The sequence below is a fragment of the Chlorocebus sabaeus genome, chromosome 6 (genome assembly GCF_047675955.1).
Source record: "Chlorocebus sabaeus isolate Y175 chromosome 6, mChlSab1.0.hap1, whole genome shotgun sequence".
In the NCBI taxonomy this organism is placed as follows: domain Eukaryota; kingdom Metazoa; phylum Chordata; class Mammalia; order Primates; family Cercopithecidae; genus Chlorocebus; species Chlorocebus sabaeus.
In genome coordinates, this window is record NC_132909.1 from 4,906,459 (window position 1) to 5,028,354 (window position 121,896).

The 121,896-nt window shown below is 45.4% G+C and overlaps 6 protein-coding genes across 11 annotated transcripts in view; all 6 read right to left on the bottom strand.

The window, feature by feature from the left end:
• Window positions 1-15,533, bottom strand: part of LOC103235557 (uncharacterized) — a 20,218-nt gene extending 4,685 nt beyond the window's left edge. The window contains exons 1-3 of the mRNA XM_073016000.1: window positions 15,461-15,533; window positions 8,250-8,337; window positions 3,454-3,580 (exon numbers count right to left, since the gene is read on the bottom strand). Of these exons, the coding sequence (XP_072872101.1) occupies window positions 3,454-3,580; window positions 8,250-8,264 (142 nt within the window). The 5' untranslated portion in view covers window positions 8,265-8,337; window positions 15,461-15,533. The remainder of the gene's footprint in view (window positions 1-3,453; window positions 3,581-8,249; window positions 8,338-15,460) is intronic.
• A 15,044-nt stretch (window positions 15,534-30,577) lies between these two features.
• On the bottom strand, window positions 30,578-55,111 carry LOC103235224 (uncharacterized). Of its 3 annotated transcripts, none has more exons than XM_007997951.3 (4): window positions 54,907-55,111; window positions 43,168-43,255; window positions 38,737-38,863; window positions 30,578-32,912 (listed from the first exon to the last, which is right to left on the bottom strand). In XM_007997951.3, the coding sequence occupies exons 2-4, from the start codon at window positions 43,180-43,182 to the stop codon at window positions 30,679-30,681; spliced, it is 2,376 nt and encodes a 791-aa protein (XP_007996142.3). In that variant the 5' UTR covers window positions 43,183-43,255; window positions 54,907-55,111; the 3' UTR covers window positions 30,578-30,678. The 3 variants fall into 3 exon arrangements, with proteins under 3 accessions (XP_007996142.3, XP_072872108.1, XP_072872109.1); XM_073016007.1 differs by having other exon boundaries at window positions 55,042-55,099; XM_073016008.1 differs by lacking the exons at window positions 43,168-43,255; window positions 54,907-55,111 and having other exon boundaries at window positions 30,578-38,165; window positions 38,737-38,813.
• On the bottom strand, window positions 44,871-47,503 carry LOC140711810 (tropomyosin-like). Its single transcript, XM_073016009.1, is given in 2 exon segments — window positions 44,871-46,995; window positions 46,997-47,503. Coding segments are annotated over 2 exon segments (747 nt in total). The 3' UTR covers window positions 44,871-46,755.
• A 4,830-nt stretch (window positions 55,112-59,941) lies between the features above and the next one.
• LOC103235213 (uncharacterized) lies at window positions 59,942-84,489 on the bottom strand. 2 transcript variants are annotated; one of them, XM_073016011.1, is made up of 5 exons: window positions 77,274-77,303; window positions 73,002-73,128; window positions 64,340-67,153; window positions 64,132-64,168; window positions 59,942-63,902 (listed from the first exon to the last, which is right to left on the bottom strand). In XM_073016011.1, the coding sequence occupies exons 1-5, from the start codon at window positions 77,286-77,288 to the stop codon at window positions 63,686-63,688; spliced, it is 3,210 nt and encodes a 1,069-aa protein (XP_072872112.1). In that variant the 5' UTR covers window positions 77,289-77,303; the 3' UTR covers window positions 59,942-63,685. The 2 variants fall into 2 exon arrangements, with proteins under 2 accessions (XP_072872112.1, XP_072872111.1); XM_073016010.1 differs by lacking the exon at window positions 59,942-63,902 and adding an exon at window positions 84,415-84,489 and having other exon boundaries at window positions 63,914-67,153; window positions 77,274-77,361.
• A 2,824-nt stretch (window positions 84,490-87,313) lies between these two features.
• On the bottom strand, window positions 87,314-105,013 carry LOC103235214 (uncharacterized). Of its 3 annotated transcripts, none has more exons than XM_073016016.1 (5): window positions 99,433-100,568; window positions 98,893-98,970; window positions 95,358-95,484; window positions 91,941-94,190; window positions 87,314-90,703 (listed from the first exon to the last, which is right to left on the bottom strand). In XM_073016016.1, the coding sequence occupies exons 1-5, from the start codon at window positions 99,508-99,510 to the stop codon at window positions 90,606-90,608; spliced, it is 2,631 nt and encodes an 876-aa protein (XP_072872117.1). In that variant the 5' UTR covers window positions 99,511-100,568; the 3' UTR covers window positions 87,314-90,605. The 3 variants fall into 3 exon arrangements, with proteins under 3 accessions (XP_072872117.1, XP_072872115.1, XP_072872116.1); XM_073016014.1 differs by lacking the exon at window positions 87,314-90,703 and adding an exon at window positions 104,886-105,013 and having other exon boundaries at window positions 90,767-94,190; window positions 99,433-99,523; XM_073016015.1 differs by lacking the exon at window positions 87,314-90,703 and having other exon boundaries at window positions 90,767-94,190; window positions 99,059-99,508.
• Window positions 105,014-108,229: 3,216 nt separating this feature from the next.
• LOC103235211 (protein FAM90A27P-like) lies at window positions 108,230-111,606 on the bottom strand. The gene is made up of 4 exons (XM_007997939.3): window positions 111,487-111,606; window positions 110,843-111,042; window positions 110,254-110,362; window positions 108,230-109,177 (listed from the first exon to the last, which is right to left on the bottom strand). Exons 1-4 carry the CDS (start codon window positions 111,604-111,606, stop codon window positions 108,230-108,232), a joined length of 1,377 nt encoding a protein of 458 aa, XP_007996130.3.
• Between the last annotated feature and the right edge of the window lie 10,290 nt (window positions 111,607-121,896).

Below are 121,896 nucleotides of genomic sequence, written 5' to 3' on the forward strand. Positions count from 1 at the left end.
CTATAGATACATATGCACTGTTGGCCTTAATTATCTAGTTCACTATGCACAAAATACAAAACATAGAATGTGTACTGGGAAAATGTTTAAACTGAGATCAGAGAAAACATTTTATCATTCAAATTGTACAATAAAAACATAAACAGTATGACGCAGCCTCCCTGGTGTGAATGTTCTTCTTGGCCAAAAGCCACATTCAGAGTTCTTATTCTCCAATAGGATGTTCCTGCAGATGGGGCCTTTGAGAGAATTTGGTCATGGGTGTTGACTACTCATGAATAGGATTTGTGCTTTCATAAAAAGAGATACAAAAGAGATCATTTCCTGTTCCTCTTTCTCCCATGTCAGGACACAGCAGGAAGATGGCTGGGCTAAACCCTAAAGAAGGCTCTCACTAGGAACCAATTTGACTGGCATCTTGCTCTTGGGTATCCCACTTTCCAAATTCATGAGAAATAAATGTCTGTGTCTGAAGCCTCCCAGTTTAAGCTATTTCTTTTTTTGTTTGTTTTGGAGACCAATTCAAGCTCTATCACCCAGGCTGGACTGTAGTGGCAGGATTCTCCTACCTCAAGAGATTCTCCCACCTCAGCCCGGAGTCTCACTTTGTCACCTGGACTGGAGCGCAGTGGGGCAATCTTGGTTCACTGCAACCTTCACCTCCCGCGTTCAAGTGATTCTCCTGCCTCAGCCTCTCGAGTACTTGGGATAACAACCGTGCACCACCATGTCCAGCTAATTTTTGTATTGTTAGTAGAGACGGGGTTTCACCCTGTTGGCCAGGCTGGCCTTGAACTCCTGAACTCAGGTGATCTGCCCCTCTCAGCCTCCCAAAGTGCTGGGATTACAGGCTTGAGCCACGGCGCCTGGTCAATTTCTTGTATTTAGATTTGAGGTTTCACCATGTTGGCCAGACTGGTCTCAAACTCCTGACTTCAAGTGATCTGCCCACCTTGGCATCCCAAACTGTTGAGAATAGAGGCGTGAGCCACCTCGGCCGGCCAGTCTAAGCTATTTCTGTCAGTGAAATGACTGAGACAGGAAAAGGGGCATCTCATCACCAACATCACCATAGCCTGACAGATCTGATTAAACAAAGGAAGTTTAGAGACTGTACTATAAATCTCGCAATACTTGAAGCCATCTAGAGCAATAACATGTTTTAAAAATTTTGAAGCTGGCCAGGCATGGTGGTTCACGCCTGTAATCCCAGCACTTTGGGAGGCTGAGGCAGGAGGATCACAAGGTCAGGAGATCGAGACCATCCTGGCTAAAAGGGTGAAACACGTTTCTACCAAAAAAAAAAAAAAAAAAAAAAAAATTAGCTGGGTGCCGTGGCATGTGCCTGTAGTCCCAGCTACTTGGGAAACTGAAGCAGGAAAATCACTTGAACCTGGGAGGCAGAGGTTGCAGTGAGCCAGGATCGCACCACCGCACTCCAGCCTGGGTGAGAGAAAGAGACTCTGTCTTAAAAAAAAAAGAGAAAAGAAAGAAAAAAGAAAGAAATGAAAGAAGTCTAAAGAGTAATTCTAACCCACAAATATATATAAAGTTCTCCAGTAAAGGTATCTAAAAAGACAGACAGGCCGGGTGTGGTGGTTCACACCTATAATCACAGAAGTTTAGAAGGCCGAGGTTGGTGGTTCACTACAGTGCAGGGGTTCAAGACCAGCCTGACCAAAAAGGAGAAACCCTGTGTCTATTAAAATACGAAATTAGCCAGGCGTGGTGGCACATGCCTGTAATCCCAGCTACTCAGGACACTGAGCAGGAGAATCACTTGAACCCAGGCGTTGGAGGTTGGAGTGTCCCGAGATTGTGCCATTGCACTCCAGCATGGGCGACAAGAACAAAACTTCATCTCATCAACAAATAAATAAATACATGAATAGGTAAAAAAGAGGACTGATACAGAAACTAGTTTAGTGTACATTTTCTCCATAAATCAACTTTTTTTCTGTCATTTAGAAGAAAAAAGCATGAAAAAATATTGTACATATGTTTATGAAAATGCAACATACACAGAAATAATTCTGACATACATAAAGAATTCTAGTGAAGAAAGAGTAGTTTCTGCAGGTTATGAATTTTTTTTTTTTCAGGAAGTCTCGTGTGTCACCCAGGCTGGAGTGCAGTGGTGCAATCTCAGCTCACTGCAACCTCCACCTCCCAGGTTCAAGTGACTCTCCCGCATTAGCCTCGAGTAGCAGGATTACAGGCGCCCACCATGGTGTCCAGCTAATTTTTGTATTTTTAGTAGAGACAGAGTTTCACCATGTTAGCCAGGCTGGTTTTGAACTCCTGACCTCAGGTGATTTGCCTGCCTTGGCCTCCCATAGTTCTGGAATTACGGGCATGGGTCTCAAGAATCATTTGAGCCCAAGAGGCGGAGTTGGCTGTGGTGAGCCAAAATCTCCCCACTGCACTGTAGCCTTGGCGACAGAGTGAGACTCCATCATAAACAAACAAACAAACAAAAAAGGAAATAAGGGAGTCAAAGCATGGCTACACAAAAAAGCAATTAAACACAAAAAGTAGGAAATGAGAAATGATGAACAAAAAAAGCCTACAAGAAATACAGATAATATGTAACAAAATCACAAAGGTAAGGTCTTCTCCATCAGTAATACTTCAGCTGTAAGTATTTAACTCTGTACTCAGAAGGCAAAGACTGGCTGAATCAACAAGAACCAACTATATGTTGTCTACAAGAGACTCATAGACTCATATTAGCCTTAAGGACACACATATGCAAATTTTTTTTTTTTTTTTTTTTTTTTTTTTTTTTTTTTTTTTTGAGACGGAGTCTTGCTGTGTTGCCAGGCTGGAGTGCAGTGGTGATCTTGGCTCACTGCAACTTCTGATTCCCAGGTTTATGTGATTTTCCTGCCTCAGCCTCTGGAGTAGCTGGGATTATAGGCATGTGCCATCACACCCTGCTAATTTTTATATTTTTTGTAGAGGCGGGGTTTCACCGTGTAGGCCAAACTGGTCTCGATCTCCTGACCTTGTGATCCACCCACCTCAGCCTCCCAAAGTGCTGGGATTCCAGGCGTGAGCCACCATGCTCGGCTACACATATGTAAAAATTTTAAAAATAAAAGCCAATAATTAGGTATGGGGGTTGGCGCCTATAATCTCAGTTGCTCAGGAGACTGTGGAAGATCTCTTGAGCGCAGGAGATCAAGATGAATTTCAACAACACAGCAAGACCCTGTCTGGAAAAAAAAACAAACTAAAAAAGTTGCTCGACATGCTGGCATGTGCCTGTACCAGCTACCAGGGGAGGCTGAGGTGGACAATCACATGAGCCCAGGAATTCAAGACTGCAGTGAACCATGATCCCACCACTTCACTCCACCCTGGGTGACAGAGAGAGACACTGTAGCTAAAAAAGAAGAGTAAATAAAAAGATACGCAAGGGCACATCCCCAGGAGGGAAGTTATCCTCACCCAGGGAGACCAGGTTCCTATAATTCTCCAACATCACGGCCCTGTACAGAGTCCTCTGAGCAGGGTCCAGGCATTTCCACTCCTCCTGAGAGAATTCTATGGCCACATCCCTGAATGTCAACAGACCCTGAAAGGAAAACACATTTTAACCAAATGGTTATGGGCGGAGTTCTTATCTTTACAGAAAATGAGAAGAAAAGAGAGGTGAAAGCATGGATTTAAATGCAGTGAATATTCTAGCAAATCTGAGTAAGGGGTTTCTCACCACATTTTGTCTTCCCAGTTGTGTTTTACCAAATTTTTTTTTTTTTTTTCTGAGGTGGAGTCTCACTCTGTTGTCCAGGGTGGAGTGCAAAGGCACAGTCTCCTTTCACTGCAACCTCCACCTCCCAGGATCAAGCGATTCTCCTGCCTTAGCCTCCTGAGTAGCTGAAATTACAGGCATGTGCCACCAGGACCAGTTAATTTTGTATTTTTAGCAGAAATGGGTTTTCACCGTATTCACCAGGTTGGTCTCAAACCCCTGACCTCCTGATTCGCCTGCCTCAGCCTCTCAAAGTGCTGGAATTACATGCATGATCCACTGTGCCCAGCCCAGAAACTTTTATTGACACACCAAGTGACATTCAGTATCTAGATGAGATAGAGTATGAGTGATGTCTTCAGAGATGACAACGTCCACAGTGAAAGATCAGAAACTAATATCTGGGTGGGTGCAGTGGCACATGCCTGCTATCCCAGCTACTTGGGAGGCCGACAGAGGAGAATTGCTTGATCCCAGGAGGTAGAGGTTGCAATGATCTGAAATCACGCCAATCCAGCCTGGGCAACAGAGACTCCATCCCAAAAAAAAAAAAAAAATATATATATATATATATGTGTGTGTGTGTGTATATATATATTTTACATATTATTTATATATATATATTTTCATATATTAGCCGGGCACGGTGGCAGGCACCTGTGGTTCCAGCTACTTGGGAGCCTGAGGTAGGAGGATGGCTTGAGCCTGACAGTGGAAGTTGCAGTGAGCTAAGATCACGCCACTGTGCTCCAGCCTGGGCAACAACAGTGAGACCCAGTCTCAAAATAAAATAAAATGCATGAAAACTAGATTACTCAAAGAATGAATATCATATATATATATATATATATATGTCAACAAAATAATGAAACCTACACACACAAAAAACTAGATGTTAATACAAAGGTTTGTCATTTTCCCCAGATTTTCAAAATGGAAAAGTTGTTCAAAATATATACATTTGTGTGTGTGTATATGTATGTATATGTATATGCGTGCGTGTATATTGTGTGTGTGGGTGTTTATATATATAAAGGCTTGTAAAATATAAAAAGTAGCAAGTTATGTTGACCTGAAGAGGAATCTCATCTTGCTGGAAAAGGACACTTTGGCAGTTGGGGGCAGGGAAAATCTTGTCAGATCTAAGAAAACAAGAAATGCTTCATCCTAGAGGAAGCAATCATCCTTTCACCTGCCTGACCTGGAGGAATCGTCAGACATCTGTAGGAATGCAGGCGTGCGCAGAGGCAGTCACTATGGCACTCTTTATACAGAGAAAAATTGCACAGAACCCACTTATCATTCAGCCAATTTCCAACGCAGATGGCAAAGAGCAAGCTCTCCACGTTTACTAACAAGACAACATGTAAATGTTCACAACCAGCAGGATCAAGTCTCAAAGTAAAATATTTCCTGGAACACAAAGAAGAAAACAACAGACACTGGGGTCTACTTGAGGGTGGAGGGTGGGAGGAAGGAGATGAGTAGAAAAAATAATTATAGGGGGCCAGACGCGGCGGCTCATGCCTGTTATCCCACCACTTTTGGAGGCCGAGGCAGGTGGATCACCTGTCAGGAGTTCAAGATCAGCCTGGCCAACATGGTGAAACGCTGTCTCTACTGAAACTAGAAAAATTAGCAAGGCATGGTAGCAGGCCTCTGTAATTTCAGCTTCTCGGGAGGCTGAGGCAGAAGAATCGCTTGAACCTGGGAGGCAGAGGTTGCAGCGAGTTCCCATCATGCCATTATACTCCAGCCTGGGCAACAAGAACAAAACTCAGTCTCAAATAAAACAGTAGATAAAAAATAACTATTGGGTACGGGGCTTAACACTAGAGTGATGAAATAATCTGTACAAAAAACCCCAATGACACTAATTTACCTGTGTAACAAACCTTCACATGTAGCCCCAAACCTAAAGTGAAAACAGAAACATAAAAACTTTTTTCTTTTTTTTGAGGCGAGTCTTGCTCTGTGCCCAGGATACAGTGCAGTTGCACAGTCTCAGATCACTGCAACCTCCGCCTCCCAGGTTCAAGGGATTGTCCTGCCTCAGCTTCCTGAGTAGCTTGGATTACAGGCATATGCCATCATACCCAGCTAATTTTTGTAAAAAGATTTTTCTTTTCTTAATTTACTGCAGACCTTTTTCTAAAGTCTCATAACGATGCAGAAATACACGTGTACGAGATTTGCTCTGACACCTGGCACGGAACTGACGGTAGCGGCTCCCCAGTGAGGCTGGAAGGAGGGTGGAGGACGTGACAGGGAACGGAGATGCCTTATGGCCAAGGGTCTAAGCTGCAGCTTTGTTTGGAGTTTTACCACAAAACAAATATATTCACCATGTGATGTTTAAATATAAAAATATACATTTAATAATATTGTTGGGGCTAGGCACAGTGGCTTGCACCTGGTAAACCCAGCCCTCCAGGAGGCTGAGGTGGGCAGATCACCTGAGGTCAGTAGTTTGAGACCAGCCTGGCCAACATGGTCATACCCGTCACTAATAAAAATACAACAAAATTAGCTGGGCATGGTGACACACGCCTGTAATTCCAGCTACTCGGGAGGCTGAGGCAGGAGAATCTCTTGGACCCGGAAGATGGAGGTTGCCTTGAGCCAAGGTCATGCCACTGCACTTCAGCCTGGGCAACAGAGCAAGACTTCATATATTTGAAATATAATATTATCATAATATAATGATAATAATAAAAATTATCACCATTTTTATTGAAAACACCTGTTTCACAAGCCTCTCCACAGTAACACCACAGTCTCCATGAGCTTAACGTGCTAAGAATGGTTTAATGAATCTCCTGCTATTATTTAGGTTGATTTCATATTCTTAATGACGGAATAAAACATCTTCTATCATTCATGTCTATGTACGAACTTTCCATTCTAATTAGTAAGATTTTCGGAGTCAGAAACACAGTAACTCACTCAATTACCTAAAAATGTAGTATAAAATCAGGCAGAAACAATCTCCATATTGGTCACCTTTTCTAGAATTTACCACATACTTTGTGCATATTAATACATGACTTCTGTTGCGAGAAGTTAGGGATCCCGAATGGAGGGACCCGCTGAAGCTGCGGCAGTAGAACATGAATTGTGAAGATTTCATGGACATTTATTAGTTCCCCAAATTAATACTTTTATAATTTCTTACAACTGTCTTTACTGCAATCTCTGAACATAAACTGTGAAGATTTCATGGATATTTATCACTTCCCCAGTCAGTATTCTTGTGATTTCCTATGCCTGTCTTTACTTTAATCTCTTTAATCCCATCATCTTCATAATCTGAGGATGTATGTTGCCTCAGGACCCTGTGATGATTGCGTTAACTGCACTAATTGTTCCTAAACCATGTGTGTTTAAACAATACGAAATCTGGGCACTTTGAAAAGAAAATAGGATAATAGCGATATTCAGGGAACAAGGGAGATAACCATTAGGTCTGAATGCCTGAGAGCCGGGTGGAACAGAGCCATATTTCTCTTCTTTCAAAAGCAAATAGGAGAAATATCGCTGAATTCTTTTTCTCAGCAAGGAACAGCTCTGAGAAAGAGAATGCGTTCCTAGGGGTAGGCCTCTAAAATGGCTGCTGTAGGAATATCTGTCTTTTATGGTTGCAGATAAGGAATGAAGGAAACCCCGGTCACCCGTCGTGCTCCCAGGCCTATTAGGATGAGGAAATTCCCGCCTAGTAAATTTTTAGTGAAACTGGTTGTCTGCTCTCAAACCCTGTCTCCTGATAAGATGTTATCAATGACGATGCATGCCTGAAACTTCAACAGCAATTTTAACTTCACCCTGGTCCTGTGATCTCGCCCTGCCTCCATTTGCCTTGTAATATTTGATTACCTTGGGAAGCATGTGCTGTGACCCACATCCTATTCGTACACTGCCTCCCCTTTGAAAATCACTAATAAAAACTTGCTGGTTTTGCAGCTTGGGGGGCATCACAGAACCTGCCGACATGTGATGTGTCCCCCAGACACACAGCTTTAAAATTTCTCTCTTTGTATTCTTTCCCTTTATTTCTCAGACTGGCCGACACTTAAGGAAAATAGAAAAGAACCCACATTGAAATATCGGGGGCCAGGCTCCCGATAGACTTCCATCAGCAGTTGCTCTAATCCTGGTCCACAGAGAAGTGACAGAGCATCCAGATGTGGTCCCCGAAAAATCCCTGCTGCCCAACAGCACTGACACCACGGGACCCTCACCCCGTCTCCATCCATGTCTGGGTGTGAGCCCTTCCCAGGCCCATGCCCAGTGCCGCCTCTTCCCAAGTTCATGTCACTGGGTCACGAGAGATAAAATATAAGCGAGATGAGAGGGACTGAGGGAAGGCATGGGTGAGTGCGAGCAAACTTGTCAGGCAGGACGCTTCAGACTCAGAGAAGATTCCCAACTCCAAGGCCCAGCAGCATTTCTGAAGGGAAGGAGACAGAACAATCCACCAAGAATATCATCTCACCTGAGAAAGAGCCATCCCTGACTCCTCTGCTTTCCTCTTCCTCTTCTGGGTTTCTTCCTCATGTATCAAGAGCGTTTAGAAGTCAATCCTGAATGTTAGAAACATGTTGTTTATTGCTCAGAATCAACACACCCCCTCCCTGTAACACAATGACACATACAAAGGAGACCTCACCCTGAGGAAATGTGGTCCCCTCTACTGCCCACTGCCCACAATAAACTCCTATAGGAAAACTCCCACTTCTCTCCTGGAGGAGCCCACACACGCTCCTGCAGTGGGGAGCTGGGCTGGAATGAGCTCCCCTTCAGGCTACAGACCCAGTCCTGACCAATCCTCAGCCCAGACCCTGAGGATCACTTGGGCTCAGGAGTTCAAGACCAGCCTGGCCAACACGGTGATACCCTGTCTCTACTAAAAATAGAAAAACTGAGCAGGCACGGTGGCTCATGTCTGTAGTACTAGCACTCTGGAAGGCCGAGGAGGGTGGATTACTTGAGGTCAGAAGTTCAAGACCAGCCTGGCCAACATGGTGAAACCCCATCTCTACTAAAAATAAAAAAAGTAACTGGGCTTGGTGGGTGTCTGTAATCCCAGCTACTCAGGAGGCAGAGGCAGGAGAATCGCTTGAACCCAGGAGGTGGCAGTTGCACTGAACCAAGATCATGCCACTGCACTTCAGCCTGGGTGACAGTGTGAGACACAAAAATAAAATAAAATAAAAACAAAAATACAATAATTAGCTGGGTGTGGTGGCACACACCTGCAATCTCAGCTACATGGGTTGCTGAGGCACAAGAATCACTTGAACACAGGAAACAGAGGTTGCAGTGAGCCAAGATCATCAGACTGCACTCACAGCCTGGACAACAGAGACTCTGTCTCAAAAAAAAATAAAAATAAAAATAAAGTTTCTGATGTGATTGACGCAGGGATAATAAAACCTGAGTAACATGATAGAGACTGACGGGCAGAGGGAACTTCAGATGGGGGTGGGAGGGCATGGGAGACAGCTCTGAGCCTAAACCTGAACGAGGAGAAAAGGGACAGTGCTGTGATCATTTAGGGATATAGGCTAAGAGCAGGGACAGTGACCAGAGACAGGAAGGGTTTTGATGTTTGGGAAAAGAGAAAAGCAAATGTGACTGGGGCAGACAGAGTCGGGAGAGGAGGGCAAGCTCCCAGGAGGAGGCTGGACACTGGCAGGGGCCCTGGACACAGGGCTGTGGAGCCACAGTGAGGAGTTGGGCTTTTGTCCTGGGGAAAACGGGAAGCCGGTGGAGGGTTCCCTGCCAGGGACTGACACGACCTGCTTTAGATTTCGCTGTGATACCCTAACACAGAGAAAGGCCCCGAAGATGGTCTCTGTGTCTGAGTCTACACCTCTGTTTCTTCCATTCCTTTGTGGTTTTTTTCTAATTTTTTTTTATTTGGGGTACTGCATCCCATTTAAATTTCTAATTACAACTGGTCACTCCCCTGTCTAAGAAGAAAAGCCACACCCAGACACACACTCTATTTTTCCAATCATTTCAGGGGCCAGGGTCACTCGGGTTGAACTTTTCTGGTCTAGCCCCTCATCTCCAAGTTGCAGGGAGGCTCACTGGGGCTCTGAGAAAGAGATATTTTCACCAAGTTACCCTAAGAAGGTCTGAGATGAGTGAAAACGTGTGCCTGAATTCTTACATGGGGGCCTGGAAGGGCTAATGGCAAGGGTTGGTCTTTATCACCCCTATCTTTGAAAATTAGAGAAGCCTCTTTCACATGCCTGGGCCAAAGAAACTTCTTTACAAGGTTCTGACGCCACTGATTCCCAACATTTAATTTTTCCTTACAAGAAAATCACAGTAACATTTATAAAATGCAGAAGTGGCCGGGTGCGGTGGCTCAAGCCTGTAATCCTAGCACTTTGGGAGGCTGAGACGGGCGGATCACAAGGTCAAGAGATCGAGACTATCCTGGCTAACACGGTGAAACCCCGTCTCTACTAAAAAAATACAAAAAACTAGCCGGGCAAGGTGGTGGGCGCCTGTAGTCCCAGCTACTCGGGAGGCTGAGGCAGGAGAATGGCATGAACCCGGGAGGCGGAGCTTGCAGTGAGCTGAGATCTGGCCCCTGCACTCCAGCCTGGGCGACAGAGCTAGACTCCGTCTCAAAAAAAAAAAACAAATAAAATGCAGAAGTGTGAACACACAGCTATTGACATTGAAAACAGTGAAAGAGGGTCAGCTGTAGAACTAAGACATAAGCAAATTTTTTCAACCAAGAATACATGGGTGGCCGGGTGCCACAGGTCATGCCTGTAATCCCTGCTAGTTGAGAGGCTGAGGCAGGAGAATCGCTTGAACCCGGGAGGCGGAGGTTGCAGTGAGCCGAGATTGCACCATTGCACTCCAGCCTGAGCAACAAGAGTGAAACTCCATCGGAAAAACTAAATAAATAAATAAAAATATTTGGGTGCTTTTAGAATAGCGTTAAATGTTGGGGAAAAGCTGAGTGCTGGAGAAAAGCTGAGGCAGGACTTGCTAGTCTGACATAATATAAAAAGAGTCCTGGAACATGCCGGGGTCCAGGGTCTAAAACCCCTTGTGGCCTTTGGAATACCAAGCTCTGTGCCAAAGGGTGGGAGGCTGCCCTGCCGCATTACAAGCATTACAATCCAAGCCCAGGACATAAAACTTTAAAGGGGTCCAGCCCCTCCACACCTCTGGGTATTTCCCATCTGGTGGGATGAGACACTGAGAAAAGAAATAAGACAGAGAGACAAAGTATAGAGAAAGAACAGTGGGCCTAGGGGACTGGCACTCAGCATAGGGAGGACCTGTGTGGCCCTGGCCTCTGAGTTCCCTCAGTATTTATTGATCACGATCTCTACCATCTCTCACTATCTCTACTATCTCAGTGAGGGGAATGTGGCAGGACTACAGGGTAATGGTGGGGAGAGGGTCAGCAGGAAAACATGTGAGCAAAGATCTCTGTGTCATAAATAAGTTTAAGGAAAGTGCCGTAACTCGATGTGCACGTAGGCTAAATTTATGTTTGACTTTACATAAATATCTCAGTGTAGTAAAGAGTAGTATTGCCGCCAGCATGTCTCACCTCCAGCCATAAGGCGGTTTTCTCCCATCTCAGTAAATAGAATGGACAATTGAGTTTTACACCGAGACATTCCATTCCCAGGACGACCAGGAGACAGATGCCTTCCTCTTTCACTAATCTGCCTCAGCAAAGACCCTTTACAGGTGTTAGGCTGGGGGATGGTCAGGTCTTTCCCTTCCCATGAGGCCATATCTCAGGCTACCTCAGTGGGGAGAAACCTTGGACAATATCCAGGCTTTCTTCGGCAGAGGTCCATGCGGCCTTCTGCAGTGCATTGAGTCCCTGGGTATTTGAGATTGGAGAATGGTGATGATTTTTACCAGGCATACTGCCTGCAAACACATTTTTAACAAAGCACATCCTGCACAGACCTAAATCCAGTAAACCTTGAGTCAATACGCTACATGTTTCTGTGTGCACAGGGTTGGGGCTAGGGTTACAGATTAACAGCATCTCAAGGCAGAAGAATTTTTCTTATTACACAACAAAATGGAGTTTCTTATGTCTACTTCTTTCTACATAGACACAGTAACAGTGTCTCTCTTTCTTTTTCCCACAAACCCCTCGTGGCTTGGATGGAATCCAGGGCTCAGGGCATAAAACCCCTCATGGCCTCTGGAATGTGCCTAGACTTGCTGGTTCCTTGCTTTTAGCACTTCCAGGCTCAGAAAACGGTTGTATCTTAAACTAGAGGAACATGTTCCCCATGATCTCAAGTAGCAGAACATGTTCCATATAAATGCTAAACCACACACCTGTAGATCATGTGCTGGATGCATCGCTTCCTTTCAACCCCCACAGCCTCACCATCTGCTTCTTTGTTTGACCACCAATAAATACTGTGGGCTTCCAGAGGTCGGGTCTTTTGCAGCCTCCATACTAGCGTTGGCCCCCTGGACCCACCTTATGCATCCTTAACTTGTCTTTTCTCATTCCTTTGACTCTGCTGGACTTCGTAGCCCCCGTGGCCTGGTGTTGGGTGTGGCCACCCCAAGAGTTCCATGCCAATCCAGCCCATCTTTCAACATTAGTCCAGAAGGGACCAGAGGGCCTTGAGGGAAGCATGCACTTAATAGCTCACAGCTCAAGATGTTCACAGATGACATAAGCAAAGAAAACTGAAAAATAGACTAACTGGTTAAACTATATTTTGATGTTAAGATAAAAGGTCACTGACCTCTTTACCAGGTACACACCGAAACAAACTTCTGTATTAGGTACCAAAGGTTTCCAATAAATAATAAAGACTGGAAAGCATGCAGACCTTGATCTGAACCAGACACAACTAGTTTCAAACAGAAACTATTTTGAAATTGCTTTTTAAAAAATTTAACAAATTCTGGGGTTATCAGGAAAATAACTGGAATATACACTTGTACAGAAAAAAAAAGACGTGAGCTGATTATAGCATGTGACAAAGGCATCTTTCAGAAACGATTATGTATTTTTCTTTCTTTTACATCACAACATGCTTTTTAAAGACATTATGCATTAAGCTCACATTCCCTTAAATATTGTTTCCAAAGCTGCTCAGCCTCTAGCCCAGCTGGAATCTCCAGGAAGAGGCAGAGACGGTTTGGGAAAAAAGACGCAGGGGAGGACGGGGTGGTGAAAAGAGAAAGCAGCCTTCCACACCCCAATTTACACGCTTCACCGTATCCTAAAGTTGCAAGCAGCACCTGAAATCACCACTAATGAAACAGCAAATGCATTCGACTTACCGGCCCAGCAAGCCACGAAAATGAGAAATGCCAACTGCCAAAATAGATTAACTTTAGACTACCTCCTAGCCAAGGAAGGAGGAGTATGTAGAAAGTTTAATCTAACTAATTGCTGCCTAGAAATCCATGACAATAGGAAGGCTATTATAGAAATAACTGCCAGAGGCCGGGCGCGGTGGCTCAAGCCTGTAATCCCAGCACTTTGGGAGGCCGAGACGGGCGGATCACGAGGTCAGGAGATCGAGACCATCCTAGCTAACACTGTGAAACCCCGTCTCTAGTAAAAAATACAAAAACAACTAGCCGGGCGAGGTGGCGGGCGCCTATAGTCCCAGCTACTCTGGAGGCTGAGGCAGGAGAACGGTGTAAACCCCGGAGGCGGAGCTTGCAGTGAGCTGAGATCCGGCCACTGCACTCCAGCCTGGGCGACAGAGCCAGACTCCGTCTCACAAAAAAAAAAAAAAAAAAAAGAAATAACTGCCAGAATGAAAAAATTAGCCCAAGTTCCAGTCCACACTTAGAAAAAGTAGGCTCCTGAGTCCCTCTTTAGAGGCTGGTTTTCCTCCTTCAGAAGGTTCAAAACCTTAATAGGAGTAGTTCTAGCCATGCTAAGATTTTGTTTAATACTCCCTTGCCTCTTACCTCTCCTTGTTAAGAACATTCAATCAACGATAGAAGCAATTGTAACCAGGCAGACTACCACTCAGCTAATAGCTCTATGTGAATATCAGCCTGTGCCTAAAGAAGAAAACCTGCTCTTTCATGAAGATTCCAGTAACAGTGGTGCTTTCTATTAAAATCTTGTTTAAAACAAGCATCTAAGGGAGGAAACTGAGGTAGAAATTTAAAAAATAAATATGCATTCATTCACTCCAAGAAAAGTAAAGGGCAAGGCAAAGGTTAAAAAGAAAAGAAGAACCAGTTTTCCTCTGCCTAGCAAGCTTACTTCAAGAACAGTTATAACACTGTTTGCGAAGTCGAAGGCAAAGGAACGGGCTCCAGACAGCCCTCCACCTTCCCAGAACAAGGGTGAAATTTTAAAAAAAGGGCAAATCTGTGTATTTAGCTGTTCTTGTTTTTCTTTCAACGCAGCTACAAGGCCACCAGCGATGGAAGGACACAAGTTACGCTATGCTATAGATTACCTGACCTATCAATATATGATTAACGGCTTTTATTCTGCTTCTGAAAGCAAAAAACCCCCACTCTGTGTTTGTTGAAATGCTCAGCTTTTTTGATGTAAACCCATGGAGCCCGTGCGTACCTTAAATAAACATCATCCTGTCTCCCCATATCAGTCTCTTCTCAGTTTCCCACAACACCATCTCTGTGCCTTCTCTGCTCTCCCCATTACATTCTCTCTTCCCTGTTATACCGCCCTGACCCTAGGCTCTGGCAGCCTAGACCCCCAGGTGTCCTCCCTGCTGTGGTTCTCCTTCTGTTCTCTTTGCCACCAGCACCACTCTGCTCTGTCTGTCCTGGCTCCAAATCCCTCCTCCTCTCCCTCACCCTGATGAGCCTCCCTCTTTGCTGCCCCTCTCCCAACTTGCTGTCCTTCATCTCTCTGTACCTCTAGATTTTCTCTACATTTCTCCAGTTGCTTTTCTCCTCCTGCTTTCTTATCGTTTTCTTTCCACTTTTGCTGTCTCTTGGCAAATCCCTCACCCATCCTCTACTTTGCCATCTGTTGTGGGTCTTTCTCATTCTTCTTTTCTGTCTCAGGTTTTCTACTGCTCTCTCTCCGTCTCCTGATCCCTTTGGCCCACGCAATCACAGGAGGGTTTGGAGTAAGACGCCTGCATCCCGGTGGAGCACATTTTCCAGGCGCTGGAGCTAGGCAGGCAAGAACAGCCCGTGTCCCAGGACAGGCCCCGGGCACCTCCCCAACGCGGGCTCAGGAGAGGCGGTGACTGTGGAGCGGAGACCTGTGGAATAGCAGGGCCCCGCACGAGGACGGGGGTGAAGGGGCGATGGCGCCTTAAGACAAGGGTGGGGTCTGCAGGATCCCAGGACAAGGCAGAGGACGCGGCCTTCCCGGGACTGGGGCAGCGGCGCTGCGCTCCAGGGGCCTACGAGGGCGAGAATCCACCACTCCGGTGAGGTCTTTAAAAAGCGCGGGGCGGGAGGAGTTAGAAAAAGGTTTAGAGCAGGAAAACTACGCGATAGAAAGTGTATACGTTGCTCTATAGCAGAAAGACGCGGGAGGGGACCAGCCTTAGGGCGACCTAAAACCCAAAAGGGAGCGACCCCCGGCCTCTCACGGGGATGTCTCAGTTTGCTCTGGGTGAAGGACGACAGCTGAGAATTTCCAGGTTTGCGGGGATCCCAGGTCCCAGCTACTGAAGCGCCGGGGACCTGGGAAACGCAGACAATAGAAGACAGGGCGAAACTCACGCGCCGCGTTGTAACCGTCACTCCACGAGATCCGCTTCCTGGTCTGCGCGAATCTGCGCGCGCAGGACAGAAGCCAGGCATGGGCGGGACCCGCGGGGAGGTGGGCGGGGCCTGGGCGAGGTAGGGGCGGGGCGCGAGGCGGAGAGACTTTGCCCTTTAGAACCTGCAGCGGGCGGGGCCGGGGCGGGACCTGTGCGCCTTTCAGCCTTGTTCCCAGTACCACTGTTTCCGGGTTTTGGAGGCGAGACCGGCCATGAAGGCTGAGGTATGATTCAAAAACCCTGGAATTGTCTGGAACGGGGATGCAAACTAGAATGTAAAATGCAAGGCCCGGCCTGGGCGGAACCTACGATTTCATGCTGAGGGCCCATAAAACAGAATAGAAATCCTCCCCCTTTCTATTCTCCATTCACTCCGGAGGGAGAGTCCACCCTGTGCTCAGCTTCAGAGATTTCCCTAAAGCCACCGCTTGGGATGCAGGACGGAGTGCTCAGGCCAGAGGGTTGTGAGGTTACAGCTTGTTGGATAAACACAGCAAGGATGCTGGGGCGGGGGCGGGAGTCTGAGGTCCCAGCTACTCAGGAAGCAGCGGTGGGAGGATCGCTGAGTCTGGGCGTCCAGGCCAGCCTGGGCGACAGAGTAACACTCCCTCTCGCAGGGCTCCCTTCCTCGTCTCTCTCTTTTTTTTTCCTTCATTTTCTTTTAACGTTTTAAAATACAATTTTGGTGGTGTGAGATACAGATCCAACAGTATTCTTTTCCATGTGGATATCCAGTTAGTTGTCCCAGCACATTTGTGGAAGAGATCTATTACTTTCTTTTACTTATTTATGTACTTATTTCTTTTCTTTTGTTTTGAGACAGAATATTTGTCTGTCACCCAGGCTGGAGTGCAGTGGCGGGATCTGGGGTCACTGCAGCCTCTGCCTCCTGGGTTCAAGCAATTCCCCTGCCTGAGCCTCCGGAGTAGCTGCTATTACATGTGCGTGCCACCATGCCCGTCTAATTTTTATATATTTGTACGTGGGTTCATCATATTGGCCAGGCTGGTCTCAAACTCCTGACTTCAAGTGATCCACTTGCCTCTGCCTCCGAAAGTGCTGAGAGTACAGGCGTGAGCCACCGCGCCTGGCCCAACAAATGCTGTTTACTTGACTTTCTAATTGTTGAGAAAATTTAATTGAAAGCTATGGGTAAAAGAAAGAGAGATCAGACTGTTACTGTGTCTATGTAGAAAGTAGACATAAGAGACTCCATTTTGTTCTGTAATAAGAAAAATTCTTCTGCCTTGAGATGCTGTTAATCTGTAACCCTAGCCCCAACCCTGTGCTTGCAGAGACATGTGCTGTGTTGACTCAAGGTTTAATGGATTTGGGGCTATGCAGGATGTGCTTTGTTAAACAAGTGCCTGAAGGCAGTATGCTTGGTAAAAGTCATCGCCATTCTCTAATCTCGAGTACCCAGGGACACAAACACTGCGGAAGGCCGCAGGGACCTCTGCCTAGGAAAGCCAGGTATTGTCCAAGGTTTCTCCCCGTGTGATAGTCTGAAATATGGCCTTGTGGGAAGGGAAAGACCTGATCGTTCCCCAGCCCAACACCCGTAAATGGTTTGTGCTGAGGCGGATTAGTAAAAGAGGAAAGAAGGCCTCCTGGCAGTTGAGATAGAGAAAGCCATCTGTCTTCTGCCCGTCCCTGGGCAATGGAATGTCTGGGTGTAAAACCTGATTGTATGTTCTATTTACTGAGATATGAGAAAACTGCCTTAGGGCTGGAGGTGAGACGTGCTAGGGGTAATGCTGATCTTTATGCATGGAAGATGTTTATGGAGATGTTTGCATATATGCACATCAAAGCACAGCACTTTTCTTTAAACTTATTCATGACACAGAGATCTTTATTCAAATGTCTTCCTGCTGACCCTCTCCCTGCTATTACCGTATTGTCCTGCCACTTCCCCCTCTCTTAGATGGTAAAGATAATGATCAATAAATATTGAGGGAACTCAGAGATGGGTGCCAGCGCGGGTCCTCCGTATGCTGAGCGCCGGTCCCCTAGGCCCACTTTTTCTTTCTCTATACTGTGCCTCTGTGTTTCTTTTCTCAAGTCTCTCGTCCCACCTGTCGAGAAACCCACAGGTGTGGAGGGGCAGGCCACCCCTTCAGAAAACAAAACAAAAAACTCTTCCCCCAAATGGCAAATCATCTGCACAACAATAATAAAGAAAAATAAAAATCATTTCATTAATAAATAAACCTTAAGACCAGATTGTGATGGGAAATAGAGGCAAACAGCTAAGAGGCTGAAAAAAGAGAAAGAAATTTCACTTTTCTATACAACAATTAAGTTCGTGTTTTCAAGTTAAACACGAATCAGGCCTCAGGGAAGAGGAGTTGACAGCACGGTTGGTCACACATAGTTCATCCTGCCTCTACTTGGTAATGGAGGTTGTAGGGTCCAGCCCTACGGGGCTTAGCGGGTGTTCTCCCCGTGTGCAGAGACGAGAGTTTGTAATAAATAAAGACAAAAGACAAAGAGATAAAGAGAAAACAGCTGGGCTGTGGGGACCACTGCCATCTACACGTGGAGACCGGTAGTGGCCCCCAAGGTCAGGGGGCACTGATATTTATTGCATACAAGACAAGGGGGCAGGGTAAGGAGGGTGAATCTTCTAAGTGATTGACAAGGTGAAGCAACTCACGTGATCACAGGACAGGGGATCCTTCCATTTTAGGTAACTGAAGCAGAGAGAGAGAAGGCAGCATACATCAGTGTTTCTTCTACGCATTTATGAGAAAGACCAAAGACTTTAAGACTTTCACTATTTTTTCTACTGCTGTCCACTACGGACTTCAAAGAGGAACCAGCAGTATGGGAGGAACATAAAACTGGATGAGGAGCATGACCATTGAAGCACAGCACCACAGGGAGGGATTTAGGCCTCCGGATGACTGCAGGCAGGCCTGGATAATATCCAGCGTTCCACAAGAAGCTGGTGGAGCAGACTGTTCCCTGACTCCTCCAAGGAAAGGAGACTCCCTTTTGCGGTCTGCTAAGTAATGGGTGTCTTCCCAGACACTGGCACGACTGCTTGACCAAGGAGCCCTCAAGTGGCCTTATGCGGGCGTGACAAAAGGTTCACCTCTTGCCTTCTAGGTCACTTCTCACAATGTCCCTTCAGCACCTCACCCTACACCTGCTGGTTATCCCCAGGTTGTATTGGTAATGCAACAAAGAGTAATATTAAAAGCTAATGATTAATAATGTTTACAATAATGATTGATAATTATCTGTGATCATCTCTATATCTAACTTGTATTTGACTATTCTTATTCTAACTAGTTTCTTTATTATATTATACTGAGACAGTTTGTGCCTTCAGTCTCTTGCCTCAGGACCTAGGCAATCTTTTGCCCGTAGGAGGTGACCATCTGTCTCAGCTAATTAGCTTCATCCTGAGGGAGGGGGAGAAACCCTAACCCAGGTCTTTTTGACAAGTGTGAATTTTGCACCGTGGTGACAGGTGCCCTCTCTGGTGAGGCTCCTACAATCCGACAGAAACTGATGTCAGCAGGAAATAATAAAATTTAGAATATATGATTAAGTATACAGTTTATGTGAACACAAAGCGTGAGGACAGCCACCTGGAAACATCAACTCCAAATGAATGGGATCAGCGTTCCCAAGAGACGTTAAGTTTTCACACACAGGGAAAGACAGAAGCTTTAGCAGAATCACCACATTTTCCATTCAAGACTAGTGGATAGGATAGGGTGCAGCAAGTTGATTGGTGACGGATTGATATACTTCAAGGAAGGTTACTTTATCACTTGATATAAAGGGGCAATGATCTGAGGAGGTCTTAGCTCTGGGGCTGCTTAGTCTTTCTATTTACAGGAAAACTCTTTTTTTTTTTTTTTTTTTTTAAGACGAAGTCTCGCTCTCTCACCTAGACTGGAGTGCAGTAGTGCGATCTCGGCTCACTGCAAACTACACCTCTTGGATTCAAGCAGTTTTCCTGCCTCACCTTCCCAAGTAGCTGGGATTACAGGCAGACACCACCACGCCTAGCTAATTTTGTTTTCATTTTGTTTTTTGAGACGGGTCTTGTGGTGTTGCCTAGGCTGGAGTGCAGTGACATGATCTCAGCTGCTCGCTACAACCTCTGTCTCCCAGGTTCAAGTGATTCTCCTGCCTCACCCTCCCGAGTAGCTGGGATTACAGGGGTGCACGACCATGCCCAGCTAATTTTTGTATTTTTTGTAGAGACGGGGTTTCACCATGTTGGCCAGGCTGGTCTCGAACTCCTGACCTTGTGATCCAACCGCTTCAGCCTCTAAAAATGCTGGGATTACAGGCATGAGCCATTGCACCCTGCGTGACAAATACATGTTTTTATGAGCATTTTAAATGTAAAACTAGCCTGCCACAAGGACCTGGTTTCTATGTTGCAATTTTTTCACTTTGAATATTTAAATACTTTTTGTTTAATCTGTGTAGGGTCCAGCCTTATGGGGCTTAGCAGGTGTTCTCCCCGTGTGTAGAGACGAGAGACTGTAATAAATAAAGACACAAAACAAACAGATAAAGAGAAAACAGCTGGGCCTACAGGACCACTTCCATCAAGACACGGAGACTGGGCCGGGCGCGATGGCTCACGCCTGTAATCCTAGCACTTTGGGAGGTCTAGGTGGGCAGATCACCTGAGGTTGGGAGTTCGAGACCAGCCTGACCAACATGGAGAAACCAGTCTCTACTGAAAATACAAAATTAGCAGGGTGTGGTGGCACATGCCTATAATCCCAGCTACTAGGGAGGCTGAGGCAGGAGAAGCATTTGAACCTGGGAGGTGGAGGTTGCGATGAGCCGAGATCATGCCATTGCACTCCAGCCTGGGCAACAAGAGTGAAACTCCATCTCAGAAAAAAAAACAAACAAACAAAGACGCAGAGACTGGTAGTGGCCCCTAACGGCTGGGCGCACTGGTATTAATTGCATACAAGACAAGGGGGCAGGGTAAGGAGGGTGAATCTAAGTGATTGATAAGGTGAAGCAAGTCACGTGATCATAGCACCGGGGGCCCTACACTATTAGGTAGCCAAAGCAGAGAGAGAAGGCAGCATACGTCAGCGTTTTCTTCTATGCACTCATAAGAAAGATCAAAGATTTTAAGACTTTCACTATTTCTGCTACCGCTGTCTACTACAAACTTCAAAGAGGAACCAGGAGTACGGGAGGAACATGAAAGTGGACAAGGAGCGTGACCATTGAAGCACAGCACCACAGGGAAGGGTTTAGGCTCCGGATGACTGCGGGCAGGCCTGGATAATATGCAGTCTTCCACAAGAAGCTGGTGGAGCGGAGCGTTCCCTGACTCCTCCAAGGAAAGGAGACTCCCTTTCATGGTCTGCTCAGTAATGGGTGTCTTCCCAGACACTGGCGTTACCCCTTCACCAAGGAGCCCTCAAGTGGCCCTTATGCGGGCGTGACAGAAGGCTCACCTCTTGCCTTCTAGGTCACTTCTCACAATGTCCTTTCAGCACCTGACCCTCTACCCACCGGTTATTCCTGTGTTATATTAGCAATGCAATATAGAGTAATATTAAAAGCTAGTGATTAATAATATTTATAATAGTGACTGATAATTGTCCATGATCATCTCTATATCTAATTTGTATTATGACTATTCTTATTCTAAGTATTTTCTTTATTAAATCCTGACACAGTTTGTGCCTTCGGTCTCTTGCCTTGGCACCTAGGTAATCTTTCACCCACAACTCCTCCCTTTTTATTGATTAGGATTGTCATTGCCATCATTGCTTGTCACTGGCTTTAAGCTTTTCATCAGACTCCGTGGAGACACTTGCAGACTAAAAGCAAACGACATAAACACACCAGTATTAGTAATGCCAATAACAAAAGTGAACCTCCAACAGGTTTGATCCACTTGAAAGGATTTATATCAGGTAGTCCTTCTGCAATTGTTTCAAATATGTCAGAACCAGGAACGGTAGTTAAGTGAGCCTGGGAAACCTCAAAAATTTGTTCCTTAAGTGTTGAAATGTCTAAGGTTAAATGATCATCCCAGGCTTTTAGATGCCTTTGGACCTTTTCCCAACTATGTTGATCTTCTCTGTAAGCATAAGGTGTTATGCAAAAATCAGTGTATTCCAATCACATTGTAGTTGCATTCAGTATGCTAAATTCATCATTCTGTCTCCCAACCAGATTACACTCTGGCGGAGGTCATTAATTTGATTGGCCAGTTTTTGATCAGTCTCAGCCTGAGAATTCCAAAGTCAGTGGACTTCTTTTGCCATGTTTCCACATAATGGGCAGTCTGGACCGAGTTAGGAATGGCTACTCCAGCAGTAGCCGCTGTTGTAACAGCAATTAAACCTGCAATCACAGCAATGAGTGTAAAAATGAATCTCCTAGTTCTTTTAAGGATTCCTTTAAGGACTTCATTGACTATATGAATAGAAGGAGAAGATCCCCGGGGCAGTGTAAAGAAACTGGTATCCATACCCCTTCCCTGGCTCTGACCATGAGAACACTTGTTTTTGGGTCAAATGTAGCATCAATACACATAAACAATTTGCAGTTATTGCATTCAACAGTTTGGCTATCAGGGATGATAATTATGTTTCCAACCAATAACATATATAGTGGTTTAACATAGCTCCTCATGGGTACCACCGCATCAGAAATTAAAGTGACTTTATACATGTTTGTTTTGGTATTTGTAAGAACTTTTTGATAAGCTACATTCCATAATCTGATTCTGGATAAAGCTGTAGCCAACTTCCACAATTCAGGAAGTTCTGGGGTAACTATAGGATGAATCATTTTTAGTCTAGGAGGAACAATGCCCTTGTCCAACCATTTGAACGGGTAAGGAGACACCCATTTCTTCTTTTTTTAGGACGGCCAGCCTTCTTCATAATCGGTTAAGTAGTTAAACTCTGAACTTTGGGTATTTTGGTCAGAGCAATCTCGCCAATATACCCTTTTGGGGCCCAGTCAATGACAGTCCCTGTGACAGGACTCTGGCACTGCTGGTGTTGGGGCATTGCAGTCACTCCATAGGATGTTTCCAATTACTAAAGCTGCCTTTATAGTGTCTTTTAAAGAGTCTGACAATCCTTGTGTTTTATTGTGTTTTACTGTGACAGGAATTCTCCATTCCTGAAATGAATTTATTTTAACAGTCAGAACCTGAAAAGAATTACTACTCAAAACATTATGCATCTGATAAGAATCATTACTGGAGGCCGGTACAGTCCACATTCAATTTTGATTAGAGAACGCCAAAGAGCCAGGTGCAATTCCTATGCACAATGGTAGAAATCTATATCCAATGGACACATTAAAAGGCATTCCTTCTTCATCTGGTTGAGCCTGAAATCTGTCATCATTAGGGACCAGCATGAATGCACTGTCATTAGTATAAACCTCCACTGAGGAATCCATCCATGAAACAGATCGAATAAGAGGGAGAAACAGGACATATGCCCAGTAGGTATAATTGTGAGTTGCTGTAGCCCCAGGTATACTTACCACTGCAGTAACTACCAGAAAGGCAGCCAAGATAATATTACCCGTAGTTTTTGGAATCCCTTTGTCCTGTAGGTGTCTCTCAGCCTCTTCGAACATTACTTTTATCTGACCCCATGTCAGCGAGGTGGAATTTTTTGTATTGGGAGTTGTAGGGCGAGGCTGTGATGTGAAGTTAAGAGTACAAATTTTATTAGTCAGGTGATGAGCCTTGAGTTTCGATTTCTGGAGGCTGTTCACCTTTTGTTTCTGATGGTTCTTCAAGACTGGAGTCATGGTACAATTTCAGCTGACGGGAGGGAACCCAAACAGGTTGTTGGTCCTTTCCTGGGGAGACACAAGTAAAACCCCTATGCCATGTTATTACAGTGCTTAATTCCCATTTATTAGTTTTTGTGTCCTTCCACCATACTTTCTTGCCTTTTTGTGGGTCAAATTTGTTACCACTGAAGTGTCATTCTGCTGCTGTGAAAGGTTGGTTCTTAGCCAAATTGAAAAAATTTAATGTGAACAGAGCTAAATTTATCTGAGCATGGCATCCCCTTTCTTTTTGTTATCTTGCTTGCAAAGCTGGTCTTTGAGAGATTTATTAGCTCATTCCACCAGCACCTGTCCTTGAGAATTATAGGGAATTCCAGTAGTGTGATTAATGTCCCGTGCTTGAGTGAACTTTTTAAAGGCAATGCTGGTATAGCTGGGACCATTATCAGCTTTAAGCTTGGTGGGGCAGCCCATCACTGAGAAACAGGAAAGCACATGTCGTTTAACATGAGTAGTACTTTCTCCTGTTTGGCACATAGCCGGGAGGAAGAGGGAAAATGTGTCCACAGTTACATGCAGGAAAGAAAGTCTCCCAAAAGCTGGAAAGTGGGTTATGTCCATTTGCCAGACGGCGTTGGGGGAAAGGCCTCGAGGATTAACTCCCGAGGGAAGCGGCTGTAAAATTAACACTTGGCAAGGACATTGCCGTACTATGGTTTTTGCCTGTTTCCATGAGAGGAGGAACTTGCTTCGGAGTCCTGCAGCATTGGCATGAGTTAGGGCATGAGAATTTTGCACGGCGGTAAAAATGGGTGCAACTAAAGCATCAACTCTGGCATTGGCTGCCGAAAGAGGTCCTGGAAGAGATGTATGAGCTCGAATATGAGTAATGTAAAAGGGAGCAGAGTGCGCTCTGAGAATTGCCTGAAACCTTTGAAAAAGTGAAAGTAAACTTTCATCAGGGAAAACGTAATTAGCGACGTTTCTATGTTGTGCGTAACATGCACAATGTATGCAGAATTGGAAACAATGTTGACAGGTTCAGAAAATCCTCAAGGACAGCCATAACAGCGCTAATTTCAGCCCGCTGTAGAGAAATAGATCCTGTGTTAAGAACCCAGTCTCGTGGCCCTGTGTATGCAGCACAGCCAGGAGAGGAAGCGTCAGTAAAAAGAGTAACAGCTCCAGTTAGTGGAGTACTTTTAGTAATGTTAGGTAAAATCCAGGAAGCGAGGGTGGAACTGGAACAATATTACATTAGGGTAATGATTGTCAATTATACCAGGAAACCTGGCCAGATTTACTTGCCAAGCAACAGTTTGTAAAAGCTTGTCAAACTTGTTGACGGTTTAATGGAACAATAATTTTTTTGAGATTTCTGTCCTGAAAGTAATAAAAAGATGGGAGCAGGCTTGTCCAATAAGGTTAGAAATTTGGTCAAGGTAAATAGTAAGTGTCCTTAGAGAGTTATGGGGAAGAAAACACCATTCAATTAAATGTTCTTGAATACTCCTGTTCTTGAGTAATAATTCCTGTTGGAGAGTGTTCAGTGGGAAAAATTAAAATAGTAAAAGGTAATTTGGGATTGAATCTAGTGAACTGAGACCATTGCACTGTTTGTCCAACCAATCATAACTCAGACTCAGTTTCAGGTGTGAGAAACCTTTTACTGTGCAAATCTGGATCCCCTTGTAATGTGGTTAACAGGTTAGACATAGCATATGTAGGGATGCCCAAAGAAGGGCGAATCCAATTAGTATCTCCAAGTAATTTTTTTTTTTTTTTTTGAGACGGAGTCTCGCTCTGTCGCCCAGGCTGGAGTGCAGTGGCACGATCCCCGCTCACTGCAAGCTCTGCGTCCAGGTTCATGCCATTCTCCTGCCTCAGCCTCCAGAGTAGCTGGGACTACAGGCGCCCGCCACCACCCCCAGCTAATTTTTTGTATTTTCAGTAGAGACAGGGTTTCACCGTGTTAGCCAGGATGGTCTCAATCTCCTGACCTCGTGATCCACCCGCCCGGCCTCCCAAAGTGCTGGGACTACAGGCGTGAGCCACTGCGCCCTGCCCAAGTAATTTTTGAAAGTCATTTAAAGTTTTAAAGGAGTCTCTCCTAAGCTGGACCTTTTGTGGTTTAATCACCTTGTCTTCTAATTGCATGCCCCAATATTGAAAAGGAGAAGTTCGAATTTTCTCTGTGCAATAGTCAAACCTGCATCTGAAACGGCCTATTGAATCACAGAAAAGTAGGAAATCAAAACGGCGTGCGTGGGGGCCACGCAGAGAATATCATTCATATAGCGAATGAAGTAACATTGGGAAAACTGATCCCTAACTGGGTGAAGCACGTGCCCCACAAAGTACTGACAAACAGTGGGACTGTTATGCATGCCCTGTAGCAAGACTTTCCAATGGAGGCGTGCAGCTGGAGTGATATCATTGAGGGAACGGACCGTAGAAGCAAATTTGTCAAAGTCCTGAGAGGCTAGTGGAATGTTAAAAAAGCAATCTTTAAGATCTATGACGATTAGAGGCCAACACTCAGGGAGCATGGAGGGGGAGAGGAAACCAGGTTGCAACATCCCCATAGTTGAAGTACAGCAATAACTGCCCTGAGATCAGTGAGTGTTCTCCATTTTCCAGGTTTCTTTTGGATAGCAAAGACAGGTGAATTCCATGGAGAAAAACATTCCTCAATGTGTCCCAATTCTAACTGCTCCAGGACTAAATTATGGAGCACCTCCAGCTTATTTTTTTTGGGAGTGGTCACTGATCCACCTAAACCAGTTTCTGAGTTTTCCAAGTTAAAGGGATGGGATCTGGAGGCTTTTTTTTTTTTTTCAAGACAGAGTTTCACTCTTTTTCCCAAGGCTGGAGTGCAATGGCACGATCTCGACTCACCGCAACCTCCGCCTCCCAGGTTCAAGCGATTCTCCTGCCTCAGCCTCCCGAGTAGCTGGGATTACAGGCATGCACCACCACCCTGGCTAATTTTGTATTTTTAGTAGAGACGGGGGTTTCTCCATGTTGGTCAGGCTGGTCTTGAACTCCCGACCTCAGGTGATCCACCTGCCTCGGCCTCCCAAAGTGCTGGGATTACAGGTGTGAGCCACCGTGCCTGGCTAGATCTGGAGGCTTGAGAGTGACTGCTTCTAAAAAGAATAACCAAGCCCTTTGGGGTCAAATTTATAGGAAGGTTGAATAGGTTCAGTAATACCCTGGGCTGATTTTCCCAGACCAGTATCTTGAACAAATCCCATTTTTTTATAATGTTTTTACTTTGCTCACTGTAAGTAGCATGTGGAAATGAAATTTGTGCATCCACTGTTGTAAAAGATCTCTTCCCCAGAGATTAACTGGAACAGGTGTAATTAGAGGTCGAATAGTATTGCGGGATCTGGCCAGTAGCCTGTAATGCAACGGGGCTCTCTCTTTGTTCCCAGGTAGATCAAAGAAATAATAGACACACACAAGATGGTGAAAGCTGGGTCCAGGGGGCTCACCGCCTTGTGGTCCTGCGGTGCTGCCAATGCACTGGATATGCCAGCGTTTATTATTAAGTTTAGTGAGGGTGGGGGTAGGTTAGTGAGGGATTTAGGGTCATTTGATTATGAGGTGGGATGGTCATGTGAAGATGAAGTAATTCTTTAACGTAACATCTGTATGCAGAAGTACAGTATACAGAGGTAAGAATTTACAATATAGTTTGAGCATCAGTAATTTCTAACAGACCCTTAAAACAGGAACACAGTCTTTCCATAACCTACGATTAGCAAGATATTAATCAGCAATAACAGTTGCAGCACAAGCTGGTTACAAACAATCCATAGAAACAGGACATAAAGCTAGACAACCAGTTAGACCAGAAATTCTCATAAGGGAGTATGCCTTAACCCTAAAGAGGTCTAGAAGGGCCGTGGCAAGATGAGAGCATTTATAGCCCTATCTTATCCATATGGACACACAGGCACCCCTCATGTGTCCGTTTATAGGCTCTCCACAAGGGTCGCATTCCATTCCCAGAGCTATGAACATCTGCTTTTCTGGGATAGGAATCTTGGTGATGTGAAACCTCCCTGACCGCACGTCCATTCATAGGCTCTCTGCAGGGGGAGGCACATCACAAGCTCTTGGCTCATTCTGGAAGTCCAACCTGGCATTGCCTTTATGCAATCCTGCATGCAATTTTGTATTTACAATAATCAGGAGCATTTCATCTTTTATTCCATAGAAATAGTTTCAGGGGGTCTCCCTACAGAATAGTACCAGTCTGTCCCTCCAGGCCATGACAACATAAAATAGTGGAACTTTCATAAGCCTCGGAGGTCTGACCAACTCCCATGAACCTGGTAGATGTGCATCCTTTGGGCCAGTCACGAGGCCATTGATGTAAAGCAATAATGGAAACATCAGCACTCATGTCAATCATGCTCTCGAATTTCTTTCCCTGTATATGCATGGAACAAACAGGTCGGGTGTCAGAAATTTTGTTAGCCCAGTAAACTGCTTTACCCTGATTATCTGTACTCCCAAAACCTCCAGTTCTTCTATGAGAACTGGATCTGAGTAGAATGTATGGCAGAAGAAGAAGTTGAGCAATTCGATCTCCTGCAGAAGCTTGCCAAGGAACTGTAGAACAATAATGTGTATTTCCCCAGAGTAATCAGAATCAATCACACCAGTATGTACCTGAACACCTTTTAAATTTAAGCTTGAGGGACCGAGCAATAAACCAACAGAGTCAGGCAGCAAGGGTCCAAAAACACCCGTGGTAACAGCGATTGGTGGCTCTCCAGGCAAAAGGGAAATGTCCCTAATAACTCCCATGCTGGAGTGCAGTGTCATGACCACAGCTCACTGCAGCCTCAACCTCCTAGGCTGAAGCCATCCTCCCACCAGACTCCACAGTAGCTGGCCCTGCAGTCATATGCCACCATGCCCAGCTAATTTTTGTATTTTTTCTAGACAAAGTGATTTCACCATGTTGCCCAGGCTAGTTTTGAACACGTGGGCTCACGTGACCCACCTGTCTTGGCCTCTGAAAGTGCTGGGATTACAGGCCTGAGACACTGTATCTGATCTCATCATAAATTTGATGTTTCTTCTTGTTTCAATTTTAGCAGAATTTATATTGCTTTGATAGAGTATCTTTTCAAACTCATGTCTTATCCTTCTGAGCGCCATAAACTAGAGTCTGTTCAGACTTGTTATAACAGACTTGTACCAGGTTATTTTGTTGCAAAAACTGAAATTCATGCACAATTTTCTCATAATAAATATTTTTCCATGAACATCTTCAAGATCCCTTGTACTAGAAAACTGTATTTAAGAGGACATTTAAAAAATGTAGATATTCAAGTGCCACTTATTTCTGGGATGCAAGGATGGTTCAACATATTCAAGCAAATCAATGTGATATATCACTTGAACAGAATGAAAGATGAAAACCACATCACCTCAATAGATGGATAAAAAGCATTTCACATAATTCAAAATCCAGTCATCATAGAAGTCCTAAACAAAATAAGAGAAGGAAATTTAACTCAACAATAGAAAGACCATCTGTGAAATGACCAATGAGTAAACAGTCAAGCACGGAAAATGGAATGCTTTTCCTGTAGGATCTCACATGATGCAAGAATTCTCTCACCCCTTCTATTCAATCAATACTGGCTGTCCTAGCCAGAGCAGTGAAATAGCAGAGGAAATAAAACTCATCCAAATCGGAACAAAAGAAGTAAAATTATATTTGTTCGTAGATGACATGATCTTCTATGAAGAAAATCACAAAGAGTCAACCAAAATACTACTGGAACTAGGTAACATATTCAGTAGATTTGCACAATACATTATCAGCACCAAAAATTAGTTGAATTTCCATACTCTAACAATAAACAATTTTAAAACACTTCCATTTGCTGGAGAAAGTAAAGAAAGAAATGCTGGTGGGCGTGGTGGCTCACGCCTGTAATCCCAGCACTCTGGGAGGCTGAGGCGGGCGGATCACGAGGTCAGGAGATCGAGACCATCCTGGCTAACACAGTGAAACCCCGTCTCTACTAAAAAATACAAAAAATTAGCTGGGCATGGTGGTGGGCACCTGTAGTCCCAGCTAATTGGGAGGCTGAGGCAGGAGAATGGCGTGAACCCAGGAGGCGGAGCTTGCAGTGAGCCGAGATCGCGCCACTGCACTCCAGCCTGGGCGACAGGGCGAGACTCCACCTCAAAAAAAAAAAAAAAAAAAAAAAAAGAAATACTTAGAAATAAACGTAAAAAGTCAGAAGTTTGTACCTTGAAATCTACAAACATTGATTGAAATGATTAAAAACGTAAGAGCTACAACACATATTAATTGGAAAAATTAATATTGTTAAATGATTATATAACCCAATGTTATTTAGATTCAACACGATACCCATAAAAATCCCTATCAGTTTTTGTTAAAGAAACAAAAAAGAGGCTGGGAAAATGGTTCACATCTGTTGGCCAGGCTGATCTGAAACTCCTGACCTCAAGTGGTCTACCCAACTTGGCCTCCCAAAGCACTTGGATTACAGATGTGAGCCACTGTGCCTGGTCCAATCCTCTTAAGATAAACACTTTAAGGTCAATTAATGCTTGAACTCAACATTAAGTCAACTCAAACTCAAGGCAATGCTAAATTGACTCTAATGTCAATTAATGCTTGATCGTTTCCTCTACTCATTGCATTTGGAACAACTACCTCCAACATGAATTTTCTGATATTCTGCAAGGAGAGAACTCAGACTGAAGACCTTGGCACACTGACGACATTTGTAAGATTTCTGTCCAGTATGCATTCTCTGACGTCTAATGAGGTGTGAAGGCTTTGCCACAAACATCACACTTGTGAAGTTTTTCTCCTGTATGAATTCTCCTATGTTTTGCATAAGATGAAGCTTGACTGAAGACCTTGCCACAGTCATGACATTTGTAAGTTTCTCTCCAGCATGAGTTTGCTGATGAACCGTAAGGTATGAACGATGTCTGAAAAGTCTGCCAAATTTATTACACTAGTATGATCTATCTTCATTATGGATTCTCCAATGATTCACAATGTCGGTAGGGTTACTGAAAACTTTGTGACAATCATTGCATTAGTAAAGTTTTCTTTACACCATGGATTGCCTGATGGTAAACAAGTGTTGACTGCCCACTAAAGACTGTCACGCTCATTACACTTGTAAGGTTTATCTCCAGTGTTAATTCTAGGATATTGTGCCAGGTGTGAATCATGCCTGAAAGCCTTGTCACAAACTCTTACATTTTTATGGTTTCTCTCCAGTATGAATTCTCCTATGTCTTTCCAGGTTTGATGTGCGACTGAAAACTTTCTGACATTCTTCATATTTGTAAGCTTTCTCTCCAGTATGCATTCTCCTGTCATTCCAGGCTTGATTTGCAACTGTAAACTTTGTCACATGGTTTGCATTCCAAAGTTTTCACTCCAGTATGAATTCTATGATGACGTGCAAGGTGTCCTTGGTGATTAAAAACCTTGCCACATTTATTACACTTGTAAGGTTTCTCTCCACTATGAAGTCTATGATGGCATGTAAGGCGTGACTTCTGACTAAAGGTCTTGCCACACTCATTACACTTGTAAGGTTTCTCTCCAGTATGAAGTCTACGATGGCATGTAAGGAGTGACTTCTGACTAAAGGTCTTGCCACACTCATTACACTTGTAAGGTTTCTCTCCCGTATGAAGTCTACGATGGCATGTAAGGGATGACTTCCAACTGAATGTCTTGCCACATTCATTACACTTGTACGGTTTCTCTCCAGTATGCAGTCTACAATGGCATGTAAGGGATGACTTCCGAGTAAAGGTCTTGCCACACTCATTACATTTGTAAGGTTTCTCTCCAGTAGGAAGTCTACGATGGCACGTAGGGGATGACGTCCAGCTGAAGGTCTTGCTGCACTCATTACACTTGTAAGGATTCTCTTCAGTGTGAATTTTCTGATGTATTCCAAGGTTTGATTTGAAACTGTAAACTTTGTCACATTCCTCACATTTGTAAGGTTTCTCTCCAGTATGAAGTCTACGATGGCATGTAAGGCGTGACTTCTGACTAAAGGCCTTGCCACAGTCATTACACTTGTAAGGTTTCTCTCCCGTATGAAGTCTACGATGGCACGTAAGCGATGACTTATGACTAAAGGTCTTGCCACACTCATTACACTTGTAAGGTTTCTCTCCAGTATGAAGTCTACGATGGCACGTAAGGGATGACTTCCGAGTAAAGGTCTTGCCACACTCATTACACTTGTATGGTTTCCCTCCAGTATGAATTCTCCTATGTCCTTCAAGGTCTAATTTCAAATGGAAAGCTTTGTCACATTCTTCACATTTGTAAGGTTTCTCTCCAGTAGGAAGTCTACGATGGCATGTAAGGGATGACATCCAGCTGAAGATCTTGCTGCACTCATTACACTTGTAAGGATTCTCTTCAGTGTGAATTTTCTGATGTATTCCAAGGTTTGATTTGAAACTGTAAACTTTGTCACATTCCTCACATTTGCAAGGTTTCTCTCCAGTATGAAGTCTACGATGGCATGTAAGGTATGACTTCAGACTAAAGGCCTTGCCACAGTCATTACACTTGTACAGTTTCTCCCCAGCATGAATTCTCCTATGTCTGTCACGGCTTGATTTGAAACGGAAAGCTCTGTCACATTCTTCACATTTGTAAGGTTTCTCTCCAGTATGAAGCCTACGATGGCATGTAAGGTATGACTTCTGACTAAGGGTCTTGCCACAGTCATTACACTTGTAAGGTTTCTCTCCAGTATGGAGTTTACGATGGTATGCAAGGGATGACTTCTGAGTATAGGTCTTGCCACACTCATTACACTTGTATAGTTTCCCTCTAGTATGAATTCTCCTATGTCGTTCAAGGTCTAATTTCAAACGGAATGCTTTGTCACATTCTTCACATTTGTAAGGTTTCTCTCCAGTAGGAAGTCTATGATGGCATGCAAGGTCTCGCTTCCGATTAAAGACCTCGCAACATACATCACATTTAAATTGTTTCTCTCCTAAATGGATTATCTGATGTTTCCTTAGGAGTGAGCTATAATTACAGACTTTCCTACTCTCATTGCATTGGAAAGATCTTTCTCTCACTTGTACTTCCTGTTTTTGTGTGAGTAATGAAGAATTCAGGAAATTATTCCCATAGTTATTAGAAATATGGGTTTTGGGATTACAAGAAATTCTTTGGGCTGTTGAAACCAAGGAAGCATCGTTGATAGACTTTTCAACTTGATTATCAATTTTCTGTTCGGTGTGGAATATGTGCAGTTCAGGCAGATGCGAATGAAAGTTTAAACCAAACTGATCTTTAATAGGTTTGTTTCCAGCATGACTTTGATCATATCGGTCTGTACTACATGTCAACATTTTTATTTTTGTCATGGGTGCTTCATGGTCATTTCTTTCATCTTCTTGCCACTGAAAGTCAACATCATGAATATGTTTATGAATATCCTGGAAACAAAAATCTCCAATGTGATGACTTTCATGTCTTTGCAATGTCCCTGTGTGGAACACTTCTCTATTGCCTTGCGCTGTTGACAAGACCTCCTTCATTGTGCATTTGGAAGAGATATCTACAAAGTATAAACACCAAATGGTTTCAAATTAAGTACAGATGGTAAATAATGCTGAAATGTGTAAATATGACACACACACAAATACTTATTTTAAACTTTCCAAACACGACCCTCAAAGCTTAGGAACAGAAAAGCATAAGATTCTTTAACAAATAAAGAGCTGTTACATGTGCTTCAAATTACTTTTACGGAAGCCGGTTTCCAATATCGTGACAAAACAATGACAGGGCACAAACGTGTAGCCTAAAGTAAGGAATATTTTTCCATTGTGACCCTAAAATGTCTCACAGTTTGTAAAAAACATATCACTGTCACATCAATGTAAAGTATATATTATTCATATTTACAGCATATTTACTGTATACAAATAAGTGCTACAGGACCACATGATATATTATATTGGTAAATAATCCACAACGAGCTCATGTGAGGATAACCAAAATCAATGGAAATTCTGTATTGTCAAACAATCATAGCACTGAGAAGATAAGAAAAGATTACAAAATTTAGCCAGGCGCGGTGGCCCACATCTGCAGTCCCACCTACTCGGGAGGCTGAGGCACAAGAATTATTTGAACCCAAGAGGCAGAGGTAGCAGTGAGCCGAGATTGCACCACTGCACTTCAGCCTGGGCGACAAAGCGAGACTCCATCTCAAAAAGCAAAACAAAACAAAAGTTAATACAATATTTTTCTGAATAACTGTTATGAAATTACCTATGTCCTTGCAGAAAAGGCACGTTATCACATTTTTAAAAAAATTCTTTATTTTTATATTTTTGAGATGAAGTTTCACTCTGTCATAACCAGTTGGAATTCAATGGCCCAATCTCGGCTCACTGCAACCTCCGCCTTTTGAGTTCAAGCCATTCTCCTGCCTCAGCCTCCTATGTACTTGGGATTACAGGCACACACCACCATGCTTGGCTAATTTTTGTATTTTCAGTAGAGATAGGGTTTCAACATCTGGCCAGGCTGGTCTCAAACTTTTCACCTCAAGTGATCCACTCGCCTTAGCCTCCCAAAGTCCTGGGATGGCATGTGTGGGCCACAGCATCCGGTGGCACTTTGTGACATTAACTAGTGGACTGTGTCAGTCATATTGCATACCACATACTGAAAAGCCTTATGTACAGATATAAAAATTAATTAGTAAAACATTGTAACCCATAAAACCAGCAAGCAAATAATAAGTACATTTATACAACCTGCAAAATTCTAAACAATTCGCTGTTTAAAAAAACGCCAAACTTCTACTTACCACCAGCACACAACCTAAGAATGGAAATACATGTTAAGATCACTATCTTCTGATTTATGAGGTCAAAAAGTACACAACATGATAAGGAATAAGAATTGACTAACGGCCGGGCATGGTGGCTCCGGTCTGTAATCCCAGCACTTTGGGAGGCTGAGGCGGGAGGATTATAAGGTCAGGAGTTCAAGAGTAGCCTGGCCAACGTGGTGAAATCCCAACTCTACTAAAAATACAAAAAAATTTGCTGGGTATGGTGGCAGGTGCCTGTAATCTCAGCTACTTGGAAGGCTGAGGCAGGAGAATCGTTTGAACCCAGGAGGTGGAGGTTGCAGTGAGCTGAGATTGCACCATGGCACTCCAGCCTGAGTGAGAGGGTGAGACTTCATCTCAAAATAAATAAATAAATAAATAATTGACTAACAGTGTCAGAGGGTGCAATTATGATGTCACAACTACATTTATAAAACAGCCAGGCAATACAGCAATTCTATATATGTATGCATTGTTGGCCTTAATTATCTAGTTCACTGTGCACAAATTATAAAACGTAGAATGTGTACTGGGAAAATTTTTAAACTGAGATCAGAGAAAACATTGTATAAATCAAATTGCACAATAAAAACATAAAAAATATGATGCAGGCTCACTGGTCTGAACGTTCCTATTGTCAAAAAGCCATGTTCAGAGTTTTTTTTTTTTTTTTTTGAGACGGAGTCTCGCTCTGTCTCCCAGGCTGGAGTGCAGTGGTCGGATCTCAGCTCACTGCAAGCTCCGCCTCCCGGGTTTACGCCATTCTCCTGCCTCAGACTCCCGAGTAGCTGGGACTACAGGCGCCCGCCACCTCGCCCGGCTAGTTTTTTGTATTTTTTAGTAGAGACAGGGTTTCACCGTGTTAGCCACGATGGTCTCAATCTCCTGACCTCGTGATCCGCCCGTCTCGGCCTCCCAAAGTGCTGGGATTACAGGCTTGAGCCACCGCGCCCGGCCCAGAGTTCTTATTCTCCAAAAGGATGTTCTGCAGATGGGGCCTTTGAGAGAATTTGGTCATGGGTGTTGAATACTGGTGAACAGGTCTTACGCTTTCATAAAAAGAGATATTAAGGAGCCCATTTCCTGTTCGTCTTTCCCCCATGTCAGGACACGGCAGGAAGACGGCTGGGCTAAACCACGAAGAAGGCTTTCACCAGGAACAATTTGACTGGCACCTTGCTCTTGGATTTCCCCCTTTCCAAATTCATGAGAAATAATTTTCTATGTCTGAAGCCTCCCACTTCAAGCTATCTCTTTTGCTGTTTGTTTTTGGGACCGAGTCACACTCTGTCACCCAGGCTGGAGTGTAGTGGCACGATTCTCTTGCCTCAAGAGATTCTCTTGCCTTAGCACAGAGTCTTACTTTGTCGCCTGGACTGGAGTGCAGTGGGGCAATCTTGGCTCACTACAACCTCCACCTCCCCGGTTCAAGTGATTCTCCTGCCTCAGCCTCTCAAGTACTTGGGATAACAGCCATGTGCCACCACGCCTGGCTAATTTTTGTATTTTTAGTAGAGACGGGGTTTCACCATGTTGGCCAGGCTGGCCTTGAACTCCTGAACTCAGGTGATCTGCCCCTCTTGGCCTCCCAAAGTGCTGGAATTACAGGCTTGAGCCACCGTGCCTGGCCAACTTCTTGTATTTAGTAGATTTGAGGTTTCACCATGTTGGCCAGACTGGTCTCAAACTCCTGACTTCAAGTGATCCACGCACCTTGGCATCCCAAACTGCTGGGATTAAAGGGGGGAGCCACCTCGGCTGGTCAGTCTAAGCTACTTCTGTCAGTGAAATGATTGAGTCAGGAACAGGAGCATCTTATCATCAACAGCACCAAAGGCTGACAAATCTGATTAAACAAAGGAAGTTTAGAGCCTGTTCTATAAATCTTGCAATACTTGAAGCCATCTATAGCAATAACGTGTTTTAAAAATTTCGAGGCTGGCCAGGCATGGTGGTTCATGCCTGTAATTCCAGCACTATGGGAGGCTGAGGCAGGAGGATCATGAGGTATGGAGATCAAGACCATCCTGGCTAACAGGGTGAATCCCTGTTTCTACCAAAAAAAAAAAAAGAAAAAATTAGCCAGGTGTGGTGGCATGTGCCTGTAGTCCCAGCTACTTGGGAGACTGAAGGAGAAGAATCACTTGAACCTGGGAGGCAGATGTTGCAGTTAGCCAAGATCGCACCACCACACTGCAGCCTGGGTGACAAACCGAGACTCTGTCTTAAGAATAAAAAAAAGAAAGAAATGAAAAAACTCTAAAGAGTAACTCCAACCCACAAACATATATAAAGTTCTCCAGTAAAGGTAAATAAAATGACAGGCTGGACGTGGTGGTTCACATCTCTATTCCCAGCAGTTTAGGAGGCCAAGGTTGAGGGATCACTTGAGGATGGGGGTTCAAGACCAGCATGACCAAAAAGGAGAAACTCTGTGTCTATTAAAATACAAAATTAGCCAGGCGTGGTGGCACATGCCTGTAATCCCAGCTACTTGGGACACTGAGGCAGGAGAATCGCTTGAACCCACAAGTTGGAGGTTGGAGTGTCCCGAGATTGTGCCATTGTACTCCAGCACGGGCGACAAGAACAAAACTTCATCTCATCAACAAATGAATAAATACATGAATAGGCAAATAAAAGGACAGATACAGAAACTGGTATAAGTGTACCTTTTCTCCATAATTCAACTTTTTTCTGTGATTTAGAAGAAAAAAGCATGAAAAAACACTGTACATATATGTTAATGAAAACGCAACACACACAGAAATAATTCTGACATAAATAAAGAGTTCTAGTGGATAAAGAGTAGCTTTTGCAGGTTATGATTTTTTTTTCTTTTTTTTTTTTTGAGACAGAGTCTTGTGCTGTCACCCAGGCTGGAGTGCAGTGGCGTAATGTTGGCTCACTGCAACTTCCACCTCCTGGGTTCAAGCAACTCTCCTGGGTTAGATTCTTGAGCAGCAGGATTACACATGCCCACCATGGTGTCCAGCTAATTTTTGTATTTTTAGTAGAGACAGAGTTTCGCCATGTTAGCCAGGCTGGTTTTGAACTCCTGACCTCAGGTGATTTGCCTGCCTTGGCCTCCCAAAGTGCTGGGATTAGAGGCATGAGCCACTGGGGCACAAGAATCATTTGAGCCTGAGAGGCGGAGCTCGCTGTGGTGAGCCAAGATCGTACCACTGCACTGTAGCCTTGGCAACTGAGTGAGATTCCAGCATAAACAAAGAAAGAAAAACAGTAAATAGGAAGGGAGTCAAAGCATGTCTACACAAAAATGGAATTAAACCCAAAAATTAGGAAATGAGAAATGAAGAACAAAAAAAACTACAAGAAATACAGACAATATGTAACAAATTTACAAAGGAAAGGTCTTCTCCATCAGTAATACTTGAACTGTAAGTATTTAACTCTGCATTCAGAAGGCAAAAACTGGCTGAATCAACGGGAACCAACTACATGTTGTCTACAAGAGACTTATAGACTCAGCCTTAAGGACACACATATGCAATTTTTTTTTTTTTTTTTTTTTTTTTTTTGAGACGGAGTCTCGCTCCATTGCCCGGCTGGAGTGCAGTGGTGATCTTGGCTCACTGCAACCTCTGACTCCCGGGTTCGTGTGATTTTGTTGCCTCGGCCTCTCAAGTAGCTGGGATTACAGGCACGTGCCACCACATCCGGCTGATTTTTGTGTTTTTAGAAGAGACAGGGTTTCACCATGTTGCCCAGGCTGGTCTTGATCTCCTAACATTGTGATCCACCCACTTTGGCTTCCCAAAGTGCTGGGATTACAGGCATGAGCCACCAGGCCCGGCTGCACATATGCAAACATTTCAAAAATAAAAGCCAATGATTAGGTATGGGGGTTGGCGCCTGTAATCCCAGCTACTCGGGAGACTGAGGAGGATCTCTTGAGCCCAGGAGATCAGGACGAATTTCAACAACACAGCAGGACCCTGCCTGGAAAAAAAAACAAACTAAAAAAGTTGCCTGACATGGTGGCATGCACCTGTACCAGCTACTGGGGTAGGCTGAGGTGGGACAATCACTAGAGCCAAGGAATTCAAGACTGCAGTGAGCCATGATCACACCATCGCACTCCACCCTGGGTGACAGAGAGAGACACTGTATCTAAGAAAAAGAGAAAATATGGGCCAGGCACAGTGGCTCACACCTGTAATCCCAGCACTTTGGGAGGCCGAGGTGTGTGATCACGACATCAGGAATTCAAATTTGAGACCATCCTGGTTAACATGGTGAAACCCTGTCTCTACTAAAAAATAATACAAAAAATTAGCCAGGCATGTTGGTGGGCGCCTGTAGTCCCAGCTACTTGGGAGGCTGAGGCAGGAGAACCATGTGAACCCGAAAGGCAGAGCTTGCAGCGAGCCAAGATCGTGCCATGGCAGTCTAACCTGGGCAACAGAGCAAGACTCCGTCTCAAAAAAAAAAAAAAAAAAAAAAAAAAAAAAAAGAAAGAAAATACAAAGATACGCAAAGGGCACATCCCCAGCAGGGAAGTTATCCTCACCCAGGGAAACCAGGTTCCTATAATTCTCCAACATCACATCTCTGTATAGAGTCCTCTGAGCAGGGTCCAGGCATTTCCACTCCTCCTGAGAGAATTCTATGGCCACATCCCTGAACGTCAATAAAACCTGAAATGAAAACACATTTCAAGGAAATGGTTATGGGAGGAGTTGTTATCTTCACAGAAAATGAGAAGAGGAGAGAAGGGAAAGTGTGGATTGAAATGCAGTGAATGTTCTAGCAAATCTGAGTGAGGGATTTCTCACCACATTTTGTCTTCCCAGTTGTGTTTTACTAAACTTTTTTTTTTTTTTTTTTTTGAGATGGCGTCTCGCTCTGTTGCCCAGGCTGGAGTGCAAAGGTGCAGTTTCTGCTCACTGCAACCTCCACCTTCCAGGATCAAGCGATTCTCCTGCCTTAGCCTCCTGAGTAGTTGAAATTACAGGCATGCACCACCATGACCAGTTAATTTTTGTATTTTTAGCAGAAACGGGCTTTCACCATATTGACTAGGTTGGTCTCAAACTCCCAACCTTGTTCTCTCTCTGACTCAGCCTCTCAAAGTGCTGGAATTACAGGCGTGATCCACCACGCCCGGCCCAGAAACTTTTATTGACACACCAAGTGACATTCAGTATCTAGATGAGGCAGAGTATGAGTGATGTCTTCAGCGATGACAACGTCCAGAGTGAAACATCAGAAACTAAAATCTGGCTGGGCACGGTGGCACATGCCTGTTAATCCCAGTCACCCGGGAGACTGACGCAGGAGAATTGCTTGATCCCATGAGCCAGAGGTTGCAATGATGTGAAATCATGCAACTGCACTCCAGCCTGGACAACAGAGACTCCATTTCAAAAAAAAAAAAATTAGCCGGGCATGGTAGCAGCCACCTGTGGTTCCTGCTACTTGGGAGCCTGAGGTAGGAGGATGGCTTGAGCCTGAGGGTAGAGTGTGCAGTGAGCTGAGATCGCGCCACTGTGCTCCAGCCTGGGCAACACAGTGAGACCCAGTCTCAAAATAAAATAAAATACATGAAAACTAGATTACTCAAAGTATGAAAATCCATTATACATATATATGTCAACAAAATAATGAAACCTACACAGACTCACAAAAAACTACATGTTAATACAAAGGGTTGCCATTTTCCCCAGATTTTCAAAATGGAAAAGTTGTTCAAAATATATGCATTTGTGTGTGTGTATATGTATGTATGTGTATATGTGTGTGTGTGTATTGTGTGTGTGGGTGTGTATATATACAAAGGCTTTAGAAATATAAAAAGTAGCAAGTTATGTTGAACTGAAGAATCCCATCTTGCTGGAAAAGGATACATTGGCAGTTGGGGGCAGGGAAAATCTTGAGGGATCTGAGAAAACAGGAAATGCCCCATCGTAGAGGAAGCAATCACCCTTTCACCTGCCTGACCTGGAGGAACGTTCAGGTATCTGCAGGAATGCAGGCGTGCGCAGAGGCAGCCCCTATGGCACTCTTTATACAGGGAAAAATTGCAAAGGACCCACCCACTTGTCATTCAGCTAATTTCCAATGCAGATGGCAAACAGCAAGCTAGCCACATTTACTAATGTGAGAACATGTAAATTTTCACAACTAGCAGCATCAAATATCAAAGTAAAATATTTACTGGAACATAAAGAAGAAAACAGACACTGCGGTCTACTTGAGGGTGGAGGGTGGAAGGAGAGGAGCAGAAAAAATAACTATTGGGGGCCGGACAAGGTGGCTCATGCCTGTAATCCCACCACTTTGGGAGGCCGAGGCAGGTGGATCACGAGTCAGGAGTTCAAGATCAGCCTGGCCAACATGGTGAAACCCTTTCTCTACTAAAAATACAAAAATTAGCCTGGCATGATGGCAGGCCCCTGTAATTTCAGCAACTCAGGAGGCTGAGGCAGAGGAATCACTCGAACCCAGGAGGAGGAGGTTGCAGTGAGCTGAGATCATGCCATTATACTCCAGCCTGGGCAACAAGAGCAAAACTCAGTCTCAAAAAAGTAAATAAATAAAAAATAGCTATTGAGTATGGGGCTTACCACCAGAGTGATGAAATAATCTGTACAACAAACCCCAATGACACTAGTTTACCTGTGTAACAAACCTTCACATGTAGCCCCAAACCTAAAGTGAAAACATAAATATAATTTTTTTTTTTTTTTTTTTTTGAGACGGAGTCTTGCTCTGTGCCTAGGCTGTAGTGCAGTGGCACAATCTCAGCTCATGACAATGTCCGCCTCCAAGGTTCAAGCGATTCTCCTGCCTCAGCTTCCTGAGTAGTTGGGATTACAGGCATGTGCCACCACACTCAGCTAATTTTTGTAAAAAAGTTATTTGTTTTTAAATTTACTTCAGACTTTTCTCTAAAGTCTCATAATGATGCTGAAATACACGTGTATGAGACTTGCTCTGACAACTAGCTCCCCAGTGAGTTTGGAAAGAGGGTGGAGGATGTGACAGGGAAAGGAGATACCTTATGGCCAAGGGTCTAAGCTGCAGCTTTGCTTGGAGTTTTACCACAAAACAAATATATTCATTATGTGATGTTTAAATAGAAAAATATACATTTAATAATAATCATTGGGGCTGGGCACGGTGGCTTGCACCTGTAAACCCAGCCCTCCAGGTGGCTGAGGCAGGCAGATCACCTGAGGTCAGTAGTTTGAGATCAGCCTGGCCAACATGGTGATACCCATCACTAATAAAAATACAACAAAATTAGCTGGGCATGGTGACACATGCCTATAATCCCAGCTACTCGGGAGGCTGAGGCAGAAGAATCCTTCAACCCAGAAGGTGGAGGTTGCCATGAGCCAAGATCATGTCACTGCACTTCAGCCTGGGTGACAGAGCAAGACTTTGTTTATTTAAAGTAAAATAATATTATAATAATTATAATCATTTTAAATGAAAATACCTGTTTCACAAGTCTCTCCCCAGTAACACCAGTCTCCATGAGCTTAATGTGCTAAAAATGGTTTAATGAATCTCCTGCTATTATTGAGGTTGATTTCATATTCTTAAAATAATGATGGAATAAAACATCTTCTATCGTTCATGTCTGTGTAATAACTTTCCATTCTAATTAGCAAGATTTTTGGAGTCAGAAACACAGTAACTCACTCAATTACCTAAAAACATGGTATAAAATCAGGCAGAAACATTTCTCTATATTGGTTGCCTTTTCTAGAATTTACCACGTACTGTGTGCATATTAATACATGACTTCTGTTGCGGGAAGTCAGGGACCCTGAACGGAGGTAGTGGCTGAAGCCATGGCAGAAGAACATAAATTGTGAAGATTTTATGAACATTTATTAGTTCCCCAAATTAATGCTTTTATAATTTCTTACGCCTATCTTTACTGCAATCTCTGAACATAAATTGTGAAGATTTCATGGACATTTATTGACGGACTTCTCCAATCAATACTCTTGAGATTTCCTAGGCCTGTCTTTAATCTCTTAATCCCATCATCTTCATAAGCTGAGGATGTATGTCACCTTAGGACCCTGTGATGATTGTGTTAACTACACAAATTGTTCATAAAACCTGTGTGTTTAAACAATATGAAATCTGGGCACCTTGAAAAGAAAACAGGATAACAGCAATGTTCAAGGAGCAAGGGAGATAACCATTAGGTCTGACTGCCTTAGAGCCGGGCAGAACAAAACCATATTTCTCTTCTTTCAAAAGCAAATAGGAGAAATATCGTTGAGTTCTTTTTCTCAGCAAGGAACAGCTCTGAGAAAGAGAATGCGTTCCTAGGGGTAGCCCTCTAAAATGGCCGCTGCAGGAATGTCTGTCTTTTACGGTTGCACATAATGGATGAAATAAGCCCTGGTCTCCTGTAGCACTCCCAGGCCTATTAGGACGAGGAAATTCCCGCCTAGTAAATTTTTAGTGAAACTGGTTGTCTGCTCTCAAACCCTGTCTCCTGATAAGATGTTATCAATGATAATGCGGACCTGAAACTTCAATAGCAATTTTAATTTCACCCTGGTCCTGTGATCTTGTTCTGCCTCAGTTGCCTTGTAACATTTTATTACCTTGTGAAGCACGTGATCTCTGTGACCCACATCCTATTCATATACTCCCTCCCCTTCGAAAATCACTAATAAAAACTTGGTTTTGCAGCTTGGGGGGCATCACGGAACCTGCCGACATGTGATGTCTCCCCCAGACACACAGCTTTCAAATTTCTCTTTTTGTACTCTTTCCCTTTATTTCTCAGACTGGCCAACACTTAAAGAAAATAGAAAAGAACCCACATTGAAATATCGGGTGTCAAGTTCCTGATAGACTTCCACTGGCTCTAATCCTGGTCTACAGAGAGCTGACAGTGCATCCAGAGGTGGTCCCAGCATTTCTGATAGGAAGGAGACACAAAAATCCACTGAAAAGGTCATCTCACCTGAGGAAGAGCCATCCCTGACTCCTGTGCTTTCCTCTTCCTCTTCTGGATTTCCTCCTCACATACGAAGATTCTTTAGCAGTCAATCCTGAAAGTTAGAAATATGTTGCTTATTGCTCAAATCCACACACCCCCTCCCTGTAACACAATGAAACATACAAAGGAGACCTCACCCTGGGAAATATGGTCCCCTCTACTGCCCACTCCACCAGGGACAATAAACTCCAACAGGAAAACTCCCACTTCTCTCCTGGAGGAGCCCACATACATGCTGCAACAGTGGGAACCTGGGCTGGAATGAGCTCCTCTTCAGGGTACAGACTCAGCCCTGACCAAACCCCATGCAGAGGCTGGGTGTGGTGGCTCATGCCTGTCATCCCAGCACTCTAGGAGGCCAAGACACGTAGATCTCTTGAGCTCAGGAGTTTGAGACCAGCCTGGGCAACATGGTGAAACCCCATTTCTACCAAAAATACAAAAACTGAGCCAGGCATGGTTGTGCACATCTGTGTGTCTGTGGTCCCAGCTACTTAGAAGGCTGAGGTGTGAGAATCTCTTCAGCTCAGGAGTTTGAGACCAGCCTGGCCAACACGGTGATACCCTGTCTCTACTAGAAATAGAAAAACTGAGCCAGGCACAGTGGCTCATGTCTGTAGTACTAGCGGTCTGGAAGGCCGAGAAGGGTGGATTACTCGAGGTCAGAAGTTCGAGACCAGCCTGGTCAACACGGTGAAACCTCTTCTCTACAAAAAATTTAAAAAGTAACTGGGTTTTGTGGGTGTCTGTAATCCCAGCTACTCAAGAGGCAGAGGTAAGAGAATTGCTTGAAACCAGGAGGTAGCAGTTGCACTGAGCTAAGATCATGCCACTGCACTTCAGCCTGAGTGACAGTGTGAGACTCAAAAATAAAATAAAATATAAATACAATAATTAGCTGGGTGTGCTGGCACACACTTGTAATCTCAGCTACTTGGGATGCTGAGGCACAAGAATCACTCAAACCCAGGAAACGGAGGTTGCAGTGAGCCAAGATCATGAGACTGCACTCACAGCCTGGGTAATAGAGACTATCTTAAAAAAAAAAAAAAAGCAAGCATTTCTGATGTGATTGATGCAGAGATAATAAAACGTAAGTAATGTGATAGAGAATGAAGGGCAGCCGGAACTTCAGATGGCAGTGGGAGGGCATGACAGACAGCTCTGAGCCTAGACCTGAAGGAGGAGAAAAGGGACAGTGCTGTGATCATTTAGGGACATAGGGTAAGAGCAGGGACAATGACCTGAGACAGGAAGGGTTTTGATATCTGGGAAAACGGAAAAGCAAATGTGACTGGGGCAGAGGGAATCAGGAGAGGAGGGCAAGCTCCCAGGAGGAGGCTGGACACTGGCAGGGGCCCTGGACACAGGGCTGTGGAGCCATAGTGAGGAGTTGGGCTTTTGTCCTGGGGAACACAGGAAGCTGGTGGAGGGTTCCCTGACAGGGACTGACATGACCTGGTTTAGATTTAGCTGTGATATCCTAATACAGAGAAAGGCCCAAAGATTGTCTCTGTCTGAGTCTACACCTCTGTTTCTTCCATTCCTTTGCATTTTTAAAAAATTTATTTGATTTTATTTTGGGGGTATCTCAACTGCAAAGAGGCCTTCCTCTTTCACTAATCCTCCTCAGCAAAGACCCTTTACAGGTGTTGGGCTGGGGGATGGTCAGGTCTTTCCCTTCCCATGAGGCCATATCTCAGGATACCTCAGTAGGGAGAAACCTTGGACAATATCCAGGCTTTCTTGGGCAGATGTCCATGCGGCCTTCTGCAGTGCATTGTGTCCCTGGGTATTTGAGACTGGAGAATGGTGATGATTTTTACCAGGCATACTGCCTGCAAACACATTTTTAAAAAAGCACATCCTGCACAACCCTAAATCCGGTAAACCTTTAGTCAACACAGAATATGTTTCTGCAAGCACAGGGTTGGGGCTAGGGTTACAGATTAACAGCATCTCAAGGCAGAAGAATTTTTCTTAGTACAGAATAAAATGGAGTTTCTTATGTCTTCTTCTTTCTATATAGACACAGCCACAGTCTGATCTCTCATTCTTTCCCCCACAAACACCTCATGGCTTGGATGGAATCCAGGGATCAGGAAATAAAATCTCTCATGGCCTCTGGAATGTGCCTAGACTTGCTGGTTCCTTGCTTCTAGCACTTCCAGGCTCAGAAAATGGTTGTATCTTAAACTAGAATAACATGTTCCCCACGATCTCAAGTAGCAGAACATGTTCCATATAAATGCTAAACCACACACCTATAGATCATGTGCTGGATGCACCGCTTCCTTTCAACCCCCACAGCCTCACCGCCTGCTTCTTTGTTTGACCACCAATAAATAGTGTGCGCTTCCAGAGCTCGGGTCTTTTGCAGCCTCCATACTAGCGTTGGCCCCCTGGACCCACCTTACGCATCCTTAACTTGTCTTTTCTCATTCCTTTGACTCCACCGGACTTCATAGCCCCGATAGCCTGGTGTTGGGTGTGGCCACCCCAACAGTTCCATGCCAATCCATCCCATATTTCAACATTAGTCCAGAAGGGACCAGAGGGCCTTGAGGGAAGCATGCACTTAATAGCTCACAGCTCCATATTTTCACAGATGACAGAAGAAAAGAAAACTAAAAAATAGCCTAACTGGTTAAACTACATTTTGATGTTAAGGTAAAAGGTCACTGATATCTTTACCAGGTACACACTGACACAATCAATCTTCTGTATTAGGTACCAAAGTTTTCCAACAAATAAGACTAGAAAGCATGCAGACCTTGACCTGAACCAGACGCAACTAGTTTCAAACAGAAACTATTTTGAAATTGTTTTCTAAAAAAATCTAATAAATTCTGGGGTCAACAGGACAATAACTGGAAAATATACGTGTACAGAAAAAAAATGATGTGAGCTGATTATGTGACAAAGGCATCTTTCAGAAGTGATTATTATTATTTTTACATCACAACATGCATTTTAAAGACATTATGCATTATGCCCACATTCCCTTAAATGTTGTTTCAAAAGTTCTCAAGTCTCTAGCCCAGCTGGAATCTCCAGGGAGAGGCAGAGACAGTTTGGTGAAAAAGAGGCAGGGGAGGAGGGGGTGGCAAAAAAAGAAAGCAGCCTTCCAGTTAAAGATCAGCTCTCAGTTAAGAGTCAGCTTCACACCGGGTGTGGTGGCTCACGCCTGTAATCCCATCACTTTGGGAGGCCAAGGTGGGCGGATCATGAGGTCAGGAGATCGATACCATCCTGGCTAACATGGTGAAACCCCGTCTCTACTAAAAAATACAAAATAATTAGCCGGGTGTGGTGGCGGGCACCTGTAGCCCCAGCTACTCAGGAGGCTGAGGCAGGAGAATGGCATGAACCCGGGAGGCAGAGCTTGCAGCAAGCCGAAATCGCACCACTGCACTCCAGCCTGGGCAACAGAGCAAGACTCCGTCTCAAAAAAAAGAAAAAAAAAAAAAAAAGAGTCAGCTTTAGGCAGGCTGGCCTCAGGTGGAGTCAGGGTCAGAGGAAGGAGCAGCAGCAGGGGAGGACTGGGGCATTCTACATCTCATTCAGGTCAAGCAGAGTCTGGTCCCACATTCTTTGTGTACAGAGGTGTTTCTCTTTGCTGCATTTCAGTTTATCTTCCAAGTCATCAATTGTCTTTTCCAGTTTGACTACCAATCGCTCAGCAAACTTAGCACGGGTCTCTGCCTCCTTGAGATTATCAGTAAGAATCATCACCTCTTCCTCACATTTGTCTTCTTTTTGAGAGTACTTTTCTTCAGCTGCACTCAAGACACTTCAGGTTCTGGTCCATCAGTCTGATCTGCTCATCGATCTCTCGGCAACGCGGCTCTGCCAGCTCAGCTTGTTCTTCTGTGCCTTCCATGTCTCCTTCAATGATCGCCAACTTACGAGTCACCTCTTCATACTTTCTATCTGCCTCTTCTGCAATGTGCTTAGCTTCTTTGAGTTGGATTTCCTGGAGTTCCATCTTTTCTTCATCTTTTAAGGCCCAGCTTTCAATAACCTGTATACCTCTCTCACTCTCAGCAGCAGCTTTTTCCACTTCTCCCAGCTTTTGCAGGGCAGTGGCCAGGCACTCCTGAGCACAGTCCAGCTCCTCTTCAACCAGCTGGGTCCTATGGTTCAAGGAGGCCACCTCAGCCTCAGCCTGTTCCCAGGCCCGCCTTTCTCCCTCAACTCCTTGCTGGAGGCGCTCAGCTCGCTCCTCTGCATCAACTGCCTGCTGCTGCAGAACCTGGATCTCACACTTCACTGTGTCGATGGCGGTGACCCCAGCCATGGTGCCCACCCAGCTACTACTCATGGTCCAGTTCCTGCTTCCTCCACTTTGCACTGCAGCCTCCTCTCTGTGATTAGGTATTAAAAAAGAAATTTTGAAAACTAAGATTTATCACGGCTGGGCATGGTCGCTCTCGCCTATAATCCCAGCACTTTTGGGAGGCCAAGGCGGGTGCATCACCTGAGGTCAGGATTTCAAGGCCAGCCTGGCCAACATGGTGAAACCCCATCTCTGCTAAGAGTACAAAAATTAGCTGGGCATGGGGGTGCGGGCCTGTAGTCCCACATATTTGAGAGTTTGAGGCAAAAGAATCGCTTGAAATCAGGAGGCGGAGGTTGCAGTGAACTGAGATCATGCCACTACACTCCAGCCTGGGTGACTGCGTAAGATTCTGTCCCCCACCCCCAAAAAAAAGAAGAAAGAAAGAAATGAAGAAGAAACAGAAAGAAAATGAAGTAAATCTATTACACATGAGCACAAAAGCACTTTTGATGTCCCTTTTGTTTTTCATTTTATTTTGTGTTGCTTGTTTTTGTGAGATGGAGACCCACTCTCCCACCCAGGCTGCAGTGCAGTGGCATGATTTTTGCTCAGTGCAACCACTACCTCCCAGGTTTAAGTGATTTTCATGCATCAGCCTCCCCATTAGCTGTGACTACAGGTGTACACTACCATGCCTGGCTAACCTTTGTACTTTTACCAGTAGAGACCAGGTTTCACCATGTTGGCCAGGCTGGTCTTGAACTCCTCACCTTAGGTGACCCACTCACCTCCGTCTCCCAAAGTGCTGGGGTTAGTGGCATGAGCAATCATGTTTTCATGTCCCTTTTAAAAAGTACTATGTAGGCCAGGTGTGGTGGCTTATCCCTGTAATCCCAGTATTTTGGGAGGCCAAAGCAGAAAGATCCTCTGAGCTCAGGATTTTGAGACCAGCCCGGGAAACGTAGTGAAACCCGTTTCTATTAAAAAAAAAAATACAAAACTTGCCTGACTTGGTGGCTTATGCCTGTGATCTCAGCTACTCAGGAAGCTGAGGTAGGAGGATTGCTTGAATCCAGGAGGTCGAGGGTGCAGTTAGAAGAGATCATGCTGCACTCCATCCTGGGCGACAGAGCCAGGCCCAGTCACAAAATATTAATTATTAATTAATTTAATTAAAAGTATTATGTTATAACGGAAACTGATTTTTTTTCCCCACTTCACTGCACCACTTCCTACCCCACCCTGTGGAAAGGGAACAGAGTAATTCACAACGGAATAAGTCACTGTCCTCTGGCTGAATAGGGATTCCAAGTAGAAGCTTTGATTTGCTATACTCCAAATCAAAGATTCCAAGTAGAAGATTCCTCTATGTCAAGATTTATAGGATGTACATGTCTTATAGATAGGAATTTTTAAATTCTCAATCTCAGTTGTATAATTTAAACAAGTTTTAAGTTATTAGATTATATACACAGAAGTCAACATGTCACAGGTAATCATACCCAATGAATTCACCCACTCATCTGAACCCAAACTCACCCACCCCTTTTATTCTTTTAAGACAGGGTCTCCCTCTGTTGACCAGGCTGGAGTGCAGTGGCATGATCTCGGCTGACAGTAGCCTGGACTTCCTGGGCTCAAGTGATCCTCCTGCCTCAGCCTCCAGAGTAGTAGGGAGTACAGGTGTGCACCATCATGCCTGGTTAATTTTATTTATTTATTTATTTTTGGCCGAGACAAAGTCTCACTATGTTGTCAGGCTGGTCTCGAACTCCTGTACTCAAGCAATCCCCTGCCCCAGTCTCTGAAAACAGTGGGATTAAGGAGTGAGCCACAGCACCTAGCCCCTTTTTCAGGTACCAATGCAGCCTCATATGCAAGAAGAACAAAAATTATTATTTCAGTTAGTTATAGAAATTCCTGGAGTACAGGCTGAGGACAACCCACTTGGGTTAGCTGTAAATCACGCACCAGTAGTAGAATTAAAACCAGAAGCAACCCCTGTTCAGGTTGCAATGATTACGCCGCATTTTAAAGAGGAAGCCTTAGCTATGCCTCTCCTCCCAGAACCTCCTCTCCAAGAGGACCCAAGTTATACTCCAAATCAAAGAGCCTGGGGTGCCCAAGAAGATAAAAAATATATTAAAAGAAAGTGGTAGAAGTTCTTCTATAGCAGACCAGCCATTCCAAAGATGTTAGCTCCTAAGTTTGTGAAGCAAATTCATCAAGAAACTCATATAAGAAAAACAGCATTAGAAACGTTATATAGTGCCATTTCTTTCTTTCCTTTTTTTTGTTTTTGAGACGGAGTCTTGCTTTGTCGCCCAGGCTGGAGTGCAGTGGCACGATCTCGGCTCACTGCAACTTCTGCTCCCGGGTTCAAGAGTTTCTTCTGCCTCAGCCTCCCTACTAGCTGGGATTACTAGGTGCCCATCAACACGATCGGATTTTTTTTTTTTAATTTTTAGTAGAGCTGGGTTGTCACCATGTTGGTCAGACTGGTCTTGAAATCTGGACCTCATAATCTGCCTGCCTTAGCCTCCCAAAGTGCTGGGATTACAGGTGTGAGCCACTGCACCAGGCCACGAAAGAGCCATTTTTATGTGCTGCAGCTCTCTGCTGTCACTCTAGTGGTTTGTGAACAATGCTTAACCTGTGCTCAGAATAAGCCACGACAGGGGCCCACTCAGCCCCAAGAATTCACGAAGTAGGAGCCAGGCCTTGTGAAAACTTGCTTATAAACTTTACTGAACTGCCCCATGCCAGAGGCTATTGGTATATGCTAGTGCTTAGTTGTACCTTTTCAGGATAAGTTAAGGCTTTCCCCACCACAACAGAAAAAGCACAAGACGTGACTAAAGTACTGATAAAAGACCTTATCCCCAGGTTTGGACTGCCTCTAACTTTAAAGTCAGACAACAGGCCGGCATCTATAGCTGAAATAGTGTAAGATTTTACAAGACTGCTAAAAATAAAATAGAAGTTACACACAGACTGTCAGCCGCAAAGTTCAAGGAAAGTAAAACGCATGAACTGGACACTCAAGTAGCTACTGAAGAAATCTTGCCAAGAAACTCATCTGAGATAAGATCAGGTCTTTCCTATGGTCCTCCTCTGAGTCAGGTGCACCCCCACCAAACAAACTAAGTATTCACCTTATGAGAGTTTGTTCAGTCAGCCTCGTCCAATCATAAGTCAAATTAAAAGTGATCTCCAAGAACTAGAGGATTAACTTTAAGAAAGCAAATGGAGGTTTTCAGAATAGCCATGCAAGAAGTCCATCACTGAATATGAGAAAGAAGGCCTGTAAGTCTGACAGATCCAGTACACCCCTTTAAACCCAGAGACTCTGTTTAAGTTAAAAAGTAGAATCCAGCTTCTCTAGGACCCATATAGGATGGGCCCTATACTGTAATCTTGTCCACACCCACTGCTGTTAAACTTGCAGGAATCGTGCCTTAGATCCACCACAGTCAGCTGAAACCGGCAGCTCAGGACAAGTGGACCAGCCAGCAAGACCCAGATCATCCAACTGGGCTGATCGTGAGATGAGACCAAGCTGCTGCTGAGGACGACAGCCCTGTTCTGGTCACTCCGGAGGCTGACCAGTCTATGCAGGGCTGAAGCTCGAGGGGACGACAAGCCCTGCTCTAGTCACACACTGGAAGCTGACAAGTCTACCCACAGCTGAAGCTTGGGGAGTAGTCAAGCAAGTAAATGTGGTTAGAAATCTTAAGAGTAGGCCGGGCGCGGTGGCTCAAGCCTGTAATCCCAGCACTTTGGGAGGCTGAGACGGGCGGATCACGAGGTCAGGAGATCGAGACCATCCTGGCGAACACGGTGAAACCCCGTCTCTACTAAAAAATACAAAAAACTAGCCGGGCGAGGTGGCAGGCGCCTGTAGTCCCAGCTACTCCGGAGGCTGAGGCAGGAGAATGGCGTAAACCCAGGAGGCGGAGCTTGCAGTGAGCTGAGATCCGGCCACTGCACCCCAGCCTGGGTGACAGAGCCAGACTCCGTCTCAAAAAAAAAAAAAAAAAAAGAAATCTTAAGAGTAGTAGTTTTCCGGCCAGGCGCGGTGGCTCACGCCTGTAATCCCAGCACTTTGGGAGGCCGAGGCGGGTGGATCACGAGGTCAGGAGATCGAGACCATCCTGGCTAACACGGTGAAACCGGTCTCTACTAAAAATACAAAAAATTAGCCGGGTGCGGTGGCGGGCACCTGTAGTCCCAGCTAGTCCGGAGGCTGAAGCAGGAGAATGGCGTGAACCCGGGAGGCGGAGCTTGCAGTGAGGTGAGATCGTGCCACTGCACTCCAGCCTGGGCCACAAGAGAGACTTCATCTCAAAAAAAAAAAAAAAAAAAAAAAAAAGAACTTGTATTTATAAAGGCCAGGAGGCCAAGACGGGTGGATCACCTGAGGTCGGGAGTTTGAGACCAGCCTCACCAACATGGAGAAACCTTGTATCGAAAAAAATACAAAGTTCACCAGGCATGGTGGTGCATGCCTGTAATCACAGCCTTTCAGGAGGCTCAGGCAGGAGAATCTCTTGAACCGAGGAGTGGAGGTTGTGGTGAGCCGTGATCATGCCATTGCACTCCAGCCTGGGCAATAAGAGCAAAACTTCTCAAAAAAAAAAAAAAAAAAGACTTATACTTCTAATCAGACCACCTGCTCAATTTGTGACTCAGGAAATAACTAACCTTATGTATGCTATAACCCCAAGTTTTCACCTGGTGAATAATTTTACCTCTCCTTGTTAAGAACATTCAGTCAACTATAGAAGCAATTGTAACCAGGCAGACTACCACTCAGCTAACAGCTCTATATAAATATCAGCCTGTGCCTAAAGAAGAAAACCTGCTTTCGTGAAGAATCAAGTAATAGTGGTGGTTTCTATTAAAATCTTATTTATAAAAAGCAGCAAATGGAGAAAACTGAGGCAGAAATTTAAAAAATCAAACTGCATTCATTCACTCCAAGAAAACTAACAGGCAAGGCAAGGGTTAAAAAGAACAGAACAAGTTTTCCTCTGCCTAGCAAGCTCACTTCAAAGACCGTTTGGTCTGGGCAGGAGCAGTGGCTCACGCCTGTAATCCCAGCACTTTGGGAGGCCAAGGTGGGTGGATCACGAGGTCAGGAGATCGAGATCATCCTGGCTAACACAGTGAAACCCCATCTCTACAAAAAATACAAAAAAAAAAAAAAAAAAAAAGCCATGCGTGGTAGTGTGGGGAAAAGAAAGAGAATCAGCCTCTTACTGTGTCTATATAGAAAGAAGTAGACATAAGAGACTCCATTTGGTTCTGTATTTGAGATGCTGTTAATCTGTGACCTACCCCAAACCTTGTCCTTGCAAGAGACATGTGCTGTGGTGACTCAAGGTTTAATGGATTTTGGGCTGTGCAGGATGTGTCTTTGTTAAACAAGTGCCTGAAGGCAGCTTGCTGGTTAAAAATCCTGCCCCTCCCTGGGCAATGGAACATCTCGGTGTGAGACCCAATTGTATGCTCTGTTTACTGAGATAGGAGAAAACCGCCTTACAGCATAAGGTGGGACTTGCTGGAGCAATGCTGCTAAAAGGTTTATGGAGATGTTTGCATATGCGTATCAAGGCACAGCATTTTCCTTTGAACTTGTTCATGTCACAGAGATCTTTATCCATATGTCTTACTGCTAATTTTCTCCCTAAAATGATCCTATTGTCCTGCTACTCCCTTATCTTTAAGATGGTAAAGATAACTATAAATAAATACTAAGGGAACTCAGAGACCGGTGCCAGCGTGGGTCCTCTGTAAGCTGAGTGCCAGTCCCCTGGGCCCACTTTTTCTTTCTCTATACTTTGTCTCTGTGTCTCATTTCTTTTCTCAAGTCTCTCGTTCTACCTAACGAGAAACGCCCACAGGTGTGGAAGGGCAGGCCACCCCTTCATGGTAGCGGGCACCTGTAGTCCCAGCTACTCAGGAGGCTAAGGCAGGAGAATGGCATGAACCCAGGAGGTGGAGCTTGCAGTGAGCCGAGATCACGCCACTGCACTCCAGCCTGGGTGACAGAGTGAGACTTCGCCTCAAAAAAATAATAATAATAATTAATAAACAAAATAGATAACGCTGTTTGCAAAGTCGAACACCCCCACTTGAGAACAAGAGTGAAGAAAAAAAAAAAAGTCTGTATTTAGCTGTTCTTGTTTTTCTTTCATTGCTGCTACAAGACCACCAGCTATGCAAGGTCACAAGTTATGCTATGGTATAGATTAGGTGACCGATCATTACATGATTAACTGCTTTTATTTTGCTTCTGTAAGTCTGCTTATAAAAAGCCCACTCTGTCTTTGTTGAAATGCTCAGCTTTTTAGATGCAAATCCACTGAGCCAGTGCCTACCTTGAACAAACATCCTCTGTCTCCCGCATATCCGTCTCTTTAGTCCTCAGTTTCCCGCAATACCATCTCTGTGCCTCCTTTGCTCTCCCTCTTAAATTTTCTCTTCCCTGTTATACCCCCCTTTATCCGCTCTCTGGAACCCCAGATCCCCAGGTGTCCTCCCTGCTGTGGTTCTCCCTCTGTTCTCCTTGCCACCAGCACCACTCTGCTCTGTCTGCCCTGGCTCCAAATCCCTTCTCCTCTCCCTCACTCTGACGAGCCTCCCTCTTTGCTGTTCCTCTCCCTACCTTGCTGTCTGTCCTTCATCTCTGTACATCTGGCTTTTCTCTACATTTCTCCAGTTGCTTTTCTCCTCCTGCTTTTTTCCCCCCACATCTGCTGTCTCTTGGCAAATCCCTCACCCATCCTCTACTTTGCCATCTGTTATGAGCCTTTCTTATTCTTTTTTCTGTCTCAGGTTTTCTACTGCTCTACGTCTGTCTCCTGATCCCTTTGGCCCACACACTCATCGGAGGCTTTGGACTAAGACACAGGAAGGTTTGGAGTAAAACACCTGCATCCCGGGGGAGCGCATTTTCCAGGGGCTGGAGATGGGCAGGCAAGAACAACCCACGTCACAGGACAGGCCCCGGGCATCTCCCCAACGCCAGTTCAGGGAAAGCGATGACTGCGGAGAGGAACCTGGGGAGCAGCAGGGCCCGCACGAGGAGGGAGGTGACGGGGCAATGGCGCCTTAAGACAAGGGTAGGGTCTGCAGGATCCCAGGACCAGGCATAAGACGCGGCCTCCTCCGGACTGGGAGGGCGGCGCTGCACTCCAGGGGCGGATGAGGTCGAGACTGGGAGGCGCCCAGAGCGGGAATTCACCTCTCATAGGAGGACTTTAAAAAGCGCGGGGCGGGAGGAGTCAGAAAAAGTTTCAGAACAGGAAAACTACATGATAGAAAATGTATACATTGCCCTACAGCAGAAAGACCCAGGACGGGAGGAGCCTCAGGGCGACCTTAAACCCAAAAGGAAGCGACCCCCGGACTCTCACCTGGTCGTTTCAATTTGCTCTGGGTGAAGGAAGACGGCTGAGAAATTCCAGGTTTGTGGGGACCCCACGACCCAAGTACAGAAGCGCCAGGGACCTGGGAAGCGCAGACTTAACACAACACAGAGCGAAACTCACGCGCCGCTATGGGACCGTCACTCCACGAGGTCCGCTTCCGGGTTTGCGCGAAGCTGCGCGCGCAGGAAATAAGCCAGGGCTGGGCGGGACCTGCGAGGAGGTGGGCGGGGCCTGGGCGAGGTACGGGCGGGGCGCGAAGCAGAGAGACTTTACCCTTTAGAATAGAGGGAGGGAGGAGCCGCGGCGGGACCTGTGCGTCTCAGCCTGGCTCCCAGGGCCTCTGTTTTCGGCTTTTGGAGGCGAGACCAGCTAAGAAGACTGAGGCATGATTCAAAAGCCCTGGAATTGTCTGGAACGTGGATGCAAACTAGAATGCGAAATGCACGACCCTGCCTGGCGGAAGGTGCGATTTCATGCTGACGGCCCACAAAACAGAATAGAAATCCTCTCCCTTTCTATTGCCATTCACTTGGGAAGGAGGGTCCATCCTGTGCTCAGCTTCAGAGACTTCCCTAAAGCCACCACCTGGGATGCGGGACGGAGTGTTCAGGCCGAGAAGGAGTGAGGTCACTTCACCACCTGCTAGATAAACACAGCAGGGATGCTGGCGCGGGGGCGGGAGCCTGAGGACCCAGCTACTCAGAAAGTAGCAGCGGGAGGATCGCTGAGCCTGGGGTCCAGGCCAGCCTGGGCGACAAAGTAACACCCGCTCCCGCAGGGCTCCCTTCCTCCTCTCTCTCTCTTCCCTTTTTTTTCCTTTTTTTTTTTTTAAACGTTTTAAAATAAAATTTTGATTGCGTGAGATAGGGATCCAACATTATTCTCTTCCATGTGGATATGCAGTTAGTTGTCTCAGCACATTTGTGGAAGAGATTTATTACTTTATTTATTTACTTATTTCTTTTGTTTTGAGGCAGAGTAGTTTTCTGTTGCCCAGGCTAGAGGGCAGTGACGGGATCTGGGCTCACTGCAGCCTCTGCCTCCTGGGTTTCAGCTATTCCCCTGCCTCAGCTAGCGGAGTACCTGCCATTACAGGCCCGTGCCACCATGCCCTGTTAATTTTTGTATTTTTGTAGACGGGTTTCACCATGTTGGCCAGCCTGGTCTCAAACTCTTGACTTCAAGTGAGCCGCCTGCCTCGGCCTCCAAAAGTGCTGGGATTACAGGCGGGAGCCACTGTGCCTGGCCCAACAAATACTTTTTACTTCACTTTCTAATTGTTGAGAAAATATAATTGAAAACAAAACAAAAAAGTCTTCCCCCAAATGACGAAACACCTATAGATGTATAGAGATAATAGATAAAGAAATAAAACCGTTTTATTAATGCATAAGCCTTAGACCAGAATGTGATGGGAAATAGAGGCAAACAGCTAAGAGGTCGAAAAGAGAGAAAGAAACTTCACTGTTCTATACAACCCGTTAAGTACATGTTTTCAAGATAAACGCTAATCAGTCCTCCGGGAAGAGGACTTGACAACACCTTTGGTCACACATAGTTCATCCTGGCTCTACTTGGTAATGGAGGTGACCATCTGTGTCAGCTAAGTAGCTTCATCCCGAGCGAGGGAGGGGGAGAAACCGCAACCCATGTCTTTTTGACAAGTGTGAGTTTTACAACATGGCGACAGGTGCCCTCTCTAGTGAGGCTCCTACAATGCGACAGAAATTGATGTCAGCAGTAAATAATAAAGTTTCAAATATATGATTAAATACAGAATTTACTTAAATGCAAAGCTTGGAAATCCGCCTGCCTTGGCCTCTCAAAGTGCTGAGATTGGAGGCTTCAGTCACTGCGCCAGGCCCTCATTCGTCTTTTCTGTCTCAGATTGGGTTTTTCTTTTCTTTTTCATTTTTCCTTTTCCTTTTTTTTTTTTTTTTTTCTTTGGAGACAGGGTCTTGGTCCCTCATCCAGGCGCGAGTGCAGTGACAGGAGCACGGCTCACTTCACCCTCAACCTCCTGGGCTCAGGCAATCCTCCCACCTCAGCCTCCCAAGTAGCTGGGACCATAGATGTGTGCCACCACACCTGGGTAACTTCTAAAAAAAAACTTTTTGTAAGGATGAGTGCCGAGACTAGCTCGGTTGTGGAGACCCTAACCCAGCGACACTAGAGGAATTAAAGACACACACACACACACACACACACACACACACACAGAAATATAGCGTGTGGAGTGGGAAATCAGGGGTCTCAGTCTTCAGAGCTGAGAGCCTCTAATAGAGTTTGACCCACACATTTATTGACAGAAAGCCGGTGATAAGCATTGCTTCTATAGATTATACATTAGCTAAAAGCATTCTTTGTGGGAAACAAAGCATTCTCAGCGAGGAGCAGAGAAACAGGCTCTGACTGATTATCTGCAGCAAAAACATGCTGTGAAGGCCCAGGCCGCTCCTGCTATGGTCTGTGGTTTGAGCAGTTTTTTGCTCCGGGCGGGGCCAGGTGTTCCTTGCTCTGCTCCAGCAAACCCACGACTTTTAGCAGTATGCGTGACAGTCATCATGAGCATGTCACATTGCTGCAGAAATCCTGTTTATGGCCAGTTTCTTTAAGGCCTGTTTATGATAGGCTTAGGGCTTGCTACCAACAGATGAGGTTTCGCCATGTTGCCCAGGCTGGTCTCAAACTCCTGGGCTCAAACGACCCTACCGCCTGTCTCCCAAAGTCCTAGGATTCCAGACGTGAGCCACCACACCAAGCAGAACTGTCTCAGTTTTTCTGCTCCTTTCTCAGTCGCTCACTCGCTCTTTCGCCTGATCTCCTTGGCCCACATACTCACTGGAAGGGGATGGAGTAAGATGGCTGCCTCCGCCTAGAGCATGTATTCCAGGGGTTGAACTGGGGAGCAGCAGGGCACGGCATGAGGAGGAGGGAGGTGGGGGGCAAGGCGCCCTAGGGCAGGGGTGGGGTCTGCAGGTTCCCAGGACCAGGCAGGGGACGTGGCCTCCCCGGGACTGGGGCTGTGGGGCTGCACTCCAGGGACCAGCGAGGGAGAGGCTGGGAGGCACTAAGGGCGGGAATCCACCTCTGGGGTGAGGACTTTAAAAAGTGCACGCGGGAGGAGGGGTCAGGAAATGGTTTTGAGCAGGAACTACCTGATAGAAGGCATCTACACGGCCCTATGGCCGAAAGACCCGGGACGGGACCAGCCTCAGACCGACCTTAAACCCAAAAGGCGGCCAGGTGCGGTGGCTTAGCCTCAGTCCCAGCACTTTGGGAGGCCTAGGCGGACAGATCAAGAGGTCAGGAGTGTCACGCGAGTCCGCGTGAAGAGACCACCAAACAGGCTTTGTGTGAGCAATAAAGCTTTTTAATCACCTGGGTTCAGGCTGACTGAGTCTGAAAAAGGAGTCAGCAAAGGGAGCTAGGGGTAGGGCAGTCTTGTAAGATTCCAGGAGAAGGAATGTCACAAGGTAATGTCATCACTTAAGGCAGGAACTGGCTGTTTTCACGTCTTTTGTGGCTCTTCAGTTGCTTCAGGCCATCTGGATGTATACATGCAGGTCGCAGGTGATATGATGGCTTAGCTTGGGCTCAGAGGTCTGACAAGGAGTTCAAGACCTGCCTGGCCAAGATGGTGAAACCCTGTCTATACCAAAAGCTACAAAAATTATCCGGGCACGGTGGCAGGTGCCTGTAATCCTGGCTACTCAGGAGGCTGAGGCAGGAGAATCGCTTGAACCCGGGCAGCAGAGGTCATAGGGAGCCGAGATCGCGCCGACAGAGGTCATAGTGAGCCGAGATCGGGCCACTGCACTCTAGCCTGGGCGACAGAGTGAGACCCCTTCTCAACAAACAAGAAAACCCAAAAGGAAGCGACCCGCAGACTCTCACAGGGAAGTCTCTATATGCTCTATGTGGAGGAAGGGGGGCGGGAATTTCCAGGTCTCTGGGGACCCTACCTCCCAAGTATAGCAGAGCCGGGGGCCTGCGAAGGACCGACTTAACTAGAGACAGAGCGAAACTCAGGCGCTGCAGTGTGACCTTCACTGAGGCGACCCGCTTCCATGTCTGTGCGAATCTCCGCAGGACAGAAGCCAGGCCTGGGAGGAACCCCGATAAGGTGGGCGGGGCCCGGGCGAGGCAGGGCGGGGCGCGAAGGGCAAGGGGCGTGGCACGGAAGTGGATGAGTGGCCTGCCGGGCAGGGATCCCGGGGGCGGGGCGGGGCCTACAATTCGCTCCGCCTCCCTCCGCAGCCTGTGTTTTCCAGGTTTTGGAGGCGAGACCCGCCTTGGATGCTGAAGCATAATTCAAAAGCCTTGGAATTGTGTGAAACAGGGATGCAAACTAGAATGTAAAATGCAAAGCTCTGCTTCGGTGGAAAGAGCAATTTTACGCTGACGGCCCACAGAACAGAGTAGAAATCCACTCCCTTTCTATTCCTCATTCACTCGGGAGGGACAGTCCACCCTGTGCTTAGCTCCAGACTTCCCTAGGGCCACTGCCTGGGATGCGGGATGGAGTGCGCAGGCCAGGGATGAGTGAGGTCACCATCTGCTGCTTAAACACAACAGGGATGCGGGCGTGGGGGCGGGAGCCTGGGGTCCCAGTCACTCAGGAAACAGCGGTGTAAGGATCGCTGAACCCGGGGTCCAGGCCAACATGGGCAGCAAAATAAGACCCCCTCCCACAGGGCTCCCTTCCTGGTCTCAATTGAAAAAAAAGCGGAGAGGGGCGGATTAAGAAAAGCACTAACTTTAAAACAGTGGATATAAATAAACCGGGTGTCCCTTACATGTGTAATTTTATGCCACACTATAAATGAGTTATTCTCAAATACTTTTTTTAGCCTTTCCTGATATATAATCAAATACTTCTAAGATAAACTTTGTTGACAACATAATATGTTAATGTTCCAGGACAGAGAAATATGTTACAGGAAAGGGTCTGGATCCAGATCGCAAGAGAAGGTTCTTTGATCTCGCACAAGAAAGAATTCAGGGCGCGTACACAGTGCAAAGTGAAAGCAAGTTTATTAAGAAAGTAAAAAAATTAAAGAATGGCTACTCCATAGACAGAGGGGCCCCGAGGGCTGCTAGCTGCGCATTTTTATGGTTATTTCTTCAAGTCTGCTAAACAAGGGGTGGATTATTCATGCTTCCCCTTTTTAGACCTCGTAGGGTAGCTTCCTGATGTTGCCATGGCATTTGTAAACTGTAATGGAGCTGGTGGGAGTGTAGCAGTTAGGACGACCAGAGGTCACTCTCCTAGCCATTTTGATTTTGGTAGGTTTAGGCTGAGGTAGGGTAATTGCTTGAACCCGGGAAGCAAAAGTTGCAGTGAGGTGAGATAGCGCCATTTCACTTCAGCCTGGGCGACCAGAGAAACTTCATCTCAAAAAAAAAAAAAGAGGCTGGAGGCAGTGACTCATGCCTATAATCCCAGCACTTTGGGAGGCCGAGGTGGGCGGATCACTTTCTTGAGGTCTGGAGTTGGAGACCAACCTGACCAACATGGCAAATCCTGTCTCTTCTAGAAATACAGAAATTAGTTGGGCGTGGTGGCGCCTGGAGTAGTGCCAGCTACTCAGGATGCTGAGGCAGGAGATTCACTTGAACCCGGGAGGTGGAGGTTGCAGTGAGCTGACATTAGGCCACCACACTCCAGCCTGGGATACAGAGGGAGACTCCCCACCTCAAAAAAAAAAAAAAAAAAAAAAATTTAAATTGGAATTACTTGATTTCTTTTTTCTTTTTTGAGACGGAGTTTCACTCTTGTTGCCCAGGCTGGAGTGCAGTGGCGCAATCTCCGCTCACTGCAACCTCCATTGAATCTCTTAGAGATGGGGTTTTACCATGTTGGTCACACTCGTCTCGAACTCCTGACTTCAGGTGATCCACCTGCCTCACCCTCCCAGAGTGAGTGAGGCACCACACCCAGCCTGATTTTGAATGACTTAATTTACTACTGAGATAGAGGTACTATCTTTTTTGTTGTTTGCATTTCAAAGACAGAACTCCCAAGTCCTTTAGAAAGATACCCCTGGATCACCACTAAGGTGAAAGCAACTTTTATTGTTTCTAAAAAATACCACTTCTGAAGACAGAGAAAGTACATTTACAAATTTTCTAAATAAATGTCCTGAGAAAAGACACAAAAGGAAGGAAAATCTTTTCCTTTATTCTCAAAGGAGGAATTATGCCTCTCATTTGCTTGAGACAGGGTCTAGCTCTGTCACCCAGGCTGGAGTGCAGTGGGGAGATCAGGCTCACTTCAGCCTCAAAATCCCTCGTTCAAGTGATCCTCCCACTTCGGCGCCCAGAGTAGCTAGGACCACAGGGGTGCACCACCACATCTGGCTGACTTTTTTTACTTTCAGCAGAGAGGAGGTCCCCCTATGTTGCCCAGGCTGGTCTTGAACCACCTGCCTTGGCCTCTAAAACCGCTGGGATTATAGGCCTGAGCCACTGCATCTGGTCTTATTGTAAATTTGATGTTTCTTCTTAATTTTAATAGAATTTGTATTGCTCTGATAGAGGTTCTTTTCAAACTCACATCTTATCCTTCTGAGTGCCTCAAACTAGAGCCTGTTCAGACATGTTGTAACAAGTTTATATCAGTTCATTTTGGTGCAAAAAGTGTGAAATTCACGCACAAATTTTTCATATGTATTTTTCCATGAACTTCTTGAAGACCCTTACACTAGCAAACTGTATTCAAGAGGATATAAGAAGGGATTGTAAATATTCAAGTGCTACTTATCAATGGGATGCAAGGATGGTTCAACATATTCAAATCAATGGGATACACACTTGCACAGAATGACAGATAAAAAGCATTTCACAAAATTCAATATTCGTTCTTTGTAAAAATCCTAAACAATATAGGTAGAGTTTTACCTAAAAAATGTAAAGACCAGCCATGAAATGACCACAGCTGAAATAACCAATAAAGGAAAATGGAATGCTTTTCCTGTAGGATCTCACATGATGCAAGAATGCTCTCATCCCTTATATTCAATAAATACTGGCTGTCCTAGACAGAGCAAACGAAATAAAACTCATCCAAATTAGAAAGAAAGAAGTAAAATTATATTTGTTGGGGCCGGGCTCATGGCTCACACCTGTAATCTCTGCAATTTGGGAGTTCGAGGCAGGCGGATAATGAAGTTAGGAGATCTAACATAGGAGATTCTCTTCAAGTTCTCTTCAAGGTTCTCACCATATTGGCCCACCATCTGGGCCAACATGGTGAAACCCCGTCTCTACTAAAATAAAAAAATAAATAAATTAGCCAGGTGTGGTGACATTTGCCTGCAGTCCCAGCTACTCAGGACGCTGAGACAGAAGAATTGCTTGGATGCGGGAGGCAGAGGTTGCAGTGAGTAAAGATCATGCCACAGTACTCTAGCCTGGTGACAGAGTGAGACACTGTCTCAAAAAAAAAAAAAAAAAAAAATTATTTCTTTGTAGGTGATATGATATTCTATATAGAAAATCACTGGCTGGGTGCAGTGGCTCACACCTGTAATACCAGCACTTTGGGAAGCTGAGGGGGGTAGATCACCTGAAGTCTCAGTAGTTCAAGACAAACCAGGTCAACATGGTGAAACCCTGTCTCTACTAAAAATACAAAAAAATTATGCTGGCATGGTGGCAGGCACCTGTAATCTCAGTTAGTCGGTAGGCTGAGGCAGGAGAATCACTTAAACCTGAAAGGTGGAGGTTGCAGTGAGCCAAGATCTGCACTCCAGTCCGGGTGACAAAAGCGACACTCCCTCTCAAAAAAAAAAAAAAAAAGCAAAAAAAAAAAAAAAAATGCTGGGCACGGTGGCTCATGACTGTAATCTCAGCAATTTGGGAGGCCAAGGAGGGTGGATCATGAGGTCAGGAGACTGAGACCATCCTTGCCAACATGGGGAAACCGCATCTCTACTAAAAATACAAAAATTAGCCAGGCATGGTGGCATGGGCCTGTAGTCCCAGCTACTCAGGAGGTTGAGGTAGGAGATTCACTTGACTCAGGGAGGCGGCGATTGCAGTGAGCCAAGATCACGCCAACGCACTCCAGCCTGGGCAACAGAGCAAGACTGTCTCAAAAAAAAAAAAAAAGAAAGAAAATCACAAAGAATCAACCAAGATTTTACTGATACTAATAAACCCATTCAGTGTATTTGCAGAATACAAAAAATCATCACCCAAAATTAGTTGAATTTCCTTACATTAACAATAAATAATGTTAAAAGAAACTTATGAACACACTTCAATTTGCTATGAAACTTAAAGTAAGAAATACTTACAAATAAATTGAATTAAGGTGAGAAGCTTGTACCTTGAAATCTACAATGATCAAAAAAACTAAATAGACATATAACCCATATTGATGGATTGGAAGTATTAATATTGTTAAATGATTATTCAAACAAATGTGATTGAGATTCAACACATACCCACAAAAATCCCCATCAGTTTTTCTTAAAGAAACAAACAACAGGCTGGGAAAAGTGACTCACATCTGTTGGCCAGTCTGGTCTCAAACTGCTGACCTCAAGTGATCTATCTGCCTTGGCCTCCCAAAGTGCTGGGATTACAGGTGTGAGCCACCCTGCCTGGCCCAATCTTCTAAACATAAACACTTTAATGTCAATTAATGCTTGAACTCAATGTTAAGTCAACTCAAACTCAAGTCAGTGCTGAATTGACTCTAATGCCAATTAATGCATGATGGTTTGCTATACTCATTGCATTTGGAACAATCATCTCAAAAATGAATTTTCTGATGTTCCTCAAGGAGTGACCTCGAACTGAAGACCTTGCCACACTTATGACATTTGTAAGATTTCTGTCCCATATGGATTCTCTGGTGTCTAATGAGGTGTGAACGTGAAGTAAAGGCTTTGCCACAATCATCACACTTGTGAGGTTTCTCTCCTGTATGAATTCGTCTGTTTTGCATAAGATGAAGCTTGACTGAAGACCTTGCCACAATCATGACATTTGTAAGGTTTCTCCACTGTATGAGTTTGCCGATGAACTGCAAGGTATGAACGTCTGAAAAATCTGCCACATTTATCACTTTTAAAATCTCTCATTATGGATTCTCCAATGATTTGCAATGGTTGTAACGTTACTGAAGACTTTGTGACAATCATTACATTAGTAAAGTTTCCCTACACCATGGATTTCCTGATGGTAAGTGTTGACTACCCACCAAAAGCTTTGCCACACTCATTACACTTGTACGGTTTCTCTCTCTCCAGTGTGAATTCTAGTATGTTGTGTCAGGTGTGAATCACGCCCAAAATCCTTGTCACAAACTCTTACATTTGTAAGCTTTCTCTCCAGTATGAATTCTCCTGTCTTTTGAGACTTGATTTGCAACTGTAAACTTTGTCACATGCTTCACATTTCTAATGCTTCTCTCCAGTATGAATTCTATGATGACGTGCAAGCTTTGCTTTTCGATTAAAAACCTTGCCACATTCATTACACTTGTAAGGTTTCTCTCCAGTATGAATTGTCTTATGAATTACAAGGACTGAATTGTGACGGAAGGTTTTACCACATTCATTACACTTGTAAGGTTTCTCTCCAGTATGAATTCTATGATGACATGCAAGGTGTGCTTGTTGATTAAAAACCTTACCACATTTATTACACTTGTAAGGTTTCTCTCCAGTATGAAGTCTATGATGACGTGCAAGGTTTGCTTTTCGATTAAAAACCTTGCCACATTCACCACACTTGTAAGGTTTTTCTCCAGTGTGAATTGCCTTATGAATTTCAAGGGCTGAATTGTGACGGAAAGTCTTACCACATTCATTACACTTGTAAGGTTTCTCTCCACTATGAATTGCCTTATGAATTACAAGGGCTGAATTGTGACGGAAGGTCTTGCCACATTCATTACACTTGTAAGGTTTCTCTCCAGTGTGAATTCTAGTATGTTGTGCCAGGTGTGAATCACGCCCAAAAGCTTTGTCACAAACCTTACATTTGTATGGTTTCTCTCCAGTATGAATCCTCCTGTGTTTTTCAAGGCTTGATTTGCGACTGAAAACTTTGTCACATTCTTCACATTTGTAAGGTTTCTCTCCAGTGTGAAGTCTACGATGGCAGGTAAGGGATGACTTCTGACTGAAGGACTTGCCACACTCATTACACTTGTAAGGTTTCTCTCCAGTATGAATTGCCTTATGAATTACAAGGGCTGAAGTTCGACCGAAGGTCTTGCCACACTCATTACACTTGTAAGGTTTCTCTCCAGTATGGAGTCTACGATGGCATGTAAGGTATGACTTCCGACTAAAGGTCTTACCACATTCATTACACCTGTAAGGTTTCTCTCCAGTATGAATTCTCCTATGTCTTTGAAGGTTTGATTTGAAACTAAAAGCTTCGTCACATTCTTCACATTTGTAAGGTTTCTCTCCACTATGAGTTCGCCAATGAACTGCAAGGTATGAACGATGTCTGAAAAATTTGCCACATCTATTACACTTGTAAGATCTCTCTTCATTATGGATTCTCCAATGATTTGCAATAGTTGTAGCATTACTAAAGACCTGGTGACAATCATTACATTTGTAAAGTTTCCCTATACCATGGATTGCTTGATGGTAAATAAGTGCTGACTGCCCACGAAAGGCTTTGCCACACTCATTACATTTGTAAGGTTTTTCTCCAGTATGAAGTCTACGATGGCGTGTAAGGGATGACTTCCGACTAAAGGTCTTGCCGCATTCATTACACTTGTAAAGTTTCTCTCCAGTATGAATTATCCTATGTCTTTCAAGGTTTGATTTGAAACTGAAAGCTTCATCACATTCTTCACACTTGTAAGGCTTCTCTCCAGTATGAAGTCTACGATGGTATACAAGGGATGACGTCTGACTGAAGGTCTTGCCACAATCATTACACTTGTAAGGTTTCTCTCCAGTATGAATTCTCTTATGTCTTTCAAGGTTTGATTTGAAACTGAAAGCTTCATCACATTCTTCACATTTGTAAGGTTTCTCTCCAGTATGAAGTCTACGGTGGTATACAAGGGATGACATCTGACTGAAGGTCTTGCCACACTCATTACACTTGTAAGGTTTCTCTCCAGTATGAAGCCTACAATGGCGTGTAAGGGATGACTGCCGACTAAAGGTCCTGCTGCATTCATTACACTTGTACGGCTTCTCTCCAGTATGAATTTTCCTATGTCTTTCAAGGTTTGATTTGAAACTGAAAGCTTTGTCACATTCTTCACATTTGTAAGGTTTCTCTCCAGTATGAAGTCTACGATGGTATACAAGGTATGACGTTTGACTGAAGGTCTTGCCACATTCATTACATCTGTAAGATTTCTCTCCAGTATGAACTGCCTTATGAATTACAAGGGCTGAATTTCGACTGAAGGTCTTGCCACACTCACTGCACTTGTAATGTTTCTCTCCAGTGTGAAGTCTACGATGGCATGTAAGGGTTAATTCCTGACTGAAGGTCTTGCCACAATCATTACACTTGTAAGGTTTCTCACCAGTGTGACATCTACGATGACATGCAAGGTATCGCTTTTGATTAAAGACCTTGCCACACACATCACATTTATACTGTTTCGCTCCTAAAGGGATTATCTGATGTTTCCTTAAGAGTGAGCTACAATTAAAGGCTTTGCCACTCTCATTACATGGGAAAGATTTTTCTCTCATGTGTACTTCCTGCTTTTGTGTGAGTAATGAAGAATTCAGGAAATTATTCCCACAGTTATTAGATATATGGGTTTTGGGCCTACAAGAAATTCTTTGGGCTGTTGAAAATGAGGAAGCATCGTTGATAGACTTCTCAATTCTTTGGGATGTTGAAACCGAGGAATCATCGTTGATAGACTTCTCAACTTGATTACCAATCTTCCCTTCGGGCTGAAATATATGCAGTTCAGGCAGATGTGAATGAAAGCTTAATCCAAGCTGATCTTTAATAGGTTTTTTTCCAGCATGCGTTTGATCCTGTCGGTTTGTACTACTCGTCAACTCTTTGATTTTTGTCATGAGTGCTTCATGGCTATTTCTTTCATCTTCTTTCCACTGAAACTCAAAATCATGAATATCTTTCTCCATTTCCTGGAAGCAAATATCTCCAATGTGATGACGTTCATGTCTTTGCATTGTCCCTCTGTGGATCACCTCTGTATTGCCTTGTGCTGTTGATGAGAACTCCTTCATCATGCATTTGGAAGAGATATCTACAAAATATAAACACCAATAGGTTTCCACTTAAATACAGATGGTATATAATACTGAAATGTGTAAATAGGACACAAAAAGCAATACTTATTTTAAACTTCCCAAACATTATCTTGAAAGTTTAGGAACACAAAAGGGTAAGATTCTTCAATAAATAAAGGGCGATTACATGTGCTTGAAATCATTTCTACAGAAGTCAATATCATGTCAAAACGCTGACAGGGCACAAACGTGTATAAGCCTAAAGTAAGGAGTATTTTTCCACTGTGACCCTAAACTGTATAAGAGTTTGCAAAAAACATATCACTGTCACATCAATGAAGAGAAAAGCATATATTCTTCATATTTACAGCATATTTACTATATACAAATAAATGCTCAAGGACCACACAATATACTATATTGGAAAATAACCCACAACAAGCTCATGTAAGGATAACCAAAATCAATGAAAATTCTGTATTGTCAAATAGTCATAGCACTGAGAAGATAACATTACAAAATTAAGCCAGGCGTGGTGGCCCATGCCTGTAGTCCCAGTTACTCAGGAGGCTGAGGCACAAGAATTGCTTGAGTCCAAGAGGCAGAGGTTGCAGTGAGCTGAGATCGCACCACTGTGCTTCAGCCTGGGTGACAAGGTGAGAGTCTACCTCAAAAAAAAAAAAAAAAAAAAAAAAAGCTAATACAATATTTTCCTGAACAACTGTTATAAAATTACTTCTATTCATGCAGAAAAGGCAAGTTGTGACATTTTATTTTTATTTATTTATTTTTTTTGAGATGGAGTCTGGCTCTGTCGCCCAGGCTGGAGTGCAGTGGCCGGATCTCAGCTCACTGCAAGCTCCGCCTCCCGGGTTTACGCCATTCTCCTGCCTCAGCCTCCCGAGTAGCTGGGACTACAGGCGCCCGCCACCTCGCCCGGCTAGTTTTTTTGTATTTTTTAGTAGAGACGGGGTTTCACCGTGTTCGCCAGGATGGTCTCGATCTCCTGACCTCGTGATCCGCCCGTCTCGGCCTCCCAAAGTGCTGGGATTACAGGCTTGAGCCACCGCGCCCGACCAACATTTTAAAAAAATTGTTTGTATTTTTATATTTTTGAGATGAAGTCTCACTCTGTCACAACAGGCTGGAGTGCAATGGCCCAATCTCGTCTCACTGCAACCTCTGCCTACTGGGCTCAAGCCATTCTCCTGCCTCAGCCTCCTGAGTACCTGGGATTAAAGGCATGCGCCACCATGCTTGGCCAATTATTGTATTTTTAGTAGAGATGGGGTTTCACCATGTTGGACAGGCTGGCCTCGAACTTTTCACTCAAGCAATTCACCCACCTGAGCCTCCCAAACTCCTTTACAGGCGTGAGCCACAGCGCCAGGCGGCACTTTGTGACACTAACGAGTGGAGTGTGTCAGTTATATTGCATACCACATACCAAAAAGCCTTATGTACAGTCATAAAAATTAATTAGTAAAGTAACGTAACACATAAAATCAGCAAGCAAATAATAAGTACATTTATACAGCCTGCAGAATTCTAAACAATTCTCTGTTAAGAAAAAAACCAGGGCCAGGTTCACACCTGTAATCCCAACACTTTGGGAGGCTGAGGCAGGCAGATCATAAGTTCAGGAAATCAAGACCATCCTAGCTAACAATGTGAAACCCCATCTCTACTAAAAATACAAAAAAAAAAAAAAAAAAAAAAATTAGCCCAGTGTGGTGGCGGGTGCCAGTAGTCCCAGCTACTCGGGAGGCTGAGGCAGGAGAATGGCGTCAATCCAGGAGGTGGAACTTGCAGTGAGCCGAGATCGCGCCACTCTGTCCCAAAACAAAAACAAAACAAAACAAAACAAACAAACGAAAGAAAGCCACAATTTCTACTTACCAGCAGCATACAATATAAGAACTGAAATACATGTTAAGATCACTACCTTTTAATGTATGAGATCAAAAAAATACACAGCATTATAAGGAATAAGAAGTGACTACTGGCTGGGCACTGTGGCTCTTGCCTGTAATCCCAGCACTTCGGGAGGCCAAGGCAGGTGGATCACGAGGTCAGGAGTTCAAGAGCAGCCTAGTCAACATGGTGAAACCCTAACTCTACTAAAAATTCAAAAAAATTAGCTGGGCATGGTGGCGGGAGCCTGTAATCCCAGCTACTCAGGAGGCTGAGGCAGGAGAATCGTTTGAACCCAGGAGGCAGAGGTTGCAGTGAGATGAGATTGCACCACTGCACTCCAGCCTGGGTGAGAGGGTGAGACTTCATCTCCAAAAAAAAAAAAAAAAAAAAGAATTGACTAACAATGTCAGAAGGTGCAACAATGATATCACAACTACATTTATGAAACAGCCAAGCAATACAGCAATTCTATATACATGCATTGACCTTAGTTATCTCGTTCACTATGCACAAAATATAAAACATAGAATACGTACTGGGAAAATTTATAAACTGGGATCAGAGAAAACATTGTATAAAACAAATTGCACAATAAAACCATAAACAATATGATGCAGGCTCCCTGGTCTGAATGTTCTTATTGAACAAAAGCCACATTCAGAGTTCTTATTCTCCAATAGGATGTTCCTGCAGATGGAGCCTTTGAGAGAATTTGGTCATGGGTGTTGACTACTCATGAATAGGACTCGTGCTTTTATAAAAAGAGATATTAAAGAGCTCATTCCCTGTTCCTCTTTCCACTATGTCAGGACACAGCAGGAAGGTGGCTGGACTAAACCACAAAGAAGGCCGTCACCAGGAACCAATTTGGCTGGCACCTTGCTCCTGGATTTCCCACTTTCCAAACTCATGAGAAATAAATGTCTATGCCGTAAACCTCCCAGTTTAAGCTATTTCCTTTTTTGTTTGTTTTTGAGACCAAGTCACACTCTATCACCCAGGCTGGAGTGTAGTGGCATGATTCTCCTGCCTGAAGAGATTCTCCCACCTCAGCCCGGAGTCTCACTGTGTCACCCGGGCTGGCGTGCAGCGGCACAATGTCAGCTCACTGCAACCTCCACTTCCCGGGTTCAAGTGATTCTCCTGCCTCAGCCTTCCGAGTACTTGGGATAACAGGTGTCCGCCACCATGCCCAGAAAATGTTTGTATTTTTAGTGGAGACGGGGTTTCACCATGTTGGCCAGGCTGGTCTCAAACTCCTGAACTCAGGTGATCCACCCATCTCAGCATCCCAAAGAGCTGGGATTACAGGCGTGAGTCACCCCACTTTGTATTTAGTAGAGTTGATGTTTCACCATGTTGGTCAGACTGGTCTCAAACTCCTGACTTCAAGCGATCCACTCACCTAGGCCTCCCAAACTGCTGGGAGTAGAGGCGTGAGCCACCTCAGCTGGCCAGTCTAAGCTATTTCTGAGAAGACACTGAAATGACTGAGACAAGAAAAGGAGAATCTCATCATCAACATCACCGAAGACTGGCAAATCTGATTAAACAAAGGAATTTTAGTGCCTGTACTGTAAATCTTGCAATACATGAAGCCAATCTGAAAACAATAACATGTTTTAAAAACTTTGAGGCTGGCTAGGCACGGTGGCTCATGCCTGTAATCCCAGCACTTTGGGAGGCTGAGGAAGGAGGATCACGAGGTCAGGAGATCAGCAGCATCCTTTCGGCACCTTCCTGGCTAACACGGTGAAACCCCATCTCTACAGGAAAAAAAAAAAAAAAAAAAATTCGCCGGATGTGGTGGCATGTGCCCGTAGTCCCAGCTGCTTGGGAGACTGAGGCAGCAGAATCACTTGAACCTGGGAGGCAGAGGGTGGAGTTAGCCAAGATCGAGCCACTGCATTCTAGCCTGGGCAACAGACAGAGACTCAGTCTCAAAAAAAAAAAAAAAGGGCCAGGCGTGGTGGCTCAAGCCTGTAATCCCAGCACTTTCGGAGGCCGAGACGGGCGAATCACGAGGTCAGGAGATCGAGACCATCCTGGCTAACATGGTGAAACCCCGTCTCTACTAAAAAATACAAAAAACTAGCTGGACGAAGTGGCGGGCGCCTGTAGTCCCAGCTACTCGGGAGGCTGAGGCAGGAGAATGGCGTAAACCCAGGAGGCGGAACTTGCAGTGAGCTGAGATCCGGCCACTGCACTCCAGCCTGGGCGACAGAGCGAGACTCCGTCTCCAAACAAAAAAAAAAAAAAAAAAAAGAAAGAAAAGAAAAAAGAAAGAAATGAAAGAAGTCTAAAGAGTAACTCCCACCCACAAATATACATAAAGTTCTCCAGTAAAGGTAAATAAAAAGATAGATAGTCTGGATGCAGTGGTTCACATCTGTAATCCCGCACTTTAGGAGGACAAGGCAGGTGGATCACCACCTGAGGGCAGAAGTTCGAGACCAGTCTGACCAACAAGGAGAAACCTTGTCTCTACTAAAAATACAAAATTAGCCGGGCATGGTGGCACATGCCTGTAATCCCAGCTACTCAGAAAACTGAGGCAGGAGAATCACTTAAACCCAGAAGTCAGAGGTTGCAGTGACCCAAGATCGTGCCATTGCACTCCAGCCTGGGCAACAGAACAAAACTTTGTCTCATAAATAAATAAATAAGCAAATAACCAAATAAAAGGACAGATACAGAAACTTGTAAAAGTGTACCTTTTCTTCATAATTCAACTTTCTTTCCTATTATTTAGAAGAAAACAGCATGAGAAAACACTGTACATATGTGATACTGAAAATGCAACATACACAAAATAATTCTAACGTAAATAACAAAGAGTTCTAGAGGAGAAAGAGTAGTTTTCGCAGGTTATGAAAATTTTTTTTGAGACAGAGTCTCACTCTGTCGCTCAGGCAGAAGTGCAGTGGCATGACCTTGGGTCACTGCAACCTCCGCCTCCTGGGTTCAAGTGACTCTCCTGCATCAGCCTCCTGAGTAACTGAGATTACAGGCACCCACCATCGTGTCTGACTAATTTTTGTATTTTTAGTAGAGATGGAATTTCGCCATGCTAGCCAGACTGGTTTTGAACTCCTGACCTCAGGTGATTTGCCCGCCTTGTAATCCCAGAGTGCTGGGATTACAGTGGCACTCGTGTGCCACTGGGGCACAAGAATTTTTTGAGCCCGAGAAGTGAAGCCAGCTGCAGTGAGCCAACATCGCACACAGCAGTGACGGTTTGGCGACAGAGTGAGACTCTATCATAAACAAACAAACAAAGTTCAATAAGAAGGGAGTCAAACATGTCTACATAAAAAAGCAATTAAACACAAAAAGTAATAAACGAGAAATGAAGAATAAAAACAAACCTACAAGAAATACAGATAATATGTAACAGAAACGCAATGGTAAGGTCTTCTCCATCAGTAATACTTCAAATGTAAATATTTAACTCTGCACTCAGAAGGCAAAGACTGGCTCAATCAACAGGAACCAACTACATGTTGTCCACAGAAGACTCATATTAGCCCTAAGGACACACATACGCTAAAATTTAAAAAATAAAAACCAATAATTAGGTATGGGGGTTGGCGCCTGTAACCCCAGCGACTCAGGAGGCCGAGGAGGATGTGTTGAGCCCAGGATATCAAGACCAACTTCAACAACACAGCAAGACCATGTCTGTAAACAAAAACAAAAACAACAACTACAAAACAAAAAAAAACTAAAAAAGTAGCCCGGCATGGTGGCATGCACTTGTACCAGCTACTGGGGGAGGCTGGGGTGGGACAATCACTTGAGCCCAGGAATTCAAGATTGCAGCGAGCCCTGATCACACCATTACACTCCACCCTGGGGGACACAGCGAGACACTGTATCTAAAAATAAAGAGAAAATACAAAGATACGCAAGGGCGCATCCCCACTTCTGGAGGGAAGTTATCCTCACCCAGGGAGACCAGGTTCCTATAATTCTCCAGCATCACGTCTCTGTATAGAGTCCTCTGAGCAGGGTCCAGGCATTTCCACTCCTCCTGAGAGAATTCTATGGCCACATCCCTGAATGTCAATAGACCCTGAAATGAAAACACATTTTAAGGAAATGGTTATGGGAGGAATTCTTATCTTTACAGAAAATGAGAAGAAGAGAGAGGGGAAAGCATGGATTTAATTGTAGAGAAAGTTCTGACATCCAAGTAAGGGATGTTTCACCACATGATGTCTTCTGAGCTGTGTTTTATTATACTTCTTTTTTTTTTTTTTCTGAGATGGAGTCTCGCTCTGTTGCCCAGGCCAGGTTGCAGTGGCACAATCTTGGCTCACAGCCACCTCTGCCTCCCAGATTCAAGCAATTTTCTTGCCTCAGTCTCATGAGTAGGTGGAATTACAGGCAGGCGCCACCACACCTGGTTAATTTTTGTATTTTTAGTAGAGACGGAGTTTCACCATGTTGGTCAGGCTGATCTCGAACTCCTGACCTCGTGATCCACCTGCCTCGGCCTTGCAAAGTGCTGGGATTACAGGCATGAGCCACCACACCTGGCCTTATTATACCTTTTGAAGAGGTCACAATACCCTCTCAGTATGAATTTCTGATGTTTGTGGATAATACAAAAGAAATCAATACAGGAGCCGGGCACAGTGGCTCATGCTTGTAATTTCAGCATTTTTGGAGGCTGAGGCAGGCAGATCACCTGAGGTTGGGAGTTTAAGACCTGCCTGACCAACATGGAGAAACCCTGTCACTACCAAAAAAGAAAAAATACAAAAAGTATCTAGGTGTTGTGGTGCAGGCCTATAATCCCAGCTACTTGGGAGGCTGAGGAAGGAGAATCACTTGAAGCAGGGAGGTGGAGGTTGTGGTGAGCCGAGATTGCGCCACTGCACTCCAGCCTGGGCAACAAGAGTGAAACTCCATCTCAAAAGAAAAAAATAATAATAAAATAAAATAAAAATCAATGCAGGTCTCTCCTTATAGAAATGTTAGAAACTTTTTTTTCTTTTTGAGACAGAGTCTTGCTCTGTTACCCAGGCTGCAAAGCAAAGGTGCCATCTCAGTTCACCACAACCTCCACCTCCCAGGATCAAGTGATTCTCCTGCCTCAGTCTCCTGAGTAGCTGGGATTCCTGGTGCGCACCACTACTCTTAGCTAATTTTTGTATTTTTAGTAGAAATGGGGTTTCACCATATTGGCCAGTTTGGTCTCAAACTCCTGACTTCATGATCCGCCTGCCTCAGCCTCTCAAAGTGCTAGGATTACAGGTGTGATCCACCGTGCCCAGCCCAGAAACGTTTATTGACAATGCAAGTGACATTCAGTATCTAGATGAGACAGGGTATGAGTGATGTCTTCAGAGATGACAACGTCCACAGTGGAAGATCAGAAGCAGAAGCTAAAATCCGGCCTGGCACAGTGGCACATGCCTGTTATCCCAGCTACCAGGGAGGCTGAGGCAGGAGAATTGCTTGATCCTGGGAGTCAGAGGTTGCAATGATCCGAAATCACGCCACTGCACTCCAGCCTGGGCAACAGAGACTCCATCTCAAAAAAAAAAAAATAAATAAAAAAAATAAGCCGGGTACGGTGGCAGGCACCTGTGGTTCCAGCTACTTGGGAGCCTGAGGTAGAAGGATGTCTTGAGCCTGATAGTGGAAGTTGCAGTGAGCTAAGATCGTGCCACTGTGCTCCAGCCTGGGCAACACAGTGAGACCCAGTCTCAAAATAAAAGAAAATACATGAAAACTCAATTACTCAAAGTATGAAAATACATGTTATATATATATGTCCACAAAATAATAAAACCTACACAGACTCACAAGAAACTAGATGTTAATACAAAGGATCTGCCATTTCCCCCAGATTTTCAAAAAATAAAAGATGTTCAAAAAATATATTTGTGTGTGTGTATATATGTATGTATATATATGTGTGTGTGTGTATACTTGTGTAGGTGGGTGTGCATATAGAGAAAGATTTTAGAAATATAAAAAGTAGCAAGTTTTGTTTAACTTAAGAGGAATCACATCTTGGTAGAAGAGGATACACTGGCAGTCGGGGGCGGGGGGAATCTTGTCAGACCTAAGAAAACAGGAAATGCCCCATCCTAGAGGAGGCAATCACCTTTCACCTGCCTGACCTGGAGGAACGTTCAGATATCCGTAGTAATGCAGGCGTGCGCAGAGGCAGCCACTATGGCACTCTTTACACAGAGAAAAATGGCAAAGGAGCCAATTTCCAATGCAGATGCCAAAGAGCAAGCTAGCCATGTTTACTAATTTGACAACATGTAAATTTTTACAACCAGCAGGATCAAATATCAAAGTAAAATATTTACTGGAACCCAAAGAAGAAAACAACAGACACTGAGGTCTACTTGAGGGTGGAGGGCGGGAAGAAGAAGAGAAGCAGAAAAAAAATAACTCTTGGGGGCTGGGCGCGGTGGATTACGGTTGTAATCCCAGCACTTTGGGAGGCCGAGGCGGGTGGAAAACCTGAGGTCAGGAGTTCAAGACCAGCCTGGCCAACATGGTGAAACCCTGTCTCTAGTAAAAATACAAAAGCTAGCCAGGAGTGGTGGCAGACACCTGTAACTTCACCTACTTAGGAGGCTGAGGCAGGAGAATTGCCTGAACCTGGGAGGCAGAGGTTGCAGTGAGCCGAGATCATGCTATTATACTCCAGCCTGGGCAACAAGAGCAAAACTCAGTCTCAAAAAAATAAATAAAAAATAACTATTGGATATGGGGCTTAACACCAGAGTGATGAAATAATCTGTACAACAAACCCCGATGACACTAGTTTACCTGTGTAATAAACCTTCACACGTAGCCCCAAACCTAAGGTAAAAACATAAATATAAAAATAATTTTTTAAAATTTATTGCGGAATTTTTTCTACAGTCTCATAACGATGCAGAAATACACGTGTACGAGATTTGCTCTGACACATGGCACAGAACTGGCAGTAGCGGCTCCCCAGTGAGGCTGGAAGGAGGGTGGAGGACGTGACAGGGAGAGGAGATGCTCTATGGCAAAGGGTCTAAGCTGCAGCTTTGCTTGGAGTGTTACCAGAAAACAAATACATACATCATTTGATGTTTAAATATAAAAATATATATTTAATAATAATTGGTGGGGCTGAGCACAGCTCGTACCTGTAATCTCAGCACTCTGGGAGGCTGAGGCGAGCAGATCACCTGAAGTCAGGAGTTTGAGACCAGCCTGGCCAACATGGTGATACCCTGTCACTAATAAAAAATGCAACAAAATTAGCTGGGTGTGGTGGCGCATGCCTATAATTCCAGCTACTTGGGAGGCTGAGGCAGGAGAATCTCTTGAACCCGGGAAGTGGAGGTTGCCATGAGCCACGATCATGCCACTGCACTTCAGCCTGGGCAACAGAGCAAGACTTTGTATATTTAAAATATAATATTATAATAATATAATAATAATAATAGGTGGAATGAGAATATGGCTCCATCCTCTAGGATAAAAAAGTACTGCTCCCATATTTGAGAAAAATTATAATCGTTTTTACTGAAAACACCTGTTTCACAAGCCTCTCCACAGTAACACCACAGTCTCCATGAGCTTAATGTGTTACGAATGGATTAATAAATCTCCTATTATTTATGTTGATTTCATTTTCTTAAAATAATGTTGGAATAAAACACCTTGTATCATTTATTTCTGTGTATGAACTTTCCATTCTAATTAGTAAGATTTTTGGAGTCAGAAACACAGTAACTCACTTGATTACCTAAAAAGGTAGTATAAAATTTTCAGGCAGAAAATATTTTCCCCTTATTGGTCTCCTTTTCTAGAATTTATCATGTATGTTGTGCCCATTAATAGATGACTTCCATTGGCAGCTGCTCTACTCCTGGTCCACAGAGAGCTGACAGTGCATCCAGATGTGGCCCCTGAACAATCCCTGCTGCCCAACAGCACTGACACCACGGGACCCTCACCCCATCTCCATCCATGTCTGGTGTGAGCCCTTCCCAGGCCCATGCCCAGTGCCGCCTCTTCCCAAGTTCATGTCACTGGGTCACAAGAGACGGAATCTAAGCGAGATGAGAGGGACTGAGGGAAGGCATGGGTGAGGGTGAGCAAACCTGTCAGGCAGAACGCTTCAGACTCAGAGAAGATTCCCCACTCCAAGGCCCAGCGTTTCTGAAAGGAAGGAGACAGAACAATCCACCGAGAATATCATCTCACCTGAGGAAGAGCCATCCCTGACTCCTTTGCTTTCCTCTTCCTCTTCCAGGTTTCTTCTTCATGTACCAAGAGTCTTTAGAAGTCAATCCTGAAAGTTAAAAATATGCTGTTTATTGCTCAGAATCAACACATCCCCCTCCCTGTAACACAACAACACATACAAAGGACACCTCACCCTGAGAACATACGGTCCCCTCTGTTGCCCACTGCACCAGGGACGATAAACTCCTACAGGCAGTGGAAGGTGAAAAAACGAAAAGAAGCATGCAGAGCAACCAATATGGACCAGAGGAGGGGGTGAGGGTGCAGCTGGAGTGTTAAATGGGAGGTGGGTCACAGAAGTCACCACTGAGCAGGTGATATCAAAACAGAGACCTGGGGAAGGAAGAGTGTTTGCACCTGCAGCTAAGGGGCCAGCGAGTTCCAGCAGAGGGACAGCCCCCATGAAGGCCTTGAGGCAGGAGCAACCTCGGCCCAGGAAGAGGAAAGACGGCTGTGTGGCTGAAGCAGAGGGAGGGAGGAGGACACAGGAAAGAGATGAGGTCAGAGAGGTCCTGGGGGCATAGATCCGGCAGGGACGAGGTCTTCTAACATTTTCCTCCCACAACTCCAAAGAATTTTTAAAATGATGAATTTCTTCACCCATTTTGAGTAAACATGTAATTTTTTCTTTATATCACAAATTAAAACCCTTACAAATAATGTAATTATCCTTTACGTTTTAAAAGCATGTTGAGATTTTAGTGATATCCTGGGAAGCACATGGTCACCTCATCTGAGAAGGGCAGGAGCACAGGGGAACGCGTTCACAGAAGTTCGGGAGGTCACCTTTGGACACGTGAAGGTGGAGATGCCTGTTCATCCTCCCAGCAGAGAGGTAAGGAGTCAACTGGACACAGGACTGTAGCGTTCAGGGGAGAGGTCTGCAGAGGCCATGGGGCCACGGGGGTAAAGTTTAAAGCCATGAGATGAGGCCAGGCACGGTGACTCACACCTGTAATCCCAGCACACTGGGAGGCCAAAGTGGACAGATCACTTGAGGTCAGAAGTTCGAAACCAGCCTGGCCAACATGGTGAAACCCTATCTCTACTAAAAATACAAAAATGAGGCCAGGTGCAGTGACTCATGCCTGTAATCCCAACACTTTGGGAGGCTGAGGCAGGTGTATCACGAGGTCAGGAGTTCAACACCAGCCTGACCAACATGGTGATATCCTGTCTCTACCAAAAATACAAAAATTAGCTGGGCGTGGGGCACATGCCTGTAATCCCTGCTGTTCAGGAGACTGAGGCACGAGAACCGCTTAAACTCGGGAGGCGGAGGTTGCGGTGAGCCGAGATCATGGCACTGCACTCCAGCCTGGGATATAATATCAAAACTCTGTCTCAAAATAAACTAATAAAAAATTAGCCAGGCATGGTGGTGCATGCCTGTAGTCCCAGCTACCTGGGAGACTGACACATGAGAATCGCTTGAACCCAGAGGACAGAGGTTGCTGTGAGCCGAGATCTTGCCACTGCACTTCAGCCTGGGTGGCAGAGTGAGACTCCGCCTCAAATAAATAAAAACGAAAAATAACCTGGAGAAAGGAGGAAATTATAGTCTGTCGGTTTGCCATTTTGATGCCTGGCACAGACAGCACCTCTATTTGCGTCCCCTGGCGTACACTAGAGCTCCATAGCTACTGAGTGAGTGAGTGAATGAGAATGAGCGATACTAGTATGTCCTCTCTGGGGTCTCGTGTGCCAGGGTCCTGGTTGACCTAAACTCTGCAGAAAGAGGAGAGGCTTCCTTGCTGCCCAGACTCTCAATGAAGAAAAATTCCTGGGGTCTAAGACTTCTCAGTTGGCAATGACATTGGCTTAAATGTTCCCAAACACAAATCCTCGGGTCTTAGTTGGGTCTTGGCATGGTGCAAACTGACAGAATTGCAGGCAATGAGCGCCAGAATAGAACAGCGGACAGAAAGGTGGAAGATTTGAGGGAGGGGGTCAAGGAGAGGCAGAGAAACCACTCCCCTCCCTCAGAGGCCCACCTGGGGAAGCACCAACTTTGCCATTCTAGAGAAGACAACGGGAAAGGAAGGACTGTGTATAGGGTGGGTGACGGTGTGTGCTGGGTGGAGAGAAAAATTTTTCTAAATGTCACTGCAATAGCTCAACCCATCCGTCTTACCAACTGCTGAGCACAGGAGCATCCTGTGAGGATAAATACAGCTTTTCCTTCCTCCAGTTCCTGAGTCTTCCAGCCATGACCAGGGCTGTAACCCTCAAACTTCCTTCCCAGGAACCAGTGGCCCCTCTTTGTGGAAAACATATTTGTGCTCCACATTTTCATTATAGCATATTTATTTATTTATATAGAGATGGAGTCTTGCTCTGTCACCACACTGAAGTGCAATGGTGCGATCTCCGCTCACTGCAACCTCTGCCTCCCGGGTTCAAGCCATTCTCCTGCCTCAGTCTCCCAAGTAGCTGGGATTACTGATGCACACTGCCATGCCTGGCTCATTTCTTTTCTTTTCTTTTTTTTGTTTTTAGTAGGTGCTGCAGTTGTCCTGTGGCCAAGATGAGAAATGTGCATCCTCCAACAAAGGGAGATACAAAACACTCAAAATAATCCAAGCAGAACGGCATCTCCGGGTAGGCATGGCGGCTCTTGCCTGTAATCCCAGCACACTGGTAGGCCTAGGCAGACTCATGACCTGAGGTCATGAGTTTGAGACCAGCCTGGCCAACATGGTGAAACGCTGTCTCTACTAAAAACACAAAAGTTGGGGCGGGCGTGGTGGCTCATGCCTGTAACCCTAGCGCTCTGGGAGGCCAAGGCAGGTGGATCACTTGAGGTCAGGAGTTTGAGACCAGCCTGACCAACATGGTGAAACTCCATCTCTACTAAAAATACACAAAGTAGCTGGGCTTGGTGGGAGTCTGTAAATCCGGGCTACTCAGGAGGCTGAGGCAGGAGAATTGCTTTAACCCGGGAGGTGGAGGTTGCAGTGAACCATGATTACGCCACTGCACTCCAGCCTGGGAGATAGGTTGAGACTCAAACGTAAAATTAAATTAAATTAAATTAAAATTAAAATACAAAAATTAGCCGGGTGTGGTGGCACACACATTTAATTTCAGCTACTTGCAAGGGTGAGGCAGAAGAATCGCTTGAACCCAGGAGATAGAGGTTGCAGGGAGAGAAGGTCACGAGCCTGCACTCACAGCCTGCACGATGGAGTGAGACTGTCTCAAAAAAAATAAAATAAAATAAGAAGAGTGTTTCTGATGTGACTGATGCAGAGATAATAAAATCTGAGTAACATGATAGAGACTGACAGGCAGAGGGAACTTCAGATGGCGGTGGGAGGGCATAGGAGACAGCTCTCAGCCTAGACCTGAAAGAGGAGAAAGGGACAGGGCTGTGATCACTTAGGGACATGGGGTAACAGCAGGGACAGCGATCTGAGACAGGAAGGGTTTTGATGTTTGGGAAAACAGAAAAGCAATATGCCTGGGGCAGAGGGAGTCATGAGACGAGGACAAGCTCCCAGGAGGAGGCTGGACACTGGCAGGGGCCCTGGACACAGGGCTGTGGAGCCACAGTGAGGAGCTGGGCTTTCAACGTTTGTCCAAATGGACCAGAGGTGCCTTAACGGAAACATGCACTTAAGAGCTCACAGCTCAAGATTTTAACAAATGACATAAGGAAAGAAAACTGAAAAATAGGGTAACTGGTTAAATTACATTTCGATGTTAAAGGTTTCCAATAAATAATAAAGACTAGAAAGCATGCAGACTTCGATCTGATCGAACGCAACTAATTTCAAACAGAAACCATTTTGAAACTGTTTTTTAAAAAATCGAACAAATTCAGATGTCAACGGGAAAATAACTGGACCATATACGTGTACAGAAAGGAATGATGTGAGCTGGTTATAGGATGCCACAAAGGCATCTTTCAGAAGCGATTATGGATTAAAAAAGAAATATTTAAAACCAAGATTTGGCCGGGCGCGGTGGCTCAAGCCTGTAATCCCAGCACTTTGGGAGGCCGAGATGGGCGGATCACGAGGTCAGGAGATCGAGACCATCCTGGCTAACACGATGAAACCCCGTCTCTACTAAAAAATACCAAAAAACTAGCCGGGCGTGGTGGCGGGCACCTGTAGTCCCAGTTACTGGGAGGCTGAGGCAGGAGAATGACGTGAACCCGGGAGGCGGAGCTTGCAGTGAGCTGAGATCCGGCCACTGCACTCCAGCCTGGGGGACAGAGCAAGACTCCGTCTCAAAAAAAAAAAAAAAAAGAAAAAAAAAAAACACCAAGATTTATCTCAAAGTAAAACTGCAAAAAAAAAAAAAAAAAAAGGAAAGAAAGAAAGAAATGAAGAGGAACCAGAAAGAAAATATGTTACATAACGAGAACAAAAGCACTTTCGATGTCCCTTTTGCTTTCATTTTTTGTTGTTTTTGTTTCTTTGTTTTTCTGAGATGAAGACTCGCTCTGCCCCCCAGACTCTAGGGCAGTGGTATCGTTTCGATTCACTGCAACCTCTACCTCCCAAGTCTGTCTGATTCTCATGCCTCAGCCTCCTGAGCAGCTGGAACTACAGGTGCACGCCACCATGTCCGGCTTACTTTTTTAGTATTTTTACTACAGACTGGGTTTCACCATGTTGGCCAGAATGGTCATGAACTACTGACCTTCGGTGATTGGCTCCCAAAGTACTGTGATTACAGGCATGAGCCACCACGTCCAGCTTTGATGGTTCTTTTTTTTTTTTTTTTTTTTTTTTTTGAGATGGAGTCTCACTCTTACCCAGGATAGAGTACAGTGGCGCAATCTTGGCTCACTGCAACCTCCGCCTCCCAGGTTCAAGTGATTCTCCTGCCTCGGCGGGTGCCACCACACCCAGCTAATTTTTAAATTTTTAGGGGCAAAGGGATTTCACCATGTTGGTCAGGCTGGTCTCAAACTCCTGACCTTGTGATCCTTGTGATCCACCCGCCTCGGCCTCCCAAAGTGCTGGGATTACAGGCATGAGCCACTGCTCTTTTAAAAAGTACTATGGGCTAGGCGTGGTGGCTCATGCCTGTAATCCTAGCATTTGGGGGGCCAAGGCGGGTGGATCATCTGAAGTTGGGAGTTTGAGACCAGCATGACCAATATGAAGAAACCCCGTCTCTACTAAAAACACAAAATTAGCTGGACATGGTGGCTCATGCCTGTAATCCCAGCTACTTGGGAAGCTGAGGCAGGAGAATCATCTGAACCTGGGAAGCGGAAATTTCGGTGAGCGGAGATTGTGCCATTGCATTCCATCCTGGACAAGAGTGAGATTCCATCTCAAACAAACAAACGACGACTATGTAGGCCAGGCATGGTGGCTCCTCTCTGTAATCCCACCTGTAATCCCAGTAATTTGGGAGGCCAAAGCCAGACGATCCTTTGAGGCCAGAATTGAGACCAGCCTGGGAAACATAGTGAAATCCCGTTTCTGGGGGGGGGGGGGCGGGGGGGGGGGAAACCTAGCCGGATTTGGTGGCTCACACCTGTGGTCCCAGCTACTCAGGAGGCTGAGGCAGGAGGATTGCTTGAGTCTAGGAGGTCGAGGCTGCAGTTAGAGGAGATCACACCACTGCACTCCAGCCTGGGGGACAGAGCCAGACTCTGTCTCAAAATATATATTAATTAAATTAAAACTATTACATAATAACAGAAAGTGATTCTCCCATGTCACTGCCCCTACCCCACCATGGGAAAAGGGAAGAGAGTGTCTCAGAATTGAATTAAGTCACTGTCCTCTGGCTGTACAGGGATTCCAAGTGGAAGCTGACCTCTGATGCCAAGATGTATAGAATATACATGCCTTAGAGATAGGAATTTTAAAATTCTCAGTATCATCTGTATAATTTAAACAAGTTTTAAGTTATTAGATTATATACAGAGAAGTCAACCTGTCACAACTAATCATATCCAATGAACTCACCCATTCACCTGAACCCAAAGTCCCCCACCCCTTTTAATCTTTTGAGACAGGGTCCCACTGTGTTGACCAGGCTGGAGTGCAGTGGCATGATCTCGGCTCACTGCAGCCTGGACCTCCTGGGCTGAAGTGATTCTCCTGCCTCAGCCTCCAGAGTAGCTGGGATTACAGGTGTGCACCATCACGCCCGGTTAATATTTTTTTTCTTTTGGCAGAGATGGGGTTCTCACTATGTTGGCCAGGCTAGCCTCGAACTCCTGGACTCCAGCAATCCCCTTGCCTCAGTCTCCTAAACTGCTGGGATTACAGGCGTGAGCCACTGCGCCCAGCTCCTCTGTCTTCATTACTGTGCTTCCCTCCCTAATTCTGTACATATCTCTCATTCTCCCCTTCTCTCTCTAGCTCTTGTTTTCTTGTCTTTTTCCCTGGGATCTGCTCCTCCTGCTTTCTTTTTTCTTTTTCTTTTTTTTTTTTTTTTTTTTTCATTTTTGCTGTCTCTTGGCAAATCCCTCAGCCATCCTCTACTTTGCCATCTGTTATGGGTCTTTCTCATTCTTCTCTCTGTCTCAGGTTTTCTACTGCTCTCTCTCAGTCTCCTGATCCCTTTGGCCCACACAATCACAGGGGGCTTTGGAGTAAGACGCCTGCATCCCGGAGAAGCGCATTTTCCAGGGGCTGGGCTGAGCAGGCAAGAACAACCGGTGTCATAGGACAGCCAAGGGCACCTCCCCTACGCGGGCTCAGGGTAAGCGGTGACTGCGGTGGGGAGACCTGGGGAGCATAAGGGCCCGGAACGAGGAGGGAGGTGGGGGGCGACGGCGCCTTAAGACAAGGCTGGGAGGCGCCAAGGGCGGGAATCCACCTTGCCGTAAGGACTTTAAAAAGTGCGGGTCGGGAGGAGTCAGAAAAAGGTTTTGAGCAGGAAAACTACGCGATGGGAAGTGTATACACCGTCCTGTAAGAGAAAGACCCGCGAAGGGACCATCCTCAGGGCGACTTTAAACTCAAAAGGAAGCAACCCCTGGACTCTCACGGGGACGTCTAAATTTGCTGTGGGTGAAAGAAGACGGGTGAGAATTTCCAGGTCTATGGGGACCCCAGGGCCCAGGTACAGAAGCGCCGGGGACCTAGGACACGCAGACTTAACACAGAGCAAAACTCACCGCTGCGGGGGGACCGTCACTCCACGCGATCCGCTTCCGGGTTTGCGTAAATCTGCGCGCGCAGGACAGAAGCCAGGCCTGGGCGGGACCCACGAGGAGGTGGGCGGGGCCTGGGCGAGGTAGGGGCGGGGCGCGAGGCGGAGAGACCTTGCCCTTCAGAATTAGTAGAGGGCGGGGCCCGGGCGGGACCTGTGCGCCTCTCAACCTCGGTCCCAGCGCCTCTGGTTTTCGAGCTTTGGAGGCGGGACCGGCCAGGAAAGCTGAGGCATGATTCAAAAGCCCTGTAATTGTCTGAAACGGGGATGCAAACTAGAATGTGAAATGCAAAGCCCTGCCTGGGTGGAGCGTAACGATTTCAGGCTGACGGCCCAAATAATAGAATAGAAATCCTCTCCCTTTCCATTCTCCATTCACTGGGAAAGGAGAGTCCACCCTACGCTCAGCTTCAGAGACTTTCCTAGGGCCACCGCCTGGGATGCGGGACGGAGTGCTCAGTCCAGGAAGGAGTGAGGTCACCACCTGCTGCTTAAACCCAGCAGAGAGGCGGGCACAGGGCCGAAAGCCTGAGGTTCCAGCTACTCAGAAAGCAGCGGCAGGAGGATCGCTGAACCTGGGGCTTCAAGTTAGCCTGGGCGACAAACACCTCCTCCTGCAGCGCTCCTTTCCTCGTCTCTCTCTCTCTCTTTTAAATTTCTTTAAATAAAATTTTTGATTGTGTGAGATAGGGATCTAACATTATTCTTTTTCATGTGAATATCCAGTGAGTTGTCCCAGCACATTTGTGGAAGAGATCTATTACTGTCATTCTTATATTTACACTTTTCTTTTCTTTTCTTTTTTGAGACAGAGTATTTATCTGTCACCCAGGTTGGAGTGCAGTGGCGAGATCTCGGCTCACTGCAACCTTCATCCCCTGGGTTAAAGTAGTTCTCTTGCCTCAGCCTCCCAACTAGCTGGGATTACAGACGGGCGTCACCAAGCCTGGCTAATTGTTTTGTATTTTTAGTAGAGACGGGGTTTCATCACGTTGGCCAGGCTGGATTCGAACTCCTAACGTCAAGTGATCCGGCCGCCTCCTCCTCCCAAACTGTTGGGATTACAGGCGTTAGCCACCGCGTCTGGTCAGGAAAACTCTTAGAAGTTGTGTCTGCATACCACTGGACTCAGGTTGCATGACCACATTCCTTTCAAATCTCAGTATTTAAAGGTCCATACCTTTACATTGGAATTATTTGATGTTTGAAATATTTAACTTCCTACCGAGATACAGGTACTGTCTCCCTTGTTGTTTGCCTTTCAAAGAGAGACCCCAAGTCCTTCAGAAATACATCCCTGGGTTATTAAGCTGAAAAAAGGATTACGTTGTTTCTAAAAAATACCACTTCAAGCTAGGCGCGGTGGCTCACACCTGTAATCCCAGTGGTTTAAGAGGCGGAGGCGGGCGGATCGCCTGAGGTCGGGAGTTCGAGACCAGTCTGACCAAAATGGAGAAACCCCATATCTAGTATAAATACAAGGTTAGCCGGGCATGCTGGTGCATGCCTGTAATCCCAGCTACTCAAATGGCTGAGGCAGGAGAATCGCTTGAACCCGGGAGACAGAAGTTGCGGTGAGGGGAGATCGCACCATTGCACTCCAGCGTGGGCAACAAGAGCAAAACTCGGTCTAAAGAAAAGCCTCGGAGACAGAGAAAATGCATTTACAAATTTTCTAAATAAATGTCCTAGGAAAAGAGACGAAAAAAAATCTTTTTTATTTTCAAAGGAGGAATTATACCTCTCATTTATTTGCTTGTTTGTTTGAGACAGGGTCTCGCTCTGTCACCCAGGCTGGAGTGTGGTGGCGAGATTAGAGCTCACTGCAACCATAAAATCCCTGGCTCAAGTGATCCGACCTCAGCGCCCCAAGCAGTTGGGACCACAGGCGTGCACCACCACACCTGACTCATTTTTTGATTTTTAGTACAGACGACGTCTTACTACGTTGCCCAGGCTGATCTCCAAATCCTGGGCTCAAGCGATCCTCCCGCCTCGGCCTCTCAAAGTGCTGGAATTACAGGTGTGAGCCACCGCTCCAGGACCTGACTTTACTTCCGTGAAATATGAAATTATCCTCCACCTCCTCTGTGTAATAGGCAGTTTTGCATGTCACCTTTCAGTTTCCATTAGCCACTCAAACAACCCAGGACCTTGCTTAGTTTAATAAGACTTTCTGTCAGTCCCCGCTGCAACCAGCGCCCCACTCCACCCCTCCACCGAGGTCCCTGCCCCTCTCCCCCGCCCTGCCCCAGACGGAGGGGAGCTCGCCCCGCCTGCAGGACGCGCGACTCTACCTGCTCAAAAAAGGCCCTTTGCATTAAAGCCATTTTCAATTTAAGAGGAAAAACTATTCAGCGTTCAGCACAGGTGGTCCACTACAGTAAGTTGTTTTACCTTCGATTGCTTGAAATAAACTTAAAACGGGCAGGAAGCATCCACGTGATACTAGGGGTAACATCACGGCACATGAAAATCAATCCACCAATCGGAACCCGGAGGATCCAGTCCTAGAGGGAGAGGAAGACAGCCGGCGACATCCATGGCCCAGCTGAGGAGAGAGCCCGGACCCGCCCCCTCCAGGCCTGGCTCTTTAGAATCACACACCTTCGGGAGCCCGCCCCCTAGACGACAATAACCCTCTGGCGCCGCTCCTGCGGGCTGTCCGACCCGGCCCCAGGAAGCCTTCTCCCTCTTGCCCCGCCCCAGTCCCGTTCCAGGCCCCGCACCCACAGCGGCCTCCACCCTCTAGCCCCGACCCAGCACCTGTTCAAGTCCCGCCCCCTCTTTGACCTTCCCCCCTCCCGCCTGTCCCCGCCCAGCGTCTAGGCCCCGCCCAGAAAAGGTCCAGGACCCACCCATGGTTTTTCTGCACCTAGCGCCCGGACTGACTCAGATGACTGTTTTCTTCTTTTTTTTTTTTTGTCTTTCTGCTTCAGACCTGCCTTTCGCAGCACCCTAGCCCCGAGTCCAGCCACACCAGGAATCTGGGTGCTTCGGAATGTTGAAATCCCCACGCGGTTTGTGCAGTTATCAGGGAGTCCCAGGTTCACCATGGGAAGCTCACAGGCCCGGTGGCTCTGCAGCTTTTACATCGTTTTACACCTCCCCCTTTCAGGATCCTATTGCCCTTTTCATTAATCCCAGCTGGCGGCTGCTGAGCGCCTCCTCCTTATCCACCCATGTTTCCCAGCTCTCAGTCCTTTTGTTATCATGAATGGTGACTCCAGTGTCGATCTTTTTCTTGGCATGGTGGATGAGGACTACGAAATTCCTATTTTTATGAGAATTAGATCATCTGTCTGTTTTTTGTATAACGTTCAGTCGTTTTGTTGCCTAAAACGGGGTCACAGTCCACACCTCATGTTAGAGTTCTTGCATCTTGCGCAGTAAAGAATTCAAGGCGAGTGTCCCAGTGCAGTGAGGAGAGTTGATTGAAAGCTACCAGTTACACAGCAGGGGGTCCTTAGAAAGCAGAGGGAACGCCTCCTCATGAAGCTTTTCTTATATAGGGGCCTAAGTAAAAGCTAAGGTATGTCTTCCTGCCGGTAGGCTGACAGTGTGACAAAACTTCAATATTACTTTGTTGGTTTGAAGCTATCTTTAGCCAGGCGTGGTGGCTCACACCTGTAATCCCAGCACTTTGGAAGGTCGAGGTGGGCAGACCACCGGAGGTCAGGAGTCTGAGACCAGCCTGCTATCTTAAAAGCAAACATTGTCATGGGCTATTGGGTCGTCTGGACATCGTGTTTCTGTAGGAGTTTGTCCTTACAGGTATCATTAAGATGCTTTCGTTAACCGTAAACATCTTATAACCGTGACTCATGCGTGAGCAGTAAGGCATATGTCTTGCTAGTTTTAATGGACATGAACTTTGTCATTCTAGCTCTCCTAGGTTCCTGCTTAACGGTTTATCCACTCATGCAACACAGAGACCTAAGCCCAACCATGGAGAGACACCACTCTCCTGTAATGTATCTGACAGACTGAGCTCCTACTCCAAGAACGCAGTAATAGCAATACCAAATGAAATATTAGGAAGTTTCATACATGCATATAAGTGATCACTATTTGCAGTTTTAAATTGGCTAACATTACATAGAATGGGTTTTTATTTTAATCAAATATTAGTAATCTATCTTCCACACAATGTTGAAGAGCATTTCCTTATGTTGAATAAATATGAAGGAGTTCACATTTTGGACCTGATTTTGTGCTTTCCATTACATCTAGTTGTTTTTCTGTTCTCTCTTGATTTTTTCTGTGTTCATGAGCTTGTGAAGTGCCTCAATCAATTTAGAAATCCATTTTGCCAAGGTTAAAAATGCCCCCGTGGCGCAGCCTCAGGAGGTCCTGACGATGTGTGCCCAAGGTGTTCAGCCTGCAGTTTGGTTTTACACATTTTAGGGAGACATAATACATCAATCAAAACATGTAAGATATATATTGGTTCGGTGTGGAAAGGTGGAATAACTGGAATTGGGGGGCTTCCGGGTCACAGGTAGATGACAAAGTAGAGTCCAAGTGTCTGTCATGAAATGGGTTAGAAGAGACTAGAAGATTCCCAGGAGACTCGGTCTCAAGCAATCCTCCCACCTCAGTCTCCCAAGGTGCATGGACCACAGGTGTGATCCACTGAACATAGTGGAGTCTCCATCTCAAAAAAACAAAACAAAGAGTAAGGTACTCTATTGAATTACTTCACTTGACATTTTTTTCAAATGAAATGTTTCACATATTACCGAACCCAGCCAACAAATGCATTCATAACAGATTCAGAGATAAAAAATATATTCCCAATAAAACATATCCAACTCTCCAGATAGTGGTGACATTTTCAGCTTGATATGGTAACATAATTGTGACCTTATTACCAGTTTTCATGCGAATCCACTAGGAAATGGGACAATTTTGCTTTTGTTTCTTGGTCAGGACTCGCTTAATCCTGAAAGTCTTGTGAGAAGACCTGGCGAGAAGACAAGTCAAGCACACACCACAAGAGGAGAAGAGGCATGACTTTTTTTTTTTAAGACTTGTTTTGCCCAGGCTGGAGTACAATGGTGCAATCTCGGCTCACTGCAACCTCCGCCTCTTGGGTTCAAGCGATTCTCCTGCCTCAGCCTCCCAAGTAACTGAGTTTGGCCAAAATATCAACTAGAAAGGCAGGAACGTGGCCAAAGGTGGGAAGTTTGAATGCTATTACCATATTCCCGCTTGACCTTTACTGCCAACAGCAACACCACACAAATGGTCAGAAGTCCCCTTATGTGAAAAATCTTCGTGATCTCATGGGAAAACCCTGATTTTTGTAAAGGCTGCAAAACAGGCTCAAAAAAAAAAAAAAAAAAGTCAGTTGCAGTGGCTCACGCCTGTAATCCTTCCACTTTGGGAGGCCGAGGCAGGTGGATCAGCTGGGGTCAGGAGTTCGAGACCAACCTGACCAATATAGAGAAACCCCCTACTAAAAATACAAAAATTAGCCAGGCGTGGTGGCAGATGCCTGTAATCCCAGCTACTCAGGAGGCTGAGGCAGGACAATTGCTTGAACCCAGGAGGCAAAGGTTGCAGTTAGATCACACCACTACTCCAGCCTGGGTGACAAGAGTGAGACTCCATCTCAAAACAAAGATAAAATAAAATATAAAATAAAAATAAAAAAAATAAAAAAATTAGCATAGTGTTGGCGCACACCACTAATCCCAGCTACTCAGGAGGCTGAGGCAGGATAATTGCTTGAATGCAGGAGGCAGAGGTTCCAGTGAGCTGAGATCATGTCATTGCACTACAGCCTGGGCGACAAGAGTATCTCAAAAAATAAAAATTGAAACCAGGCTGGCTAAAGTGGCTCAAGGCTGTTGGCCAGGCTGCTGACCTCAAGTGATTTACCTGCCTTGGTCTCCCAAAGTGCTGGGATAACAGGCATGAGCCACCACGCCTGGCCCATTCTTCTTAACATTACCACTTTTCATGTCAATTAATGCTTGAACTCAATGTTAAGTCAACTTAAACTCAAGTCAATGCGGAGTTGACTCTAATGTCAATTAAAGCTTTATGATTTTCTATATTCATTTTATTTGGAACAATTATCTCAAAAATGAATTTTCTGATGTTCTGCATGGAGTACCCAGACTGAAGACCTTGCCGCCCTTATGACATTTAAGATTTCTGTCCAGTATGGATTCTCTGATGCCTCATGATTTGTGAATGTGAAGTAAAGGCTTTGTCACAATCATCACACTTGTGAGATTTCTCTCCTGAATGAATTATCCTGTTTTGCATAGGATGAAGCTTGACTGAAGACCTTGCCAGTCATGATATTTGTAAGGTTTCTCTCCAGTATGAGTTCGCTGATGAATTATAAGTTATGAATGATGTCTGAAAAATTTGCCACATTTATTACACTTTTCAGACTGTGGGTGAAAGATATATCAGACTGTTACTGTGTCTACGCAGAAAAAGGAAGACATAAAACTCCATTTTGATCTGTACTAAGAAAAACTCTTCTGCCTTGAGATGCTGTTAATCTGTAACCCTAGCCCGAACGCTGTGCTCGCAGAAACATGTGTTGTATTGACTCAAGGTTTAATGGATTTAGGGCTGTGCAGGATGTGCTTTGTTAAAAATGTGTTTGCAGGCAGCATGCTTGGTAAAAGTCATCACCATTCTCCAGTCTCAAGTACCCAGGGACACAATGCACTACAGAAAGCTGCAGGGACCTCTGCCCAAAAAAGTCTGAGTATTGTCCAAGGTTTCTCCACACTGAGACAGCCTAAGATATGGCCTCGTGGGAAGGGAAAGACCTGACCGTCCCCCAGCCCGACACCCATAAACGGTCTGTGCTGAGCAGGATTAGTGAAAGAGGAAGGCCTCTTTGCAGTGGAGATAAGAGAAAGGCATCTGTCTCCCGCTCCTTCCTGGGAATGGAATGTCTCAGTGTAAAATCTGATCATACGTTCTATTTACTGAGATAGGATAAAACCTCCTTACGGCTGGAGGTGAGACATGCTGGCAGCAATACTGCTCTTTACTGCACTGAGATGTTTGTGTAAAGTCAAACATAAATCTGGCCTACGTGCACATCGAGGCACAGCACCTTTTCTTAAACTTATTTCTGATGCAGAGTCCTTTGCTCACGTTTTCCTGCTGACCCTCTCCCCATCATTACCCTATAGTCCTGCTACATCCCCCTCACTGAGATGGTAGAGAATAGTGATCAATAAATACTGAGGGAACTCAGAGACTGGTGCCAGCACGGGTCCTCCATATACTGAGCGCCAGTCCCCTGGCCCACTTTTCTTCCTCTATACTTTGTCTCTGTGTCTTATTTTTCTCAGTCTCTCATCCCACCTGACAAGAAACACCCACAGGTGTGGAATGGGTGGCCCCCTTCACAAGATCTCTCTTCTTTATGGATTCTCTAATGATTTGCAATGACTGTAGCATTATTGAGGACTTTGTGAGAATCATTACATTTGTAAAGTTTCCCTACACCATGGATGGCTTGATGGTGAATAAGTGTTGACTTCCCACTAAAGGCTCTGTCACACTCATTACACTTGTAAGGTTTCTCTCCAGTATGAACTCTCTGATGTTGTGCAAGGTGTGCTTTTTGATTAAAAACCTTGCCACATTCATTACACTTGTAAGGTTTCTCTCCAGTATGAACTCTCTGATGTTGTGCAAGGCATGAATCACTCCGGAAAGCCTTGTCACACACCTTACATTTGTATGGTTTTTCTCCAGTATGAATTCTCTTATGCCTTTCAAGGTGTGATTTGCGACTGAAAACTTTGTCACATTCTTCACATTTGTAAGGTTTCTCTCCAGTATGAACTCTATGATGACGCGCAAGGTGTGCTTTTCTACCAAAAACCTTGCCACATTCATTACATGTGTAAGGTTTCTCTCCAGTATGAAGTGTATGATGACATTGAAGATTTGACTTCTGACTGAAGGTCTTGCCACATTTATTACACTTGTACGGTTTCTCCCCAGTATGAACTCTCTTATGGTGTACAAGGCACGACTTTTTCCAGAAAGCCTTGTCACAAACCTGACATTTGTATGATCTCTCTCCAGTATGAATTCTCCTATGTGTTTCAAGCTGTGATCTGCGAATGAAAACTTTGTCACATTCCTCACATTTGTAAGGTTTCTCTCCAGTATGAAGTCTATGATGATGTGCAAAGTTTTGTCTTCTACTAAAAACCTTGCCACATTCATTACATGTGTAAAGTTTCTCTCCAGTATGAAGTCTATGATGACATTGAAGGTATGACTTCTGACGGAAGGTCTTACCACACTCATTACACTTGTAAGGTTTCTCTTCACTATGAATTGCCTTATGAATTACAAGGCCTGAATTTCGACGGAAAGACTTGCCACATTCATTACACTTGTAAGGTTTCTCTCCAGTATGAAGTCTACAATGGCATCTAAGGGATGACTTCTCACTGAACATCTTGCCACACTCATTACACTTGTAAGGTTTCTCTCCAGTATGAAGTCTACGATGGCATGTAAGAGTTGTCTTCTGACTGAAGGTCTTGCCACACTCATTACACTTGTAAGGTTTCTCTCCAGTATGGAGTCTACAATGGCATATAAGGGATGACTTCCGAATGAAGGTCTTGCCGCACTCATTACACTTGTAAGGTTTCTCTCCAGTATGGAGTCTACAATGGCATATAAGGGATGACTTCCGACTGAAGGTCTTGCTGCACTCATTACACTTGTAAGGTTTCTCTCCAGTATGAAGTCTACGATGGCATGTAAGGGATGACATCTGACTGAAGGTCTTGCCACACTCATAACACTTGTAAGCTTTCTCTCCAGTGTGAACTGTATGATGGCATTGAAGGGATGTCTTCTGATGGAAGGTCTTGCCACACTCATTACACTTGTAAGGTTTCTCTCCAGTATGAAGTCTACGATGGCACCTAAGGGATGACTTCCAACTGAATGTCTTGCCACATTCATTACACTTATAAGGTTTCTGTCCAGTATGAAGTCTACGATGGCATGTAAAAGATGATGTTTGACTGAAGACCTTCCCACACTCATTACACTTATAAGTTTTCTTACCAGTGTGACATCTACGATGACATGCAAGATATCGCTTCTGATTAAAGATCTTGCCACATACATCACATTTATATTGTTTCTCTCTTGAATGGGTTATGTGATGGCTCCTTAAGAGTGAGCTATAATTAAACGCTTTGCCACACCCATTATTTTGGCAAGGTTTTTCTCTCATGCGTACTTCCTGTATTTGTGTGGATAATGAAGAATGGAGGAAATTCTTCCCATACTTATTAGAAATATGGGTTTTGAGTCTACAAGAAATTCTTTGGGGTGTTGAAGCTGAGGAAGCACCACTGACAGACTTGTCCACTTGGTTACTAATTTTCCCTTCGGTCGGAAATATGTGCAGTTCAGGCAGATGTGAATGAAAGCTTGATCCAAGCTGATCTTTAATAGGCTTGTTTCCAGCATGCCTTTGATCATGTCGGTCTGTACTACCCGTCATCTCTTTGGTTTCTGTCATAGGTGCTTCATGGCCATTTCTTTCAACTTCTTGCCACTGAAACTCAGAGTGATGAATATCTTTTTTGATTTCTGGGAAGCAAAAATCTCCAATGGGATGACTTTTATGTCTTTCCAATGTCCCTGTGTAGAACCCTTCTCCTGTATTACTGTGCCCAGTTGATGAGAACTCCATCACGAATTTTAAAAAGCTATCTAAAAAACATAAAGACCAATAGGTTTCCAATTAAGTACAGAGGGTAAATAATAGTTAATATTGAAGTGTGTAAATATTACACAAAAAGCAATACTTAAACTTCCCAAATGTGATCTTCAAAGTTTAGAAACACCCTGTCTCTACTAAAAATACAAAAATTAGTCAGGTGTGGTGGTGGGTGCCTGTAATCCCATCTACTCGGGAGGCTGAGGCAGCAGAATTGCTTGAACCCAGGAGGCAGAGGTGGCAGTGAGTGGAGATCATGACATTGCACTCCAGCCTGGGCAACAAGAGCAAAATTCTGTGTCAAAAAAAAAAAAAAAAAAAAAGAGTTCAGTCAAGAGCCTCATATGTATGAGGCAGTAAGCCTGAATGATGTCCTCCCTAGGAGAAATTTTCTACAGCAGTGACTGCTGCTTAGAGAAAATGATCATTAGTTTATGTGATGAACACTGTCACAGTGCCAGCGAGAGACGCTTCTGTGATCGTTCTCAAAAACCAGAAAGAAAGGCCAAATGTGGTGACTCATGCCTGTAATCCCAACACTTGGAGGCTGAAGCGGGCAAATTGCTTGAGGCCAGGAGTTCAAGACCAGCCTGGCCAACATGGTGATACCCTATGTCTACTAAAAATACAAAAATCGGCCAGGTATGAAGGCATGTGCCTGTAATTCTAGTTAGGTTGAGAGACTGAGGTACAAGAATTGCTTGAACCCAGGAGGCAGAGGTTGCAATAAGCTGAGATCATGACACTGCACTTCAGCCTGTTCAACAGAGGGAGACTCTATCTAAAAACAAACACAGAAAAAGAAAACAAAACCAGAACCACAGCTGGAAGCACTTGTCAGTCAGTGTCAGTGTCATGCTTTCTATCTCGTATCCTGGGCCATGCTGACAATTCTGCTCAGGGCTTCCAGGGACATCTCTGCCTACAGCAGGATGATGTTCAATTGTATTAGTCAAAGTGTTCATGAATTTTCTGTTTTTATGTAAAAACAGACAGCTCTAAGAAGCTATCCATGACAGATAGGAGGGTCATCACTGCAGAAAACAATGACATGTACATCAAAAGCATGCACGGGGCAACATCACAAGAGAATACAAAACCAGGAAGAGCCAAGATAGACAAGGACAGATTCCTCATGTCTAGAGGGACATTTTCCTCACCCACAAACTCCAGATTCCTGTAGTTCTCCAACATCACGGCCGTGTATAAAGCCCTCTGCACAGGGTTCAGGCATTTCCACTCCGCCAATGAGAATTCTATAGCCACATCCCTGAAAGTCACGCGTCCCTAAAATGAAAAACACATTTCAACAAAACATGGAGGACTGAGTTATCACCTTCACATGAAATGAGAAAAGAGAAAATAAGTATTGATTTGATCCAAGACTGTGTTCTGACAAATCCACATTAAGGTATTTTTGAAAAATTTTTCTGTATAGTTGCGTTTTATTGTACTTTTTCATGATAGATTTTAAAATCCCCTAAGTCACTGCGGAAGTCTCAGTTTTATGGACAATATAAAAAATATATGGCCTGGCACAGTGGCTCACACCTAAAATCCCTGCACTTTGGGAGGCCGAGGCAGGTGGATTGTCTGAGCTCAGGAGTTTGAGACCACCCAGAGCAACATGGTGAAACTCCGTCTCTACTAAAAATACCAAAAAAAACAAAAACAAAAAAAAACCCAGGTGTGGTGGTACACACCTCTAGTCCCAGTTACTTGGAAGGCTGAGGCAGGAGAATAACTTGATAACCAGAGGCAAAGTTTGCAGTGACCCAAGATCATGCCACTGCACTTCAGCTTGGGCTGACTCCATCTCAGAAAAAAAAAAATATATATATAGATAGATAGATAGATAGATACAGATACACACCATCTATATATACACATATAGATACGTGTGTATGTGTATCTATCTATATATATAATAAATCCAGGCATGTTGGCTCACACCTGTAATCCCATCACTTTGGGAGACTAAGGTGGATGGATCACTTAAGGTCAGGAGTTCGAGACCAACCTCTCCAACACAACGAAACTCCATATCTACTAAAAACTTAAAAACTGGCTGGGAATGGTGGGGGGGTGCCTGTAATCCCAGCGATTCAGGAAGCTGAGGAAAGAAAATTGCTTGAACTCTGGAAGCGGAGGTTGCCCTAAGCCAAGATCACACCACTGCAATCCCGCCTGGGCAACAGTGTGACACTCTTTCTAAACAACAAAAAAAGTATATATATTGCAAATGATGTGTTTTCTACATAAACCCTGGGCTTGGCCGCACGTGGTAGGTCACGCCTGTAATCCCAGCACTTTGGAAGGCTGAGGCAGGTGGATCATAAGGTCAAGAAATAGAGACCATTCTGGCCAACATGGTAAAATCTCGTCTTTACTAAAAATACAAAAATTAGCTGGGCATGGTTGCGTGCCTGTAGTCCCAGCTATTCGGGAGGCTGAGGCAGGAGAAGTGCTTGAACATGAAAGGCAGAGGTTGCAGTGAGCCGAGATCATGCCACTGCACTCCAGCCTAGGCTGGACCATCTCAAAAAAACGAGAGCGACACCAACTCAAAAATAATTTTTTTTTTTTTTTAAAAAGGCCGAGCGCGGTGGCTCATGGCTGTAATCTCAGCACTTTGAAAGGCTGAAATGGGTGGATAACCTGAGGTTGGGAGTTCCAGATCAGCCTGATCAACAGGGACAAATCCTGTCTCTAGTAAAAATACAAAATCAGCTGGGAATGGTGACGCATGCCTATAATCCCAGCTACTTGGGAGACTGAGGCAGGAAAATCACTTGAACCTGGGAGGCGGAAGTTGCAGTGAGCTGAAATCGTGCCACTGCACTCCAGCCTGGGCAACAAGAATGAAACTCCATCTAAAAAAAACAAAAAAACAAAAAAACAAAAAGAAATGAAACAAAACTGTCTAGGACTCACGTGTCTTCATTCAGAGAAAGCTCCAAGGATGATTTAAAAGGCAAGCTATCTTGTTTTCTACCTTAGAAACATGAAAATTTTCAGAACTCGCAGGACAAAATACCATGACAAAACATTCATCAGGCCGGGAGCGGGACTCACACCTGAAGTCCCAGCACTTTGGGAGGCCATGGTGGGAGGATCAATTGAGGCCAAGAGTTCGAGACCAGCCTGGCCAACAGGGGAAACCCCATCTGTACTAATAATACAGCAATTAGCCAGGAGTGTAGCATGCGTCTGTAACTGCAGCTACTCAGTTGGCTGAAGCCTAAGACTCATTTGAACCTGACAGCCAGAGGTTGCAATGTGCCACTGTACTCCAGGCAGATGACAGAGTGAGACCCTGTCTCAAAAAACATGCAAAAAAAAAAAAAAAAAATCAAATAATTTTTTGTAAAGTCTCATAACGATGTATGAATACACTAAAGGATGGCACTGACTTGTCACAGAACCTTCAACAGTGATTCCCCATTGAGCCATGGGGACGGGTGGAAGGTTGGACAGGATAGGGGATGCATAAGTGCACTTTTCTTTGGACTTTTACTACACAACACATATATACAGTGTGTGGTGGTTAAAATAAAAGAATCATTTAATAATAATGGGTAGAAAAAGAATAGCTCCATCCTCTCTAACGACATACGTTGTGCTCTTATGTCAGAGCAAACTTATAATCATTTTTACCTCAAATGCTTGCTTCATCAGAGTCCGTGCAAAAAAACCCACAAAAAACAAAAAACAAACAAAAAAAAACAGTCTCTGTGGGGTCAAAGTGCTAAGAATGATTTAAAGAATCCCCTGCATTTAGATATTTACATTGATTTTATAATTTGAAGTCAATGACGGAATAAAGCTAACTCTGTCACCGACACCTATCTCCACTTTCGATTCTATTCCAAGCCATTGAAAGTGCAGAGTCCTGCTGGGCTTTCTCACACCTATAATCCCAGCAATTTGGGAGGCTCAGGTGGGAGGATCATTTGAGGCCAGGAGTTCAAGGCTATAGTGAGCTATGACTTGCCACTGCACTCCAGCCTAGACAACATAGCAAGTCCCCAACTCTAAATCATAAAAAATAAAAGAATTAGCCATGCATGGTGGCACATGCCTGTCATCCTAGGTCCTTGGGAGTCTAATGTGGGGATCACTTGAGCCCAGGAATTCGAGGCTGCTGTGAACTAGAATTGTGCCATTGCACTCCAGACTAGGCCCGAGAGTGACACCCTGTCTCCTAAAACAAAAAGTTTGGAGTCAGAGACATATTGACTCACTAGTGTAGCTTCAAATGCATTACAAAATCAGACACAAAATATCTCCCCTAGTTTGCCTCCTTTTCCAGAATTTACCAGATACTAGCGCACATTAATGTATGATTTTCATATACAGTTTCTCTTATCTGGTCCAGAAAGAGCTAAATGTGGCCACTGAACAATTCCTGCTGCCCAACATTACTGACAGCACGGGACCCTCACCCCGTCTCCATCCATGTCTGGTGTGAGCCCTTCCCAGGACCATGCCCAGGGGAGCCTCTTCCCAAGCTCATTCACTAGGTTATAGGAGATGGAATTTAAGTGAAGATGACAAGGACTGAGAAAAGTCTTGGGTGAGTGCGAGCAAACGTGTGAGGCAGGATGCTTCAGACTCAGAGAAGACTGGCTACTACAATACCTGGCATTTCAGAAAGGAAAGAGACAGCAGAATCCACCGAGGAATATCACTCACCTGAGGAAGAGCCATCCCTGGATCTTTTTCTTTGCTCTTCTTGGTGGCTTCCTCATGTAACAGGAGTCTTTGGAAATCCTGTGTGTGAAAAAACATCAGAGATTTAATATTTAGAAACCATACACTCCTTTCCTGTGACAAAACTCACACACAGGGGAGACCTCACCCGAGAGAAAGATGGTCCTCTGCTGCCCACTGCACCAGAGATCATGCAGAGATAAGAACGTCCCACAGCAAGACCTACAAGGGCAATTTTGACCCGTTTTCAGATCTTGCTGCCCTCCTGGAAAAGTTCACACACACACACACTGCAGCAGGGCACAGATCTTCAGGGCACAGATCTGGCCCTAACCAAACCTCACACAGAGCACAGCCCCCTCACCTCCCTATGGATCACAGGCTGATCTCAGCTCTCAACATGGAGGAAACTGCCTTGATGTTTAATGCTGGACACAGACGAGGACCACCAGCGCCACTGTAAGTATTATTGAGTGTGGGTCCCATCCTATGATAATAGCAATCTTTGATAAAACAGCATACCTGAAATCCCAGCACTTCGGGAGGCCGATGAGACTGGATCCTTTGAGCCCTGGGGTTGGAGACCAGCCTGAGCAACATGGTGAACGCCCGTCTCTACCAAGAACACAAAAATCAGTGTGGTGTGGTGGTGCACGGCTGTGGTCCCAGCTATTCTGGAGGCTGAGGTAGGAAGACCACCACTTCTCCTGCTGCCCTCCTCCCTCCTCCTTGCCTCGTTCACAAGACAGGAGAAAAGGGAGAAAGCAAAAAGTTAGAAACAGAAGATAGCCAGATGGCCTTGGCGCCACCACCCAGCCCTGGCGGTTAAAAATAAAAATAATAATGTCAACCCCTGACCTAAACCACTTATGTTATATGTAAATTCCAGACATTGTATCAAGAAGCATTGCAAAACTTTCTGTTCTGTTAGCTGATGCATGTAGTCCCTAGTCATGTACCCCACTTGCTTGATCTATCATGACCCTTTCATGTGGACCCCTTAGAGTTGCAAGCCCTTAAAAGCACCAGGAATTGGCTGAGCACAGTGGCGCATGCCTGTAATCCCAGCACTTTGGGAGGCCAAGCTGGGCGGATCACGAGATCAGGAGATCAAGACCATCCTGGCTACATGGTGAAACCCCGTCTCTACTAAAAATACAAAAAATTAGCCGGGTGCAGTGGTGGGTGCCTGTAGTCCCAGCTACTTGGGAGGCTGAGGCAGGAGAATGGCGTGAACCTGGGAGGCGGAGCTTTCAGTGAGCCGAGATTGTGCCACTGCACTCCCGCCTGAGCGACAGAGCAAGACTCCATCTCAAAAAAACAAAAACAAAAACAAGCCAGGAATTTCTTTTTCGGGGAGCTTGGTTCTTGAGACAGGAGTCCAACGATGCTCCTGGCTCTGAATAAAGCCACTTCCTTCTTTAACCCGGTGTCTGAGGGGTTTTGTCTGCAGCTCGTCCTGCTACATTTCTTGGTTCTATGACTGGGAAATGAGGTGATTAATGGATGGTTGAGGCAGCCCCTTAGGTGGCTTAGGCCTGCCCTGTGGAGCATCCCTGCAGGGGACTCTGACCAGCTTGAGCAATGCGGATCCTGAGAGCACTCCCAGGTAGGCATTTGCCCCAGTGGAACACCTCATCAGAGTGGTGCATGGCAGACCCCCACCTGATCTGACAAGGCCTTTTATACCGTATGTTTCCGAGAGAGAAAAGATGGCAGGTAAAGTTTTGATCCAAACTGTGGGGCCCTGGCTGAGGCCAGTGGCCTAGCCCTCTAAACAACTAGACGGGGTTTCTAAAGGTTAGTCTCCGTGTTTGAGGGCCTTGGCAGCAACTGCCCTGCTAGCACAAGAAGCACAAAAACTAACTCTTAGGCAAAACCTGAACATAAAGGCCCCCCATGCTGTGGTGACTTTAATGACTACCAAAGGACATCATCGGCTAACGAATGCTACAGTAACGAAGTACCAAAGCTTGCTCTGTGAAAATCCCTGCATAACCACAGAAGTTTGTAACACCCTGAACCCCCGCCACCCTGCTCCCGGTATCAGAGAGCCCTGTTGAGCATAACTGTGTAGAGGTGTTGGACTCAGTTTACTCTAGCAGGCCTGACCTCCGGGACCAGCTTTGGGCATCAGTAGACTGGGAGCCATACATGGACAGGAGCAGCTTCATCAACCCACAAGGAGACAGATGTGCAGGATATGCGGTGGTAACCCTGGACACTGCCGTTGACACCAGATCATTGCCCCAGGGCACCTCAGCCCAGAAAGCCGAGCTCTTTGCTTTAATTCAGGCCTTAGAACTCAGTGAAGGTAAGACTGAAAACATTTACACTGACTCTCAGTATGCCTTTTTTTTTTTTTTTTTTCGAGACAGAGTCTTGCTCCATTGCCGAGGCTGGAGTGCACTACAGGTGCCCGCGACCATGCCTGGCTAATTTTTTGTATTTTTAGTAGAGACGGGGTTTCACCGTGTTAGACAGGATGGTCTCGATCTCCTGATGTAGTGATCCGCCGACCTCGGCCTCCCAAAGTGCTGGGATTACAGGTGTGAGCCACTATGCCTGGCCTTCGGTATGCCTTTTTAACCCTCCAAGTGCATGGAGCATTATATAAAGAAAAGGGCCTGTTGAACTCTGGAGAAAAAGACATGAAATATCAGCAAGAAATCTTGCAATTAGAAGCAGTATAGAAACCCCACAAGGAGGCAGTCATGCACTGCAGAGGACACCAGCGAGCTTCCACCTCGGTTGCCTTAGGGAACTCCAGAGCTGACTCAGAAGCTCTAAAAGCAACATTCACCCCTACTGGGCATCAGTCTCAGCCCCCCCTGCTCCCTCAAGCACCTGACCTTGTATCTACTTATTCTAAATAAGAAAAAGGCTTTCTCCAGGCAGAAGGACAGGTGATGGAAGAAGGAAGGAATCGGCTACCAAATAGGAGAGTAGCTGTGCCACAGCTGCTAGGAGCCGCAGTTGTACTGGGGGTGCATGAAACCACCCATCTAGGTCAGGAGCCACTTGAAAAGTTGTTAGGCTGGTACTTCTACATCTAGCATTTGTCAGCTCTTGCCAAAACCATGGCGAGCGGTGTGTTACCTGCTGACAGCACCATGCGAGGCAGGGTTCAGCCATTCTGCCGGCATGGAATGGAAAGCAGCCCCCTTTGAAGATCTCCAGGTGGACTTCCCAGAAATGCCAAAGTGTAGAAGTAACAAGTATTTACTAGTTCCCGTGTGTACCTACTCTAGGTAGGTGGAGGCTTTTCCCACACGAACTGAGAACGCTTGAGAAGTAACCTGTGTGCTTCTTCGAGATCTTATTCCTAGATTTGGACTGACCTTATGCATCAGCTCAGATAACAGGCCAGCGTTTGTGGCTGACTTAGTACAGAAGACAGTAAAGGTATTAAAGATCACATGGAAACTGCATGCTGCCTACCAACCTCAGAGTTCTGGAAAGGTGGAGCGGATAAATCGGACTATCAAAAATAGCTTAAGGAAAGTGTGTCAGGAAACAGGATTAAAACACATACAGGCTCTCCCTATGGTATTAAGATTAGACGTACTCCAAGAGAACAGGATATTCCCCTTATGAAATATTATATCATAGACCCCCTCCCATACTACGGGGACTCCCAGGCATTCCCCGAGAGTTAGGTGAAATTGAGTTACAGAGACAGCTACAGACCTTAGGAAAAATTACACAAACGATTTCAGCCTAGGTAAATGAGAGATGCCCCGTTATTCTCCCCAGTTCACTCTTTTTCCCGAGGTGATCGAGTGTGGATCAAGGACTGGAATGTAGCCCCTTTGCACCTACAGTGGAAAGGACCCCAGACCGTCATCCTGACCACACCCACTGCCGTGAAGGTAGAAGGAATCCCAGCCTGGATCCACCACTGCTGTGTAAAACCTGCACCTGAAACCTGGGAGGCAAGACCAAGCCCACATAACCCCTGAAAGTGACCCTGAAGAAGACGACAAGCCCTGCTCCAGTCACACCTGGAAGCTGACTGGTCTACACACGGCTGGAGCATGAGGAGGCTCATCACGGGACTCATTTTTCTTAAATTTTAGACTTGTACAGTAAAGGCTTCAACTGACCTTCCTCAAACTAAGGACTGTTCCCAGTGTATTCATCAGGTCACTGAGCTAGGCCAGCAAATTAAAACAATCTTTCTGTTCTATAGTTATTACGAATGTACAGGAATGTTAAAAGGAACTTATTTGTACAATGCCACTCAGTACAAGGTATGTAGCCCAGGAAATGACCAACCTGATATGCATTATAACCCATCAAGCCTGCTGCAACCACCGTTTTTCAAATAAGATTAAGAACTGGTCCTTTCCTAGGTGATACAAGTAAAATAATAACTAGAACAGAAGAAAAAAGAATCCCCAAAGAAGAAACTTTAAATGTGATGCTTGTGCAGCCATTAATAGTAACAAGCTCAGATTAAGATGTGGATCTTTTAACTAAGGAAGGAGCTACACAGTAGAAATAAACACGTTTGTCATGAGGCAGAGGTGTGCGAAAATTGTGCCTATTGGCCATGTGTTATTTAAGCTACTTAGAAAAGGACAAAAAAGACCCAGTTGACGTTCAAAAAGAAGCCAACCCCTCCTGTGCTACCGGTCACTGTAACCCACTAGAACTAATAAGCACGAATCTCCTACACTCCCATTAGAAAAAAAGAGAACGTGTAACCCTGAGGATCAACAGGACAAGGCTAAACCCCCAAGCTGCCATTTTAGTCCGAGGGGAGGTCCACATGCGCTCTCCCAACCCAGTGTTTCAAGCCTTTTATAATGAGCTAAATCTGCCAGCACCAGAGCTTCCAAAAAAAAAGGCAAGGAACTTGTTTCTCCAGTTAGCAGAAAATGTAGCTCATTCCCTCACTGTTACTTCTTGTTATGTATGTGGAGGAGCCACAGTCAGAGACCGATGGCCTTAGGAAGCCCGAGAGTTAGTGCCCACTGATCCAGTTCCTGACACAATTCCAGTTCAGAAAGCCCAAGCTAGCAACTTCTAGGTCCTATAAACCTCAATTATTAGACAGTACTATGTAGCTAAGGAAAGAAAAAACTTCACCATCCCTGTAAGAAAGCTCAATTGTCTAGGACAGAAGTTGTACAACAGCACAAGGACAGTCACTTGGTGAGGCCTAAACCGTACTGAAAAGGACCCATTAAGTAAATTTTCTAAATTACAGACTGCCTGGGCTCATCCAGAATTTCACTGAGACTGGACGGCCACCGCTGGACCATACTGGATACGTAGGCACAGAGACCATCTCCAATAACAAAGAAGAAAAGGAAACACCTGGGTCCTGGCGCTGGGAATCTAAGGCCAATTAACGTAAACTTTGCAAAACTAGACCAAAGGTAAAAACCCCGTCTCCCCACCCGGAGTAACAAAGGAACAAAGGGTACTCTCCTGTAGCCCTTCCATTTCCACCACGGTTCAGATGGAAAGGGAGAGAGCCCAGGAGTGGCCACGGCCAAGCACGGCCACCCCTCCATCTGCACAGGGCACCCATCTGCTCTGGCCTCGGGCCAATTCACCTCAGCAATTCATCGGCCAAGGGTCAGATCCTTCATCCAGATAAGGGGTAGCCCGTAGGGACCTCAAAATAAATATTTTAATCCCCCCAAAACGTTGTAAACGGTGCCCTGGAGACGCTCGCTCGGGCCCACTCCCACCCTGTGGAGTGCTTTCCTGACCCCCGGCACTGGGGCTGCAGCACTGCGCTCCAGGGGCCGAGGAGAGCGAGACTGGGGGGCGCTCTGCAGCAGGGTGAGAACCCAGCTCGCGGGTGAGGACTCGAAACAGCGCGAGGCGGGAGGACGAGTCAGGAACGGTTTTGCAAAGGAAAGTTTCGCGACAGGAGGTGTCTGCACAGCCCCATTGCAGAAAGACCGGGGACAGGACCAGCCTCAGGGCGACTTTAAACTCAAAAGGAGGCGACTCACCGACTCTCACCCGGACGTCTCAATTTGCTCTGGGTTGAGAAACAGGAGTCGGTCTGTGGGGACCCCACGTCGCGGGTATAGCAGCGCCAAGAGAACTGGCAAGCGCAGACGCGATGGTTCAACCTTCAGACCACGCCATCCGCTTCCGGGTCTGTGCCAATCAGCGCAGGACCGAAGCCAAACCTGGGCTAGTCCCGCGAAGAGGTGGGCGGGGCCTGGGCGAGGCCGCGAAGGGACGCGAGGAGGTGGGCGGGGCACAAATAGACTGAGGCCTGACTTCATGGAGGAGACCGTTAGCAATGTGGATGTAACTATTATAGAGCAGCTGGCTAACGATCAGCCCGTAGAGCTGCCAGTGAGCCTTCAGGTCGACTTTCTTTCCGTATATCTTGGAGAAGAGGAAGACAATTTCTCTGCCAGTAGCTGGTGGTCTCCCACTCTCTCTTAGAAAAATGGAGGTCTGAATTCTGCCTAATAGATAACCCTTCTCTCTCTGCATTGCTCAAAGCATTCGTTCTATCTGTGGATGGTAGGTAGATCCAAGAAAAGTTCCAAATAGAGGATTTCCATTATGGAGATTATGAAGACAGTGCAAGACACGGGCAAGAGAACAAAGTCCCACAATAATTTTTATTTCTTACCTTCGCTGGGCCAACCTCTTTGTTAAGGCTGATACAGAGAGCAATGAAGTGTCTTTGCCTTTAATCACACGTGAAAGATCAAGCTCTGGTCACAGGGAGCAGAATTCTGTATGATGAAACATCACGCTCCTGAGACTCTGACGTTTTGTGCCCTTTCTCAGCAGACAACCACTGACTGAAAAATCAATTTAGGATCACAAACAGAAAGGTCTACTTTATTTGAATTTCTCAAAGAAAGTAAAATAGAAAATATTCTATCCACTTTAAAAATGAATAATACAGCAGGACATGGTGGCTTACGCCTGTAATCAGAGCACTTTGTGAGGCTGAGGAGGGCAGGTCATGGGAGCCCAGGAGTTTAAGATGAGGCTGAGTAACACGGCAAGACCCAGTACCTACAAAAAGTTTTAAAAATTATCTGGGCATAGTGGCACGTGCCTGTAGTCCCAGCTATTCAGGAGGCTGAGGCGGGAGGATTACTGGAGCCCGGGAGGTTGAGACGGCAATGAGCTCTGGTCATAACACTGCACTACAGCCTGGGTGACAGAGCAAAACCTTGCCTCCCTCCAAAAAAATAAATAATAGGAAAAAACCATATGACCCAACTACATGCCGTGTATACGAGGCTCACTTTAGATTCTCAAACACAAGTGGATTAAAAGTGAAGATGAAAAAATATGTTTCATACTGATAGTGTAACTCTTAGTCTGAGGTTGAAGGCCTGAGAAACCAGGAGGCCAATGGTGCAAGTCTCAGAGTCCAAAGGCTGGAACACCTGAAGTTATGATGTCCAAGAGCATCACAGGAAGGGTGTCCTAGTACTAGGAGAGAAAGAGGAAGAATTTGCCAGTCATCTACTTTTTTGTTCCATCAGACCCTCAGGCAACTGGATGGTGCCCACCCACACTGAGGCTGGATCTTCCCCGCTTCAGGCCACTGACTCATACACCCATCTTCGGGGGGACACCCTCACAGACATACCCAGAAACAATGCTTTTAGCATCTAGGTATCCCTCAATGTAGTTGAGGTGACACCTAAAGTTAGCCATTGAAGGAATCTCCCTGACATGAGATAAATGAACTTTGATCAGTAGCTCCAAGTAGAGCATGGAGGGGTTATCACTACATCAGAAACAGGCACCAGCAAGATTACAGTCCAAAGAAGAGTTTGGACTTCAAATCAGGAGACACAGCAGCAGCAGCTCACAGTCCCAAATAGGCCTGTCCTTAAGCTTTCAATCTATAGTTTTCCAAGTGGCAAGTTAAATATGTTTAACATGGCCATTAACCTCAGATACTGGAGTCTCAGCACTGAGTAAAGCACTTTTGTCTGCTTTCAGTTTTGTGTAGCTGGGACTGAGGTTAACCATCCATACTAGCCCTGTTGACAACATTGTGATATAGCTCAGCTGAACTGTCGGTGAACCAAAGCCAGGCATTTAGGGGAATGTCAGAGAATTCAGGGCCCCTAGTGCTTAGGCACCACGCCCAGGAGATTCCAATGTGCAACCAAATTCAGGGTTAGTTTATTTTCGTGCTTATCCCACTTTCACCCACCTGTGAAACACCTGGGGTTGTTATTCAGCTGCAGATACTGATTCCGCAGGGGCAGCCTGTGCCTGAGGGTCTGTGTTTTTCAGAAGCTACAGGTCTGCGGGTGACACTCTGGGCACCCAGTCCTCTTTGCTCAAGTAAATGAAACACGATGATTGAAATGTAAGGAAATTGGCCTGAGGTGAAAAGGAAAACTCAAAACACCTGTAAGACATGTCATAGTGCAACGAATTTTATTCAGATGGAAAGAAATTAACCAAACAGAATTTTACAATGACTTTTAATAACAACAGTTCCAAGGCTAGTAGAATACATCCTTAGAAGTGAAATTCATTAAAAAACTTGAAGTTACTCTATTGACTACTTGCGGCATAATAATAATAATAGTAAGATACATTTTATCATGTGCCATTCGTGACATGCTTTGCATAAGTTATTGAATCCACTGAATCACTCCAACATTGAGAATATTGGTACCTCAACTTTACACGTGCACTAGCTGAGATGCCCTCCCTATCACAGTGGAAATCAGAGTCTAGGTAGCTTCATAAAACAAATGGAGTATTTCCCTTGTCTGATATCCTGGAAAAATGTATACGGTATAAAAAAGAACAGTTTCTTAAATGTTTGAATTCAGTGATTTTAAAAAAACCACATTCTTCCAAGAAAAAAAATTCCCCATTTTTCCAAGGCTAAGCGTTTCTCACTACAACTCTCCTTCACAGTCAAATATTCTTAAGTCAGTAGATACTGAGGTTTTCCACTACCATCGAAGGGCCCTTTGCCCAGAATTACTCAAATCTCGGTCGTTGGCTCCCTCCCTCAGATGCGTTTCAAAGCTTTCTATTGACACTAGTGGAACATTGTTTGCTTATGTTGACTCAGTTTCTCACATAATTATATGTAATTGAAAAAGAAACGTATAGGACACTTTCATAAGCCCCATTTTAATGCAGGTTAAATTTACATAATGTAAATAGGCAGGGTTCCTTGATCCCCGATAGTATCTGGGGTCCACGTTTGAACAGGCACCGCCGCCAGGGAAGCGCTGAGCCCACACAGGGCTGCTTCCTGCCTCTCCGCTTCTCAGCCTTTCAGCCACTTCCAAGTCACATGCACTTGAAGCCGGGTCTTCTTGCCTTGGGGGCCTCAGTCACTGTCACTGTCCTCAGAGGAGGAAGTGACCCGAAGGTCCTCATAGAGGACACTCCTTGAGACCTGGGGACACCGGTCCTCAGGCTCCCTTGAGACGTGAGGGCTCTGAGCAGAAGCAGAGTTCTCAGGAGGGTGGGATGTGGGAGACGTTCTGAACCTGGGGCTCTCCTGTCCCTTGTCCCCTCTCATGAAGGTGACACTGCCCGGCCTCCCTGGAACGTGAATGGGTGGTCCAGGCTGGAGGACGGGGCAGCCCTGGGCTGGGCCCAGGAAAGGTGAGCTGGGTAGGGGCTGGAGGTTGACTCTGGGCTGCAGGGTTGCTGTCTTGGTGGCTGCTGTCTCTGTGGTCGGCTTGGGTGCCTGTCTGGATCCAAGTCCAGTTGCCGTGAAGGGAGGCTGGAGTGTCCGCACGGTGCCCACATCCGGGAACTGAGTTCTCAGTGCGGGGGTTGGGAAGGAGCTGAGTCTTGCTTTCTTTGTGGGGTTCTGGACGGTCTGGGTGGGGATGGCGGCAGGCTGCTTTCCTGGCGTCTGGGTTCTGGAGTCCTGGCCACACTTTCGTCTGACTTGCTGTGGTCCGGGCTTTGCGTCTGCATTGGGACGTTTGATTTCTGCCTGGGATTTCAGGCCGGGACCCAGCGCAGACGCCTTCATGGCAGGCTGGGGGGCACCGTGGGAGGACACATCAGGCCTGTTGACTGGCGGCCTGGCACTGAGAATGTGGTTCTGGTGGGAGCTCTTCAGAACAGGGAGCAGGGAGGCAGTAATGTCCCTGCCATGTCCCTTGGTGGGTCCACAGATGCTCAGTTCAGCTCGATCATTGTGATCCGAAGGGCAGAGTAATCTCATCCCAGGTATGTAGACAGGTGGTGGACCTGTGGACACAGGGCCCAGGGCACATCTCTTCTTGATGGTGTGGACAGGCAGAGGCACGGTAGGATGCTGCAGGAGAAAACACTCCACATGAGACAGCTCAGCAGTAGAATTTCCAAACTCTATGAAGCAGGGAACTCACATGGAAAACCACATCACAACAGAAGCTGTGTGAATACAAGAAGCAAGCTAGGACAGGCTGATATGAGAAACAGAGGAGAATAACATGCACTGGGAGTGCGTCTAAATCAGGATCAAATATAGGGAAGACCCTACAAAAGAGATAGGACGTAGGAAATTAAATGTCACAGAAAAGGATGTACACATGGTCACTGAATATATGCAGAATTGTCACTTCAGGAATAGTGTTGGGGAAAGATGGCCTACCATTCTGTTTGCTGTGACTATCACATATGAAAATTAAAACTGTCTTTATGTTGTCTGTTGTTAATATCAAGGGAATATCAATTCCCCCACACAACGTGGAGACTGGAAATGGCACAGCTCCTTTTGAAAGCAGATGTAAGAACATGTATAAAAATGAAGGAGATGCCTTATCTGCAGCCTGTACCCCGAAGACATCTGATCAGTCACTCCCCACAGGCACTGAAATGCGCCCAGCAGCATCTGCTGGCCAACTTGTAAATAAAGGCACAGAAACCAACTTTCAAACAAAGAAGCTGAGGCTGGGCGCGGTGGCTCACACCTGTAATCCCCGCACTTTGGGAGGCCGAGATGGGCGGATCACAAGGTCAGAAGATGGAGACCATCCTGGCTAACATGGTGAAACCCCGTCTCTACTAAAAATACAAAAAATTAGCCAGGGGTGGTGGCTCATGCCTGTAGTCCCAGCTACTTCGAAGACTGAGGCAGCAGAATGGCGTGAACCCGGGAGGCGGAGCTTGCAGTGAGCTGAGATGGTGCCACTACACTCCAGCCTGGGCGACAGAGCGAGACTCCATCTCAAAAAAAAACAAAACAAAAAAAAAGAAGAAGCTGGAAACGAGTATGCGAAGTCCTCGGGTAGTGCAGTTCTCCTGCAGGGCAGCCCACGTTTAAACATGATCCCCACCCGTGAGGGGCACAGAAGTGAAGGAATCAGGGGACCCAGAGGAGAAACAGAGGAGGGGCTGGGGAATACTCACCCTCAGGAAGAAACAGGCTTCCACTGGCTCCTTCCAGGCTCCCTCTATTTTCTCTTGGGGACTCCTGGGAAATGTCTGCGTCAGAGCTTTGCTCTGCTGTTGCTGGGGCCTGTGGAGGAAATCACGTTCACTGTCTGGACCCGCCTGATCCTCCTGCCCACACCAGTGACTGGGAACCAAGCACCCTCCCAGAACCCAGCCCAGCCCTTGCTTTGGGTGAGGGAGACATTCAGGCCTCTATGAACTTTGCCAAGACAGCCCCTTCTCTCATCTCAGAAGTAGCCCCACTTACAGGAAGCTCCCCCTACTTGCCCGGCCATGGCCCCAGGTCCCTAAGTTCATTCAGACCCTGGTGCTGCTCTGCCTACCACGGGCAACATCCTCAGGTCTCCCACAGCCCCTGCCCTCTAGAGACTCTCAGCGCTGGAATAAGCTCGGAGTGTGGACCCTGGGAGGCAGTGGCCCCCGCACACCTGCATTTGGAGCTTTCCTGTGTGTGCCTAGAGAAGACTCTGCAGAAAGAGTAGGGGAGACACAGCTCCTGAGGCGCTGACCTCACGAATAGTCCTTGACCCTGCAAAATCCTTACCTTAGACCTTGCTCCTCTTTTCTGTCATTCCTCATAAAGGGCCCTGGAGCCTGGGGTAGCCGGGGCTTTGCTGGTTGCAGGTTCTCCTTCTCCTTGTGTGAGCCCAGGGGCTGCAGAGGAAGGGCCCCACTCCACCTCTTAATGGGGCAGGTCTTGCTCCTGGCGGAGTGCCCAAAGGCCCCGCAGTTGTTGCATTTCATCTGCAGGTGGAGGAGGACAGAGAGCAGCGAGTCAACAGCAATCACAGGCACCTGCGAAGGTTCACGCAAGACCTGGGGGTTGGAGGTGGATTATTTTAGGAGGGGGACATAGGCCCATGGGCTGTTGGTTGCCAGGAAACTCAAGATATTATCGTCCTCCCCAGAGCCCATTTAACAGGGATCCCAGGAGGAAGGACGCGCGTGTCTGAGAGTGAAGATAATGAACCAGTGTTGAGGACTCGGCAAACACCAGGCTGGACGTGACACTGGACAGAGAATGAGGCTGCGCCTCAGAGACTCCGAATGGGCCAGTCTGCCAGGGAGGAGAGCACTGACCTGTCGGCCTGAGTCCAGTGGGAACCCCCAAGTCATAAACACGGTTCCCGTGTTCAAGCCCACACTCTGGTGTCCACTGGTTACCAACATTTTCAAGCCCCCACTGACCCTGGACTCCTCCTCCTCTGCTGGGGGAGTCCTCTGCCCCACGGGTCTCCTCTGCTGCTTCTGTGGGTTCTTGACTGTGGGGAGCCTCTGAGCCTGGTGACGGACAGGATGACCTGCCATCTGTAGCAGGTCCTTGAGCTTCTGATCAGTCCTCTTTATTAATTGATTGTTGGATTTCCTAATCATAAGAGAGAAAACATTACACAGACACCAGACAAAAGTCCCTCCTACCCTTATTTACCCAAGTGGGGATGGAGGGACGCACTGGCCACTGAGTCACGCCCACTGTAACTTGGTCCTCTCTGAACCCAGGTGCCAGTTGTGCTATTTTGTGACTCTCTCCCAGCCTGGCCTACTCCCAGAACAGGACACAGATTTTATAAACCAAAAGCTGCTTGATTTCTAGAGGGAGAAGTGAGATTTGCAGCCTTGCATAAAAGTTTTCTGGGCTCTGAGTTTGTGTGCAGTCAGTGCCTCAGAGCTGAAACCCTCTGACAATATTAATCAAAGCCAAGAGATGAATAGCTAACAATTAGTGATTTTTATTCCAGCTAGTTCCAGAAAACCCGCTATTTTCATAGAATAGCTTCTCACTCAGAAAACCAACCAGAAGCTCAAAGCTTTGCAAAGCTTTCATATTCAACCTATGGACACTCGTGACGTTCACATGAGACCCCTGTGACCCCATGCCACTCTTCACACAGAGGCAGGCACAAAGCCAAGCCAGGACCAGCCCTCTGAGGATCCTGCGACGCTGACACGTATGTGCATATTCACGCCAGGCATCGCACACATCACAGCCCATGTCATGGGGGGACATGCAAGATGGAAGCCCCCAGGTATGTTCAGCAGAAACCTTGAGCCCACACTGTGCTTGGGGAGTCCCCCAGGCCATCCCATCCTTACTCCCTAATACTTGTCTTACCTCTCCTCTTGGTATCCACATCTTTGTGAAATTGTAGGGGGCCGGCCCACTAAAGCCTGACATTTTTCATTCGAGACACAGCGGACGGTTGGATCCTCTCCTGGCTTCAGAGGAAATCGCAGAAGAACCTCCACAGAGGCAAGAACAACCCATTTCTCTGTCATCAAGTCAATCTAATGCCGAGAAAGGAGAATGGAGAGGCAACCTGAGTTCTGCAGGCAGGAGGAAGGCTTGGCAGAGGAGAGGAGGAACTCCCAACTGCCTCAGATTTTAAAGGGAATGCTGGACAGTCTCATATTTCTTGGTTTCTTTTTTTTAAGAAGTCATTATATGAAAAAGATACTTGTACGTGCATGTTTACAGCAGCACAATTCGCAATTGCAAAAATACGGAACCAGCCCAAATACCCATCAATCAACTGTTGGATAAAGGAACTGTGATGTGTATACACACACGACAGAATACTACTCAGCCATAAAAGGAAGAAATTAAAGGCGTTCACAGCCACCTGGATGGGATTGGAGACTATATTCTCTGTGAATAAGTCAGGAATGCAAAACCAAACTCCTTATGTTCTCACGCATGTGCGGGAGCTAAGCTATGAGGACGCAAAGGCCATCTCACAGTTTTTTACTCCAGAGCCGGTGAGGAGTTTGCTGGTGACTTTCAAGTGGCACCGAGAGTGACAGCCCAGGGTACCGGGAAGAGCTGCTGTTCCCAGGTGGGAACTAAGGGGTGGTGGCATTGGCATTTTCCCCGAGAGGAATTACAAATCGATTTTAACGGGTCAGTGCCCGTGTATGGAGGTTGTGAAACCCTGACTATGACCTGATCCTGGGCGGGGAGCCTGCTTCAGCCGTCCCCCTAGGCTTGGACTCCCCCCATTCCACCTGCCTCCCAGGTGGCCCCGCAGCTCCCGCACTCACATCTCTTTGTGGGATCCCACACTGCTTTAAGAACTGCTTCCCCCGTTCCATGGAGAGAGTGTTGGGGTCCATCACTGCTGGTCCTGCCCGAGGGATTCTGTTTCCCTGTGGAGGGAAGAAAACAAGACGCTGATTCTTTCCTATCCCTGGAATCTCCCAGGGGCAGGATGCAGTCAGCCTTATCTCTCTGCTGTGCCCACCGTGTCCCTAGGAGTAAACACACCTTCTGTCATTCAAACTACGGGGATGCAACCTTCCTCTGCCAGTGACATGACACCAATATGAATGAGAAAAGCAGGTGATCTATCAAAAGAACTGTTCGCTGTACTTAGCATGTTTGATATGTATGCAACGCAGGTCCCTCCTCTAGGGACCCTCATGGTATACCATCAAACATCTGGAAAAAATTGATCATGGAATTGGCCTCAAAGAAAATTTAATATATTAGAAAACTGGATATCTTATCAATCTGTAGTCTCTGTTCGTCAAAATTAGATATACCTACATTTTATAAATTATAAGGATGTTTTAAACTATGAAGCACATTGTCTGAAACTTCTGCGATCAAAGTCCTTAAGATCAAATAAGATATTCAAGTGGAAATCAGAAAGTGCAAAGAAAATACAGGTAAAGCCCTTTCATGTCCAAACTGATGAGCAGTGGAAAACCTGGGTTCAGGGGAAATGTCTTTGTCTAAATGACCACAGTGCTAGGGCAACAGAAGCAGAGGAGAGTGAGGGCGACACCATTTAGAAATCAACTCCATCTGAAAACTAGCAAGGCACAGTCCTGGCCAGTCACCACCCAGGTCCTAAGACGTTTGCAGCTGAGGAAGCAGCATAGCAATGCTTGCAAAACAGACTCCTGTGAAAGCAAAATGTCCAGATGCCCCATATCCAAAGTTAGATGCCTTCAAGATAATGATAGCTATGCTTTCCTGACCTACACACTAGAATGTCAAGGAGGGTTTTCTTTAAATCAACAGAATACTAAACGTTGTCATGCTGTCAGCCCACTGCATGTAGACATGGCTTAGTTAAATCTTCACATGGAAAAGACCTCTATCTCAGAACAACTTAAAAAAAAAAGACGGTGCATTTCCGGTCACATTCTGAGGTCGTCATGTAGTAGCTTTCAGTAAACTCCTCTCTCTCCTCACTGTTCTCTGCAACTTGTAAGGAATTTCTTCCTGTGTGAGAACAAAGAACCCTCTCCTGGGGTCTCAATCGGGCCTTTTTTTTTTTTTTTTGTCACAACATGATTGAAAAAAGGTAAAATTTGGGGGAAGTGCTCAGGTCTATAGAGACAGAACAACATGAGATTACAAAAATGAAAAGATGGAAATGGTCAATCAAACAATAAGTTGGAGCAGATGAAAAAATAAATAGAATACGACAGGAAAACGTGCTCTTTATTTGAAAGCAGTAGTAGGATACATTACCACGGGTTACCACAGAAAGATAATAAAATTCATCTTCATAGATCGTATTGGAAAAAGAGAAGACAATACTGCCATGAAAATACAAAAAAAAAAAAAGTGATCAGGGAATGCTACATTGGGGGCAAACACATTCGAAAATCTAGAATAAAATGTGCTTTCCTCTTCAAAATCCAAATCACCAAAACTGAGAGGTAAAGAAACATTTTTAACTACATATTTAAGTAGAACTATTCTTTATTCCACCATTATAGATTGGGGGCTCGAAGCCTAAGTCTTGCTTGGCTTAATCTATGGGTAGAGGCTCAGGGCCCTGAATTTTTACCAGCTCCTAGCAAAGGCCAATGAGTATACTGATATAAAAGATAAGTGAAGAAATCTCTTATTTAAAAGCCCTCCATCAAAGGCACCAGGTCTCCATAACTGCTTATCCGGCACCCACACAATTCAGGGTGCTGGATGAGCATTCCTTGCAAATGTTGACCTTCATATGGTCACTAAAATTTTGTTTTCAATTTTTTAATTTTGTTTTTTGTTTTTCTTCTTTTTGTTTTTTTAATATATATTTTTTCGATCATTACAATTTCTGAAACGTTTTTTGAATCAGGCTCTGTCTTAAGAAATACTATTAAGCAATTAAGTAATCTTTACCTCAACATCTAAAACCACCCACTACAGAGGTTTCTCACTCTTCTGTTTCTCCTGTTGGAATAAACCAAGGCCCAAAGCAGTCATGGACAACCTGCTGTCTTCCTTCCCTCCAGCAGCCACTCGGGTAAGTGGACCCTCGGCGAACTCTACTCCTCACAGTGGGGCTTCCACGATGAAGGGAGCAAAGACCACTGAGGGGAAGATCCGTTCTCCGTTCTCCTGCTGGCATTTATACCGCCCCAGAGCCCCGTAGCCACTCCCCCTGGCTAACCTAATCGTGATGTAATCACATCTCATCTAATTACCTCTCCCTCTTTCTCCATTTCTTAGTTATTCTGTTCCTAGCACTTTCATTTTATCACATGTGTACATCCAAAACAAATAACATAATTTGTTGTTTGCCCTTCCCATCATTTTAAAATTTAACCTAGAACTATATATTTGGAACACCATACACTATTTTCTGCATGTTTAAAATGTTCATACATAGCCTAGGCTGTCTCATTCTGTGTCTCTAAAGGGGACGGGCAGCTCAGTGTCCCATGGCAGGGAGCTCAGTGGAAACCAGGACTGGAGTGGAGATTCTGGCCTCTGTGGGGCCAAGGATAAGTGAGGTCTAAGAACAGCCTGGCTCACTGTGAGTCCTGGAATGGACTACAGTATGCAGTGTGGCTGTGGGGGATGGGTCACCCAAACTCTCCATGTATCCATGGAATTTTTAAAAGCCCACCTCAGACAGGGAGAACTGCAAGAAGCCAAGTGTCAGTTCCAGGGACAGCTCCTGGAAAGAGTCAGTGGCTCGTGCTTTAAATCTCTGATGGGAACAGGAAGGCAAACAAGGCTCTAGGGTGTGGACGGGAGCTCAGCAACTCACCGGGATTTAAACATCCTGAGGTCTGGGCAGCACTTAGGGCTTGGGGATGGAGTGTAGACTCGCCTCTCTGCAGAGATGAGATGGGAGTTGATATAGTTTGGATGTGTGTCCCCGCCCAAATCTCCTATGGAACTGTCATCCCCAGTGTTTGACCTGGGGCCTGGTGGGAGATGATTGGATCATGGGGGCGCTTTTCTCATGAATGGTTTAGCCTCCTCCCGTGTGGTTGTGTCCTTGCCAGAGTGAGTGAGTTCTCATGAGATCTGAAAATTTAACAGTGTCAGCACCTGCCTCCCCACTCTCTTGTCCCTGCTTTTGCCATGTGAAATGCCTAATCCCTCTTTGCCTTCCGCCATGAGTAAAAGCTCCCTGAGGCCTCCCTAGACAAAGATGCTGCAATATTTCCCATACAGCCTGCAGAACCTTCCCATACAGCCTCCAGAACCATGAGCTTATTCTCTTTTCTTTATATATGACCCAGCCTCAGGTATTTCTTTATAGCAATGCAAGGAAGGGCCTGATAAAGGAGTGTTCCCAAGAATTCTCACAGAGATATCAGGGTGTGGGGTCTGTCTGTCCTATTCGGGTGGGTTTCTCACCCACAGGCTTCCTGAACCTCTCCTGTGACAAAGGACAGAGGGAGAGGTCGCCCTTTCTACATTTCAAGGTCCTTCTGCCCGTGGGTGCAGTGGTGGTGTGGGGAAAGGAATATGAAATTAAAAAGGCGTATTCTCAAAATTCACATGGGATTTGCCAAGATAATCTCATCTGAGGAAGACGCTCTGGGAATGAGGAAGAGCAAGAGAAGGATTAGGAGATAGGAATGTTCTCAGGTAAATGTCCTGTTCTGGGTCAATTGCTGTGTTCTCTCTTTCTCTGAAAACATCATGGGTTTTTTTGTTTGTTTGTTTTGCCGTCAATAAGAAATTCACTTGCTTTCAAAAAATCCAAATGCTCGTATCATCCAGAAAACTGAAACAGGTTAAATTACCACTTTTATGAAGCAGAACTGCTAAAACTTCTTCCCTGAAACGTCTTTGCTTGCATTAATCCTTTTACCTCCCCTGCATTTATCTTAAAAATTCATGCACAGTGAGAAAGGAGGAATAATTTTTTAAGATCTGTGGCACCAGAACATGACCATAGTTCATAATAAGGCATACTATAAATATACTCAATTAATAAGAGAATGAATTTCAAATGTTCTTGCCAAAAAAGTGATAACTATGTCAATAATGGATATGTGAAACTGATTGACCTCACAATTCCACAACATATACATCTATCAAAGCATCACAATGTACTCCATAAATATGTACAATTGTTATTTGTCGATTAAGTTTACGTTTTAAAAAGTCACATACCCTTTTAAAAGAAAAAACTACCTGTAGCTGATTTCTCTACCCAATTCCTCCACCCTCAAGCGTAAACTATGTTCTTTTTGACCCCATGCAAAAATAAAATCTTAGGTTGAGTACTTTCAACGATGGAAAAAAGAGGTTTTTTCTTAGAAAACGATGTTTCCAATCATACTGCATTCTTTTTATTGCAAATGTGTAATAGATTCAAAAAGTTTGGGGGTGCCTACTATTTATATTTAGTTAATTTATTTTTAAATTGACAAATAATAATAGTGCATACTCATGCATTCTTTTCAACGATAAAATATTATTGATTTCTTTACCCAGTTCTTCCTCCCACAGTCATATACTACATATTGTCAGACCCCATGCAAAAATAAAATCTCATATTCAGCATTATCAATTACGGGATAAAAGTGTTTTTTCAGGCAAAGATGTTTCCAATTATAGTGGATTGTTTTTTACTGCAAATAGATTCAAATAGGTTTCCAAGGTGTCTACTACTTATGTGTATATTTATTTTTAATTGACAAATAGTTCTTATGCATACTCACGGGGTACGTGGCGACCTTAATAGGTTTAGCTTAGTGATCAGATTAGGGCGATTAGCATGTCCATCATCTCAAGCCTGCTTCATGTCTGTGTGTTGGGGACATTCACTCTCCTCCCTCTAGCTACTGGAAACCTTACGTTATTGTTAACGATAGCCATCCTGCAGTGCCATGGAGCACAACACAGTGGGTTCCCAGGCGCGCTCTCCAGCCTGGGCGCGCTGGGGGCGTCTCGTGGCAGGACTGAGCCACGTGGGCGTGGACTGCACGGGGTCAGCGACTTCAAAAGCCTCACCCAGATCCTCTGCACTTACCGCCTGCAAAGCACCGTCAGCTCTGCTCTGGAAGGGCCTGTCTGCTTAGATGTCCCGAGCAATTTCTTGCACAGGCGCTCGAAGGGAAGTTTGCAAATGAGGAGTTCAGTGGCTTTCTTTCTTTCTTTTCTTTCTTTCTTTCTTTCTTTCTTTCTTTCTTTCTTTCTTTCTTTCTTTCTTTCTTTCTTTCTTTCTTTCTTTCCTTTCTTTCTTTCTTTCTTTTTCTTCTCTTTCTTTCTTTCGTTTCTTTCTCTCTCTCTCTCTCTCTTTCTTCTCTCTCTCTCTCTCTCTCTCTCTCCTTTTGAGACGGAGTCTGGCTCTGTCGCCCAGGCTGGAGTGCAGTGGCGCGCTCTCTTCTCACTGTAACCTCCTCCCGGGTTCACGCCATTCTCCTGCCTCAGCCTCCCAAGTAGGTGGGACTACAGGCGCCCGCCACCACGCCCGGCTAATTTTTTTTGTATATTTAGTAGAGACGGGGTTTCACCGTGTTAGCCAGGATGGTCTCGGATCTCCTGACCTCGTGATCCGCCCGCCTCGGCCTCCTAAAGTGGTGGGATTACAGGCGTGAGCCACCGCGTCCGGCGAGTTCAGTGGATTTCTAACCAAGTCCCATTTCTCGGAGAGCGCAGTCCTGCGGGGACCAGGAGGTTCTTTCCCGCTCCGGAAGAGGGCGCTCCTGCCAGGCGTTGGTAGCGGCGGCTTCCTGGCTGCTTCCCAGCGTGGATTTGCACCCTGTCAATTTCCTGCGGGTGGGCGGTGCACGACCCTGGTTGGAATCCTTGTTTACCCGTCTTCTCCTTGGGCTGGAATTCCCAGAGCTGGAGGCAGTGCAGCCACGGCTGCGAACTCAACACCAGCACGTTTTTAGAACTGGAACCCCTTTTCTTTTTTTTTTTTTTTTTTTTTTTTTTTTTGAGACGGAGTCTCGCTGTATCGCCCAGGCTGGAGTGCAGTGGCCGGATCTCAGCTCACTGCAAGCTCCGCCTCCCGGGTTTTTACGCCATTCTCCTGCCTCAGCCTCCCGAGTAGCCGGGACCACAGGCGCCCGCCACCTCGCCCGGCTAGTTTTTTGTATTTTTTAGTAGAGACGGGGTTTCACCGTGTTAGCCAGGATGGTCTCGAACTCCTGACCTCGTGATCCGCCCGTCTCGGCCTCCCAAAGTGCTGGGATTACAGGCTTGAGCCACCGCGCCCGGCCGAACCCCTTTTCTTTACTTCTGATGTTCATTCCTGAGTTTTTAAAAACTACTGTTTTAAAAAACATTTATTCCAAGTGGTGGGCTTACTGGAAAAGCAAAGATAGATGTCGACAATGTTTTGTGATTTTATGCATTCATATGTGAAAGGCATTTAGAATGATAATCCAGTGTGCAGTAAATGTCAAAAAAATTTTGTTTTTTACACTCCAATTCGAAACCCTTATTTTAAAAAAATTTCTTGACTCCAAAGTCATGCATTGACTATTTCGTCAGCACTTCAGTTCCTCGGGCTGGAGAAGTACATTGGAAAATGAATGAGTGTGCTTTCAGCGCTATCTGCATTTCTAGAACGGCATTTTTTTGTATATGCAGGTAGGTTACAGATAGGGCGATTTTGGGCGGGACCTCGTGCAGCGCATGCGCTGTGGGAAGTGTTGGCCTAAGGGCTGCAGGTCTGGGCGTGTGTCTTCCATTCATGTGCGGGACTGCGCGAGAAGCGCCGTTAAAGACAGAACTCATCCTGTTAACTCGTCTCTCTCATCCCCCCCAGTCTGAGCTTCCCAGATTCCTCAGGTCCCGCAATGCCCGAGTTGATGCGCTGAAAGAGATCAAAAAATGAAAGGCGGGAGAACCGCGCCACACATTAGTTGGGATACTAGGTTTTACAGTCGTTGGCGAAGGCAATTTAGCAATTATCCGACTATAGAAATAACGTACAATCACGGTGGAGCAGGAACACATGTGTCAGAGCCACCCAATAATCTGCAAGTTCGCACATCAGCGTGTTCAGCCACCTACACTCCCTGGTGCATTTCACAGCGGGAGACAGAACAAGCACACGCGACTCTGTACCGGGTAAACAGGAGCGATTCAGTAACATGCTTCATTCATACGCACCAGGAAATAGGATGCAGTGTTTCCGAGGAGGTATAGAAACATCTTCCACACTCATCACTGACTGGGTGAAGCAATACCAACAAGTCCAACATGAACATATTTATATGAGTTTTGAAGGAAGACAAAATGCCTTAATAATGTACATGTGTGCCGGGCGCGCTGGCTCACGCCTGTAATCCCAGCACTTTGGGAGGCCTAGGCGGGTGGATCACGAGGTCAGGAGATCGAGACCATCCTGGCTAACATGGTGAAACCCTGTCTCTACTAAAACACAAAAAACTAGCCGGGTGTGGTGGCGGGCACCTGTAGTCCCAGCTACTGGGGAGGCTGAGGCAGGAGAATGGCATGAACCCGGGAGGCGGAGCTTGCAGTGAGCTGAGATCGCGCCACTGCACTCCAGCCTGGGCGACGGAGCAAGACTCTGTCTCAAAATAATAATAATAATAATAAGAATATATATGTGTATGTATGTATACAAATAGACCTATGTATATGTCCATCTATACAAACATATATGTGTGTCTACATATTTATCTGTATTTGTATCTATGTCTATCTGTATAGATCTATGTCTCTATAACTCTACATTTAGATATAGATATGAAGATACAGATCTATATGTCTATATATAAGATCTTCATACATGTATCTATATATAGAGATATATAGACATGTATTTATAGAGATATCAATGTATAAAGGAGGATACATCTCAAACTGATAACAATTGTTATGCCTGGGATCAGCCTTGTGTCTTTGCTGGGGTTATTTATAGCTTATTTTATTTAACTGTTTAAACAATTTGTCATTAAATTTGATCCTGTACTTATCAGTTTCCCATGACTCCACCATTACACGAATTCAGTGCCTTACAACAGCACCCGTTTATTTTCTCCCCATAGGTTAGAAGCCCACAGTGCTAGGCTGTGTCCTCCGCTCACGGTCTCACAAGGTGCGAATCTCGGGATCAGCTGCCTGGGCTTTTCTCTGCAAGCTTGGGAGAGAATCTGCTTCCACGATCATTTAGGTGGCTGACAAATTCCCTTTTCTTCTCATGATTTCCACCTGCCTATCCTCTTCAGAGCCAGCAGCAGCCTGTGAAATCCCCCTCTTCCCTCCAAGCCATGACTTCCTCCCCACCCCCCCCCCCCCCCCCCCCCCGCCCCCCGTGTCTCTAACTTCTTCGTCTGCTTTAAGAGCTCACTTGATTACGTTAGACTCGCCTGGATCATCCAGGATAATCTCCCGAATTCATTTCAGCTGATTGTTAATTA

Bases quoted from the DNA above. Each gene is read 5' to 3' on its own strand.
- LOC103235211 (XM_007997939.3), bottom strand. From the start codon at position 111,606: ATGGCAGGTCATCCTGTCCGTCACCAGGCTCAGAGGCTCCCCACAGTC. The intron at 110,363-110,842 runs GTAAGGATTTTG...TTTCCTCCACAG, and splicing joins AAAGAGGAGCAAGGTCTAAG to GCCCCAGCAACAGCAGAGCA. The intron at 109,178-110,253 runs GTGAGTATTCCC...TTTCTCCTGCAG, and splicing joins AAGCCTGTTTCTTCCTGAGG to CATCCTACCGTGCCTCTGCC.
- LOC103235224 (XM_007997951.3), bottom strand. The intron at 32,913-38,736 runs GTGAGGATAACT...TATACTTTGTAG, and splicing joins TAGGAACCTGGTTTCCCTGG to ATATCTCTTCCAAATGCACA.
- LOC103235213 (XM_073016011.1), bottom strand. The intron at 64,169-64,339 runs ATTAGAAATGTG...AGAGAGAGAAAC, and splicing joins AATTCATACTGGAGAGAAGC to CGTACAAGTGTAATGAGTGT. The intron at 63,903-64,131 runs GTAGTCAACACT...GATTGTGGCAAG, and splicing joins TGTGGCAAAGCTTTTGGTGG to GTCTTCAGTCAAGCTTCATC.
- LOC103235214 (XM_073016016.1), bottom strand. From the start codon at position 99,510: ATGTTGCTCAGGCTGGTCTCCAACCCCAGGGCTCAAAGGATCCAGTCT. The intron at 98,971-99,432 runs GTATGCTGTTTT...TTTCACACACAG, and splicing joins CCGAAGTGCTGGGATTTCAG to GATTTCCAAAGACTCCTGTT. The intron at 90,704-91,940 runs GTGTAGGGAAAC...TAATTCATTCAG, and splicing joins TCACCATCAAGCCATCCATG to GAGAGAAATCTCACAAGTGT.